The sequence below is a fragment of the Amblyomma mixtum genome, chromosome 10, assembly GCF_055824585.1.
Source record: "Amblyomma mixtum isolate Tamu chromosome 10, ASM5582458v1, whole genome shotgun sequence".
NCBI classification, from domain to species: domain Eukaryota; kingdom Metazoa; phylum Arthropoda; class Arachnida; order Ixodida; family Ixodidae; genus Amblyomma; species Amblyomma mixtum.
Genome location: NC_143021.1, coordinates 90,371,810 through 90,515,988, shown reverse-complemented (window position 1 = coordinate 90,515,988; position 144,179 = coordinate 90,371,810).

Genomic DNA, 144,179 nt, shown 5'->3' with positions numbered 1-144,179 from the left:
ACTGGATTTTACTGGATTTTACTGGAGACTGGATTTTACTGGAGACTGGAGACTGGATTTTACTGGATTTTACTGGAGACCGGAGACTGGATTTCACTGGAGACTGGATTTTACTGGAGACTGGATTTTACTGGAGACAGGATTTTACTGGAGACTGGAGACTGGATTTTACTGGAGACTGGATTTTACTGGAGACTGGAGACTGAAAACTGGATTTTACTGGAGACTGGAGACTTGAGACTGGAGACTGGATTTTACTGGAGGCTGGAGACTGGATTTTATTGGAGACTGGAGACAGGATTTTACTGGAGATTGGAGACTGGAGACTGGATTTTACTGGAGACTGGAGACTGGATTTTACTGGAGACTGGAGACTGGATTTTACTGGAGACTGGAGACTGGATTTTACTGCAGACTGGACACTGGATTTTACTGGAGACTGGAGACTGGAGACTGGATTTTACTGGAGACTAGAGACTGGATGTTACAGGAGACTAGAGACTGCATTTTACTGGAGACTGGAGACTGGATTTTACTGTAGACTGGAGACTGGATTTTACTGGAGACAGGAGACTGGATTTTACTGGAGACTGGAGACTGGATTTTACTGGAGACTGGAGACTGGATTTTACTGGATTTTGCTGGAGACTGGAGTCTGGAGACTGGATTTTACTGGATTTTACTGGAGACTGGAGACTGGATTTTACTGGATTTTACTGGATTTTACTCGATTTTACTGGATTTTACTGGATTTTACTGGAGACTGGAGACTGGATTTTACTGGAGACTGGATTTTACTGGAGACTGGAGACTGGAGACTGGATTTTACTGGAGACTGGATTTTACTGGAGACTGGAGACTTGATTTTACTGGAGACTGGATTTTACTAGAGACTGGATTTTAGTGGAGAGTGGATTTTACTGGAGACTGGATTTAACTGGAGACTGGAGACTGGAGACTGGATTTTACTGGAGACTGGAGACTGGATTTTACTGCAGACTGGAGACTGGAGACTGGATTTTACTGGAGACTGGATTTTACTGGAGACTAGAGACTGGATTTTACTGGAGACTGGAGACTGGATTTAACTGGAGACTGTATTTTACTGGAGACTGGATTTTACTGGAGACTGGAGACTGGATTTTACTGGAGACTGGATTTTACTGGAACTGGATTTTACTGGAGACTGGATTTTACTGGAGACTGGATTTTACTAGAGACTGGAGACTGGATTTTACTGGAGACTGGAGACTGAAAACTGGATTTTACTGGAGACTGGAGACTGGATTTTACTGGAGACTGGAGACTGGAGTCTTGAGACTGGAGACTGAATTTTACTGGAGGCTGGAGACTGGATTTTATTGGAGACTGGAGACTGGAATTCACTGGAGACAGGATTTGACTGGAGATTGGGGACTGGATTTTACTGGAGACTGGAGACTGGATTTTACTGGAGACTGGATTTTACTGGAGACTGGAGACTGGATTTTACTGGAGACTGAAGACTGGAGACTGGATTTTACAGGAGACTAGAGACTGGATTTTACTGGAGACTAGAGACTGGATTTTACTGGAGACTGGAGACTGGATTTTACTGGAGGCTGGAGACTGGATTCTACTGGAGACTGGATTTTACTGGAGACTGGAGACTGGATTTTACTGGAGACTGGAGACTGGAGACTGGATTTAACTGGAGAGTGGAGACTGGATTTTACTGGAGACTGGAATTTACTGGAGACTGGATTTTACTGGAGACTGGATTTTACTGGAGACTGGAGACTGGAGACTGGATTTTACTGGAGACTGGATTTTACTGGAACTGGATTTTACTGGAGACTGGATTTTACTGGAGACTGGATTTTACTAGAGACTGGAGACTGGATTTTACTGGAGACTGGATTTTACTGGAGACTGGATTTTACTGGAGACCGGATTTTACTGGAGACTGGATTTTACTGGAGACTGGATTTTACTGGAGACTGGATTTTACTGGAGACTGGATTTTACTGGAGACTGGATACTGGAGACTGGAGACTAGAGACTGGAGACTGGATTTTACTGGAGACTGGTGACTGAAAACTGGATTTTACTGGAGACTGGAGACTTGAGACTGGAGACTGGATTTTACTGGAGACTGGAGACTGGATTTTACTGGAGACTGGAGACTGAATTTTGCTGGAGACTGGATTTTACTGGAGATTGGAGACTGGAGACTGGATTTTACTGGAGACTGGAGACTGGAGACTGGATTTTACTGGAGACTGGAGACTGGATTTTACTGCAGACTGGAGACTGTAGACTGGATTTTACTGGAGACTGGATTTTACTGGAGACTAGAGACTGGATTTTACTGGAGACTGGAGACTGGAGACTGGATTTTACTGGAGACTGGAGACTGGATTTTACTGGAGACTGGATTTTACTGGAGACTGGAGACTGGATTTTACTGGAGACTGGAGACTGGATTTTACTGGAGACTGGAGACTGGATTTTACTGGAGACTGGAGACTGGATTTTACTGGAGACTTGAGGCTGGATTTTACTGGAGACTGGATTTTACTGGAGACTGGAGACTGGATTTTACTGGAGACTGGATTTTACTGGAGACTGGAGACTGAAAACTGGATTTTACTGGAGACTGGAGACTTGAGACTGGAGACTGGATTTTACTGGAGGCTGGAGACTGGATTTTATTGGAGACTGGAGACAGGATTTTACTGGAGATTGGAGACTGGAGACTGGATTTTACTGGAGACTGGAGACTGGATTTTACTGGAGACTGGAGACTGGATTTTACTGGAGACTGGAGACTGGATTTTACTGCAGACTGGACACTGGATTTTACTGGAGACTGGAGACTGGAGACTGGATTTTACTGGAGACTAGAGACTGGATGTTACAGGAGACTAGAGACTGCATTTTACTGGAGACTGGAGACTGGATTTTACTGTAGACTGGAGACTGGATTTTACTGGAGACAGGAGACTGGATTTTACTGGAGACTGGAGACTGGATTTTACTGGAGACTGGAGACTGGATTTTACTGGATTTTGCTGGAGACTGGAGTCTGGAGACTGGATTTTACTGGATTTTACTGGAGACTGGAGACTGGATTTTACTGGATTTTACTGGATTTTACTCGATTTTACTGGATTTTACTGGATTTTACTGGAGACTGGAGACTGGATTTTACTGGAGACTGGATTTTACTGGAGACTGGAGACTGGAGACTGGATTTTACTGGAGACTGGAGTTTACTGGAGACTGGAGACTTGATTTTACTGGAGACTGGATTTTACTAGAGACTGGATTTTAGTGGAGAGTGGATTTTACTGGAGACTGGATTTAACTGGAGACTGGAGACTGGAGACTGGATTTTACTGGAGACTGGAGACTGGATTTTACTGCAGACTGGAGACTGGATTTTACTGGAGACTGGATTTTACTGGAGACTAGAGACTGGATTTTACTGGAGACTGGAGACTGGATTTAACTGGAGACTGTATTTTACTGGAGACTGGATTTTACTGGAGACTGGAGACTGGATTTTACTGGAGACTGGATTTTACTGGAACTGGATTTTACTGGAGACTGGATTTTACTGGAGACTGGATTTTACTAGAGACTGGAGACTGGATTTTACTGGAGACTGGAGACTGAAAACTGGATTTTACTGGAGACTGGAGACTGGATTTTACTGGAGACTGGAGACTGGAGTCTTGAGACTGGAGACTGAATTTTACTGGAGGCTGGAGACTGGATTTTATTGGAGACTGGAGACTGGAATTCACTGGAGACAGGATTTGACTGGAGATTGGGGACTGGATTTTACTGGAGACTGGAGACTGGATTTTACTGGAGACTGGAGACTGGATTTTACTGGAGACTGGAGACTGGATTTTACTGGAGACTGAAGACTGGAGACTGGATTTTACAGGAGACTAGAGACTGGATTTTATTGGAGACTGGAGACTGGAATTCTCTGGAGACAGGATTTGACTGGAGATTGGGGACTGGATTTTACTGGAGACTGGAGACTGGATTTTACTGGAGACTGGAGACTGGATTTTACTGGAGACTGGAGACTGGATTTTACTGGAGACTGAAGACTGGAGACTGGATTTTACAGGAGACTAGAGACTGGATTTTACTGGAGACTAGAGACTGGATTTTACTGGAGACTGGAGACTGGATTTTACTGGAGGCTGGAGACTGGATTCTACTGGAGACTGGATTTTACTGGAGACTGGAGACTGGATTTTACTGGAGACTGGAGACTGGAGACTGGATTTAACTGGAGAGTGGAGACGGGATTTTACTGGAGACTGGAATTTACTGGAGACTGGATTTTACTGGAGACTGGATTTTACTGGAGACTGGAGACTGGAGACTGGATTTTACTGGAGACTGGATTTTACTGGAACTGGATTTTACTGGAGACTGGATTTTACTGGAGACTGGATTTTACTAGAGACTGGAGACTGGATTTTACTGGAGACTGGATTTTACTGGAGACTGGATTTTACTGGAGACCGGATTTTACTGGAGACTGGATTTTACTGGAGACTGGATTTTACTGGAGACTGGATTTTACTGGAGACTGGATTTTACTGGAGACTGGATACTGGAGACTGGAGACTAGAGACTGGAGACTGGATTTTACTGGAGACTGGTGACTGAAAACTGGATTTTACTGGAGACTGGAGACTTGAGACTGGAGACTGGATTTTACTGGAGACTGGAGACTGGATTTTACTGGAGACTGGAGACTGAATTTTGCTGGAGACTGGATTTTACTGGAGATTGGAGACTGGAGACTGGATTTTACTGGAGACTGGAGACTGGAGACTGGATTTTACTGGAGACTGGAGACTGGATTTTACTGCAGACTGGAGACTGTAGACTGGATTTTACTGGAGACTGGATTTTACTGGAGACTAGAGACTGGATTTTACTGGAGACTGGAGACTGGAGACTGGATTTTACTGGAGACTGGAGACTGGATTTTACTGGAGACTGGATTTTACTGGAGACTGGAGACTGGATTTTACTGGAGACTGGAGACTGGATTTTACTGGAGACTGGAGACTGGATTTTACTGGAGACTGGAGACTGGATTTTACTGGAGACTTGAGGCTGGATTTTACTGGAGACTGGATTTTACTGGAGACTGGAGACTGGATTTTACTGGAGACTGGATTTTACTGGAGACTGGATTTTACTGGAGAGTGGATTTTACTGGAGACTGGATATTACTGGAGACTGGATTTTACTGGAGACTGGATTGTACTGGAGATTGGATTTTACTGGAGACTGGATACTGGATTTTACTGGAGACTGGAGACTGGATTTTACTGGAGACTGGAGACTGGATTTTACTGGAGAGTGGATTTTACTGGAGACTGGATTTTACTCGAGACTGGATTTTACTGGAGACTGGAGACTGGATACTGGAGACTGGAGACTAGAGACTGGAGACTGGATTTTACAGGAGACTGGATTTTACTGGAGACTGGAGACTGGATTTTACTGGAGACTGGAGACTGGATTTTACTTGAGTTGGAGACTCGAGACTGGAGACTGGATTTTACTGGAGACTGGAGACTGAAAACTGGATTTTACTGGAGACTGGAGACTTGAGACTGGAGACTGGATTTTACTGGAGGCTGGAGACTGGATTTTATTGGAGACTGGAGACTGGATTTTACTGGAGACTGGAGACTGGAGACTGGATTTTACTGGAGACTGGAGACTGAATTTTACTGCAGACTGGAGACTGGAGACTGGATTTTACTGGAGACTGGAGACTGGATTTTACTGGAGACTAGTGACTGGATTTTACTGGAGACTAGAGACTGGATTTTACTGGAGACTAGAAACTGGATTTTACTGGAGACTGGAGACTGGATTTTACCGGAGTCTGGATTTTACTGGAGACTGGAGACTGGATTTTACTGGAGACTGGAGACTGGAGACTGGATTTTACTGGATTTTACTGGAGACTGGAGACTGGATTTTACTGGAGACTGGAGACTGGATTTTACTGGATTTTACTGGAGACCGGAGACTGGATTTCACTGGAGACTGGATTTTACTGGAGACTGGATTTTACTGGAGACAGGATTTTACTGGAGACTGGAGACTGGATTTTACTGGAGACTGGATTTTACTGGAGACTGGAGACTGGAGACTGGATTTTACTGGAGACTGGAGACTGGAGACTGGGTTTTACTAGAGACTGGGGACTGGAGACTGGATTTTACTGGAGACTGGAGACTGGATTTTACTGGAGACTGGAGACTGGATTTTACTGGAGACTGGATTTTACTGGAGACCATATTATACTGGAGACTGGATTTTACTGGAGACTGGAGACTTGATTTTACTGGAGACTGGATTTTACTGGAGACTGGATTTTATTGGAGACTGGATTTTACTAGAGACTGGATTTTAGTGGAGACTGGATTTTACTGGTGACTGGATTTAACTAGAGACTGAATTTTACTGGAGACTGGATTTTACTGGAGACTGGAGACTGGAGACTGGATTTTACTGGAGACTGGGTTTTACTAGAGACGGGACTGGAGACTGGATTTTACTGGAGACTGGATTTTACTGGAGACTGGAGACTGGATTTTACTGGAGACTGGAGACTGGATTTTACTGGAGACCATGTTATACTGGAGACTGGATTTTACTGGAGAGTGGATTTTACTGGAGACTGGATTTTAGTGGAGACTGGATTTTACTGGAGACTGGAGACTGGACTTTACTGGAGACTGGAGACTGGACTTTACTGGAGACTGGGGACTGGAGACTGGAGACTAGAGACTGGAGACTGGATTTTACTGGAGACTGGAGACTGGATTTTACTGGAGACTGGAGACTGGATTTTACTGGAGACTGGTGACTGAAAACTGGATTTTACTGGAGACTGGAGACTGGAGACTGGATTTTACTGGAGACCGGAGACTGGATTTTACTGGAGACTGGAGACTGAATTTTGCTGGAGACTGGATTTTACTGGAGATTGGAGACTGGAGACTGGATTTTACTGGAGACTGGAGACTGGAGACTGGATTTTACTGGAGACTGGAGACTGGATTTTACTGGAGTTGGAGACTCGAGACTGGAGACTGGATTTTACTTGAGACTGGAGACTGAAAACTGGATTTTACTGGAGACTGGAGACTTGAGACTGGAGACTGGATTTTACTGGAGGCTGGAGACTGGATTTTATTGGAGACTGGAGACAGGATTTTACTGGAGATTGGAGACTGGAGACTGGATTTTACTGGAGACTGGAGACTGGATTTTACTGGAGACTGGAGACTGGATTTTACTGGAGACTGGAGACTGGATTTTACTGCAGACTGGAGACTGGACACTGGATTTTACTGGAGACTGGAGACTGGAGACTTGATTTTACTGGAGACTAGAGACTGGATGTTACAGGAGACTAGAGACTGCATTTTACTGGAGACTGGAGACTGGATTTTACTGTAGACTGGAGACTGGATTTTACTGGAGACAGGAGACTTGATTTTACTGGAGACTGGAGACTGGATTTTACTGGAGACTGGAGACTGGATTTTACTGGATTTTGCTGGAGACTGGAGTCTGGAGACTGGATTTTACTGGATTTTACTGGAGACTGGAGACTGGATTTTACTGGATTTTACTGGATTTTACTCGATTTTACTGGATTTTACTGGATTTTACTGGAGACTGGAGACTGGAGACTTGATTTTACTGGAGACTGGATTTTACTAGAGACTGGATTTTAGTGGAGAGTGGATTTTACTGGAGACTGGATTTAACTGGAGACTGGAGACTGGATTTTACTGGAGACTGGAGACTGGATTTTACTGCAGACTGGAGACTGGAGACTGGATTTTACTGGAGATTTTACTGGAGACTGGATTTTACTGGAGACTAGAGACTGGATTTTACTGGAGACTGGAGACTGGATTTAACTGGAGACTGTATTTTACTGGAGACTGGATTTTACTGGAGACTGGAGACTGGATTTTACTGGAGACTGGATTTTACTGGAACTGGATTTTACTGGAGACTGGATTTTACTGGAGACTGGATTTTACTAGAGACTGGAGACTGGATTTTACTGGAGACTGGAGACTGAAAACTGGATTTTACTGGAGACTGGAGACTGGAGTCTTGAGACTGGAGACTGAATTTTACTGGAGGCTGGAGACTGGATTTTATTGAGACTGGAGACTGGAATTCACTGGAGACAGGATTTGACTGGAGATTGGGGACTGGATTTTACTGGAGACTGGAGACTGGATTTTACTGGAGACTGGAGACTGGATTTTACTGGAGACTGGAGACTGGATTTTACTGGAGACTGAAGACTGGAGACTGGATTTTACAGGAGACTAGAGACTGGATTTTACTGGAGACTAGAGACTGGATTTTACTGGAGACTGGAGACTGGATTTTACTGGAGGCTGGAGACTGGATTCTACTGGAGACTGGATTTTACTGGAGACTGGAGACTGGATTTTACTGGAGACTGGAGACTGGAGACTGGATTTAACTGGAGAGTGGAGACTGGATTTTACTGGAGACTGGAATTTACTGGAGACTGGATTTTACTGGAGACTGGATTTTACTGGAGACTGGAGACTGGAGACTGGATTTTACTGGAGACTGGATTTTACTGGAACTGGATTTTACTGGAGACTGGATTTTACTGGAGACTGGATTTTACTAGAGACTGGAGACTGGATTTTACTGGAGACTGGATTTTACTGGAGACTGGATTTTACTGGAGACCAGATTTTACTGGAGACTGGATTTTACTGGAGACTGGATTTTACTGGAGACTGGATTTTACTGGAGACTGGATTTTACTGGAGACTGGATACTGGAGACTGGAGACTAGAGACTGGAGACTGGATTTTACTGGAGACTGGTGACTGAAAACTGGATTTTACTGGAGACTGGAGACTTGAGACTGGAGACTGGATTTTACTGGAGACTGGAGACTGGATTTTACTGGAGACTGGAGACTGAATTTTGCTGGAGACTGGATTTTACTGGAGATTGGAGACTGGAGACTGGATTTTACTGGAGACTGGAGACTGGAGACTGGATTTTACTGGAGACTGGAGACTGGATTTTACTGCAGACTGGAGACTGTAGACTGGATTTTACTGGAGACTGGATTTTACTGGAGACTAGAGACTGGATTTTACTGGAGACTGGAGACTGGAGACTGGATTTTACTGGAGACTGGAGACTGGATTTTACTGGAGACTGGAGACTGGATTTTACTGGAGACTGGAGACTGGATTTTACTGGAGACTGGAGACTGGATTTTACTGGAGACTGGAGACTGGATTTTACTGGAGACTTGAGGCTGGATTTTACTGGAGACTGGATTTTACTGGAGACTGGAGACTGGATTTTACTGGAGACTGGATTTTACTGGAGACTGGATTTTACTGGAGAGTGGATTTTACTGGAGACTGGATGTTACTGGAGACTGGATTTTACTGGAGACTGGATTGTACTGGAGATTGGATTTTACTGGAGACTGGAGACTGGATTTTACTGGAGACTGGAGACTGGATTTTACTGGAGACTGGATTTTACTGGAGAGTGGATTTTACTGGAGACTGGATTTTACTCGAGACTGGATTTTACTGGAGACTGGAAACTGGATACTGGAGACTGGAGACTAGAGACTGGAGACTGGATTTTACTGGAGACTGGATTTTACTGGAGACTGGAGACTGGATTTTACTGGAGACTGGAGACTGGATTTTACTTGAGTTGGAGACTCGAGACTGGAGACTGGATTTTACTGGAGACTGGAGACTGAAAACTGGATTTTACTGGAGACTGGAGACTTGAGACTGGAGACTGGATTTTACTGGAGACTGGATTTTACTGGAGACTGGAGACTGGATTTTACTGGAACTGGATTTTACTGGAGACTGGATTTTACTGGAGACTGGATTTTACTAGAGACTGGAGACTGGATTTTACTGGAGACTGGAGACTGAAAACTGGATTTTACTGGAGACTGGAGACTGGATTTTACTGGAACTGGATTTTACTGGAGACTGGATTTTACTGGAGACTGGATTTTACTAGAGACTGGAGACTGGATTTTACTGGAGACTGGAGACTGAAAACTGGATTTTACTGGAGACTGGAGACTGGAGTCTTGAGACTGGAGACTGAATTTTACTGGAGGCTGGAGACTGGATTTTATTGGAGACTGGAGACTGGAATTCACTGGAGACAGGATTTGACTGGAGATTGGGGACTGGATTTTACTGGAGACTGGAGACTGGATTTTACTGGAGACTGGAGACTGGATTTTACTGGAGACTGGAGACTGGATTTTACTGGAGACTGAAGACTGGAGACTGGATTTTACAGGAGACTAGAGACTGGATTTTACTGGAGACTAGAGACTGGATTTTACTGGAGACTGGAGACTGGATTTTACTGGAGGCTGGAGACTGGATTCTACTGGAGACTGGATTTTACTGGAGACTGGAGACTGGATTTTACTGGAGACTGGAGACTGGAGACTGGATTTAACTGGAGAGTGGAGACTGGATTTTACTGGAGACTGGAATTTACTGGAGACTGGATTTTACTGGAGACTGGATTTTACTGGAGACTGGAGACTGGAGACTGGATTTTACTGGAGACTGGATTTTACTGGAACTGGATTTTACTGGAGACTGGATTTTACTGGAGACTGGATTTTACTAGAGACTGGAGACTGGATTTTACTGGAGACTGGATTTTACTGGAGACTGGATTTTACTGGAGACCAGATTTTACTGGAGACTGGATTTTACTGGAGACTGGATTTTACTGGAGACTGGATTTTACTGGAGACTTTATTTTACTGGAGACTGGATACTGGAGACTGGAGACTAGAGACTGGAGACTGGATTTTACTGGAGACTGGTGACTGAAAACTGGATTTTACTGGAGACTGGAGACTTGAGACTGGAGACTGGATTTTACTGGAGACTGGAGACTGGATTTTACTGGAGACTGGAGACTGAATTTTGCTGGAGACTGGATTTTACTGGAGATTGGAGACTGGAGACTGGATTTTACTGGAGACTGGAGACTGGAGACTGGATTTTACTGGAGACTGGAGACTGGATTTTACTGCAGACTGGAGACTGTAGACTGGATTTTACTGGAGACTGGATTTTACTGGAGACTAGAGACTGGATTTTACTGGAGACTGGAGACTGGAGACTGGATTTTACTGGAGACTGGAGACTGGATTTTACTGGAGACTGGAGACTGGATTTTACTGGAGACTGGAGACTGGATTTTACTGGAGACTGGAGACTGGATTTTACTAGAGACTGGAGACTGGATTTTACTGGAGACTTGAGGCTGGATTTTACTGGAGACTGGATTTTACTGGAGACTGGAGACTGGATTTTACTGGAGACTGGATATTACTGGAGACTGGATTTTACTGGAGAGTGGATTTTACTGGAGACTGGATGTTACTGGAGACTGGATTTTACTGGAGACTGGATTGTACTGGAGATTGGATTTTACTGGAGACTGGAGACTGGATTTTACTGGAGACTGGAGACTGGATTTTACTGGAGACTGGAGACTGGATTTTACTGGAGAGTGGATTTTACTGGAGACTGGATTTTACTCGAGACTGGATTTTACTGGAGACTGGAAACTGGATACTGGAGACTGGAGTCTAGAGACTGGAGACTGGATTTTACTGGAGACTGGATTTTACTGGAGACTGGAGACTGGATTTTACTGGAGACTGGAGACTGGATTTTACTTGAGTTGGAGACTCGAGACTGGAGACTGGATTTTACTGGAGACTGGAGACTGAAAACTGGATTTTACTGGAGACTGGAGACTTGAGACTGGAGACTGGATTTTACTGGAGGCTGGAGACTGGATTTTATTGGAGACTGGAGACAGGATTTTACTGGAGATTGGAGACTGGAGACTGGATTTTACTGGAGACTGGAGACTGGATTTTACTGGAGACTGGAGACTGGATTTTACTGCAGACTGGAGACTGGATTTTACTGCAGACTGGAGACTGGACACTGGATTTTACTTTAGACTGGAGACTGGAGACTGGATTTTACTGGAGACTAGAGACTGGATTTTACAGGAGACTAGAGACTGCATTTTACTGGAGACTGGAGACTGGATTTTACTGTAGACTGGAGACTGGATTTTACTGGAGACAGGAGACTGGATTTTACTGGAGACTGGAGACTGGATTTTACTGGAGACTGGAGACTGGATTTTACTGGATTTTGCTGGAGACTGGAGTCTGGAGACTGGATTTTACTGGATTTTACTGGAGACTGGAGACTGGATTTTACTGGATTTTACTAGATTTTACTTGATTTTACTGGATTTTACTGGAGACTGGAGACTGGATTTTACTGGAGACTGGAGACTGGATTTTACTGGAGACTGGAGACTGGAGACTTGATTTTACTGGAGACTGGATTTTACTAGAGACTGGATTTTAGTGGAGAGTGGATTTTACTGGAGACTGGATTTAACTGGAGACTGGAGACTGGATTTTACTGGAGACTGGAGACTGGATTTTACTGCAGACCGGAGACTGGAGACTGGATTTTACTGGAGACTAGAGACTGGATTTTACTGGAGACTGGAGACTGTATTTGACTGGAGACTGTATTTTACTGGAGATTAGAGACTGGAGACTGGATTTTACTGGAGACTGGATTTTACTGGAGACTGGAGACTGGATTTTACTGGAGACTGGATTTTACTGGAACTGGATTTTACTGGAGACTGGATTTTACTGGAGACTGGATTTTACTAGAGACTGGAGACTGGATTTTACTGGAGACTGGAGACAGAAAACTGGATTTTACTGGAGACTGGAGACTGGATTTTACTGAAGACTGGAGACTGGAGACTTGAGACTGGAGACTGAATTTTACTGGAGGCTGGAGACTGGATTTTATTGGAGACTGGAGACTGGAATTTACTGGAGACAGGATTTTACTGGAGATTGGAGACTGGATTTTACTGGAGACTGGAGACTGGATATTACTGGAGACTGGAGACTGGATTTTACTGGAGACTGGAGACTGGATTTTACTGGAGACTAGAGACTGGATTTTACTGGAGACTAGAGACTGGATTTTACTGGAGACTGGATTTTACTGGAGGCTGGAGACTGGATTCTACTGGAGACTGGATTTTACTGGAGACTGGAGACTGGATTTTACTGGAGACTGGAGACTGGAGACTGGATTTAACTGGAGAGTGGAGACTGGATTTTACTGGAGACTGGAGACTGGATTTTACTGGAGGCTGGAGACTGGATTCTACTGGAGACTGGATTTTACTGGAGACTGGAGACTGGATTTTACTGGAGACTGGAGACTGGAGACTGGATTTAACTGGAGAGTGGAGACTGGATTTTACTGGAGACTGGAATTTACTGGAGACTGGATTTTACTGGAGACTGGATTTTACTGGAGACTGGACACTGGAGACTGGATTTTACTGGAGACTGGATTTTACTGGAACTGGATTTTACTGGAGACTGGATTTTACTGGAGACTGGATTTTACTAGAGACTGGAGACTGGATTTTACTGGAGACTGGATTTTACTGGAGACTGGATTTTACTGGAGACCAGATTTTACTGGAGACTGGATTTTACTGGAGACTGGATTTTACTGGAGACTGGATTTTACTGGAGACTGGATTTTACTGGAGACTGGATACTGGAGACTGGAGACTAGAGACTGGAGACTGGATTTTACTGGAGACTGGTGACTGAAAACTGGATTTTACTGGAGACTGGAGACTTGAGACTGGAGACTGGATTTTACTGGAGACTGGAGACTGGATTTTACTGGAGACTGGAGACTGAATTTTGCTGGAGACTGGATTTTACTGGAGATTGGAGACTGGAGACTGGATTTTACTGGAGACTGGAGACTGGAGACTGGATTTTACTGGAGACTGGAGACTGGATTTTACTGCAGACTGGAGACTGTAGACTGGATTTTACTGGAGACTGGATTTTACTGGAGACTAGAGACTGGATTTTACTGGAGACTGGAGACTGGATTTTACTGGAGACTGGAGACTGGATTTTACTGGAGACTGGAGACTGGATTTTACTGGAGACTGGAGACTGGATTTTACTGGAGACTGGAGACTGGATTTTACTGGAGACTGGAGACTGGATTTTACTGGAGACTTGAGGCTGGATTTTACTGGAGACTGGATTTTACTGGAGACTGGAGACTGGATTTTACTGGAGACTGGATATTACTGGAGACTGGATTTTACTGGAGAGTGGATTTTACTGGAGACTGGATGTTACTGGAGACTGGATTTTACTGGAGACTGGATTGTACTGGAGATTGGATTTTACTGGAGACTGGAGACTGGATTTTACTGGAGACTGGAGACTGGATTTTACTGGAGACTGGAGACTGGATTTTACTGGAGAGTGGATTTTACTGGAGACTGGATTTTACTCGAGACTGGATTTTACTGGAGACTGGAAACTGGATACTGGAGACTGGAGACTAGAGACTGGAGACTGGATTTTACTGGAGACTGGATTTTACTGGAGACTGGAGACTGGATTTTACTGGAGACTGGAGACTGGATTTTACTTGAGTTGGAGACTCGAGACTGGAGACTGGATTTTACTGGAGACTGGAGACTGAAAACTGGATTTTACTGGAGACTGGAGACTTGAGACTGGAGACTGGATTTTACTGGAGGCTGGAGACTGGATTTTATTGGAGACTGGAGACAGGATTTTACTGGAGATTGGAGACTGGAGACTGGATTTTACTGGAGACTGGAGACTGGATTTTACTGGAGACTGGAGACTGGATTTTACTGCAGACTGGAGACTGGACACTGGATTTTACTTTAGACTGGAGACTGGAGACTGGATTTTACTGGAGACTAGAGACTGGATTTTACAGGAGACTAGAGACTGCATTTTACTGGAGACTGGAGACTGGATTTTACTGTAGACTGGAGACTGGATTTTACTGGAGACAGGAGACTGGATTTTACTGGAGACTGGAGACTGGATTTTACTGGAGACTGGAGACTGGATTTTACTGGATTTTGCTGGAGACTGGAGTCTGGAGACTGGATTTTACTGGATTTTACTGGAGACTGGAGACTGGATTTTACTGGATTTTACTAGATTTTACTTGATTTTACTGGATTTTACTGGAGACTGGAGACTGGATTTTACTGGAGACTGGAGACTGGATTTTACTGGAGACTGGAGACTGGAGACTTGATTTTACTGGAGACTGGATTTTACTAGAGACTGGATTTTAGTGGAGAGTGGATTTTACTGGAGACTGGATTTAACTGGAGACTGGAGACTGGATTTTACTGGAGACTGGAGACTGGATTTTACTGCAGACCGGAGACTGGAGACTGGATTTTACTGGAGACTAGAGACTGGATTTTACTGGAGACTGGAGACTGTATTTGACTGGAGACTGTATTTTACTGGAGATTAGAGACTGGAGACTGGATTTTACTGGAGACTGGATTTTACTGGAGACTGGAGACTGGATTTTACTGGAGACTGGATTTTACTGGAACTGGATTTTACTGGAGACTGGATTTTACTGGAGACTGGATTTTACTAGAGACTGGAGACTGGATTTTACTGGAGACTGGAGACTGAAAACTGGATTTTACTGGAGACTGGAGACTGGATTTTACTGAAGACTGGAGACTGGAGACTTGAGACTGGAGACTGAATTTTACTGGAGGCTGGAGACTGGATTTTATTGGAGACTGGAGACTGGAATTTACTGGAGACAGGATTTTACTGGAGATTGGAGACTGGATTTTACTGGAGACTGGAGACTGGATATTACTGGAGACTGGAGACTGGATTTTACTGGAGACTGGAGACTGGATTTTACTGGAGACTAGAGACTGGATTTTACTGGAGACTAGAGACTGGATTTTACTGGAGACTGGATTTTACTGGAGGCTGGAGACTGGATTCTACTGGAGACTGGATTTTACTGGAGACTGGAGACTGGATTTTACTGGAGACTGGAGACTGGAGACTGGATTTAACTGGAGAGTGGAGACTGGATTTTACTGGAGACTGGAATTTACTGGAGACTGGATTTTACTGGAGACTGGATTTTACTGGAGACTGGATTTTACTGGAGACTGGAGACTGGAGACTGGATTTTACTGGAACTGGATTTTACTGGAGACTGGATTTTACTGGGGACTGGATTTTACTAGAGACTGGAGACTGGATTTTACTGGAGACTGGATTTTACTGGAGACTGGATTTTACTGGAGACCGGATTTTACTGGAGACTGGATTTTACTGGAGACAGGATTTTACTGGAGACTGGATTTTACTGGAGACTGGATTTTACTGGAGACTGGATTTTACTGGAGACTGGATACTGGAAACTGGAGACTAGAGACTGGAGACTGGATTTTACTGGAGACTGGAGACTGGATTTTACTGGAGACTGGAGACTGGATTTTACTGGAGACTGGTGACTGAAAACTGGATTTTACTGGAGACTGGAGACTTGAGACTGGAGACTGGATTTTACTGTAGACCGGAGACTGGATTTTACTGGAGACTGGAGACTGAATTTTGCTGGAGACTGGATTTTACTGGAGATTGGAGACTGGAGACTGGATTTTACTGGAGACTGGAGACTGGAGACTGGATTTTACTGGAGACTGGAGACTGGATTTTACTGCAGACTGGAGACTGTAGACTGGATTTTACTGGAGACTGGATTTTACTGGAGACTAGAGACTGGATTTTACTGGAGACTGGAGACTGGAGACTGGATTTTACTGGAGACTGGAGACTGGATTTTACTGGAGACTGGATTTTACTGGAGACTGGAGACTGGATTTTACTGGAGACTGGAGACTGGATTTTACTGGAGACTGGAGACTGGATTTTACTGGAGACTGGATTTTACTGGAGACTGGATTTTACTGGAGACTGGAGACTGGATTTTACTGGAGACTGGATTTTACTGGAGAGTGGATTTTACTGGAGACTGGATATTACTGGAGACTGGATATTACTGGAGACTGGATTGTACTGGAGATTGGATTTTACTGGAGACTGGAGACTGGATTTTACTGGAGACTGGAGACTGGATTTTACTGGAGACTGGAGACTGGATTTTACTGGAGACTGGAGACTGGATTTTACTCGAGACTGGATTTTACTGGAGACTGGAGACTGGATACTGGAGACTGGAGACTAGAGACTGGAGACTGGATTTTACTGGAGACTGGATTTTACTGGAGACTGGAGACTGGATTTTACTTGAGTTGGAGACTCGAGACTGGAGACTGGATTTTACTGGAGACTGGAGACTGAAAACTGGATTTTACTGGAGACTGGAGACTTGAGACTGGAGACTGGATTTTACTGGAGGCTGGAGACTGGATTTTATTGGAGACTGGAGACAGGATTTTACTGGAGATTGGAGACTGGAGACTGGATTTTACTGGAGACTGGAGACTGGATTTTACTGGAGACTGGAGACTGGATTTTACTGCAGACTGGAGACTGGATTTTACTGCAGACTGGAGACTGGACACTGGATTTTACTTTAGACTGGAGACTGGAGACTGGATTTTACTGGAGACTAGAGACTGGATTTTACAGGAGACTAGAGACTGCATTTTACTGGAGACTGGAGACTGGATTTTACTGTAGACTGGAGACTGGATTTTACTGGAGACAGGAGACTGGATTTTACTGGAGACTGGAGACTGGATTTTACTGGAGACTGGAGACTGGATTTTACTGGATTTTGCTGGAGACTGGAGTCTGGAGACTGGATTTTACTGGAGACTGGAGACTGGATTTTACTGGATTTTACTGGATTTTACTCGATTTTACTGGATTTTACTGGATTTTACTGGAGACTGGAGACTGGATTTTACTGGAGACTGGAGACTGGAGACTGGATTTTACTGGAGACTGGAGACTGGAGACTTGATTTTACTGGAGACTGGATTTAACTGGAGACTGGAGACTGGATTTTACTGGAGACTGGAGACTGGATTTTACTGCAGACTGGAGACTGGAGACTGGATTTTACTGGAGACTAGAGACTGGATTTTACTGGAGACTGGAGACTGGATTTAACTGGAGACTGTATTTTACTGGAGATTAGAGACGGGAGACTGGATTTTACTGGAGACTGGATTTTACTGGAGACTGGAGACTGGATTTTACTGGAGACTGGATTTTACTGGAACTGGATTTTACTGGAGACTGGATTTTACTGGAGACTGGATTTTACTAGAGACTGGAGACTGGATTTTACTGGAGACTGGAGACTGAAAACTGGATTTTACTGGAGACTGGAGACTGGATTTTACTGGAGACTGGAGACTGGAGACTTGAGACTGGAGACTGAATTTTACTGGAGGCTGGAGACAGGATTTTATTGGAGACTGGAGACTGGAATTTACTGGAGACAGGATTTTACTGGAGATTGGAGACTGGATTTTACTGGAGACTGGAGACTGGATATTACTGGAGACTGCAGACTGGATTTTACTGGAGACTGGAGACTGGATTTTACTGGAGACTGAAGAATGGAGACTGGATTTTACTGGAGACTAGAGACTGGATTTTACTGGAGACTAGAGACTGGATTTTACTGGAGACTGGATTTTACTGGAGGCTGGAGACTGGATTCTACTGGAGACTGGATTTTACTGGAGACTGGAGACTGGATTTTACTGGAGACTGGAGACTGGATTTAACTGGAGAGTGGAGACTGGATTTTACTGGAGACTGGAATTTACTGGAGACTGGATTTTACTGGAGACTGGATTTTACTGGAGACTGGATTTTACTGGAGACTGGAGACTGGAGACTGGATTTTACTGGAGACTGGATTTTACTGGAACTGGATTTTACTGGAGACTGGATTTTACTGGAGACTGGATTTTACTAGAGACTGGAGACTGGATTTTACTGGAGACTGGATTTTACTGGAGACTGGATTTTACTGGAGACCGGATTTTACTGGAGACCGGATTTTACTGGAGACTGGATTTTACTGGAGACAGGATTTTACTGGAGACTGGATTTTACTGGAGACTGGATTTTACTGGAGACTGGATTTTACTGGAGACTGGATACTGGAGATTGGAGACTAGAGACTGGAGACTGGATTTTACTGGAGACTGGAGACTGGATTTTACTGGAGACTGGTGACTGAAAACTGGATTTTACTGGAGACTGGAGACTTGAGACTGGAGACTGGATTTTACTGGAGATTGGAGACTGGAGACTGGATTTTACAGGAGACTAGAGACTAGAGATTGGATTTTACTGGAGACTAGAGACTAGAGATTGGATTTTACTGGAGACTGGAGACTGGATTTTACTGCAGACTGGAGACTGTAGACTGGATTTTACTGGAGACTGGATTTTACTGGAGACTAGAGACTGGATTTTACTGGAGACTGGAGACTGGAGACTGGATTTACTGGAGACTGGAGACTGGATTTTACTGGAGACTGGATTTTACTGGAGACTGGAGACTGGATTTTACTAGAGACTGGAGACTGGATTTTACTGGAGACTGGAGGCTGGATTTTACTGGAGAATGGATTTTACTGGAGACTGGATTTTACTGGAGACTGGATTTTACTGGAGAGTGGATTTTACTGGAGACTGGAGACTGGATTTTACTGGAGACTGGAGACTGGATTTTACTGGAGACTGGATTTTACTGGAGACTGGAGACTGGATACTGGAGACTGGAGACTGGATTTTACTGGAGACTGGATTTTACTGGAGACTGGAGACTGGATTTTACTGGAGACTGGAGACTGGATTTTACTGGAGTTGGAGACTCGAGACTGGAGACTGGATTTTACTGGAGACTGGAGACTGAAAACTGGATTTTACTGGAGACTGGAGACTGGAGACTGGATTTTACTGGAGGCTGGAGACTGGATTTTATTGGAGACTGGAGACAGGATTTTACTGGAGATTGGAGACTGGAGACTGGATTTTACTGGAGACTGGAGACTGGATTTTACTGGAGACTGGAGACTGGATTTTACTGGAGACTGGAGACTGGATTTTACTGCAGACTGGAGACTGGACACTGGATTTTACTGGAGACTGGAGACTGGAGACTGGATTTTACTGGAGGCTAGGGACTGGATTTTACAGGAGACTAGAGACTGCATTTTACTGGAGACTGGAGACTGGATTTTACTGTAGACTGGAGACTGGATTTTACTGGAGACTGGAGACTGGATTTTACTGGAGACTGGAGACTGGATTTTACTGGAGACTGGAGACTGGATTTTACTGGATTTTGCTGGAGACTGGAGTCTGGAGACTGGATTTTACTGGATTTTACTGGAGACTGGAGACTGGATTTTACTGGATTTTACTGGATTTTACTCGATTTTACTGGATTTTACTGGATTTTACTGGAGACTGGAGACTGGATTTTACTGGAGACTGGATTTTACTGGAGACGAGACTGGAGACTGGATTTTACTGGAGACTGGATTTTACTGGAGACTGGAGACTTGATTTTACTGGGGACTGGATTTTACTAGAGACTGGATTTTAGTGGAGAGTGGATTTTACTGGAGACTGGATTTAACTGGAGACTGGATTTTACTGGAGACTGGATTTTACTGGAGACTGGAGACTGGATTTTACTGGAGACTGGAGACTGGATTTTACTGGATACTGGAGACTGGATTTTACTGCAGACTGGAGACTGGAGACTGGATTTTACAGGAGACTAGAGACTGGATTTTACTGGAGACTAGAAACTGGATTTTACTGAAGACTGGAGACTGGATTTTACCGGAGTCTGGATTTTACTGGAGACTGGAGACTGGATTTTACTGGAGACTGGATTTTACTGTATTTTACTGGAGACTGGAGACTGGATTTTACTGGAGACTGGAGACTGGATTTTACTGGATTTTACTGGATTTTACTGGAGACTGGAGACTGGATTTCACTGGAGACTGGATTTTACTGGAGACTGGATTTTACTGGAGACTGGAGACTGGATTTTACTGGAGACTGGAGACTGGAGACTGGATTTTACTGGAGACTGGAGACTGGAGACTGTATTTTACTGGAGACTGGAGACTGGAGACTGGATTTTACTGGAAACTGGAGACTGGATTTTACTGGAGACTGGAGACTGGATTTTACTGGAGACCATATTATACTGGAGACTGGATTTTACTGGAGACTGGAGACTTGATTTTACTGGAGACTGGATTTTACTGGAGACTGGATTTTACTGGAGACTGGATTTTACTGGAGACTGGATTTTACTAGAGACTGGATTTTAGTGGAGACTGGAGACTGGAGACTGGATTTTACTGGAGACTGGAGACTGGGTTTTACTAGAGACTGGGGACTGGAGACTGGATTTTACTGGAGACTGGATTTTACTGGAGACTGGAGACTGGATTTTACTGGAGACTGGATTTTACTGGAGTCTGGATTTTACTGGAGACCATGTTATACTGGAGACTGGATTTTACTGGAGACTGGATTTTACTGGACACTGGATTTTACTGGAGACTGGATTTTACTAGAGACTGGATTTTAGTGGAGACTGGATTTTACTGGAGACTGGATTTTACTGGAGACTTGATTTTACTGGAGACTAGATTTTACTGGAGACTGGAGACTGGATTTTACTGGAGACTGGAGACTGGAGACTGGATTTTACTGGAGACTGGGGACTGGAGACTGGATTTTACTGGAGACTGGAGACTGGATTTAACTGGAGACTGTATTTTCTTGGAGATTGGAGACTGGAGAATGGATTTTACTGGAGACTGGATTTTACTGGAGAATGGAGACTGGATTTTACTGGAGACTGGATTTTACTGGAACTGGATTTTACTGGAGACTGGATTTTACTGGAGACTGGATTTTACTAGAGACTGGAGACTGGATTTTACTGGAGACTGGAGACTGGAGACTGGATTTTACTGGAGAATGGAGACTGGATTTTACTGGAGACTGGAGACTGGATTTTACTGGAGACTGGAGACTGGAGACTGGGTTTTACTAGAGACAGGGGACTGGAGACTGGATTTTACTGGAGACTGGAGACTGGATTTTACTGGACACTGGAGACTGGATACTGGAGACTGCAGACTACAGACTGGATACTGGATTTTACTGGAGACTGGATTTTACTGGAGACTGGAGACTGGATTTTACTGGAGACTGGAGACTGGATTTTACTGGAGACTGGAGACTGGATTTTACTGGAGTTGGAGACTGGAGACTGGATTTTACTGGAGACTGGAGACTGAAAACTGGATATTAATGGAGACTGGAGACTGGATTTTACTGGAGACTGCAGACTTGAGACTGGAGACTGGATTTTACTAGAGGCTGGAGACTGGATTTTACTGTAGACTGGAGACTGGATTTTACTGGAGACAGGAGACTGGATTTTACTGGAGACTGGAGACTGGATTTTACTGGAGACTGGAGACTGGATTTTACTGGATTTTGCTGGAGACTGGAGTCTGGAGACTGGATTTTACTGGATTTTACTGGAGACTGGAGACTGGATTTTACTGGATTTTACTGGATTTTACTCGATTTTACTGGATTTTACTGGATTTTACTAGAGACTGGAGACTGGATTTTACTGGAGACTGGAGACTGGATTTTACTGGAGACTGGAGACTGGAGACTTGATTTTACTGGAGACTGGACTTTACTAGAGACTGGATTTTAGTGGAGAGTGGATTTTACTGGAGACTGGATTTAACTGGAGACTGGAGACTGGAGACTGGATTTTACTGGAGACTGGAGACTGGATTTCACTGCAGACTGGAGACTGGACACTGGATTTTACTGGAGACTAGAGACTGGATTTTACTGGAGACTGGAGACTGTATTTTACTGGAGATTGGAGACTGGAGACTGGATTTTACTGGAGACTGGATTTTACTGGAGACTGGAGACTGGATTTTACTGGAGACTGGATTTTACTAGAGACTGGAGACTGGATTTTACTGGAGACTGGAGACTGAAAACTGGATTTTACTGGAGACTGGAGACTGGAGACTTGAGACTGGAGACTGAATTTTACTGGAGGCTGGAGACTGGATTTTACTGGAGACTGGAGACTTGAGACTGGAGACTGAATTTTACTGGAGGCTGGAGACTGGATTTTACTGGAGACTGGAGAATGGATTTTACTGGAGACTGGAGACTGAAAACTGGATTTTACTGGAGACTGGAGACTTGAGACTGGAGACTGGATTTTACTGGAGGCTGGAGACTGGATTTTATTGGAGACTGGAGACAGGATTTTACTGGAGATTGGAGACTGGAGACTGGATTTTACTGGAGACTGGAGACTGGATTTTACTGGAGACTGGAGACTGGATTTTACTGGAGACTGGAGACTGGATTTTACTGCAGACTGGAGACTGGACACTGGATTTTACTGGAGACTGGAGACTGGATTTTACTGGAGACTAGAGACTGGATTTTACAGGAGACTAGAGACTGCATTTTACTGGAGACTGGAGACTGGATTTTACTGTAGACTGGAGACTGGATTTTACTGGAGACAGGAGACTGGATTTTACTGGAGACTGGAGACTGGATTTTACTGGAGACTGGAGACTGGATTTTACTGGATTTTGCTGGAGACTGGAGTCTGGAGACTGGATTTTACTGGATTTTACTGGAGACTGGAGACTGGATTTTACTGGATTTTACTCGATTTTACTGGATTTTACTGGATTTTACTGGAGACTGGAGCTGGATTTTACTGGAGACTGGAGACTGGAGACTGGATTTTACTGGAGACTGGATTTTACTGGAGACTGGAGACTGGAGACTTGATTTTACTGTAGACTGGATTTTACTAGAGACTGGATTTTAGTGGAGAGTGGATTTTACTGGAGACTGGATTTAACTGGAGACTGGAGACTGGAGACTGGATTTTACTGGAGACTGGAGACTGGATTTTACTGCAGACTGGAGACTGGAGACTGGATTTTACTGGAGACTGGATTTTACTGGAGACTAGAGACTGGATTTTACTGGAGACTGGAGACTGGATTTAACTGGAGACTGTATTTTACTGGAGATTGGAGACTGGAGACTGGATTTTACTGGAGACTGGATTTTACTGGAGACTGGAGACTGGATTTTACTGGAGACTGGATTTTACTGGAACTGGATTTTACTGGAGACTGGATTTTACTGGAGACTGGATTTTACTAGAGACTGGAGACTGGATTTTACTGGAGACTGGAGACTGAAAACTGGATTTTACTGGAGACTGGAGACTGGAGACTTGAGACTGGAGACTGAATTTTACTGGAGGCTGGAGACTGGATTTTATTGGAGACTGGAGACTGGAATTCACTGGAGACAGGATTTGACTGGAGATTGGAGACTGGATTTTACTGGAGACTGGAGACTGGATTTTACTGGAGACTGGAGACTGGATTTTACTGGAGACTGGAGACTGGATTTTACTGGAGACTGAAGACTGGAGACTGGATTTTACTGGAGACTAGAGACTGGATTTTACTGGAGACTAGAGACTGGATTTTACTGGAGACTGGAGACTGGATTTTACTGGAGGCTGGAGACTGGATTCTACTGGAGACTGGATTTTACTGGAGACTGGAGACTGGATTTTACTGGAGACTGGAGACTGGAGACTGGATTTAACTGGAGAGTGGAGACTGGATTTTACTGGAGACTGGAATTTACTGGAGACTGGATTTTACTGGAGACTGGATTTTACTGGAGACTGGATTTTACTGGAGACTGGAGACTGGATTTTACTGGAGACTGGATTTTACTGGAACTGGATTTTACTGGAGACTGGATTTTACTGGAGACTGGATTTTACTGGAGACTTGATTTTACTGGAGACTGGATTTTACTGGAGACTGGATTTTACTGGAGACCGGATTTTACTGGAGACTGGATTTTACTGGAGACAGGATTTTCCTGGAGACTGGATTTTACTGGAGACTGGATTTTACTGGAGACTGGATTTTACTGGAGACTGGATACTGGAGACTGGAGACTAGAGACTGGAGACTGGATTTTACTGGAGACTGGAGACTGGATTTTACTGGAGACTGGAGACTGGATTTTACTGGAGACTGGTGACTGAAAACTGGATTTTACTGGAGACTGGAGACTTGAGACTGGAGACTGGATTTTACTGGAGACCGGAGACTGGATTTTACTGGAGACTGGAGACTGAGTTTTGCTGGAGACTGGATTTTACTGGAGATTGGAGACTGGAGACTGGATTTTACTGGAGACTGGAGACTGGATTTTACTGGAGACTGGAGACTGGATTTTACTGCAGACTGGAGACTGTAGACTGGATTTTACTGGAGACTGGATTTTACTGGAGACTAGAGACTGAAAACTGGATATTAATGGAGACTGGAGACTGGATTTTACTGGAGACTGCAGACTTGAGACTGGAGACTGGATTTTACTAGAGGCTGGAGACTGGATTTTACTGTAGACTGGAGACTGGATTTTACTGGAGACAGGAGACTGGATTTTACTGGAGACTGGAGACTGGATTTTACTGGAGACTGGAGACTGGATTTTACTGGATTTTGCTGGAGACTGGAGTCTGGAGACTGGATTTTACTGGATTTTACTGGATTTTACTCGATTTTACTGGATTTTACTGGATTTTACTCGATTTTACTGGATTTTACTGGATTTTACTAGAGACTGGAGACTGGATTTTACTGGAGACTGGAGACTGGATTTTACTGGAGACTGGAGACTGGAGACTTGATTTTACTGGAGACTGGATTTTACTGGAGACTGGATTTTACTAGAGACTGGAGACTGGATTTTACTGGAGACTGGAGACTGAAAACTGGATTTTACTGGAGACTGGAGACTGGAGACTTGAGACTGGAGACTGAATTTTACTGGAGGCTGGAGACTGGATTTTACTGGAGACTGGAGAATGGATTTTACTGGAGACTGGAGACTGGATTTTACTGGAGTTGGAGACTCGAGACTGGAGACTGGATTTTACTGAAGACTGGAGACTGAAAACTGGATTTTACTGGAGACTGGAGACTTGAGACTGGAGACTGGATTTTACTGGAGGCTGGAGACTGGATTTTATTGGAGACTGGAGACAGGATTTTACTGGAGATTGGAGACTGGAGACTGGATTTTACTGGAGACTGGAGACTGGATTTTACTGGAGACTGGAGACTGGATTTTACTGGAGACTGGAGACTGGATTTTACTGCAGACTGGAGACTGGACACTGGATTTTACTGGAGACTGGAGACTGGAGACTGGATTTTACTGGAGACTAGAGACTGGATTTTACAGGAGACTAGAGACTGCATTTTACTGGAGACTGGAGACTGGATTTTACTGTAGACTGGAGACTGGATTTTACTGGAGACAGGAGACTGGATTTTACTGGAGACTGGAGACTGGATTTTACTGGAGACTGGAGACTGGATTTTACTGGATTTTGCTGGAGACTGGAGTCTGGAGACTGGATTTTACTGGAGACTGGAGACTGGATTTTACTGGATTTTACTGGATTTTACTCGATTTTACTGGATTTTACTGGATTTTACTGGAGACTGGAGCTGGATTTTACTGGAGACTGGAGACTGGAGACTGGATTTTACTGGAGACTGGATTTTACTGGAGACTGGAGACTTGATTTTACTGTAGACTGGATTTTACTAGAGACTGGATTTTAGTGGAGAGTGGATTTTACTGGAGACTGGATTTAACTGGAGACTGGAGACTGGAGACTGGATTTTACTGGAGACTGGAGACTGGATTTTACTGCAGACTGGAGACTGGAGACTGGATTTTACTGGAGACTGGATTTTACTGGAGACTAGAGACTGGATTTTACTGGAGACTGGAGACTGGATTTAACTGGAGACTGTATTTTACTGGAGATTGGAGACTGGAGACTGGATTTTACTGGAGACTGGATTTTACTGGAGACTGGAGACTGGATTTTACTGGAGACTGGATTTTACTGGAACTGGATTTTACTGGAGACTGGATTTTACTGGAGACTGGATTTTACTAGAGACTGGAGACTGGATTTTACTGGAGACTGGAGACTGAAAACTGGATTTTACTGGAGACTGGAGACTGGAGACTTGAGACTGGAGACTGAATTTTACTGGAGGCTGGAGACTGGATTTTATTGGAGACTGGAGACTGGAATTCACTGGAGACAGGATTTGACTGGAGATTGGAGACTGGATTTTACTGCAGACTGGAGACTGGATTTTACTGGAGACTGGAGACTGGATTTTACTGGAGACTGGAGACTGGATTTTACTGGAGACTGAAGACTGGAGACTGGATTTTACTGGAGACTAGAGACTGGATTTTACTGGAGACTAGAGACTGGATTTTACTGGAGACTGGAGACTGGATTTTACTGGAGGCTGGAGACTGGATTCTACTGGAGACTGGATTTTACTGGAGACTGGAGACTGGATTTTACTGGAGACTGGAGACTGGAGACTGGATTTAACTGGAGAGTGGAGACTGGATTTTACTGGAGACTGGAATTTACTGGAGACTGGATTTTACTGGAGACTGGATTTTACTGGAGACTGGATTTTACTGGAGACTGGAGACTGGATTTTACTGGAGACTGGATTTTACTGGAACTGGATTTTACTGGAGACTGGATTTTACTGGAGACTGGATTTTACTGGAGACTTGATTTTACTGGAGACTGGATTTTACTGGAGACTGGATTTTACTGGAGACCGGATTTTACTGGAGACTGGATTTTACTGGAGACAGGATTTTCCTGGAGACTGGATTTTACTGGAGACTGGATTTTACAGGAGATTGGATTTTACTGGAGACTGGATACTGGAGACTGGAGACTAGAGACTGGAGACTGGATTTTACTGGAGACTGGAGACTGGATTTTACTGGAGACTGGAGACTGAAAACTGGATTTTACTGGAGACTGGAGACTTGAGACTGGAGACTGGATTTTACTGGAGACCGGAGACTGGATTTTACTGGAGACTGGAGACTGAGTTTTGCTGGAGACTGGATTTTACTGGAGATTGGAGACTGGAGACTGGATTTTACTGGAGACTGGAGACTGGATTTTACTGGAGACTGGAGACTGGATTTTACTGCAGACTGGAGACTGTAGACTGGATTTTACTGGAGACTGGATTTTACTGGAGACTAGAGACTGGATTTTACTGGAGACTGGAGACTGGAGACTGGATTTTACTGGAGACTGGAGACTGGAGACTGGAGACTGGATTTTACTGGAGACTGGAGACTGGATTTTACTGGAGACTGGATTTTACTGGAGACTGGAGACTGGATTTTACTGGAGACTGGATTTTACTGGAGACTGGAGACTTGATTTTACTGGAGACTGGATTTTACTGGAGACTGGATTTTACTGGAGAGTGGATTTTACTGGAGACTGGATTTTAATGGAGACTGGATTTTACTGGAGACTGGATTGTACTGGAGATTGGATTTTACTGGAGACTGGAGACTGGATTTTACTGGAGACTGGAGACTGGATTTTACTGGAGACTGGAGACTGGATTTTACTGGAGAGTGGATTTTACTGGAGAGTGGATTTTACTGGAGACTGGATTTTACTGGAGACTGGAGACTGGATACTGGAGACTGGAGACTAGAGACTGGAGACTGGATTTTACTGGAGACTGGATTTTACTGGAGACTGGAGACTGGATTTTACTGGAGACTGGAGACTGGATTTTACTGGAGTTGGAGACTCGAGACTGGAGACTGGATTTTACTGGAGACTGGAGACTGAAAACTGGATTTTACTGGAGACTGGAGACTTGAGACTGGAGACTGGATTTTACTGGAGGCTGGAGACTGGATTTTATTGGAGACTGGAGACAGGATTTTACTGGAGATTGGAGACTGGAGACTGGATTTTACTGGAGACTGGAGACTGGATTTTACTGGAGACTGGAGACTGGAGACTGGATTTTACTGCAGACTGGAGACTGGATTTTACTGTAGACTGGAGACTGGACACTGGATTTTACTGGAGATTGGAGACTGGAGACTGGATTTTACTGGAGTCTAGAGACTGGATTTTACTGGAGACTGGATTTTACTGGAGACTGGAGACTGGATTTTACTGGAGACTGGAGACTGAAAACTGGATTTTAATGGAGACTGGATTTTACTGGAGACTGGAGACTGGAGACTTGATTTTACTGTAGACTGGATTTTACTAGAGACTGGATTTTAGTGGAGAGTGGATTTTACTGGAGACTGGATTTAACTGGAGACTGGAGACTGGAGACTGGATTTTACTGGAGACTGGAGACTGGATTTTACTGCAGACTGGAGACTGGAGACTGGATTTTACTGGAGACTGGATTTTACTGGAGACTAGAGACTGGATTTTACTGGAGACTGGAGACTGGAATTAACTGGAGACTGCATTTTACTGGAGATTGGAGACTGGAGACTGGATTTTACTGGAGACTGGATTTTACTGGAGACTGGAGACTGGATTTTACTGGAGACTGGATTTTACTGGAACTGGATTTTACTGGAGACTGGATTTTACTGGAGACTGGATTTTACTAGAGACTGGAGACTGGATTTTACTGGAGACTGGAGACTGAAAACTGGATTTTACTGGAGACTGGAGACTGGAGACTTGAGACTGGAGACTGAATTTTACTGGAGGCTGGAGACTGGATTTTATTGGAGACTGGAGACTGGAATTCACTGGAGACAGGATTTGACTGGAGATTGGAGACTGGATTTTACTGGAGACTGGAGACTGGATTTTACTGGAGACTGGAGACTGGATTTTACTGGAGACTGGAGACTGGATTTTACTGGAGACTGAAGACTGGAGACTGGATTTTACTGGAGACTAGAGACTGGATTTTACTGGAGACTAGAGACTGGATTTTACTGGAGACTGGAGACTGGATTTTACTGGAGGCTGGAGACTGGATTCTACTGGAGACTGGATTTTACTGGAGACTGGAGACTGGATTTTACTGGAGACTGGAGACTGGAGACTGGATTTAACTGGAGAGTGGAGACTGGATTTTACTGGAGACTGGAATTTACTGGAGACTGGATTTTACTGGAGACTGGATTTTACTGGAGACTGGATTTTACTGGAGACTGGAGACTGGATTTTACTGGAGACTGGATTTTACTGGAACTGGATTTTACTGGAGACTGGATTTTACTGGAGACTGGATTTTACTGGAGACTTGATTTTACTGGAGACTGGATTTTACTGGAGACTGGATTTTACTGGAGACCGGATTTTACTGGAGACTGGATTTTACTGGAGACAGGATTTTCCTGGAGACTGGATTTTACTGGAGACTGGATTTTACTAGAGACTGGATTTTACTGGAGACTGGATACTGGAGACTGGAGACTAGAGACTGGAGACTGGATTTTACTGGAGACTGGAGACTGGAGACTGGATTTTACTGGAGACTGGAGACTGGATTTTACTGGAGACTGGTGACTGAAAACTGGATTTTACTGGAGACTGGAGACTTGAGACTGGAGACTGGATTTTACTGGAGACCGGAGACTGGATTTTACTGGAGACTGGAGACTGAGTTTTGCTGGAGACTGGATTTTACTGGAGATTGGAGACTGGAGACTGGATTTTACTGGAGACTGGAGACTGGATTTTACTGGAGACTGGAGACTGGATTTTACTGCAGACTGGAGACTGTAGACTGGATTTTACTGGAGACTGGATTTTACTGGAGACTAGAGACTGGATTTTACTGGAGACTGGAGACTGGAGACTGGATTTTACTGGAGACTGGAGACTGGATTTTACTGGAGACTGGATTTTACTGGAGACTGGAGACTGGATTTTACTGGAGACTGGAGACTGGATTTTACTGGAGACTGGAGGCTGGATTTTACTGGAGACTGGATTTTACTGGAGACTGGAGACTGGATTTTACTGGAGACTGGATTTTACTGGAGACTGGATTTTACTGGAGAGTGGATTTTACTGGAGACTGGATTTTACTGGAGACTGGATTTTACTGGAGACTGGATTGTACTGGAGATTGGATTTTACTGGAGACTGGAGACTGGATTTTACTGGAGACTGGAGACTGGATTTTACTGGAGACTGGAGACTGGATTTTACTGGAGAGTGGATTTTACTGGAGAGTGGATTTTACTGGAGACTGGATTTTACTGGAGACTGGAGACTGGATACTGGAGACTGGAGACTAGAGACTGGAGACTGGATTTTACTGGAGACTGGATTTTACTGGAGACTGGAGACTGGATTTTACTGGAGACTGGAGACTGGATTTTACTGGAGTTGGAGACTCGAGACTGGAGACTGGATTTTACTGGAGACTGGATTTTACTGGAGACTGGAGACTGGATTTTACTGGAGACTGGAGACTGGATTTTACTGGAGTTGGAGACTCGAGACTGGAGACTGGATTTTACTGGAGACTGGAGACTGAAAACTGGATTTTACTGGAGACTGGAGACTTGAGACTGGAGACTGGATTTTACTGGAGGCTGGAGACTGGATTTTATTGGAGACTGGAGACAGGATTTTACTGGAGATTGGAGACTGGAGACTGGATTTTACTGGAGACTGGAGACTGGATTTTACTGGAGACTGGAGACTGGAGACTGGATTTTACTGCAGACTGGAGACTGGATTTTACTGCAGACTGGAGACTGGACACTGGATTTTACTGGAGATTGGAGACTGGAGACTGGATTTTACTGGAGTCTAGAGACTGGATTTTACTGGAGACTGGATTTTACTGGAGACTGGAGACTGGATTTTACTGGAGACTGGAGACTGAAAACTGGATTTTAATGGAGACTGGAGACTGGATTTTACTGGAGACTGGAGACTGAAAACTGGATTTTACTGGAGACTGGAGGCTGGATTTTACTGGAGACTGGAGACTGGAGACTTGAGACTGGAGACTGAATTTTACTGGAGGCTGGAGACTGGATTTTACTGGAGAATGGATTTTACTGGAGACGAGACTGGATTTTACTGGAGTTGGAGACTCGAGACTGGAGACTGGATTTTACTGGAGACTGGAGACTGAAAACTGGATTTTACTGGAGACTGGAGACTTGAGGCTGGAGACTGGAGTTTACTGGAGGCTGGAGACTGGATTTTATTGGAGACTGGAGACAGGATTTTACTGGAGATTGGAGACTGGAGACTGGATTTTACTGGAGACTGGAGACTGGATTTTACTGGAGACTGGAGACTGGAGACTGGATTTTACTGGAGACTGGAGACTGGATTTTACTGCAGACTGGAGACTGGACACTGGATTTTACTGGAGACTGGAGACTGGAGACTGGATTTTACTGGAGACTAGAGACTGGATTTTACTGGAGGCTAGAGACTGGATTTTACTGGAGACTGGAGACTGGATTTTACTGGAGGCTGGAGACTGAATTCTACTGGAGACTGGATTTTACTGGAGACTGGAGACTGGATTTTACTGCAGACTGGAGACTGGAGACTGGATTTAACTGGAGAGTGGAGACTGGATTTTACTGGAGACTGGAATTTACTGGAGACTGGATTTTACTGGAGACTGGAGACTGGAGACTGGATTTTACTGGACACTGGATTTTACTGGAACTGGATTTTACTGGAGACTGGATTTTACTGGAGACTGGATTTTACTGGAGACTGGATTTTACTGGAGACTGGATTTTACTGGAGACTGGATTTTACTGGAGACCGGATTTTACTGGAGACTGGATTTTACTGGAGACAGGATTTTACTGGAGACTGGATTTTACTGGAGACTGGATTTTACTGGAGACTGAATTTTACTGGAGACTGGATTTTACTGGAGACTGGATACTGGAGACTGGAGACTAGAGACTGGAGACTGGATTTTACTGGAGACTGGAGACTGGATTTTACTGGAGACTGGAGACTGGATTTTACTGGAGACTGGTGACTGAAAACTGGATTTTACTGGAGACTGGAGACTGGAGACTTGAGACTGGAGACTGGATTTTACTGGAGACCGGAGACTGGATTTTACTGGAGACTGGAGACTGAGTTTTGCTGGAGACTGGATTTTACTGGAGATTGGAGACTGGAGACTGGATTTTACTGGAGACTGGAGACTGGATTTTACTGGAGACTGGAGACTGGATTTTACTGCAGACTGGAGACTGTAGACTGGATTTTACTGGAGACTGGATTTTACTGGAGACTAGAGACTGGATTTTACTGGAGACTGGATTTTACTGGAGACTGGAGACTGGAGACTGGAGACTGGATTTTACTGGAGACTGGAGACTGGATTTTACTGGAGACTGGATTTTACTGGAGACTGGAGACTGGATTTTACTGGAGACTGGAGACTGGATTTTACTGGAGACTGGAGGCTGGATTTTACTGGAGACTGGATTTTACTGGAGACTGGAGACTGGATTTTACTGGAGACTGGATTTTACTGGAGACTGGATTTTACTGGAGAGTGGATTTTACTGGAGACTGGATTTTACTGGAGACTGGATTTTACTGGAGACTGGATTGTACTGGAGATTGGATTTTACTGGAGACTGGAGACTGGATTTTACTGGAGACTGGAGACTGGATTTTACTGGAGACTGGAGACTGGATTTTACTGGAGAGTGGATTTTACTGGAGAGTGGATTTTACTGGAGACTGGATTTTACTGGAGACTGGAGACTGGATACTGGAGACTGGAGACTAGAGACTGGAGACTGGATTTTACTGGAGACTGGATTTTACTGGAGACTGGAGACTGGATTTTACTGGAGACTGGAGACTGGATTTTACTGGAGTTGGAGACTCGAGACTGGAGACTGGATTTTACTGGAGACTGGAGACTGAAAACTGGATTTTACTGGAGACTGGAGACTTGAGACTGGAGACTGGATTTTACTGGAGGCTGGAGACTGGATTTTATTGGAGACTGGAGACAGGATTTTACTGGAGATTGGAGACTGGAGACTGGATTTTACTGGAGACTAGAGACTGGATTTTACTGGAGACTGGAGACTGGATTTTACTGGAGACTAGAGACTGGATTTTACTGGAGACTGGAGACTGGATTTTACTGGAGGCTGGAGACTGGATTCTACTGGAGACTGGATTTTACTGGAGACTGGAGACTGGATTTTACTGGAGACTGGAGACTGGATTTTACTGGAGACTGGATTTTACTGGAGACTGGAATTTACTGGAGACTGGATTTTACTGGAGACTGGATTTTACTGGAGACTGGATTTTACTGGAGACTGGAGACTGGAGACTGGATTTTACTGGAGACTGGATTTTACTGGAGACTGGATTTTACTGGAGACTGGATTTTACTGGAGACCGGATTTTACTGGAGACTGGATTTTACTGGAGACAGGATTTTACTGGAGACTGGATTTTACTGGAGACTGGATTTTACTGGAGACTGGATTTTACTGGAGACTGGATACTGGAGACTGGAGACTAGAGACTGGAGACTGGATTTTACTGGAGACTGGAGACTGGATTTTACTGGAGACTGGAGACTGGATTTTACTGGAGACTGGTGACTGAAAACTGGATTTTACTGGAGACTGGAGACTTGAGACTGGAGACTGGATTTTACTGGAGACCGGAGACTGGATTTTACTGGAGACTGGAGACTGAGTTTTGCTGGAGACTGGATTTTACTGGAGATTGGAGACTGGAGACTGGATTTTACTGGAGACTGGAGACTGGATTTTACTGGAGACTGGAGACTGGATTTTACTGCAGACTGGAGACTGTAGACTGGATTTTACTGGAGACTGGATTTTACTGGAGACTAGAGACTCGATTTTACTGGAGACTGGAGACTGGATTTTACTGGAGACTGGATTTTACTGGAGACTGGAGACTGGATTTTACTGGAGACTGGAGACTGGATTTTACTGGAGACTGGAGGCTGGATTTTACTGGAGACTGGATTTTACTGGAGACTGGATTTTACTGGAGACTGGATTTTACTGGAGACTGGATTTTACTGGAGAGTGGATTTTACTGGAGACTGGATTTTACTGGAGACTGGATTTTACTGGAGACTGGATTGTACTGGAGATTGGATTTTACTGGAGACTGGAGACTGGATTTTACTGGAGACTGGAGACTGGATTTTACTGGAGACTGGAGACTGGATTTTACTGGAGAGTGGATTTTACTGGAGAGTGGATTTTACTGGAGACTGGATTTTACTGGAGACTGGAGACTGGATACTGGAGACTGGAGACTAGAGACTGGAGACTGGATTTTACTGGAGACTGGATTTTACTGGAGACTGGAGACTGGATTTTACTGGAGACTGGAGACTGGATTTTACTGGAGTTGGAGACTCGAGACTGGAGACTGGATTTTACTGGAGACTGGAGACTGAAAACTGGATTTTACTGGAGACTGGAGACTTGAGACTGGAGACTGGATTTTACTGGAGGCTGGAGACTGGATTTTATTGGAGACTGGAGACAGGATTTTACTGGAGATTGGAGACTGGAGACTGGATTTTACTGGAGACTGGAGACTGGATTTTACTGGAGACTGGAGACTGGAGACTGGATTTTACTGCAGACTGGAGACTGGATTTTACTGCAGACTGGAGACTGGACACTGGATTTTACTGGAGATTGGAGACTGGAGACTGGATTTTACTGGAGTCTAGAGACTGGATTTTACTGGAGACTGGATTTTACTGGAGACTGGAGACTGGATTTTACTGGAGTTGGAGACTGGAGACTGGATTTTACTGGAGACTGGAGACTGAAAACTGGATTTTAATGGAGACTGGAGACTGGATTTTACTGGAGACTGCAGACTTGAGACTGGAGACTGGATTTTACTAGAGGCTGGAGACTGGATTTTATTGGAGACTGGAGACTGGATTTTACTGGAGACTGGAGACTGGAGACATGATTTTACTGGAGACTGGAGACTGGATTTTACTGCAGACTGGAGACTGGATTTTACTGGAGACTGGATTTTACTGGAGACTGGAGACTGTATTTTACTGGAGATTGGAGACTGGAGACTGGATTTTACTGGAGACTGGATTTTACTGGAGACTGGAGACTGGATTTTACTGGAGACTGGATTTTACTGGAACTGGATTTTACTGGACACTGGATTTTACTGGAGACTGGATTTTACTAGAGACTGGAGACTGGATTTTACTGGAGACTGGAGACTGAAAACTGGATTTTACTGGAGACTGGAGACTGGATTTTACTGGAGACTGGAGACTGGAGACTTGAGACTGGAGACTGAATTTTACTGGAGGCTGGAGACTGGATTTTATTGGAGACTGGAGACTGGAATTTACTGGAGACAGGATTTTACTGGAGATTGGAGACTGGATTTTACTGGAGACTGGAGACTGGATTTTACTGGAGACTGGAGACTGGATTTTACTGGAGACTGGAGACTGGATTTTACTGGAGACTGAAGACTGGAGACTGGATTTTACTGGAGACTAGAGACTGGATTTTACTGGAGACTAGAGACTGGATTTTACTGGAGACTGGAGACTGGATTTTACTGGAGGCTGGAGACTGGATTCTACTGGAGACTGGATTTTACTGGAGACTGGAGACTGGATTTTATTGGAGACTGGAGACTGGAATTTACTGGAGACAGGATTTTACTGGAGATTGGAGACTGGATTTTACTGGAGACTGGAGACTGGATTTTACTGGAGACTGGAGACTGGATTTTACTGGAGACTGGAGACTGGATTTTACTGGAGACTGAAGACTGGAGACTGGATTTTATTGGAGACTGGAGACAGGATTTTACTGGAGATTGGAGACTGGAGACTGGATTTTACTGGAGACTGGAGACTGGAGACTGGATTTTACTGCAGACTGGAGACTGGATTTTACTGCAGACTGGAGACTGGACACTGGATTTTACTGGAGATTGGAGACTGGAGACTGGATTTTACTGGAGTCTAGAGACTGGATTTTACTGGAGACTGGATTTTACTGGAGACTGGAGACTGGATTTTACTGGAGTTGGAGACTGGAGACTGGATTTTACTGGAGACTGGAGACTGAAAACTGGATTTTAATGGAGACTGGAGACTGGATTTTACTGGAGACTGCAGACTTGAGACTGGAGACTGGATTTTACTAGAGGCTGGAGACTGGATTTTATTGGAGACTGGAGACTGGATTTTACTGGAGACTGGATTTTACTGGAGACTGGAGACTGGAGACATGATTTTACTGGAGACTGGAGACTGGATTTTACTGCAGACTGGAGACTGGATTTTACTGGAGACTGGATTTTACTGGAGACTGGAGACTGTATTTTACTGGAGATTGGAGACTGGAGACTGGATTTTACTGGAGACTGGATTTTACTGGAGACTGGAGACTGGATTTTACTGGAGACTGGATTTTACTGGAACTGGATTTTACTGGAGACTGGATTTTACTGGAGACTGGATTTTACTAGAGACTGGAGACTGGATTTTACTGGAGACTGGAGACTGAAAACTGGATTTTACTGGAGACTGGAGACTGGATTTTACTGGAGACTGGAGACTGGAGACTTGAGACTGGAGACTGAATTTTACTGGAGGCTGGAGACTGGATTTTATTGGAGACTGGAGACTGGAATTTACTGGAGACAGGATTTTACTGGAGATTGGAGACTGGATTTTACTGGAGACTGGAGACTGGATTTTACTGGAGACTGGAGACTGGATTTTACTGGAGACTGGAGACTGGATTTTACTGGAGACTGAAGACTGGAGACTGGATTTTACTGGAGACTAGAGACTGGATTTTACTGGAGACTAGAGACTGGATTTTACTGGAGACTGGAGACTGGATTTTACTGGAGGCTGGAGACTGGATTCTACTGGAGACTGGATTTTACTGGAGACTGGAGACTGGATTTTACTGGAGACTGGAGACTGGAGACTGGATTTAACTGGAGAGTGGAGACTGGATTTTACTGGAGACTGGAATTTACTGGAGACTGGATTTTACTGGAGACTGGATTTTACTGGAGACTGGATTTTACTGGAGACTGGAGACTGGAGACTGGATTTTACTGGAGACTGGATTTTACTGGAACTGGATTTTACTGGAGACTGGACTTTACTGGAGACTGGATTTTACTAGAGACTGGAGACTGGATTTTACTGGAGACTGGATTTTACTGGAGACTGGATTTTACTGGAGACCGGATTTTACTGGAGACTGGATTTTACTGGAGACAGGATTTTACTGGAGACTGGATTTTACTGGAGACTGGATTTTACTGGAGACTGGATTTTACTGGAGACTGGATACTGGAGACTGGAGACTAGAGACTGGAGACTGGATTTTACTGGAGACTGGAGACTGGATTTTACTGGAGACTGGAGACTGGATTTTACTGGAGACTGGTGACTGAAAACTGGATTTTACTGGAGACTGGAGACTTGAGACTGGAGACTGGATTTTACTGGAGACTGGATTTTACTGGAGACTAGAGACTGGATTTTACTGGAGACTGGAGACTGGAGACTGGATTTTACTGGAGACTGGAGACTGGATTTTACTGGAGACTGGATTTTACTGGAGACTGGAGACTGGATTTTACTGGAGACTGGAGACTGGATTTTACTGGAGACTGGAGGCTGGATTTTACTGGAGACTGGATTTTACTGGGGACTGGAGACTGGATTTTACTGGAGACTGGATTTTACTGGAGAGTGGATTTTACTGGAGACTGGATTTTACTGGAGACTGGATTTTACTGGAGACTGGATTTTACTTGAGACTGGATTTTACTGGAGACTGGATTGTACTGGTGATTGGATTTTACTGGAGACTGGAGACTGGATTTTACTGGAGACTGGAGACTGGATTTTACTGGAGACTGGAGACTGGATTTTACTGGAGAGTGGATTTTACTGGAGACTGGATTTTACTCGAGACTGGATTTTACTGGAGACTGGAGACTGGATACTGGAGACTGGAGACTAGAGACTGGAGACTGGATTTTACTGGAGACTGGATTTTACTGGAGACTGGAGACTGGATTTTACTGGAGACTGGAGACTGGATTTTACTGGAGTTGGAGACTCGAGACTGGAGACTGGATTTTACTGGAGACTGGAGACTGAAAACTGGATTTTACTGGAGACTGGAGACTTGAGACTGGAGACTGGATTTTACTGGAGGCTGGAGACTGGAGACAGGATTTTACTGGAGATTGGAGACTGGAGACTGGATTTTACTGGAGACTGGAGACTGGATTTTACTGGAGACTGGAGACTGGAGACTGGATTTTACTGGAGACTGGAGACTGGATTTTACTGCAGACTGGAGACTGGACACTGGATTTTGCTGGAGACTGGAGACTGGAGACTGGAGTTTACTGGAGACTAGAGACTGGATTTTACAGGAGACTAGAGACTGCATTTTACTGGAGACTGGAGACTGGATTTTACTGTAGACTGGAGACTGGATTTTACTGGAGACAGGAGACTGGATTTTACTGGAGACTGGAGACTGGATTTTACTGGAGACTGGAGACTGGATTTTACTGGATTTTACTGGATTTTGCTGGAGACTGGAGTCTGGAGACTGGATTTTACTGGATTTTACTGGAGACTGGAGACTGGATTTTACTGGATTTTACTGGATTTTACTCGATTTTACTGGATTTTACTGGATTTTACTGGAGACTGGAGCTGGATTTTACTGGAGACTGGATTTTACTGGAGACTGGAGACTGGAGACTGGATTTTACTGGAGACTGGATTTTACTGGAGACTGGAGACTGGAGACTTGATTTTACTGGAGACTGGATTTTACTAGAGACTGGATTTTAGTGGAGAGTGGATTTTACTGGAGACTGGATTTAACTGGAGACTGGAGACTGGATTTTACTGCAGACTGGAGACTGGAGACTGGATTTTACTGGAGACTGGATTTTACTGGAGACTAGAGACTGGATTTTACTGGAGACTGGAGACTGGATTTAACTGGAGACTGTATTTTACTGGAGATTGGAGACTGGAGACTGGATTTTACTTTAGACTGGATTTTACTGGAGACTGGATTTTACTGGAGACTGGATTTTACTGGAACTGGATTTTACTGGAGACTGGATTTTACTGGAGACTGGATTTTACTAGAGACTGGAGACTGGATTTTACTGGAGACTGGAGACTGAAAACTGGATTTTACTGGAGACTGGAGACTGGAGACTGGAGACTGAATTTTACTGGAGGCTGGAGACTGGATTTTATTGGAGACTGGAGACTGGAATTCACTGGAGACAGGATTTGACTGGAGATTGGAGACTGGATTTTACTGGAGACTGGAGACTGGATTTTACTGGAGACTGGAGACTGGATTTTACTGGATACTGGAGACTGGATTTTACTGGAGACTGAAGACTGGAGACTGGATTTTACTGGAGACTAGAGACTGGATTTTACTGGAGACTGGAGACTGGATTTTACTGGAGGCTGGAGACTGGATTCTACTGGAGACTGGATTTTACTGGAGACTGGAGACTGGATTTTACTGGAGACTGGAGACTGGAGACTGGATTTAACTGGAGAGTGGAGACTGGATTTTACTGGAGACTGGAATTTACTGGACACTGGATTTTACTGGAGACTGGATTTTACTGGAGACTGGATTTTACTGGAGACTGGAGACTGGAGACTGGATTTTACTGGAGACTGGATTTTACTGGAACTGGATTTTACTGGAGACTGGATTTTACTGGAGACTGGATTTTACTAGAGACTGGAGACTGGATTTTACTGGAGACTGGATTTTACTGGAGACTGGATTTTACTGGAGACCGGATTTTACTGGAGACTGGATTTTACTGGAGACAGGATTTTACTGGAGACTGGATTTTACTGGAGACTGGATTTTACTGGAGACTGGATTTTACTGGAGACTGGATTTTACTGGAGACTGGATACTGGAGACTGGAGACTAGAGACTGGAGACTGGATTTTACTGGAGAGTGGAGACTGGATTTTACTGGAGACTGGAGACTGGATTTTACTGGAGACTGGTGACTGAAAACTGGATTTTACTGGAGACTGGAGACTGGAGACTTGAGACTGGAGACTGGATTTTACTGGAGACCGGAGACTGGATTTTACTGGAGACTGGAGACTGAATTTTGCTGGAGACTGGATTTTACTGGAGATTGGAGACTGGAGACTGGATTTTACTGGAGACTGGAGACTGGATTTTACTGGAGACTGGAGACTGGATTTTACTGCAGACTGGAGACTGTAGACTGGATTTTACTGGAGACTGGATTTTACTGGAGACTAGAGACTGGATTTTACTGGAGACTGGAGACTGGAGACTGGATTTTACTGGAGACTGGAGACTGGATTTTACTGGAGACTGGATTTTACTGGAGACTGGAGACTGGATTTTACTGGAGACTGGAGACTGGATTTTACTGGAGACTGGAGGCTGGATTTTACTGGAGACTGGATTTTACTGGAGACTGGAGACTGGATTTTACTGGAGACTGGATTTTACTGGAGACTGGATTTTACTGGAGAGTGGATTTTACTGGAGAGTGGATTTTACTGGAGACTGGATTTTACTGGAGACTGGATTGTACTGGAGATTGGATTTTACTGGAGACTGGAGACTGGATTTTACTGGAGACTGGAGACTGGATTTTACTGGAGACTGGAGACTGGATTTTACTGGAGAGTGGATTTTACTGGAGACTGGATTTTACTCGAGACTGGATTTTACTGGAGACTGGAGACTGGATACTGGAGACTGGAGACTAGAGACTGGAGACTGGATTTTACTGGAGACTGGATTTTACTGGAGACTGGAGACTGGATTTTACTGGAGACTGGAGACTGGATTTTACTGGAGTTGGAGACTCGAGACTGGAGACTGGATTTTACTGGAGACTGGAGACTGAAAACTGGATTTTACTGGAGACTGGAGACTTGAGACTGGAGACTGGATTTTACTGGAGGCTGGAGACTGGATTTTATTGGAGACTGGAGACAGGATTTTACTGGAGATTGGAGACTGGAGACTGGATTTTACTGGAGACTGGAGACTGGATTTTACTGGAGACTGGAGACTGGAGACTGGATTTTACTGCAGACTGGAGACTGGATTTTACTGCAGACTGGAGACTGGACACTGGATTTTACTGGAGACTGGAGACTGGAGACTGGATTTTACTGGAGTCTAGAGACTGGAGTTTACAGGAGACTAGAGACTGCATTTTACTGGAGACTCGAGACTGGATTTTACTGTAGACTGGAGACTGGATTTTACTGGAGACAGGAGACTGGATTTTACTGGAGACTGGAGACTGGATTTTACTGGAGACTGGAGACTGGATTTTACTGGATTTTGCTGGAGACTGGAGTCTGGAGACTGGATTTTACTGGATTTTACTGGAGACTGGAGACTGGATTTTACTGGATTTTACTGGATTTTACTCGATTTTACTGGATTTTACTGGATTTTACTAGAGACTGGAGACTGGATTTTACTGGAGACTGGATTTTACTGGAGACTGGAGACTGGAGACTGGATTTTACTGGAGACTGGAGACTGGAGACTTGATTTTACTGGAGACTGGATTTTACTAGAGACTGGATTTTAGTGGAGAGTGGATTTTACTGGAGACTGGATTTAACTGGAGACTGGAGACTGGAGACTGGATTTTACTGGAGACTGGAGACTGGATTTTACTGCAGACTGGAGACTGGAGACTGGATTTTACTGGAGACTAGAGACTGGATTTTACTGGAGACTAGAGACTGGATTTAACTGGAGACTGTATTTTACTGGAGATTGGAGACTGGAGACTGGATTTTACTGGAGACTGGATTTTACTGGAGACTGGAGACTGGATTTTACTGGAGACTGGATTTTACTGGAACTGGATTTTACTGGAGACTGGATTTTACTGGAGACTGGATTTTACTAGAGACTGGAGACTGGATTTTACTGGAGACTGGAGACTGAAAACTGGATTTTACTGGAGACTGGAGACTGGATTTTACTGGAGACTGGAGACTGGAGACTTGAGACTGGAGACTGAATTTTACTGGAGGCTGGAGACTGGATTTTATTGGAGACTGGAGACTGGAATTTACTGGAGACAGGATTTTACTGGAGACTGGAGACTGGATTTTACTGGAGACTGAAGACTGGAGACTGGATTTTACTGGAGACTAGAGACTGGATTTTACTGGAGACTAGAGACTGGATTTTACTGGAGACTGGAGACTGGATTTTACTGGAGGCTGGAGACTGGATTCTACTGGAGACTGGATTTTACTGGAGACTGGAGACTGGATTTTACTGGAGACTGGAGACTGGAGACTGGATTTAACTGGAGAGTGGAGACTGGATTTTACTGGAGACTGGATTTTATTGGAGACTGGATTTTACTGGAGACTGGATTTTACTGGAGACTGGAGACTGGATTTTACTGGAGACTGGATTTTACTGGAACTGGATTTTACTGGAGACTGGATTTTACTGGAGACTGGATTTTACTAGAGACTGGAGACTGGATTTTACTGGAGACTGGATTTTACTGGAGACTGGATTTTACTGGAGACCGGATTTTACTGGAGACTGGATTTTACTGGAGACAGGATTTTACTGGAGACTGGATTTTACTGGAGACTGGATTTTACTGGAGACTGGATTTTACTGGAGACTGGATACTGGAGACTGGAGACTAGAGACTGGAGACTGGATTTTACTGGAGACTGGAGACTGGATTTTACTGGAGACTGGAGACTGGATTTTACTGGAGACTGGTGACTGAAAACTGGATTTTACTGGAGACTGGAGACTGGAGACTTGAGACTGGAGACTGGATTTTACTGGAGACTGGAGACTGGATTTTACTGGAGACTGGAGACTGAATTTTGCTGGAGACTGGATTTTACTGGAGATTGGAAACTGGAGACTGGATTTTACTGGAGACTGGAGACTGGAGACTGGATTTTACTGGAGACTGGGGACTGGATTTTACTGCAGACTGGAGACTGTAGACTGGATTTTACTGGAGACTGGATTTTACTGGAGACTAGAGACTGGATTTTACTGGAGACTGGAGACTGGAGACTGGATTTTACTGGAGACTGGAGACTGGATTTTACTGGAGACTGGAGACTGGATTTTACTGGAGACTGGAGACTGGATTTTACTGGAGACTGGAGGCTGGATTTTACTGGAGACTGGATTTTACTGGAGACTGGAGACTGGATTTTACTGGAGACTGGATTTTACTGGAGACTGGATTTTACTGGAGAGTGGATTTTACTGGAGACTGGATTTTACTGGAGACTGGATTTTACTGGAGACTGGATTTTACTGGAGACTGGATTTTACTGGAGACTGGATTTTACTGGAGACTGGATTTTACTGGAGACTGGATTTTACTGGAGACAGGATTTTACTGGAGACTGGATTTTACTGGAGACTGGATTTTACTGGAGACTGGATTTTACTGGAGACTGGATTTTACTGGAGACTGGAGACTGAAAACTGGATTTTACTGGAGACTGGAGACTTGAGACTGGAGACTGGATTTTACTGGAGGCTGGAGACTGGATTTTATTGGAGACTGGAGACAGGATTTTACTGGGGATTGGAGACTGGAGACTGGATTTTACTGGAGACTGGAGACTGGAGACTGGATTTTACTGGAGACTGGAGACTGGATTTTACTGCAGACTGGAGACTGGACACTGGATTTTACTGGAGACTGGAGACTGGATTTTACTGGAGACTAGAGACTGGATTTTACAGGAGACTAGAGACTGCATTTTACTGGAGACTGGAGACTGGATTTTACTGTAGACTGGAGACTGGATTTTACTGGAGACTGGAGACTGGATTTTACTGGAGACTGGAGACTGGATTTTACTGGACACTGGAGACTGATTTTACTGGATTTTGCTGGAGACTGGAGTCTGGAGCTGGATTTTACTGGATTTTACTGGAGACTGGAGACTGGATTTTACTGGATTTTACTGGATTTTACTCGATTTTACTGGATTTTACTGGATTTTTACTGGAGACTGGATTTTACTGGAGACTGGATTTTACTGGAGACTGGAGACTGGAGACTGGATTTTACTGGAGACTGGATTTTACTGGAGACTGGAGACTGGAGACTTGATTTTACTAGAGACTGGATTTTACTAGAGACTGGATTTTAGTGGAGAGTGGATTTTACTGGAGACTGGATTTAACTGGAGACTGGATTTTACTGGAGACTGGATTTTACTGGAGACTGGAGACTGGGTTTTACTAGAGACTGGGGACTGGAGACTGGATTTTACTGGAGACTGGAGACTGGATTTTACTGGAGACTGGATTTTAATGGAGACTTGAGACTGGAGACTGGATTTTACTGGAGACTGGATTTTACTGGGGACCATATTATACTGGAGACTTGATTTTACTGGAGACTGGATTTTACTGGAGACTGGATTTTACTGGAGACTGCAGACTGGATTTTACTGGAGACTGGAGACTGGAGACTGGGTTTTACTAGAGACTGGGGACTGGAGACTGGATTTTACTGGATTTTACTGGAGACTGGAGACTGGATTTTACTGGAGACTGGAGACTGGATTTTACTGGAGACTGGAGACTGGATTTTACTGGAGACTGGAGACTTGATTTTACTGGAGACTGGATTTTACTGGAGACTGGATTTTACTGGAGACTGGATTTTACTGGAGACTGGATTTTATTGGAGACTGGATTTTACTAGAGGCTGGATTTTAGTGGAGACTGGATTTTACTGGAGACTGGATTTAACTGGAGACTGGATTTTACTGTAGACTGGATTTTACTGGAGACTGGAGACTGGAGACTGGATTTTACTAGAGACTGGGGACTGGAGGCTGGATTTTACTGGAGACTGGAGACTGGATTTTACTGGAGACCATGTTATACTGGAGACTGGATTTTACTGGAGACTGGATATTACTGGAGACTGGATTTTACTGGAGACTGGATTTTACTGGAGACTGGATTTTACTAGAGACTGGATTTTAGTGGAGACTGGATTTTACTGGAGACTGGATTTTACTGGAGACTGGATTTTACTGGAGACTAGATTTTACTGGAGACTGGAGACTGGAGACTAGATTTTACTGGAGACTGGGGACTGGAGACTGGATTTTACTGGAGACTGGAGACTGGATTTAACTGGAGACTGTATTTTACTGGAGATTGGAGACTGGAGACTGGATTTTACTGGAGACTGGATTTTACTGGAGACTGGAGACTGGATTTTACTGGAGACTGGATTTTACTGGAACTGGATTTTACTGGAGACTGGATACTGGATTTTACTGGAGTTGGAGACTGGAGACTGGATTTTACTGGAGTTGGAGACTGGAGACTGGAGACTGCATTTTACTGGAGACTGGAGACTGGGTTTTACTAGAGACAGGGGACTGGAGACTGGATTTTACTGGAGACTGGAGACTGGAGACTGGATTTTACTGGAGACTGGAGACTGGATACTGGAGACTGGAGACTAGAGACTGGATACTGGATTTTACTGGAGACTGGAGACTGGATTTTACTGGAGACTGGAGACTGGATTTTACTGGAGACTGGAGACTGGATTTTACTGGAGTTGGAGACTGGAGACTGGAGACTGGATTTTACTGGAGACTGGAGACTGAAAACTGGATTTTAATGGAGACTAGAGACTGGATTTTACTGGAGACTGCAGACTTGAGACTGGAGACTGGATTTTACTAGAGGCTGGAGACTGGATTTTATTGGAGACTGGAGACTGGATTTTACTGGAGACTGTAGACTGGAGACTGGATTTTACTGGAGACTGGAGACTGGATTTTACTGCAGACTGGAGACTGGAGACTGGATTTTACTGGAGACTGGATTTTACTGGAGACTAGAGACTGGATTTTACTGGAGACTGGAGACTGGATTTAACTGGAGACTGTATTTTACTGGAGATTGGAGACTGGAGACTGGATTTTACTGGAGACTGGATTTTACTGGAGACTGGAGACTGGATTTTACTGGAGACTGGATTTTACTGGAACTGGATTTTACTGGAGACTGGATTTTACTGGAGACTGGATTTAACTGGAGACTGTATTTTACTGGAGACTGGAGACTGAAAACTGGATTTTACTGCAGACTGGAGACTGGACTTTACTGGAGACTGGAGACTGGAGACTTGAGACTGGAGACTGAATTTTACTGGAGGCTGAAGACTGGATTTTATTGGAGACTGGAGACTGGAATTTACTGGAGACAGGATTTTACTGGAGATTGGAGACTGGATTTTACTGGAGACTGGAGACTGGATTTTACTGGAGACTGGAGACTGGATTTTACTGGAGACTGGATTTTACTGGAGACTGGATTTTACTGGAGACTGGAGACTGGATTTTACTGGAGACTGGAGACTGGATTTTACTGGAGACTGGATTTTACTGGAGACTGGATTTTACTAGAGACTGGAGACTGGATTTTACTGGAGGCTGGATTTTACTGGAGACTGGATTTTACTGGAGACCGGATTTTACTGGAGACTGGATTTTACTGGAGACAGGATTTTACTGGAGACTGGATTTTACTGGAGACTGGATTTTACTGGAGACTGGATTTTACTGGAGACTGGATACTGGAGACTGGAGACTAGAGACTGGAGACTGGATTTTACTGGAGACTGGAGACTGGATTTTACTGGAGACTGGAGACTGGATTTTACTGGAGACTGGTGACTGAAAACTGGATTTTACTGGAGACTGGAGACTTGAGACTGGAGACTGGATTTTACTGGAGACCGGAGACTGGATTTTACTGGAGACTGGAGACTGAATTTTGCTGGAGACTGTATTTTACTGGAGATTGGAGACTGGAGACTGGATTTTACTGGAGACTGAAAACTGGAGACTGGATTTTACTGGAGACTGGAGACTGGAGTTTACTGGAGACTGGGGACTGGAGACTGGATTTTACTGGAGACTGGAGACTGGATTTAACTGGAGACTGTATTTTACTGGAGATTGGAGACTGGAGACTGGATTTTACTGGAGACTGGAGACTGGATTTTACTGGAGACTGGATTTTACTGGAACTGGATTTTACTGGAGACTGGATTTTACTGGAGACTGGATTTTACTAGAGACTGGAGACTGGATTTTACTGGAGACTGGAGACTGGATTTTACTGGAGTTGGAGACTGGAGACTGGATTTTACTGGAGTTGGAGACTGGAGACTGGAGACTGGATTTTACTGGAGACTGGAGACTGGGTTTTACTAGAGACAGGGGACTGGAGACTGGATTTTACTGGAGACTGGAGACTGGATTTTACTGGAGACTGGAGACTGGATACTGGAGACTGGAGACTAGAGACTGGATACTGGATTTTACTGGAGACTGGAGACTGGATTTTACTGGAGACTGGAGACTGGAGACTGGATTTTACTGGAGACTGGAGACTGGATTTTACTGGAGTTGGAGACTGGAGACTGGATTTTACTGGAGACTGGAGGCTGAAAACTGGATTTTAATGGAGACTGGAGACTGGATTTTACTGGAGACTGCAGACTTGAGACTGGAGACTGGATTTTACTAGAGGCTGGAGACTGGATTTTATTGGAGACTGGAGACTGGATTTTACTGGAGACTGGAGACTGGATTTTACTGGAGACTGGAGACTGGATTTTACTGCAGACTGGAGACTGGATTTTACTGGAGACTGGATTTTACTGGAGACTAGAGACTGGATTTTACTGGAGACTGGAGACTGGATTTAACTGGAGACTGTATTTTACTGGAGATTGGAGACTGGAGACTGGATTTTACTGGAGACTGGATTTTACTGGAGACTGGAGACTGGATTTTACTGGAGACTGGATTTTACTGGAACTGGATTTTACTGGAGGCTGGATTTTACTGGAGACTGGATTTAACTGGAGACTGTATTTTACTGGAGACTGGAGACTGAAAACTGGATTTTACTGCAGACTGGAGACTGGATTTTACTGGAGACTGGAGACTTGAGACTGGAGACTGAATTTTACTGGAGGCTGAAGACTGGATTTTATTGGAGACTGGAGACTGGAATTTACTTTAGACAGGATTTTACTGGAGATTGGAGACTGGATTTTACTGGAGACTGGAGACTGGATTTTACTGGAGACTGGAGACTGGATTTTACTGGAGACTGGATTTTACTGGAGACTGGAGACTGGATTTTACTGGAGACTGGAGACTGGATTTAACTGGAGAGTGGAGACTGGATTTTACTGGAGACTGGATTTTACTGGAGACTGGATTTTACTAGAGACTGGAGACTGGATTTTACTGGAGGCTGGATTTTACTGGAGACTGGATTTTACTGGAGACCGGATTTTACTGGAGACTGGATTTTACTGGAGACAGGATTTTACTGGAGACTGGATTTTACTGGAGACTGGATTTTACTGGAGACTGGATTTTACTGGAGACTGGATTTTACTGGAGACTGGATACTGGAGACTGGAGACTAGAGACTGGAGACTGGATTTTACTGGAGACTGGAGACTGGATTTTACTGGAGACTGGAGACTGGATTTTACTGGAGACTGGTGACTGAAAACTGGATTTTACTGGAGACTGGAGACTTGAGACTGGAGACTGGATTTTACTGGAGACCGGAGACTGGATTTTACTGGAGACTGGAGACTGAATTTTGCTGGAGACTGGATTTTACTGGAGATTGGAGACTGGAGACTGGATTTTACTGGAGACTGGAGACTGGAGACTGGATTTTACTGGAGACTGGAGACTGGATTTTACTGCAGACTGGAGACTGTAGACTGGATTTTACTGGAGACTGGATTTTACTGGAGACTAGAGACTGGATTTTACTGGAGACTGGAGACTGGAGACTGGATTTTACTGGAGACTGGATTTTACTGGAGACTGGAGACTGGATTTTACTGGAGACTGGAGACTGGATTTTACTGCAGACTGGAGACTGGATTTTACTGGAGACTGGAGGCTGGATTTTACTGGAGACTGGATTTTACTGGAGACTGGAGACTGGATTTTACTGGAGACTGGATTTTACTGGAGACTGGATTTTACTGGAGAGTGGATTTTACTAGAGACTGGATTTTACTGGAGACTGGATTTTACTGGAGACTGGATTTTACTGGAGACTGGATTTTACTGGAGACTGGATTGTACTGGAGATTGGATTTTACTGGAGACTGGAGACTGGATTTTACTGGAGACTGGAGACTGGATTTTACTGGAGACTGGATTTTACTGGAGAGTGGATTTTACTGGAGACTGGATTTTACTCGAGACTGGATTTTACTGGAGACTGGAGACTGGATACTGGATACTGGAGACTGGAGACTAGAGACTGGAGACTGGATTTTACTGGAGACTGGATTTTACTGGAGACTGGAGACTGGATTTTACTGGAGACTGGAGACTGGATTTTACTGGAGTTGGAGACTCGAGACTGGAGACTGGATTTTACTGGAGACTGGAGACTGAAAACTGGATTTTACTGGAGACTGGAGACTTGAGACTGGAGACTGGATTTTACTGGAGGCTGGAGACTGGATTTTATTGGAGACTGGATTTTACTAGAGACTGGAGACTGGAGATTGGAGACTGGAGACTGGATTTTACTGGAGACTGGAGACTGGATTTTACTGGAGACTGGAGACTGGACACTGGATTTTACTGGAGACCGGAGACTGGAGACTGGATTTTACTGGAGACTAGAGACTGGATTTTACAGGAGACTAGAGACTGCATTTTACTGGTAACTGGAGACTGGATTTTACTGTAGACTGGAGACTGGATTTTACTGGAGACTGGAGACTGGATTTTACTGGAGACTGGAGACTGGATTTTACTGGAGACTGGAGACTGGATTTTACTGGATTTTGCTGGAGACTGGAGTCTGGAGACTGGATTTTACTGGATTTTACTGGAGACTGGAGACTGGATTTTACTGGATTTTACTGGATTTTACTCGATTTTACTGGATTTTACTGGATTTTACTGGAGACTGGAGACTGGATTTTACTGGAGACTGGATTTTACTGGAGACTGGAGACTGGAGACTGGATTTTACTGGAGACTGGATTTTACTGGAGACTGGAGACTGGAGACTTGATTTTACTGGAGACTGGATTTTACTAGAGACTGGATTTTAGTGGAGAGTGGATTTTACTGGAGACTGGATTTAACTGGAGACTGGATTTTACTGGAGACTGGATTTTACTGGAGACTGGAGACTGGAGACTGGATTTTACTGGAGACTGGAGACTGGAGACTGGGTTTTACTAGAGACTGGGGACTGGAGACTGGATTTTACTGGAGACTGGATTTTACTGGGGACCATATTATACTGGAGACTTGATTTTACTGGAGACTGGAGACTGGATTTTACTGGAGACTGGAGACTGGATTTTACTGGAGACTGGAGACTGGGTTTTACTAGAGACTGGGGACTGGAGACTGGATTTTACTGGAGACTGGAGACTGGAGACTGGATTTTACTGGAGACTGGAGACTGGATTTTACTGGAGACTGGAGACTGGATTTTACTGGAGACCATATTATACTGGAGACTGGATTTTACTGGAGACTGGAGACTTGATTTTACTGGAGACTTGATTTTACTGGAGACTGGATTTTACTGGAGACTGGATTTTATTGGAGACTGGATTTTACTAGAGGCTGGATTTTAGTGGAGACTGGATTTTACTGGAGACTGGATTTAACTGGAGACTGGATTTTACTGGAGACTGGATTTTACTGGAGACTGGAGACTGGAGACTGGATTTTACTGGAGACTGGAGACTGGGTTTTACTAGAGACTGGGGACTGGAGACTGGATTTTACTGGAGACTGGATTTTACTGGAGACTGGGGACTGGATTTTACTGGAGACTGGAGACTGGATTTTACTGGAGACCATGTTATACTGGAGACTGGATTTTACTGGAGACTGGATATTACTGGAGACTGGATTTTACTGGAGACTGGATTTTACTGGAGACTGGATTTTACTAGAGACTGGATTTTAGTGGAGACTGGATTTTACTGGAAACTGGATTTTACTGGAGACTGGATTTTACTGGAGACTGGATTTTACTGGAGACTGGATATTACTGGAGACTGGATTTTACTGGAGACTGGATTTTACTGGAGACTGGATTTTACTAGAGACTGGATTTTAGTGGAGACTGGATTTTACTGGAAACTGGATTTTACTGGAGACTGGATTTTACTGGAGACTAGATTTTATTGGAGACTGGAGACTGGATTTTACTGGAGACTGGAGACTGGAGACTGGATTTTACTGGAGACTGGGGACTGGAGACTGGATTTTACTAGAGACTGGAGACTGGATTTAACTGGAGACTGTATTTTACTGGAGATTGGAGACTGGAGACTGGATTTTACTGGAGACTGGATTTTACTGGAGACTGGAGACTGGATTTTACTGGAGACTGGACTTTACTGGAACTGGATTTTACTGGAGACTGGATTTTACTAGACACTGGAGACTGGATTTAACAGGAGACTGGAGACTGGAGACTGGATTTTACTGGAGTCTGGAGACTGGATTTTACTGGAGTTGGAGACTGGAGACTGGATTTTACTGGAGTTGGAGACTGGAGACTGGAGACTGGATTTTACTGGAGACTGGAGACTGGAGACTGGGTTTTACTAGAGACAGGGGACTGGAGACTGGATTTTACTGGAGACTGGAGACTGGAGACTGGATTTTACTGGAGACTGGAGACTGGATACTGGAGACTGGAGACTAGAGACTGGATACTGGATTTTACTGGAGACTGGATTTTACTGGAGACTGGAGACTGGATTTTACTGGAGACTGGAGACTGGATTTTACTGGAGACTGGAGACTGGATTTTACTGGAGTTGGAGACTGGAGACTGGAGACTGGATTTTACTGGAGACTGGAGACTGAAAACTGAATTTTAATGGAGACTGGAGACTGGATTTTACTGGAGACTGCAGACTTGAGACTGGAGACTGGATTTTACTGGAGACTGGAGACTGGATTTAACTGGAGACTGTATTTTACTGGAGATTGGAGACTGGAGACTGGATTTTACTGGAGACTGGAGACTGGATTTTACTGGAGACTGGATTTTACTGGAACTGGGTTTTACTGGAGACTGGATTTTACTGGAGACTGGATTTTACTAGAGACTGGAGACTGGATTTTACTGGAGACTGGAGACTGAAAACTGGATTTTACTGCAGACTGGAGACTGGATTTTACTGGAGACTGGAGACTTGAGACTGGAGACTGAATTTTACTGGAGGCTGGAGACTGGATTTTATTGGAGACTGGAGACTGGAATTTACTGGAGACAGGATTTTACTGGAGATTGGAGACAGGATTTTACTGGAGACTGGAGACTGGATTTTACTGGAGACTGGAGACTGGATTTTACTGGAGACTGGATTTTACTGGAGACTGAAGACTGGAGACTGGATTTTACTGGAGACTAGAGAGTGGATTTTACTGGAGTCTAGAGACTGGATTTTACTGGAGACTGGAGACTGGATTTTACTGGAGGCTGGAGACTGGATTTTACTGGAGACTGGAGACTGGATTTTACTGGAGACTGGAGACTGGAGACTGGATTTAACTGGAGAGTGGAGACTGGATTTTACTGGAGACTGGAATTTACTGGAGACTGGATTTTACTGGAGACTGGATTTTACTGGAGACTGGATTTTACTGGAGACTGGAGACTGGAGACTGGATTTTACTGGAGACTGGATTTTACTGGAACTGGATTTTACTGGAGACTGGATTTTACTGGAGGCTGGATTTTACTAGAGACTGGAGACTGGATTTTACTGGAGACTGGATTTTACTGGAGATTGGATTTTACTGGAGACCAGATTTTACTGGAGACTGGATTTTACTGGAGACAGGATTTTACTGGAGACTGGATTTTACTGGAGACTGGATTTTACTGGAGACTGGATTTTACTGGAGACTGGATACTGGAGACTGGAGACTAGAGAGTGGAGACTGGATTTTACTGGAGACTGGAGAATGGATTTTACTGGAGACTGGAGACTGGATTTTACTGGAGACTGGTGACTGAAAACTGGATTTTACTGGAGACTGGAGACTGGAGACTGGATTTTACTGGGGACTGGATTTTACTGGAGACTAGAGACTGGATTTTACTGGAGACTGGAGACTGGATTTAACTGGAGACTGTATTTTACTGGAGATTGGAGACTGGAGACTGGATTTTATTGGAGACTGGATTTTACTGGAGACTGGAGACTGGATTTTACTGGAGACTGGATTTTACTGGAACTGGATTTTACTGGAGACTGGATTTTACTGGAGACTGGATTTTACTAGAGACTGGAGACTGGATTTTACTGGAGACTGGAGACTGAAAACTGGATTTTACTGCAGACTGAAGACTGGATTTTACTGCAGACTGGAGACTGGAGACTTGAGACTGGAGACTGAATTTTACTGGAGGCTGAAGACTGGATTTTATTGGAGACTGGAGACTGGAATTTACTGGAGACAGGATTTTACTGGAGATTGGAGACTGGATTTTACTGGAGACTGGAGACTGGATTTTACTGGAGACTGGAGACTGGATTTTACTGGAGACTGGATTTTACTGGAGACTGGAGACTGGATTTTACTGGAGACTGGAGACTGGATTTAACTGGAGAGTGGAGACTGGATTTTACTGGAGACTGGATTTTACTGGAGACTGGATTTTACTGGAGACTGGAGACTGGAGACTGGATTTTACTGGAGACTGGATTTTACTGGAACTGGATTTTACTGGAGACTGGATTTTACTGGAGACTGGATTTTACTAGAGACTGGAGACTGGATTTTACTGGAGGCTGGATTTTACTGGAGACTGGATTTTACTGGAGACCGGATTTTACTGGAGACTGGAGACTGGATTTTACTGGAGACTGGAGACTGGATTTTACTGGAGACTGGAGACTGGATTTTACTGGAGTTGGAGACTGGAGACTGGAGACTGGATTTTACTGGAGACTGGAGACTGAAAACTGAATTTTAATGGAGACTGGAGACTGGATTTTACTGGAGACTGCAGACTTGAGACTGGAGACTGGATTTTACTGGAGACTAGAGACTGGATTTTACTGGAGACTGGAGACTGGATTTAACTGGAGACTGTATTTTACTGGAGATTGGAGACTGGAGACTGGATTTTACTGGAGACTGGAGACTGGATTTTACTGGAGACTGGATTTTACTGGAACTGGGTTTTACTGGAGACTGGATTTTACTGGAGACTGGATTTTACTAGAGACTGGAGACTGGATTTTACTGGAGACTGGAGACTGAAAACTGGATTTTACTGCAGACTGGAGACTGGATTTTACTGGAGACTGGAGACTTGAGACTGGAGACTGAATTTTACTGGAGGCTGGAGACTGGATTTTATTGGAGACTGGAGACTGGAATTTACTGGAGACAGGATTTTACTGGAGATTGGAGACAGGATTTTACTGGAGACTGGAGACTGGATTTTACTGGAGACTGGAGACTGGATTTTACTGGAGACTGGATTTTACTGGAGACTGAAGACTGGAGACTGGATTTTACTGGAGACTAGAGACTGGATTTTACTGGAGTCTAGAGACTGGATTTTACTGGAGACTGGAGACTGGATTTTACTGGAGGCTGGAGACTGGATTTTACTGGAGACTGGAGACTGGATTTTACTGGAGACTGGAGACTGGAGACTGGATTTAACTGGAGAGTGGAGACTGGATTTTACTGGAGACTGGAATTTACTGGAGACTGGATTTTACTGGAGACTGGATTTTACTGGAGACTGGATTTTACTGGAGACTGGAGACTGGAGACTGGATTTTACTGGAGACTGGATTTTACTGGAACTGGATTTTACTGGAGACTGGATTTTACTGGAGGCTGGATTTTACTAGAGACTGGAGACTGGATTTTACTGGAGACTGGATTTTACTGGAGATTGGATTTTACTGGAGACCAGATTTTACTGGAGACTGGATTTTACTGGAGACAGGATTTTACTGGAGACTGGATTTTACTGGAGACTGGATTTTACTGGAGACTGGATTTTACTGGAGACTGGATACTGGAGACTGGAGACTAGAGAGTGGAGACTGGATTTTACTGGAGACTGGAGAATGGATTTTACTGGAGACTGGAGACTGGATTTTACTGGAGACTGGTGACTGAAAACTGGATTTTACTGGAGACTGGAGACTGGAGACTGGATTTTACTGGGGACTGGATTTTACTGGAGACTAGAGACTGGATTTTACTGGAGACTGGAGACTGGATTTAACTGGAGACTGTATTTTACTGGAGATTGGAGACTGGAGACTGGATTTTACTGGAGACTGGATTTTACTGGAGACTGGAGACTGGATTTTACTGGAGACTGGATTTTACTGGAACTGGATTTTACTGGAGACTGGATTTTACTGGAGACTGGATTTTACTAGAGACTGGAGACTGGATTTTACTGGAGACTGGAGACTGAAAACTGGATTTTACTGCAGACTGAAGACTGGATTTTACTGCAGACTGGAGACTGGAGACTTGAGACTGGAGACTGAATTTTACTGGAGGCTGAAGACTGGATTTTATTGGAGACTGGAGACTGGAATTTACTGGAGACAGGATTTTACTGGAGATTGGAGACTGGATTTTACTGGAGACTGGAGACTGGATTTTACTGGAGACTGGAGACTGGATTTTACTGGAGACTGGATTTTACTGGAGACTGGAGACTGGATTTTACTGGAGACTGGAGACTGGATTTAACTGGAGAGTGGAGACTGGATTTTACTGGAGACTGGATTTTACTGGAGACTGGATTTTACTGGAGACTGGAGACTGGAGACTGGATTTTACTGGAGACTGGATTTTACTGGAACTGGATTTTACTGGAGACTGGATTTTACTGGAGACTGGATTTTACTAGAGACTGGAGACTGGATTTTACTGGAGGCTGGATTTTACTGGAGACTGGATTTTACTGGAGACCGGATTTTACTGGAGACTGGATTTTACTGGAGACAGGATTTTACTGGAGACTGGATTTTACTGGAGACTGGATTTTACTGGAGACTGGATTTTACTGGAGACTGGATTTTACTGGAGACTGGATACTGGAGACTAGAGACTGGAGACTGGATTTTACTGGAGACTGGAGACTGGATTTTACTGGAGACTGGAGACTGGATTTTACTGGAGACTGGTGACTGAAAACTGGATTTTACTGGAGACTGGAGACTTGAGACTGGAGACTGGATTTTACTGGAGACCGGAGACTGGATTTTACTGGAGACTGGAGACTGAATTTTGCTGGAGACTGGATTTTACTGGAGATTGGAGACTGGAGACTGGATTTTACTGGAGACTGGAGACTGGAGACTGGATTTTACTGGAGACTGGAGACTGGATTTTACTGCAGACTGGAGACTGTAGACTGGATTTTACTGGAGACTGGATTTTACTGGAGACGGGATTTTACTGGAGACTGGATTTTACTGGAGACTGGATTTTACTGGAGACTGGATTTTACTGGAGACTGGAGGCTGGATTTTACTGGAGACTGGATTTTACTGGAGACTGGAGGCTGGATTTTACTGGAGACTGGATTTTACTGGAGACTGGAGACTGGATTTTACTGGAGACTGGATTTTACTGGAGACTGGATTTTACTGGAGACTGGAGACTGGAGACTGGATTTTACTGGAGACTGGATTTTACTGGAGACTGGATTTTACTGGAGACTGGATTGTACTGGAGATTGGATTTTACTGGAGACTGGAGACTGGATTTTACTGGAGACTGGAGACTGGATTTTACTGGAGACTGGAGACTGGATTTTACTGGAGAGTGGATTTTACTGGAGACTGGATTTTACTCGAGACTGGATTTTACTGGAGACTGGAGACTGGATACTGGATACTGGAGACTGGAGACTAGAGACTGGAGACTGGATTTTACTGGAGACTGGATTTTACTGGAGACTGGAGACTGGATTTTACTGGAGACTGGAGACTGGATTTTACTGGAGTTGGAGACTCGAGACTGGAGACTGGATTTTACTGGAGACTGGAGACTGGATTTTACTGGAGACTGGAGACTGGATTTTACTGGAGTTGGAGACTGGAGACTGGAGACTGGATTTTACTGGAGACTGGAGACTGAAAACTGAATTTTAATGGAGACTGGAGACTGGATTTTACTGGAGACTGCAGACTTGAGACTGGAGACTGGATTTTACTGGAGACTAGAGACTGGATTTTACTGGAGACTGGAGACTAATTTAACTGGAGACTGTATTTTACTGGAGATTGGAGACTGGAGACTGGATTTTACTGGAGACTGGAGACTGGATTTTACTGGAGACTGGATTTTACTGGAACTGGGTTTTACTGGAGACTGGATTTTACTGGAGACTGGATTTTACTAGAGACTGGAGACTGGATTTTACTGGAGACTGGAGACTGAAAACTGGATTTTACTGCAGACTGGAGACTGGATTTTACTGGAGACTGGAGACTTGAGACTGGAGACTGAATTTTACTGGAGGCTGGAGACTGGATTTTATTGGAGACTGGAGACTGGAATTTACTGGAGACAGGATTTTACTGGAGATTGGAGACAGGATTTTACTGGAGACTGGAGACTGGATTTTACTGGAGACTGGAGACTGGATTTTACTGGAGACTGGATTTTACTGGAGACTGAAGACTGGAGACTGGATTTTACTGGAGACTAGAGACTGGATTTTACTGGAGTCTAGAGACTGGATTTTACTGGAGACTGGAGACTGGATTTTACTGGAGGCTGGAGACTGGATTTTACTGGAGACTGGAGACTGGATTTTACTGGAGACTGGAGACTGGAGACTGGATTTAACTGGAGAGTGGAGACTGGATTTTACTGGAGACTGGAATTTACTGGAGACTGGATTTTACTGGAGACTGGATTTTACTGGAGACTGGATTTTACTGGAGACTGGAGACTGGAGACTGGATTTTACTGGAGACTGGATTTTACTGGAACTGGATTTTACTGGAGACTGGATTTTACTGGAGGCTGGATTTTACTAGAGACTGGAGACTGGATTTTACTGGAGACTGGATTTTACTGGAGATTGGATTTTACTGGAGACCAGATTTTACTGGAGACTGGATTTTACTGGAGACAGGATTTTACTGGAGACTGGATTTTACTGGAGACTGGATTTTACTGGAGACTGGATTTTACTGGAGACTGGATACTGGAGACTGGAGACTAGAGAGTGGAGACTGGATTTTACTGGAGACTGGAGAATGGATTTTACTGGAGACTGGAGACTGGATTTTACTGGAGACTGGTGACTGAAAACTGGATTTTACTGGAGACTGGAGACTGGAGACTGGATTTTACTGGGGACTGGATTTTACTGTAGACTAGAGACTGGATTTTACTGGAGACTGGAGACTGGATTTAACTGGAGACTGTATTTTACTGGAGATTGGAGACTGGAGACTGGATTTTACTGGAGACTGGATTTTACTGGAGACTGGAGACTGGATTTTACTGGAGACTGGATTTTACTGGAACTGGATTTTACTGGAGACTGGATTTTACTGGAGACTGGATTTTACTAGAGACTGGAGACTGGATTTTACTGGAGACTGGAGACTGAAAACTGGATTTTACTGCAGACTGAAGACTGGATTTTACTGCAGACTGGAGACTGGAGACTTGAGACTGGAGACTGAATTTTACTGGAGGCTGAAGACTGGATTTTATTGGAGACTGGAGACTGGAATTTACTGGAGACAGGATTTTACTGGAGATTGGAGACTGGATTTTACTGGAGACTGGAGACTGGATTTTACTGGAGACTGGAGACTGGATTTTACTGGAGACTGGATTTTACTGGAGACTGGAGACTGGATTTTACTGGAGACTGGAGACTGGATTTAACTGGAGAGTGGAGACTGGATTTTACTGGAGACTGGATTTTACTGGAGACTGGATTTTACTGGAGACTGGAGACTGGAGACTGGATTTTACTGGAGACTGGATTTTACTGGAACTGGATTTTACTGGAGACTGGATTTTACTGGAGACTGGATTTTACTAGAGACTGGAGACTGGATTTTACTGGAGGCTGGATTTTACTGGAGACTGGATTTTACTGGAGACCGGATTTTACTGGAGACTGGATTTTACTGGAGACAGGATTTTACTGGAGACTGGATTTTACTGGAGACTGGATTTTACTGGAGACTGGATTTTACTGGAGACTGGATTTTACTGGAGACTGGATACTGGAGACTAGAGACTGGAGACTGGATTTTACTGGAGACTGGAGACTGGATTTTACTGGAGACTGGAGACTGGATTTTACTGGAGACTGGTGACTGAAAACTGGATTTTACTGGAGACTGGAGACTTGAGACTGGAGACTGGATTTTACTGGAGACCGGAGACTGGATTTTACTGGAGACTGGAGACTGAATTTTGCTGGAGACTGGATTTTACTGGAGATTGGAGACTGGAGACTGGATTTTACTGGAGACTGGAGACTGGAGACTGGATTTTACTGGAGACTGGAGACTGGATTTTACTGCAGACTGGAGACTGTAGACTGGATTTTACTGGAGACTGGATTTTACTGGAGACGGGATTTTACTGGAGACTGGATTTTACTGGAGACTGGATTTTACTGGAGACTGGATTTTACTGGAGACTGGAGGCTGGATTTTACTGGAGACTGGATTTTACTGGAGACTGGAGGCTGGATTTTACTGGAGACTGGATTTTACTGGAGACTGGAGACTGGATTTTACTGGAGACTGGATTTTACTGGAGACTGGATTTTACTGGAGACTGGAGACTGGAGACTGGATTTTACTGGAGACTGGATTTTACTGGAGACTGGATTGTACTGGAGATTGGATTTTACTGGAGACTGGAGACTGGATTTTACTGGAGACTGGAGACTGGATTTTACTGGAGACTGGAGACTGGATTTTACTGGAGAGTGGATTTTACTGGAGACTGGATTTTACTCGAGACTGGATTTTACTGGAGACTGGAGACTGGATACTGGATACTGGAGACTGGAGACTAGAGACTGGAGACTGGATTTTACTGGAGACTGGATTTTACTGGAGACTGGAGACTGGATTTTACTGGAGACTGGAGACTGGATTTTACTGGAGTTGGAGACTCGAGACTGGAGACTGGATTTTACTGGAGACTGGAGACTGAAAACTGGATTTTACTGGAGACTGGAGACTTGAGACTGGAGACTGGATTTTACTGGAGGCTGGAGACTGGATTTTATTGGAGACTGGAGACAGGATTTTACTGGAGATTGGAGACTGGAGACTGGATTTTACTGGAGACTGGAGACTGGATTTTACTGGAGACTGGAGACTGGAGACTGGACACTGGATTTTACTGGAGACTGGAGACTGGAGACTGGATTTTACTGGAGACTAGAGACTGGATTTTACAGGAGACTAGAGACTGGAGACTGGACGATGGATTTTACTGGAGACTGGAGACTGGAGACTGGATTTTACTGGAGACTAGAGACTGGATTTTACAGGAGACTAGAGACTGCATTTTACTGGAGACTGGAGACTGGATTTTACTGTAGACTGGAGACTGGATTTTACTGGAGACTGGAGACTGGATTTTACTGGAGACTGGAGACTGGATTTTACTGGAGACTGGAGACTGGATTTTACTGGATTTTGCTGGAGACTGGAGTCTGGAGACTGGATTTTACTGGAGACTGGACACTGGATTTTACTGGAGACTGGAGACTGGAGACTGGATTTTACTGGAGACTAGAGACTGGATTTTACAGGAGACTAGAGACTGCATTTTACTGGAGACTGGAGACTGGATTTTACTGTAGACTGGAGACTGGATTTTACTGGAGACTGGAGACTGGATTTTACTGGAGACTGGAGACTGGATTTTACTGGAGACTGGAGACTGGATTTTACTGGATTTTGCTGGAGACTGGAGTCTGGAGACTGGATTTTACTGGAGACTGGAGACTGGATTTTACTGGATTTTACTGGATTTTACTCGATTTTACTGGATTTTACTGGATTTTACTGGAGACTGGAGACTGGATATTACTGGAGACTGGATTTTACTGGAGACTGGAGACTTGATTTTACTGGAGACTTGATTTTACTGGAGACTGGATTTTACTGGAGACTGGATTTTATTGGAGACTGGATTTTACTAGAGGCTGGATTTTAGTGGAGACTGGATTTTACTGGAGACTGGATTTAACTGGAGACTGGATTTTACTGGAGACTGGATTTTACTGGAGACTGGAGACTGGAGACTGGATTTTACTGGAGACTGGAGACTGGGTTTTACTAGAGACTGGGGACTGGAGACTGGATTTTACTGGAGACTGGGGACTGGATTTTACTGGAGACTGGAGACTGGATTTTACTGGAGACCATGTTATACTGGAGACTGGATTTTACTGGAGACTGGATATTACTGGAGACTGGATTTTACTGGAGACTGGATTTTACTGGAGACTGGATTTTACTAGAGACTGGATTTTAGTGGAGACTGGATTTTACTGGAAACTGGATTTTACTGGAGACTGGATATTACTGGAGACTAGATTTTACTGGAGACTGGAGACTGGATTTTACTGGAGACTGGAGACTGGAGACTGGATTTTACTGGAGACTGGGGACTGGAGACTGGATTTTACTAGAGACTGGAGACTGGATTTAACTGGAGACTGTATTTTACTGGAGATTGGAGACTGGAGACTGGATTTTACTGGAGACTGGATTTTACTGGAGACTGGAGACTGGATTTTACTGGAGACTGGATTTTACTGGAACTGGATTTTACTGGAGACTGGATTTTACTAGACACTGGAGACTGGATTTTACAGGAGACTGGAGACTGGAGACTGGATTTTACTGGAGACTGGAGACTGGATTTTACTGGAGTTGGAGACTGGAGACTGGAGACTGGATTTTACTGGAGACTGGAGACTGGAGACTGGGTTTTACTAGAGACAGGGGACTGGAGACTGGATTTTACTGGAGACTGGAGACTGGAGACTGGATTTTACTGGAGACTGGAGACTGGATACTGGAGACTGGAGACTAGAGACTGGATACTGGATTTTACTGGAGACTGGATTTTACTGGAGACTGGAGACTGGATTTTACTGGAGACTGGAGACTGGATTTTACTGGAGACTGGAGACTGGATTTTACTGGAGTTGGAGACTGGAGACTGGAGACTGGATTTTACTGGAGACTGGAGACTGAAAACTGGATTTTAATGGAGACTGGAGACCGGATTTTACTGGAGACTGCAGACTTGAGACTGGAGACTGGATTTTACTAGAGGCTGGAGACTGGATTTTATTGAAGACTGGAGACTGGATTTTACTGGAGACTGGATTTTACTGGAGACTGGAGACTTGAGACTGGATTTTACTGGAGACTGGAGACTGGATTTTACTGGAGACTGGATTTTACTGGAGACTAGAGACTGGATTTTACTGGAGACTGGAGACTGGATTTAACTGGAGACTGTATTTTACTGGAGATTGGAGACTGGAGACTGGATTTTACTGGAGACTGGATTTTACTGGAGACTGGAGACTGGATTTTACTGGAGACTGGATTTTACTGGAACTGGATTTTACTGGAGACTGGATTTTACTGGAGACTGGATTTTACTAGAGACTGGAGACTGGATTTTACTGGAGACTGGAGACTGAAAACTGGATTTTACTGCAGACTGGAGACTGGATTTTACTGGAGACTGGAGACTGGAGACTTGAGACTGGAGACTGAATTTTACTGGAGGCTGGAGACTGGATTTTATTGGAGACTGGAGACTGGAATTTACTAGAGGCTGGAGACTGGATTTTATTGAAGACTGGAGACTGGATTTTACTGGAGACTGAATTTTACTGGAGACTGGAGACTGGATTTTACTGGAGACTGGAGACTGGATTTTACTGCAGACTGGAGACTGGAGACTGGATTTTACTGGAGACTAGAGACTGGATTTTACTGGAGACTGGAGACTGGATTTAACTGGAGACTGTATTTTACTGGAGATTGGAGACTGGAGACTGGATTTTACTGGAGACTGGATTTTACTGGAGACTGGAGACTGGATTTTACTGGAGACTGGATTTTACTGGAACTGGATTTTACTGGAGACTGGATTTTACTGGAGACTGGATTTTACTAGAGACTGGAGACTGGATTTTACTGGAGACTGGAGACTGAAAACTGGATTTTACTGCAGACTGGAGACTGGATTTTATTGGAGACTGGAGACTGGAGACTTGAGACTGGAGACTGAATTTTACTGGAGGCTGGAGACTGGATTTTATTGGAGACTGGAGACTGGATTTTACTGGAGTTGGAGACTGGAGACTGGAGACTGGATTTTACTGGAGACTGGAGACTGAAAACTGGATTTTAATGGAGACTGGAGACTGGATTTTACTGGAGACTGCAGACTTGAGACTGGAGACTGGATTTTACTAGAGGCTGGAGACTGGATTTTATTGAAGACTGGAGACTGGATTTTACTGGAGACTGGAGACTGGATTTTACTGGAGACTGGAGACTGGATTTTACTGGAGACTGGAGACTGGATTTTACTGGAGTTGGAGACTGGAGACTGGACACTGGATTTTACTGGAGACTGGAGACTGAAAACTGGATTTTAATGGAGACTGGAGACTGGATTTTACTGGAGACTGCAGACTTGAGACTGGAGACTGGATTTTATTGAAGACTGGAGACTGGATTTTACTGGAGACTGGATTTTACTGGAGACTGGAGACTGGATTTTACTGGAGACTGGAGACTGGATTTTACTGCAGACTGGAGACTGGAGACTGGATTTTACTGGAGACTGGATTTTACTGGAGACTAGAGACTGGATTTTACTGGAGACTGGAGACTGGATTTTACTGGAGACTGGAGACTGGATTTTACTGGAGACTGGAGACTGGATTTTACTGGAGAGTGGATTTTACTGGAGACTGGATTTTACTCGAGACTGGATTTTACTGGAGACTGGAGACTGGATACTGGATACTGGAGACTGGAGACTAGAGACTGGAGACTGGATTTTACTGGAGACTGGATTTTACTGGAGACTGGAGACTGGATTTTACTGGAGACTGGAGACTGGATTTTACTGGAGTTGGAGACTCGAGACTGGAGACTGGATTTTACTGGAGACTGGAGACTGAAAACTGGATTTTACTGGAGACTGGAGACTTGAGACTGGAGACTGGATTTTACTGGAGGCTGGAGACTGGATTTTATTGGAGACTGGAGACAGGATTTTACTGGAGATTGGAGACTGGAGACTGGATTTTACTGGAGACTGGAGACTGGATTTTACTGGAGACTGGAGACTGGACACTGGATTTTACTGGAGACTGGATTTAACTGGAGACTGGATTTTACTGGAGACTGGATTTTACTGGAGACTGGAGACTGGAGACTGGATTTTACTGGAGACTGGAGACTGGGTTTTACTAGAGACTGGGGACTGGAGACTGGATTTTACTGGAGACTGGATTTTACTGGAGACTGGGGACTGGATTTTACTGGAGACTGGAGACTGGATTTTACTGGAGACCATGTTATACTGGAGACTGGATTTTACTGGAGACTGGATATTACTGGAGACTGGATTTTACTGGAGACTGGATTTTACTGGAGACTGGATTTTACTAGAGACTGGATTTTAGTGGAGACTGGATTTTACTGGAAACTGGATTTTACTGGAGACTGGAGACTGGATTTTACTGGAGACTGGAGACTGGAGACTGGATTTTACTGGAGACTGGAGACTGGAGACTTGAGACTGGAGACTGAATTTTACTGGAGGCTGGAGACTGGATTTTATTGGAGACTGGAGACTGGAATTTACTAGAGGCTGGAGACTGGATTTTATTGAAGACTGGAGACTGGATTTTACTGGAGACTGGATTTTATTGGAGACTGGAGACTGGATTTTACTGGAGACTGGAGACTGGATTTTACTGCAGACTGGAGACTGGAGACTGGATTTTACTGGAGACTAGAGACTGGATTTTACTGGAGACTGGAGACTGGATTTAACTGGAGACTGTATTTTACTGGAGATTGGAGACTGGAGACTGGATTTTACTGGAGACTGGATTTTACTGGAGACTGGAGACTGGATTTTACTGGAGACTGGATTTTACTGGAACTGGATTTTACTGGAGACTGGATTTTACTGGAGACTGGATTTTACTAGAGACTGGAGACTGGATTTTACTGGAGACTGGAGACTGAAAACTGGATTTTACTGCAGACTGGAGACTGGATTTTACTGGAGACTGGAGACTGGAGACTTGAGACTGGAGACTGAATTTTACTGGAGGCTGGAGACTGGATTTTATTGGAGACTGGAGACTGGAATTTACTAGAGGCTGGAGACTGGATTTTATTGAAGACTGGAGACTGGATTTTACTGGAGACTGAATTTTACTGGAGACTGGAGACTGGATTTTACTGGAGACTGGAGACTGGATTTTACTGCAGACTGGAGACTGGAGACTGGATTTTACTGGAGACTAGAGACTGGATTTTACTGGAGACTGGAGACTGGATTTAACTGGAGACTGTATTTTACTGGAGATTGGAGACTGGAGACTGGATTTTACTGGAGACTGGATTTTACTGGAGACTGGAGACTGGATTTTACTGGAGACTGGATTTTACTGGAACTGGATTTTACTGGAGACTGGATTTTACTGGAGACTGGATTTTACTAGAGACTGGAGACTGGATTTTACTGGAGACTGGAGACTGAAAACTGGATTTTACTGCAGACTGGAGACTGGATTTTACTGGAGACTGGAGACTGGAGACTTGAGACTGGAGACTGAATTTTACTGGAGGCTGGAGACTGGATTTTATTGGAGACTGGAGACTGGATTTTACTGGAGTTGGAGACTGGAGACTGGAGACTGGATTTTACTGGAGACTGGAGACTGAAAACTGGATTTTAATGGAGACTGGAGACTGGATTTTACTGGAGACTGCAGACTTGAGACTGGAGACTGGATTTTACTAGAGGCTGGAGACTGGATTTTATTGAAGACTGGAGACTGGATTTTACTGGAGACTGGAGACTGGATTTTACTGGAGACTGGAGACTGGATTTTACTGGAGACTGGAGACTGGATTTTACTGGAGTTGGAGACTGGAGACTGGACACTGGATTTTACTGGAGACTGGAGACTGAAAACTGGATTTTAATGGAGACTGGAGACTGGATTTTACTGGAGACTGCAGACTTGAGACTGGAGACTGGATTTTATTGAAGACTGGAGACTGGATTTTACTGGAGACTGGATTTTACTGGAGACTAAAGACTGGATTTTACTGGAGACTGGAGACTGGATTTTACTGCAGACTGGAGACTGGAGACTGGATTTTACTGGAGACTGGATTTTACTGGAGACTAGAGACTGGATTTTACTGGAGACTGGAGACTGGATTTTACTGGAGACTGGAGACTGGATTTTACTGGAGACTGGAGACTGGATTTTACTGGAGAGTGGATTTTACTGGAAACTGGATTTTACTCGAGACTGGATTTTACTGGAGACTGGAGACTGGATACTGGATACTGGAGACTGGAGACTAGAGACTGGAGACTGGATTTTACTGGAGACTGGATTTTACTGGAGACTGGAGACTGGATTTTACTGGAGACTGGAGACTGGATTTTACTGGAGTTGGAGACTCGAGACTGGAGACTGGATTTTACTGGAGACTGGAGACTGAAAACTGGATTTTACTGGAGACTGGAGACTTGAGACTGGAGACTGGATTTTACTGGAGGCTGGAGACTGGATTTTATTGGAGACTGGAGACAGGATTTTACTGGAGATTGGAGACTGGAGACTGGATTTTACTGGAGACTGGAGACTGGATTTTACTGGAGACTGGAGACTGGACACTGGATTTTACTGGAGACTGGATTTAACTGGAGACTGGATTTTACTGGAGACTGGATTTTACTGGAGACTGGAGACTGGAGACTGGATTTTACTGGAGACTGGAGACTGGGTTTTACTAGAGACTGGGGACTGGAGACTGGATTTTACTGGAGACTGGATTTTACTGGAGACTGGGGACTGGATTTTACTGGAGACTGGAGACTGGATTTTACTGGAGACCATGTTATACTGGAGACTGGATTTTACTGGAGACTGGATATTACTGGAGACTGGATTTTACTGGAGACTGGATTTTACTGGAGACTGGATTTTACTAGAGACTGGATTTTAGTGGAGACTGGATTTTACTGGAAACTGGATTTTACTGGAGACTGGATTTTACTGGAGACTAGATTTTACTGGAGACTGGAGACTGGATTTTACTGGAGACTGGAGACTGGAGACTGGATTTTACTGGAGACTGGGGACTGGAGACTGGATTTTACTAGAGACTGGAGACTGGATTTAACTGGAGGCTGTATTTTACTGGAGATTGGAGACTGGAGACCGGATTTTACTGGAGACTGGATTTTACTGGAGACTGGAGACTGGATTTTACTGGAGACTGGATTTTACTGGAACTGGATTTTACTGGAGACTGGATTTTACTAGACACTGGAGACTGGATTTTACAGGAGACTGGAGACTGGAGACTGGATTTTACTGGAGACTGGAGACTGGATTTTACTGGAGTTGGAGACTGGAGACTGGAGACTGGATTTTACTGGAGACTGGAGACTGGAGACTGGGTTTTACTAGAGACAGGGGACTGGAGACTGGATTTTACTGGAGACTGGAGACTGGAGACTGGATTTTACTGGAGACTGGAGACTGGATACTGGAGACTGGAGACTAGAGACTGGATACTGGATTTTACTGGAGACTGGATTTTACTGGAGACTGGTGACTGGATTTTACTGGAGACTGGAGACTGGATTTTACTGGAGACTGGAGACTGGATTTTACTGGAGTTGGAGACTGGAGACTGGAGACTGGATTTTACTGGAGACTGGAGACTGAAAACTGGATTTTAATGGAGACTGGAGACTGGATTTTACTGGAGACTGCAGACTTGAGACTGGAGACTGGATTTTACTAGAGGCTGGAGACTGGATTTTATTGAAGACTGGAGACTGGATTTTACTGGAGACTGGATTTTACTGGAGACTGGAGACTTGAGACTGGATTTTACTGGAGACTGGAGACTGGATTTTACTGGAGACTGGATTTTACTGGAGACTAGAGACTGGATTTTACTGGAGACTGGAGACTGGATTTAACTGGAGACTGTATTTTACTGGAGATTGGAGACTGGAGACTGGATTTTACTGGAGACTGGATTTTACTGGAGACTGGAGACTGGATTTTACTGGAGACTGGATTTTACTGGAACTGGATTTTACTGGAGACTGGATTTTACTGGAGACTGGATTTTACTAGAGACTGGAGACTGGATTTTACTGGAGACTGGAGACTGAAAACTGGATTTTACTGCAGACTGGAGACTGGATTTTACTGGAGACTGGAGACTGGAGACTTGAGACTGGAGACTGAATTTTACTGGAGGCTGGAGACTGGATTTTATTGGAGACTGGAGACTGGAATTTACTAGAGGCTGGAGACTGGATTTTATTGAAGACTGGAGACTGGATTTTACTGGAGACTGGATTTTATTGGAGACTGGAGACTGGATTTTACTGGAGACTGGAGACTGGATTTTACTGCAGACTGGAGAATGGAGACTGGATTTTACTGGAGACTAGAGACTGGATTTTACTGGAGACTGGAGACTGGATTTAACTGGAGACTGTATTTTACTGGAGATTGGAGACTGGAGACTGGATTTTACTGGAGACTGGATTTTACTGGAGACTGGAGACTGGATTTTACTGGAGACTGGATTTTACTGGAACTGGATTTTACTGGAGACTGGATTTTACTGGAGACTGGATTTTACTAGAGACTGGAGACTGGATTTTACTGGAGACTGGAGACTGAAAACTGGATTTTACTGCAGACTGGAGACTGGATTTTACTGGAGACTGGAGACTGGAGACTTGAGACTGGAGACTGAATTTTACTGGAGGCTGGAGACTGGATTTTATTGGAGACTGGAGACTGGATTTTACTGCAGTTGGAGACTGGAGACTGGAGACTGGATTTTACTGGAGACTGGAGACTGAAAACTGGATTTTAATGGAGACTGGAGACTGGATTTTACTGGAGACTGCAGACTTGAGACTGGAGACTGGATTTTACTAGAGGCTGGAGACTGGATTTTATTGAAGACTGGAGACTGGATTTTACTGGAGACTGGAGACTGGATTTTACTGGACTTGGAGACTGGAGACTGGACACTGGATTTTACTGGAGACTGGAGACTGAAAACTGGATTTTAATGGAGACTGGAGACTGGATTTTACTGGAGACTGCAGACTTGAGACTGGAGACTGGATTTTACTAGAGGCTGGAGACTGGATTTTATTGAAGACTGGAGACTGGATTTTACTGGAGACTGGATTTTACTGGAGACTGGAGACTGGATTTTACTGGAGACTGGAGACTGGATTTTACTGCAGACTGGAGACTGGAGACTGGATTTTACTGGAGACTGGATTTTACTGGAGACTAGAGACTGGATTTTACTGGAGACTGGAGACTGGATTTTACTGGAGACTGGAGACTGGATTTTACTGGAGACTGGAGACTGGATTTTACTGGAGAGTGGATTTTACTGGAGACTGGATTTTACTCGAGACTGGATTTTACTGGAGACTGGAGACTGGATACTGGATACTGGAGACTGGAGACTAGAGACTGGAGACTGGATTTTACTGGAGACTGGATTTTACTGGAGACTGGAGACTGGATTTTACTGGAGACTGGAGACTGGATTTTACTGGAGTTGGAGACTCGAGACTGGAGACTGGATTTTACTGGAGACTGGAGACTGAAAACTGGATTTTACTGGAGACTGGAGACTTGAGACTGGAGACTGGATTTTACTGGAGGCTGGAGACTGGATTTTATTGGAGACTGGAGACAGGATTTTACTGGAGATTGGAGACTGGAGACTGGATTTTACTGGAGACTGGAGACTGGATTTTACTGGAGACTGGAGACTGGAGACTGGACACTGGATTTTACTGGAGACTGGATTTAACTGGAGACTGGATTTTACTGGAGACTGGATTTTACTGGAGACTGGAGACTGGATTTTACTGGAGACTGGAGACTGGGTTTTACTAGAGACTGGGGACTGGAGACTGGATTTTACTGGAGACTGGATTTTACTGGAGACTGGGGACTGGATTTTACTGGAGACTGGAGACTGGATTTTACTGGAGACCATGTTATACTGGAGACTGGATTTTACTGGAGACTGGATATTACTGGAGACTGGATTTTACTGGAGACTGGATTTTACTGGAGACTGGATTTTACTAGAGACTGGATTTTAGTGGAGACTGGATTTTACTGGAAACTGGATTTTACTGGAGACTGGATTTTACTGGAGACTAGATTTTACTGGAGACTGGAGACTGGATTTTACTGGAGACTGGAGACTGGAGACTGGATTTTACTGGAGACTGGGGACTGGAGACTGGATTTTACTAGAGACTGGAGACTGGATTTAACTGGAGACTGTATTTTACTGGAGATTGGAGACTGGAGACTGGATTTTACTGGAGACTGGATTTTACTGGAGACTGGAGACTGGATTTTACTGGAGACTGGATTTTACTGGAACTGGATTTTACTGGAGACTGGATTTTACTAGACACTGGAGACTGGATTTTACAGGAGACTGGAGACTGGAGACTGGATTTTACTGGAGACTGGAGACTGGATTTTACTGGAGTTGGAGACTGGAGACTGGAGACTGGATTTTACTGGAGACTGGAGACTGGAGACTGGGTTTTACTAGAGACAGGGGACTGGAGACTGGATTTTACTGGAGACTGGAGACTGGATTTTACTGGAGACTGGAGACTGGATACTGGAGACTGGAGACTAGAGACTGGATACTGGATTTTACTGGAGACTGGATTTTACTGGAGACTGGAGACTGGATTTTACTGGAGACTGGAGACTGGATTTTACTGGAGACTGGAGACTGGATTTTACTGGAGTTGGAGACTGGAGACTGGAGACTGGATTTTACTGGAGACTGGAGACTGAAAACTGGATTTTAATGGAGACTGGAGACTGGATTTTACTGGAGACTGCAGACTTGAGACTGGAGACTGGATTTTACTAGAGGCTGGAGACTGGATTTTATTGAAGACTGGAGACTGGATTTTACTGGAGACTGGATTTTACTGGAGACTGGAGACTTGAGACTGGATTTTACTGGAGACTGGAGACTGGATTTTACTGCAGACTGGAGACTGGATTTTACTGGAGACTGGATTTTACTGGAGACTAGAGACTGGATTTTACTGGAGACTGGAGACTGGATTTAACTGGAGACTGTATTTTACTGGAGATTGGAGACTGGAGACTGGATTTTACTGGAGACTGGATTTTACTGGAGACTGGAGACTGGATTTTACTGGAGACTGGATTTTACTGGAACTGGATTTTACTGGAGACTGGATTTTACTGGAGACTGGATTTTACTAGAGACTGGAGACTGGATTTTACTGGAGACTGGAGACTGAAAACTGGATTTTACTGCAGACTGGAGACTGGATTTTACTGGAGACTGGAGACTGGAGACTGAATTTTACTGGAGGCTGGAGACTGGATTTTATTGGAGACTGGAGACTGGAATTTACTAGAGGCTGGAGACTGGATTTTATTGAAGACTGGAGACTGGATTTTACTGGAGACTGGATTTTACTGGAGACTGGAGACTGTATTTTACTGGAGACTGGAGACTGGATTTTACTGCAGACTGGAGACTGGAGACTGGATTTTACTGGAGACTAGAGACTGGATTTTACTGGAGACTGGAGACTGGATTTAACTGGAGACTGTATTTTACTGGAGATTGGAGACTGGAGACTGGATTTTACTGGAGACTGGATTTTACTGGAGACTGGAGACTGGATTTTACTGGAGACTGGATTTTACTGGAACTGGATTTTACTGGAGACTGGATTTTACTGGAGACTGGATTTTACTAGAGACTGGAGACTGGATTTTACTGGAGACTGGAGACTGAAAACTGGATTTTACTGCAGACTGGAGACTTGAGACTGGAGACTGGATTTTACTAGAGGCTGGAGACTGGATTTTATTGAAGACTGGAGACTGGATTTTACTGGAGACTGGATTTTACTGGAGACTGGAGACTGGATTTTACTGGAGACTGGAGACTGGATTTTACTGCAGACTGGAGACTGGAGACTGGATTTTACTGGAGACTGGATTTTACTGGAGACTAGAGACTGGATTTTACTGGAGACTGGAGACTGGATTTTACTGGAGACTGGAGACTGGATTTTACTGGAGACTGGAGACTGGATTTTACTGGAGAGTGGATTTTACTGGAGACTGGATTTTACTCGAGACTGGATTTTACTGGAGACTGGAGACTGGATACTGGATACTGGAGACTGGAGACTAGAGACTGGAGACTGGATTTTACTGGAGACTGGATTTTACTGGAGACTGGAGACTGGATTTTACTGGAGACTGGAGACTGGATTTTACTGGAGTTGGAGACTCGAGACTGGAGACTGGATTTTACTGGAGACTGGAGACTGAAAACTGGATTTTACTGGAGACTGGAGACTTGAGACTGGAGACTGGATTTTACTGGAGGCTGGAGACTGGATTTTATTGGAGACTGGAGACAGGATTTTACTGGAGATTGGAGACTGGAGACTGGATTTTACTGGAGACTGGAGACTGGATTTTACTGGAGACTGGAGACTGGAGACTGGACACTGGATTTTACTGGAGACTGGATTTAACTGGAGACTGGATTTTACTGGAGACTGGATTTTACTGGAGACTGGAGACTGGATTTTACTGGAGACTGGAGACTGGGTTTTACTAGAGACTGGGGACTGGAGACTGGATTTTACTGGAGACTGGATTTTACTGGAGACTGGGGACTGGATTTTACTGGAGACTGGAGACTGGATTTTACTGGAGACCATGTTATACTGGAGACTGGATTTTACTGGAGACTGGATATTACTGGAGACTGGATTTTACTGGAGACTGGATTTTACTGGAGACTGGATTTTACTAGAGACTGGATTTTAGTGGAGACTGGATTTTACTGGAAACTGGATTTTACTGGAGACTGGATTTTACTGGAGACTAGATTTTACTGGAGACTGGAGACTGGATTTTACTGGAGACTGGAGACTGGAGACTGGATTTTACTGGAGACTGGGGACTGGAGACTGGATTTTACTAGAGACTGGAGACTGGATTTAACTGGAGACTGTATTTTACTGGAGATTGGAGACTGGAGACTGGATTTTACTGGAGACTGGATTTTACTGGAGACTGGAGACTGGATTTTACTGGAGACTGGATTTTACTGGAACTGGATTTTACTGGAGACTGGATTTTACTAGACACTGGAGACTGGATTTTACAGGAGACTGGAGACTGGAGACTGGATTTTACTGGAGACTGGAGACTGGATTTTACTGGAGTTGGAGACTGGAGACTGGAGACTGGATTTTACTGGAGACTGGAGACTGGAGACTGGGTTTTACTAGAGACAGGGGACTGGAGACTGGATTTTACTGGAGACTGGAGACTGGATTTTACTGGAGACTGGAGACTGGATACTGGAGACTGGAGACTAGAGACTGGATACTGGATTTTACTGGAGACTGGATTTTACTGGAGACTGGAGACTGGATTTTACTGGAGACTGGAGACTGGATTTTACTGGAGACTGGAGACTGGATTTTACTGGAGTTGGAGACTGGAGACTGGAGACTGGATTTTACTGGAGACTGGAGACTGAAAACTGGATTTTAATGGAGACTGGAGACTGGATTTTACTGGAGACTGCAGACTTGAGACTGGAGACTGGATTTTACTAGAGGCTGGAGACTGGATTTTATTGAAGACTGGAGACTGGATTTTACTGGAGACTGGATTTTACTGGAGACTGGAGACTTGAGACTGGATTTTACTGGAGACTGGAGACTGGATTTTACTGCAGACTGGAGACTGGATTTTACTGGAGACTGGATTTTACTGGAGACTAGAGACTGGATTTTACTGGAGACTGGAGACTGGATTTAACTGGAGACTGTATTTTACTGGAGATTGGAGACTGGAGACTGGATTTTACTGGAGACTGGATTTTACTGGAGACTGGAGACTGGATTTTACTGGAGACTGGATTTTACTGGAACTGGATTTTACTGGAGACTGGATTTTACTGGAGACTGGATTTTACTAGAGACTGGAGACTGGATTTTACTGGAGACTGGAGACTGAAAACTGGATTTTACTGCAGACTGGAGACTGGATTTTACTGGAGACTGGAGACTGGAGACTGAATTTTACTGGAGGCTGGAGACTGGATTTTATTGGAGACTGGAGACTGGAATTTACTAGAGGCTGGAGACTGGATTTTATTGAAGACTGGAGACTGGATTTTACTGGAGACTGGATTTTACTGGAGACTGGAGACTGTATTTTACTGGAGACTGGAGACTGGATTTTACTGCAGACTGGAGACTGGAGACTGGATTTTACTGGAGACTAGAGACTGGATTTTACTGGAGACTGGAGACTGGATTTAACTGGAGACTGTATTTTACTGGAGATTGGAGACTGGAGACTGGATTTTACTGGAGACTGGATTTTACTGGAGACTGGAGACTGGATTTTACTGGAGACTGGATTTTACTGGAACTGGATTTTACTGGAGACTGGATTTTACTGGAGACTGGATTTTACTAGAGACTGGAGACTGGATTTTACTGGAGACTGGAGACTGAAAACTGGATTTTACTGCAGACTGGAGACTGGATTTTACTGGAGACTGGAGACTGGAGACTTGAGACTGGAGACTGAATTTTACTGGAGGCTGGAGACTGGATTTTATTGGAGACTGGAGACTGGATTTTACTGGAGTTGGAGACTGGAGACTGGAGACTGGATTTTACTGGAGACTGGAGACTGAAAACTGGATTTTAATGGAGACTGGAGACTGGATTTTACTGGAGACTGCAGACTTGAGACTGGAGACTGGATTTTACTAGAGGCTGGAGACTGGATTTTATTGAAGACTGGAGACTGGATTTTACTGGAGACTGGAGACTGGATTTTACTGGAGACTGGAGACTGGATTTTACTGGAGACTGGAGACTGGATTTTACTGGAGTTGGAGACTGGAGACTGGACACTGGATTTTACTGGAGACTGGAGACTGAAAACTGGATTTTAATGGAGACTGGAGACTGGATTTTACTGGAGACTGCAGACTTGAGACTGGAGACTGGATTTTACTAGAGGCTGGAGACTGGATTTTATTGAAGACTGGAGACTGGATTTTACTGGAGACTGGATTTTACTGGAGACTGGAGACTGGAGACTGGATTTTACTGGAGACTGGAGACTGGATTTTACTGCAGACTGGAGACTGGAGACTGGATTTTACTGGAGACTGGATTTTACTGGAGACTAGAGACTGGATTTTACTGGAGACTGGAGACTGGATTTTACTGGAGACTGGAGACTGGATTTTACTGGAGACTGGAGACTGGATTTTACTGGAGAGTGGATTTTACTGGAGACTGGATTTTACTCGAGACTGGATTTTACTGGAGACTGGAGACTGGATACTGGATACTGGAGACTGGAGACTAGAGACTGGAGACTGGATTTTACTGGAGACTGGATTTTACTGGAGACTGGAGACTGGATTTTACTGGAGTTGGAGACTCGAGACTGGAGACTGGATTTTACTGGAGACTGGAGACTGAAAACTGGATTTTACTGGAGACTGGAGACTTGAGACTGGAGACTGGATTTTACTGGAGGCTGGAGACTGGATTTTATTGGAGACTGGAGACAGGATTTTACTGGAGATTGGAGACTGGAGACTGGATTTTACTGGAGACTGGAGACTGGAGACTGGACACTGGATTTTACTGGAGACTGGAGACTGGAGACTGGATTTTACTGGAGACTAGAGACTGGATTTTACAGGAGACTAGAGACTGCATTTTACTGGAGACTGGAGACTGGATTTTACTGTAGACTGGAGACTGGATTTTACTGGAGAGTGGAGACTGGATTTTACTGGAGACTGGAGACTGGATTTTACTGGAGACTGGAGACTGGATTTTACTGGATTTTGCTGGAGACTGGAGTCTGGAGACTGGATTTTACTGGAGACTGGAGACTGGATTTTACTGGATTTTACTGGATTTTACTCGATTTTACTGGATTTTACTGGATTTTACTGGAGACTGGAGACTGGATATTACTGGAGACTGGATTTTACTGGAGACTGGAGACTTGATTTTACTGGAGACTTGATTTTACTGGAGACTGGATTTTACTGGAGACTGGATTTTATTGGAGACTGGATTTTACTAGAGGCTGGTTTTTAGTGGAGACTGGATTTTACTGGAGACTGGATTTAACTGGAGACTGGATTTTACTGGAGACTGGATTTTACTGGAGACTGGAGACTGGAGACTGGAGACTGGATTTTACTGGAGACTGGAGAATGGGTTTTACTAGAGACTGGGGACTGGAGACTGGATTTTACTGGAGACTGGATTTTACTGGAGACTGGGGACTGGATTTTACTGGAGACTGGAGACTGGATTTTACTGGAGACCATGTTATACTGGAGACTGGATTTTACTGGAGACTGGATATTACTGGAGACTGGATTTTACTGGAGACTGGATTTTACTGGAGACTGGATTTTACTAGAGACTGGATTTTAGTGGAGACTGGATTTTACTGGAAACTGGATTTTACTGGAGACTGGATTTTACTGGAGACTAGATTTTACTGGAGACTGGAGACTGGATTTTACTGGAGACTGGAGACTGGAGACTGGATTTTACTGGAGACTGGGGACTGGAGACTGGATTTTACTAGAGACTGGAGACTGGATTTAACTGGAGACTGTATTTTACTGGAGATTGGAGACTGGAGACCGGATTTTACTGGAGACTGGATTTTACTGGAGACTGGAGACTGGATTTTACTGGAGACTGGATTTTACTGGAACTGGATTTTACTGGAGACTGGATTTTACTAGACACTGGAGACTGGATTTTACAGGAGACTGGAGACTGGAGACTGGATTTTACTGGAGACTGGAGACTGGATTTTACTGGAGTTGGAGACTGGAGACTAGAGACTGGATTTTACTGGAGACTGGAGACTGGAGACTGGGTTTTACTAGAGACAGGGGACTGGAGACTGGATTTTACTGGAGACTGGAGACTGGAGACTGGATTTTACTGGAGACTGGAGACTGGATACTGGAGACTGGAGACTAGAGACTGGATACTGGATTTTACTGGAGACTGGATTTTACTGGAGACTGGAGACTGGATTTTACTGGAGACTGGAGACTGGATTTTACTGGAGACTGGAGACTGGATTTTACTGGAGTTGGAGACTGGAGACTGGAGACTGGATTTTACTGGAGACTGGAGACTGAAAACTGGATTTTAATGGAGACTGGAGACTGGATTTTACTGGAGACTGCAGACTTGAGACTGGAGACTGGATTTTACTAGAGGCTGGAGACTGGATTTTATTGAAGACTGGAGACTGGATTTTACTGGAGACTGGATTTTACTGGAGACTGGAGACTTGAGACTGGATTTTACTGGAGACTGGAGACTGGATTTTACTGCAGACTGGAGACTGGAGACTGGATTTTACTGGAGACTGGATTTTACTGGAGACTAGAGACTGGATTTTACTGGAGACTGGAGACTGGATTTAACTGGAGACTGTATTTTACTGGAGATTGGAGACTGGAGACTGGATTTTACTGGAGACTGGATTTTACTGGAGACTGGAGACTGGATTTTACTGGAGACTGGATTTTACTGGAACTGGATTTTACTGGAGACTGGATTTTACTGGAGACTGGATTTTACTAGAGACTGGAGACTGGATTTTACTGGAGACTGGAGACTGAAAACTGGATTTTACTGCAGACTGGAGACTGGATTTTACTGGAGACTGGAGACTGGAGACTTGAGACTGGAGACTGAATTTTACTGGAGGCTGGAGACTGGATTTTATTGGAGACTGGAGACTGGAATTTACTAGAGGCTGGAGACTGGATTTTATTGAAGACTGGAGACTGGATTTTACTGGAGACTGGATTTTACTGGAGACTGGAGACTGGATTTTACTGGAGACTGGAGACTGGATTTTACTGCAGACTGGAGACTGGAGACTGGATTTTACTGGAGACTAGAGACTGGATTTTACTGGAGACTGGAGACTGGATTTAACTGGAGACTGTATTTTACTGGAGATTGGAGACTGGAGACTGGATTTTACTGGAGACTGGATTTTACTGGAGACTGGAGACTGGATTTTACTGGAGACTGGATTTTACTGGAACTGGATTTTACTGGAGACTGGATTTTACTGGAGACTGGATTTTACTAGAGACTGGAGACTGGATTTTACTGGAGACTGGAGACTGAAAACTGGATTTTACTGCAGACTGGAGACTGGATTTTACTGGAGACTGGAGACTGGAGACTTGAGACTGGAGACTGAATTTTACTGGAGGCTGGAGACTGGATTTTATTGGAGACTGGAGACTGGATTTTACTGGAGTTGGAGACTGGAGACTGGAGACTGGATTTTACTGGAGACTGGAGACTGAAAACTGGATTTTAATGGAGACTGGAGACTGGATTTTACTGGAGACTGCAGACTTGAGACTGGAGACTGGATTTTACTAGAGGCTGGAGACTGGATTTTATTGAAGACTGGAGACTGGATTTTACTGGAGACTGGAGACTGGATTTTACTGGAGACTGGAGACTGGATTTTACTGGAGACTGGAGACTGGATTTTACTGGAGTTGGAGACTGGAGACTGGACACTGGATTTTACTGGAGACTGGAGACTGAAAACTGGATTTTAATGGAGACTGGAGACTGGATTTTACTGGAGACTGCAGACTTGAGACTGGAGACTGGATTTTACTAGAGGCTGGAGACTGGATTTTATTGAAGACTGGAGACTGGATTTTACTGGAGACTGGATTTTACTGGAGACTGGAGACTGGAGACTGGATTTTACTGGAGACTGGAGACTGGATTTTACTGCAGACTGGAGACTGGAGACTGGATTTTACTGGAGACTGGATTTTACTGGAGACTAGAGACTGGATTTTACTGGAGACTGGAGACTGGATTTAACTGGAGACTGTATTTTACTGGAGATTGGAGACTGGAGACTGGATTTTACTGGAGACTGGATTTTACTGGAGACTGGAGACTGGATTTTACTGGAGACTGGATTTTACTGGAACTGGATTTTACTGGAGACTGGATTTTACTGGAGACTGGATTTTACTAGAGACTGGAGACTGGATTTTACTGGAGACTGGAGACTGAAAACTGGATTTTACTGCAGACTGGAGACTGGATTTTACTGGAGACTGGAGACTGGAGACTTGAGACTGGAGACTGAATTTTACTGGAGGCTGGAGACTGGATTTTATTGGAGACTGGAGACTGGAATTTACTGGAGACTGGAGACTGGATTTTACTGGAGACTGGATTTTACTGGAGACTGAAGACTGGAGACTGGATTTTACTGGAGACTAGAGACTGGATTTTACTGGAGTCTAGAGAGTGGATTTTACTGGAGACTGGAGACTGGATTTTACTGGAGGCTGGAGACTGGATTTTACTGGAGACTGGAGACTGGATTTTACTGGAGACTGGAGACTGGAGACTGGATTTAACTGGAGAGTGGAGACTGGATTTTACTGGAGACTGGAATTTACTAGAGACTGGATTTTACTGGAGACTGGATTTTACTGGAGACTGGATTTTACTGGAGACTGGAGACTGGAGACTGGATTTTACTGGAGACTGGATTTTACTGGAACTGGATTTTACTGGAGACTGGATTTTACTGGAGGCTGGATTTTACTAGAGACTGGAGACTGGATTTTACTGGAGACTGGATTTTACTGGAGATTGGATTTTACTGGAGACCAGATTTTACTGGAGACTGGATTTTACTGGAGACAGGATTTTACTGGAGACTGGATTTTACTGGAGACTGGATTTTACTGGAGACTGGAGAATGGATGTTACTGGAGACTGGAGACTGGATTTTACTGGAGACTGGTGACTGAAAACTGGATTTTACTGGAGACTGGAGACTGGATTTTACTGGAGACTGGATTTTACTGGAGACTAGAGACTGGATTTTACTGGAGACTGGAGACTGGATTTAACTGGAGACTGTATTTTACTGGAGATTGGAGACTGGAGACTGGATTTTACTGGAGACTGGATTTTACTGGAGACTGGAGACTGGATTTTACTGGAGACTGGATTTTACTGGAACTGGATTTTACTGGAGACTGGATTTTACTGGAGACTGGATTTTACTAGAGACTGGAGACTGGATTTTACTGGAGACTGGAGACTGAAAACTGGATTTTACTGCAGACTGGAGACTGGATTTTACTGGAGACTGGAGACTGGAGACTTGAGACTGGAGACTGAATTTTACTGGAGGCTGAAGACTGGATTTTATTGGAGACTGGAGACTGGAATTTACTGGAGACAGGATTTTACTGGAGATTGGAGACTGGATTTTACTGGACACTGGAGACTGGATTTTACTGGAGACTGGAGACTGGATTTTACTGGAGACTGGATTTTACTGGAGACTGGAGACTGGATTTTACTGGAGACTGGAGACTGGATTTAACTGGAGAGTGGAGACTGGATTTTACTGGAGACTGGATTTTACTGGAGACTGGATTTTACTGGAGACTGGAGACTGGATTTTACTGGAGACTGGATTTTACTGGAACTGGATTTTACTGGAGACTGGATTTTACTGGAGACTGGATTTTACTAGAGACTGGAGACTGGATTTTACTGGAGGCTGGATTTTACTGGAGACTGGATTTTACTGGAGACCGGATTTTACTGGAGACTGGATTTTACTGGAGACAGGATTTTACTGGAGACTGGATTTTACTGGAGACTGGATTTTACTGGAGACTGGATTTTACTGGAGACTGGATACTGGAGACTGGAGACTAGAGACTGGAGACTGGATTTTACTGGAGACTGGAGACTGGATTTTACTGGAGACTGGAGACTGGATTTTACTGGAGACTGGTGACTGAAAACTGGATTTTACTGGAGACTGGAGACTTGAGACTGGAGACTGGATTTTACTGGAGACCGGAGACTGGATTTTACTGGAGACTGGAGACTGAATTTTGCTGGAGACTGGATTTTACTGGAGATTGGAGACTGGAGACTGGATTTTACTGGAGACTGGAGACTGGAGACTGGATTTTACTGGAGACTGGAGACTGGATTTTACTGCAGACTGGAGACTGTAGACTGGATTTTACTGGAGACTGGATTTTACTGGAGACTAGAGACTGGATTTTACTGGAGACTGGATTTTACTGGAGACTAGAGACTGAAAACTGGATTTTAATGGAGACTGGAGACTGGATTTTACTGGAGACTGCAGACTTGAGACTGGAGACTGGATTTTACTAGAGGCTGGAGACTGGATTTTATTGAAGACTGGAGACTGGATTTTACTGGAGACTGGATTTTACTGGAGACTGGAGACTTGAGACTGGATTTTACTGGAGACTAGAGACTGGATTTTACTGCAGACTGGAGACTGGAGACTGGATTTTACTGGAGACTAGAGACTGGATTTTACTGGAGACTGGAGACTGGATTTAACTGGAGACTGTATTTTACTGGAGATTGGAGACTGGAGACTGGATTTTACTGGAGACTGGATTTTACTGGAGACTGGAGACTGGATTTTACTGGAGACTGGATTTTACTGGAACTGGATTTTACTGGAGACTGGATTTTACTGGAGACTGGATTTTACTAGAGACTGGAGACTGGATTTTACTGGAGACTGGAGACTGAAAACTGGATTTTACTGCAGACTGGAGACTGGATTTTACTGGAGACTGGAGACTGGAGACTTGAGACTGGAGACTGAATTTTACTGGAGGCTGGAGACTGGATTTTATTGGAGACTGGAGACTGGAATTTACTAGAGGCTGGAGACTGGATTTTATTGAAGACTGGAGACTGGATTTTACTGGAGACTGGATTTTACTGGAGACTGGAGACTGGATTTTACTGGAGACTGGAGACTGGATTTTACTGCAGACTGGAGACTGGAGACTGGATTTTACTGGAGACTAGAGACTGGATTTTACTGGAGACTGGATTTAACTGGAGACTGTATTTTACTGGAGATTGGAGACTGGAGACTGGATTTTACTGGAGACTGGATTTTACTGGAGACTGGAGACTGGATTTTACTGGAGACTGGATTTTACTGGAACTGGATTTTACTGGAGACTGGATTTTACTGGAGACTGGATTTTACTAGAGACTGGAGACTGGATTTTACTGGAGACTGGAGACTGAAAACTGGATTTTACTGCAGACTGGAGACTGGATTTTACTGGAGACTGGAGACTGGAGACTTGAGACTGGAGACTGAATTTTACTGGAGGCTGGAGACTGGATTTTACTGGAGACTGGAGACTGGATTTTACTGGAGTTGGAGACTGGAGACTGGACACTGGATTTTACTGGAGACTGGAGACTGAAAACTGGATTTTAATGGAGACTGGAGACTGGATTTTACTGGAGACTGCAGACTTGAGACTGGAGACTGGATTTTACTAGAGGCTGGAGACTGGATTTTATTGAAGACTGGAGACTGGATTTTACTGGAGACAGGATTTTACTGGAGACTGGAGACTGGAGACTGGATTTTACTGGAGACTGGAGACTGGATTTTACTGCAGACTGGAGACTGGAGACTGGATTTTACTGGAGACTAGAGACTGGATTTTACTGGAGACTGGAGACTGGATTTAACTGGAGACTGTATTTTACTGGAGATTGGAGACTGGAGACTGGATTTTACTGGAGACTGGATTTTACTGGAGACTGGAGACTGGATTTTACTGGAGACTGGATTTTACTGGAACTGGATTTTACTGGAGACTGGATTTTACTGGAGACTGGATTTTACTAGAGACTGGAGACTGGATTTTACTGGAGACTGGAGACTGAAAACTGGATTTTACTGCAGACTGGAGACTGGATTTTACTGGAGACTGGAGACTGGAGACTTGAGACTGGAGACTGAATTTTACTGGAGGCTGGAGACTGGATTTTATTGGAGACTGGAGACTGGAATTTACTGGAGACTGGAGACTGGATTTTACTGGAGACTGGATTTTACTGGAGACTGAAGACTGGAGACTGGATTTTACTGGAGACTAGAGACTGGATTTTACTGGAGTCTAGAGAGTGGATTTTACTGGAGACTGGAGACTGGATTTTACTGGAGGCTGGAGACTGGATTTTACTGGAGACTGGAGACTGGATTTTACTGGAGACTGGAGACTGGAGACTGGATTTAACTGGAGAGTGGAGACTGGATTTTACTGGAGACTGGAATTTACTAGAGACTGGATTTTACTGGAGACTGGATTTTACTGGAGACTGGATTTTACTGGAGACTGGAGACTGGAGACTGGATTTTACTGGAGACTGGATTTTACTGGAACTGGATTTTACTGGAGACTGGATTTTACTGGAGGCTGGATTTTACTAGAGACTGGAGACTGGATTTTACTGGAGACTGGATTTTACTGGAGATTGGATTTTACTGGAGACCAGATTTTACTGGAGACTGGATTTTACTGGAGACAGGATTTTACTGGAGACTGGATTTTACTGGAGACTGGATTTTACTGGAGACTGGATTTTACTGGAGACTGGATACTGGAGACTGGAGACTAGAGAGTGGAGACTGGATTTTACTGGAGACTGGAGAATGGATTTTACTGGAGACTGGAGACTGGATTTTACTGGAGACTGGTGACTGAAAACTGGATTTTACTGGAGACTGGAGACTGGATTTTACTGGAGACTGGATTTTACTGGAGACTGGATTTTACTGGAGACTAGAGACTGGATTTTACTGGAGACTGGAGACTGGATTTAACTGGAGACTGTATTTTACTGGAGATTGGAGACTGGAGACTGGATTTTACTGGAGACTGGATTTTACTGGAGACTGGAGACTGGATTTTACTGCAGACTGGAGACTGGATTTTACTGGAGACTGGAGACTGGAGACTTGAGACTGGAGACTGAATTTTACTGGAGGCTGAAGACTGGATTTTATTGGAGACTGGAGACTGGAATTTACTGGAGACAGGATTTTACTGGAGATTGGAGACTGGATTTTACTGGACACTGGAGACTGGATTTTACTGGAGACTGGAGACTGGATTTTACTGGAGACTGGATTTTACTGGAGACTGGAGACTGGATTTTACTGGAGACTGGAGACTGGATTTAACTGGAGAGTGGAGGCTGGATTTTACTGGAGACTGGATTTTACTGGAGACTGGATTTTACTGGAGACTGGAGACTGGAGACTGGATTTTACTGGAGACTGGATTTTACTGGAACTGGATTTTACTGGAGACTGGATTTTGCTGGAGACTGGATTTTACTAGAGACTGGAGACTGGATTTTACTGGAGGCTGGATTTTACTGGAGACTGGATTTTACTGGAGACCGGATTTTACTGGAGACTGGATTTTACTGGAGACAGGATTTTACTGGAGACTAGATTTTACTGGAGACTGGATTTTACTGGAGACTGGATTTTACTGGAGACTGGATTTTACTGGAGACTGGAGACTGGATTTTACTGGAGACTGGAGACTGGATTTTACTGGAGACTGGTGAATGAAAACTGGATTTTACTGGAGACTGGAGACTTGAGACTGGAGACTGGATTTTACTGGAGACCGGAGACTGGATTTTACTGGAGACTGGAGACTGAATTTTGCTGGAGACTGGATTTTACTGGAGATTGGAGACTGGAGACTGGATTTTACTGGAGACTGGAGACTGGAGACTGGATTTTACTGGAGACTGGAGACTGGATTTTACTGCAGACTGGAGACTGTAGACTGGATTTTACTGGAGACTGGATTTTACTGGAGACTAGAGACTGGATTTTACTGGAGACTGGATTTTACTGGAGACTGGATTTTACTGGAGACTGGAGACTGGATTTTACTGGAGACTGGAGACTGGATTTTACTGGAGACTGGAGGCTGGATTTTACTGGAGACTGGATTTTACTGGAGACTGGAGACTGGATTTTACTGGAGACTGGATTTTACTGGAGACTGGATTTTACTGGAGAGTGGATTTTACTGGAGACTGGATTTTACTGGAGACTGGATTTTACTGGAGACTGGATTTTACTGGAGACTGGATTTTACTGGAGACTGGATTGTACTGGAGATTGGATTTTACTGGAGACTGGAGACTGGATTTTACTGGAGACTGGAGACTGGATTTTACTGGAGACTGGAGACTGGATTTTACTGGAGAGTGGATTTTACTGGAGACTGGATTTTACTCGAGACTGGATTTTACTGGAGACTGGAGACTGGATACTGGATACTGGAGACTGGAGACTAGAGACTGGAGACTGGATTTTACTGGAGACTGGATTTTACTGGAGACTGGAGACTGGATTTTACTGGAGACTGGAGACTGGATTTTACTGGAGTTGGAGACTCGAGACTGGAGACTGGATTTTACTGGAGACTGGAGACTGAAAACTGGATTTTACTGGAGACTGGAGACTTGAGACTGGAGACTGGATTTTACTGGAGGCTGGAGACTGGATTTTATTTTAGACTGGAGACAGGATTTTACTGGAGATTGGAGACTGGAGACTGGATTTTACTGGAGACTGGAGACTGGAGACTGGACACTGGATTTTACTGGAGACTGGAGACTGGAGACTGGATTTTACTGGAGACTAGAGACTGGATTTTACAGGAGACTAGAGACTGCATTTTACTGGAGACTGGAGACTGGATTTTACTGTAGACTGGAGACTGGATTTTACTGGAGACTGGAGACTGGATTTTACTGGAGACTGGAGACTGGATTTTACTGGAGACTGGAGACTGGATTTTACTGGATTTTGCTGGAGACTGGAGTCTGGAGACTGGATTTTACTGGATTTTACTGGAGACTGGAGACTGGATTTTACTGGATTTTACTCGATTTTACTGGATTTTACTGGATTTTACTGGACACTGGAGACTGGATTTTACTGGAGACTGGAGACTGGAGACTGGAGACTGGATTTTACTGGAGACTGGATTTTACTGGAGACTGGAGACTGGAGACTTGATTTTACTGGAGACTGGATTTTACTAGAGACTGGATTTAACTGGAGACTGGATTTTACTGGAGACTGGATTTTACTGGAGACTGGAGACTGGAGACTGGATTTTACTGGAGACTGGAGACTGGAGACTGGGTTTTACTAGAGACTGGGGACTGGAGACTGGATTTTACTGGAGACTGGATTTTACTGGGGACCATATTATACTGGAGACTTGATTTTACTGGAGACTGGAGACTGGATTTTACTGGAGACTGGAGACTGGAGACTGGATTTTACTGGAGACTGGAGACTGGGTTTTACTAGAGACTTGGGACTGGAGACTGGATTTTACTGGAGACTGGAGACTGGAGACTGGATTTTACTGGAGACTGGAGACTGGATTTTACTGGAGACTGGAGACTGGATTTTACTGGAGACCATATTATACTGGAGACTGGATTTTACTGGAGACTGGAGACTTGATTTTACTGGAGACTTGATTTTACTGGAGACTGGATTTTACTGGAGACTGGATTTTATTGGAGACTGGATTTTACTAGAGGCTGGATTTTAGTGGAGACTGGATTTTACTGGAGACTGGATTTAACTGGAGACTGGATTTTACTGGAGACTGGATTTTACTGGAGACTGGAGACTGGAGACTGGATTTTACTGGAGACTGTATTTTACTGGAGATTGGAGACTGGAGACTGGATTTTACTGGAGACTGGATTTTACTGGAGACTGGAGACTGGATTTTACTGGAGACTGGATTTTACTGGAACTGGATTTTACTGGAGACTGGATTTTACTGGAGACTGGATTTTACTAGAGACTGGAGACTGGATTTTACTGGAGACTGGAGACTGAAAACTGGATTTTACTGCAGACTGGAGACTGGATTTTACTGGAGACTGGAGACTGGAGACTTGAGACTGGAGACTGAATTTTACTGGAGGCTGAAGACTGGATTTTATTGGAGACTGGAGACTGGAATTTACTGGAGACAGGATTTTACTGGAGATTGGAGACTGGATTTTACTGGACACTGGAGACTGGATTTTACTGGAGACTGGAGACTGGATTTTACTGGAGACTGGATTTTACTGGAGACTGGAGACTGGATTTTACTGGAGACTGGAGACTGGATTTAACTGGAGAGTGGAGACTGGATTTTACTGGAGACTGGATTTTACTGGAGACTGGATTTTACTGGAGACTGGAGACTGGATTTTACTGGAGACTGGATTTTACTGGAACTGGATTTTACTGGAGACTGGATTTTACTGGAGACTGGATTTTACTAGAGACTGGAGACTGGATTTTACTGGAGGCTGGATTTTACTGGAGACTGGATTTTACTGGAGACCGGATTTTACTGGAGACTGGATTTTACTGGAGACAGGATTTTACTGGAGACTGGATTTTACTGGAGACTGGATTTTACTGGAGACTGGATTTTACTGGAGACTGGATACTGGAGACTGGAGACTAGAGACTGGAGACTGGATTTTACTGGAGACTGGAGACTGGATTTTACTGGAGACTGGAGACTGGATTTTACTGGAGACTGGTGACTGAAAACTGGATTTTACTGGAGACTGGAGACTTGAGACTGGAGACTGGATTTTACTGGAGACCGGAGACTGGATTTTACTGGAGACTGGAGACTGAATTTTGCTGGAGACTGGATTTTACTGGAGATTGGAGACTGGAGACTGGATTTTACTGGAGACTGGAGACTGGATTTTACTGGAGACTGGAGACTGGATTTTACTGCAGACTGGAGACTGTAGACTGGATTTTACTGGAGACTGGATTTTACTGGAGACTAGAGACTGGATTTTACTGGAGACTGGATTTTACTGGAGACTAGAGACTGAAAACTGGATTTTAATGGAGACTGGAGACTGGATTTTACTGGAGACTGCAGACTTGAGACTGGAGACTGGATTTTACTAGAGGCTGGAGACTGGATTTTATTGAAGACTGGAGACTGGATTTTACTGGAGACTGGATTTTACTGGAGACTGGAGACTTGAGACTGGATTTTACTGGAGACTAGAGACTGGATTTTACTGCAGACTGGAGACTGGAGACTGGATTTTACTGGAGACTAGAGACTGGATTTTACTGGAGACTGGAGACTGGATTTAACTGGAGACTGTATTTTACTGGAGATTGGAGACTGGAGACTGGATTTTACTGGAGACTGGATTTTACTGGAGACTGGAGACTGGATTTTACTGGAGACTGGATTTTACTGGAACTGGATTTTACTGGAGACTGGATTTTACTGGAGACTGGATTTTACTAGAGACTGGAGACTGGATTTTACTGGAGACTGGAGACTGAAAACTGGATTTTACTGCAGACTGGAGACTGGATTTTACTGGAGACTGGAGACTGGAGACTTGAGACTGGAGACTGAATTTTACTGGAGGCTGGAGACTGGATTTTATTGGAGACTGGAGACTGGAATTTACTAGAGGCTGGAGACTGGATTTTATTGAAGACTGGAGACTGGATTTTACTGGAGACTGGATTTTACTGGAGACTGGAGACTGGATTTTACTGGAGACTGGAGACTGGATTTTACTGCAGACTGGAGACTGGAGACTGGATTTTACTGGAGACTGGATTTTACTGGAGACTAGAGACTGGATTTTACTGGAGACTGGATTTAACTGGAGACTGTATTTTACTGGAGATTGGAGACTGGAGACTGGATTTTACTGGAGACTGGATTTTACTGGAGACTGGAGACTGGATTTTACTGGAGACTGGATTTTACTGGAACTGGATTTTACTGGAGACTGGATTTTACTGGAGACTGGATTTTACTAGAGACTGGAGACTGGATTTTACTGGAGACTGGAGACTGAAAACTGGATTTTACTGCAGACTGGAGACTGGATTTTACTGGAGACTGGAGACTGGAGACTTGAGACTGGAGACTGAATTTTACTGGAGGCTGGAGACTGGATTTTACTGGAGACTGGAGACTGGATTTTACTGGAGTTGGAGACTGGAGACTGGACACTGGATTTTACTGGAGACTGGAGACTGAAAACTGGATTTTAATGGAGACTGGAGACTGGATTTTACTGGAGACTGCAGACTTGAGACTGGAGACTGGATTTTACTAGAGGCTGGAGACTGGATTTTATTGAAGACTGGAGACTGGATTTTACTGGAGACAGGATTTTACTGGAGACTGGAGACTGGAGACTGGATTTTACTGGAGACTGGAGACTGGATTTTACTGCAGACTGGAGACTGGAGACTGGATTTTACTGGAGACTAGAGACTGGATTTTACTGGAGACTGGAGACTGGATTTAACTGGAGACTGTATTTTACTGGAGATTGGAGACTGGAGACTGGATTTTACTGGAGACTGGATTTTACTGGAGACTGGAGACTGGATTTTACTGAAGACTGGATTTTACTGGAACTGGATTTTACTGGAGACTGGATTTTACTGGAGACTGGATTTTACTAGAGACTGGAGACTGGATTTTACTGGAGACTGGAGACTGAAAACTGGATTTTACTGCAGACTGGAGACTGGATTTTACTGGAGACTGGAGACTGGAGACTTGAGACTGGAGACTGAATTTTACTGGAGGCTGGAGACTGGATTTTATTGGAGACTGGAGACTGGAATTTACTGGAGACTGGAGACTTGATTTTACTGGAGACTGGATTTTACTGGAGACTGAAGACTGGAGACTGGATTTTACTGGAGACTAGAGACTGGATTTTACTGGAGTCTAGAGAGTGGATTTTACTGGAGACTGGAGACTGGATTTTACTGGAGGCTGGAGACTGGATTTTACTGGAGACTGGAGACTGGATTTTACTGGAGACTGGAGACTGGAGACTGGATTTAACTGGAGAGTGGAGACTGGATTTTACTGGAGACTGGAATTTACTAGAGACTGGATTTTACTGGAGACTGGATTTTACTGGAGACTGGATTTTACTGGAGACTGGAGACTGGAGACTGGATTTTACTGGAGACTGGATTTTACTGGAACTGGATTTTACTGGAGACTGGATTTTACTGGAGGCTGGATTTTACTAGAGACTGGAGACTGGATTTTACTGGAGACTGGATTTTACTGGAGATTGGATTTTACTGGAGACCAGATTTTACTGGAGACTGGATTTTACTGGAGACAGGATTTTACTGGAGACTGGATTTTACTGGAGACTGGATTTTACTGGAGACTGGATTTTACTGGAGACTGGATACTGGAGACTGGAGACTAGAGAGTGGAGACTGGATTTTACTGGAGACTGGAGAATGGATTTTACTGGAGACTGGAGACTGGATTTTACTGGAGACTGGTGACTGAAAACTGGATTTTACTGGAGACTGGAGACTGGATTTTACTGGAGACTGGATTTTACTGGAGACTGGATTTTACTGGAGACTAGAGACTGGATTTTACTGGAGACTGGAGACTGGATTTAACTGGAGACTGTATTTTACTGGAGATTGGAGACTGGAGACTGGATTTTACTGGAGACTGGATTTTACTGGAGACTGGAGACTGGATTTTACTGCAGACTGGAGACTGGATTTTACTGGAGACTGGAGACTGGAGACTTGAGACTGGAGACTGAATTTTACTGGAGGCTGAAGACTGGATTTTATTGGAGACTGGAGACTGGAATTTACTGGAGACAGGATTTTACTGGAGATTGGAGACTGGATTTTACTGGACACTGGAGACTGGATTTTACTGGAGACTGGAGACTGGATTTTACTGGAGACTGGATTTTACTGGAGACTGGAGACTGGATTTTACTGGAGACTGGAGACTGGATTTAACTGGAGAGTGGAGGCTGGATTTTACTGGAGACTGGATTTTACTGGAGACTGGATTTTACTGGAGACTGGAGACTGGAGACTGGATTTTACTGGAGACTGGATTTTACTGGAACTGGATTTTACTGGAGACTGGATTTTGCTGGAGACTGGATTTTACTAGAGACTGGAGACTGGATTTTACTGGAGGCTGGATTTTACTGGAGACTGGATTTTACTGGAGACCGGATTTTACTGGAGACTGGATTTTACTGGAGACAGGATTTTACTGGAGACTAGATTTTACTGGAGACTGGATTTTACTGGAGACTGGATTTTACTGGAGACTGGATTTTACTGGAGACTGGAGACTGGATTTTACTGGAGACTGGAGACTGGATTTTACTGGAGACTGGTGAATGAAAACTGGATTTTACTGGAGACTGGAGACTTGAGACTGGAGACTGGATTTTACTGGAGACCGGAGACTGGATTTTACTGGAGACTGGAGACTGAATTTTGCTGGAGACTGGATTTTACTGGAGATTGGAGACTGGAGACTGGATTTTACTGGAGACTGGAGACTGGAGACTGGATTTTACTGGAGACTGGAGACTGGATTTTACTGCAGACTGGAGACTGTAGACTGGATTTTACTGGAGACTGGATTTTACTGGAGACTAGAGACTGGATTTTACTGGAGACTGGATTTTACTGGAGACTGGAGACTGGATTTTACTGGAGACTGGAGACTGGATTTTACTGGAGACTGGAGGCTGGATTTTACTGGAGACTGGATTTTACTGGAGACTGGAGACTGGATTTTACTGGAGACTGGATTTTACTGGAGACTGGATTTTACTGGAGAGTGGATTTTACTGGAGACTGGATTTTACTGGAGACTGGATTTTACTGGAGACTGGATTTTACTGGAGACTGGATTTTACTGGAGACTGGATTGTACTGGAGATTGGATTTTACTGGAGACTGGAGACTGGATTTTACTGGAGACTGGAGACTGGATTTTACTGGAGACTGGAGACTGGATTTTACTGGAGAGTGGATTTTACTGGAGACTGGATTTTACTCGAGACTGGATTTTACTGGAGACTGGAGACTGGATACTGGATACTGGAGACTGGAGACTAGAGACTGGAGACTGGATTTTACTGGAGACTGGATTTTACTGGAGACTGGAGACTGGATTTTACTGGAGACTGGAGACTGGATTTTACTGGAGTTGGAGACTCGAGACTGGAGACTGGATTTTACTGGAGACTGGAGACTGAAAACTGGATTTTACTGGAGACTGGAGACTTGAGACTGGAGACTGGATTTTACTGGAGGCTGGAGACTGGATTTTATTTTAGACTGGAGACAGGATTTTACTGGAGATTGGAGACTGGAGACTGGATTTTACTGGAGACTGGAGACTGGAGACTGGACACTGGATTTTACTGGAGACTGGAGACTGGAGACTGGATTTTACTGGAGACTAGAGACTGGATTTTACAGGAGACTAGAGACTGCATTTTACTGGAGACTGGAGACTGGATTTTACTGTAGACTGGAGACTGGATTTTACTGGAGACTGGAGACTGGATTTTACTGGAGACTGGAGACTGGATTTTACTGGAGACTGGAGACTGGATTTTACTGGATTTTGCTGGAGACTGGAGTCTGGAGACTGGATTTTACTGGATTTTACTGGAGACTGGAGACTGGATTTTACTGGATTTTACTCGATTTTACTGGATTTTACTGGATTTTACTGGACACTGGAGACTGGATTTTACTGGAGACTGGAGACTGGAGACTGGAGACTGGATTTTACTGGAGACTGGATTTTACTGGAGACTGGAGACTGGAGACTTGATTTTACTGGAGACTGGATTTTACTAGAGACTGGATTTAACTGGAGACTGGATTTTACTGGAGACTGGATTTTACTGGAGACTGGAGACTGGAGACTGGATTTTACTGGAGACTGGAGACTGGAGACTGGGTTTTACTAGAGACTGGGGACTGGAGACTGGATTTTACTGGAGACTGGATTTTACTGGGGACCATATTATACTGGAGACTTGATTTTACTGGAGACTGGAGACTGGATTTTACTGGAGACTGGAGACTGGAGACTGGATTTTACTGGAGACTGGAGACTGGGTTTTACTAGAGACTTGGGACTGGAGACTGGATTTTACTGGAGACTGGAGACTGGAGACTGGATTTTACTGGAGACTGGAGACTGGATTTTACTGGAGACTGGAGACTGGATTTTACTGGAGACCATATTATACTGGAGACTGGATTTTACTGGAGACTGGAGACTTGATTTTACTGGAGACTTGATTTTACTGGAGACTGGATTTTACTGGAGACTGGATTTTATTGGAGACTGGATTTTACTAGAGGCTGGATTTTAGTGGAGACTGGATTTTACTGGAGACTGGATTTAACTGGAGACTGGATTTTACTGGAGACTGGATTTTACTGGAGACTGGAGACTGGAGACTGGATTTTACTGGAGACTGGAGACTGGGTTTTACTAGACACTGGAGACTGGAGACTGGATTTTACTGGAGACTGGGGACTGGATTTTACTGGAGACTGGAGAATGGATTTTACTGGAGACCATGTTATACTGGAGACTGGATTTTACTGGAGACTGGATATTATTGGAGACTGGATTTTACTGGAGACTGGATTTTACTGGAGACTGGATTTTACTGGAACTGGATTTTACTGGAGACTGGATTTTACTGGAGGCTGGATTTTACTAGAGACTGGAGACTGGATTTTACTGGAGACTGGATTTTACTGGAGTTTGGATTTTACTGGAGACCAGATTTTACTGGAGACTGGATTTTACTGGAGACAGGATTTTACTGGAGACTGGATTTTACTGGAGACTGGATTTTACTGGAGACTGGATTTTACTGGAGACTGGATACTGGAGACTGGAGACTAGAGAGTGGAGACTGGATTTTACTGGAGACTGGAGAATGGATTTTACTGGAGACTGGAGACTGGATTTTACTGGAGACTGGTGACTGAAAACTGGATTTTACTGGAGACTGGAGACTGGATTTTACTGGAGACTGGATTTTACTGGAGACTGGATTTTACTGGAGACTAGAGACTGGATTTTACTGGAGACTGGAGACTGGATTTAACTGGAGACTGTATTTTACTGGAGATTGGAGACTGGAGACTGGATTTTACTGGAGACTGGATTTTACTGGAGACTGGAGACTGGATTTTACTGCAGACTGGAGACTGGATTTTACTGGAGACTGGAGACTGGAGACTTGAGACTGGAGACTGAATTTTACTGGAGGCTGAAGACTGGATTTTATTGGAGACTGGAGACTGGAATTTACTGGAGACAGGATTTTACTGGAGATTGGAGACTGGATTTTACTGGACACTGGAGACTGGATTTTACTGGAGACTGGAGACTGGATTTTACTGGAGACTGGAGACTGGATTTAACTGGAGAGTGGAGACTGGATTTTACTGGAGACTGGATTTTACTGGAGACTGGATTTTACTGGAGACTGGAGACTGGAGACTGGATTTTACTGGAGACTGGATTTTACTGGAACTGGATTTTACTGGAGACTGGATTTTACTGGAGACTGGATTTTACTAGAGACTGGATTTTACTGGAGGCTGGATTTTACTGGAGACTGGATTTTACTGGAGACCGGATTTTACTGGAGACTGGATTTTACTGGAGACAGGATTTTACTGGAGACTGGATTTTACTGGAGACTGGATTTTACTGGAGACTGGATTTTACTGGAGACTGGATTTTACTGGAGACTGGATACTGGAGACTGGAGACTAGAGACTGGAGACTGGATTTTACTGGAGACTGGAGACTGGATTTTACTGGAGACTGGAGACTGGATTTTACTGGAGACTGGTGACTGAAAACTGGATTTTACTGGAGACTGGAGACTTGAGACTGGAGACTGGATTTTACTGGAGACTGGAGACTGGATTTTACTGGAGACTGGAGACTGGATTTTACTGCAGACTGGAGACTGTAGACTGGATTTTACTGGAGACTGGATTTTACTGGAGACTAGAGACTGGATTTTACTGGAGACTGGATTTTACTGGAGACTGGATTTTACTGGAGACTGGAGACTGGATTTTACTGGAGACTGGAGACTGGATTTTACTGGAGACTGGAGGCTGGATTTTACTGGAGACTGGATTTTACTGGAGACTGGAGACTGGATTTTACTGGAGACTGGATTTTACTGGAGACTGGATTTTACTGGAGAGTGGATTTTACTGGAGACTGGATTTTACTGGAGACTGGATTTTACTGGAGACTGGATTTTACTGGAGACTGGATTTTACTGGAGACTGGATTGTACTGGAGATTGGATTTTACTGGAGACTGGAGACTGGATTTTACTGGAGACTGGAGACTGGATTTTACTGGAGACTGGAGACTGGATTTTACTGGAGAGTGGATTTTACTGGAGACTGGATTTTACTCGAGACTGGATTTTACTGGAGACTGGAGACTGGATACTGGATACTGGAGACTGGAGACTAGAGACTGGAGACTGGATTTTACTGGAGACTGGATTTTACTGGAGACTGGAGACTGGATTTTACTGGAGACTGGAGACTGGATTTTACTGGAGTTGGAGACTCGAGACTGGAGACTGGATTTTACTGGAGACTGGAGACTGAAAACTGGATTTTACTGGAGACTGGAGACTTGAGACTGGAGACTGGATTTTACTGGAGGCTGGAGACTGGATTTTATTTTAGACTGGAGACAGGATTTTACTGGAGATTGGAGACTGGAGACTGGATTTTACTGGAGACTGGAGACTGGAGACTGGACACTGGATTTTACTGGAGACTGGAGACTGGAGACTGGATTTTACTGGAGACTAGAGACTGGATTTTACAGGAGACTAGAGACTGCATTTTACTGGAGACTGGAGACTGGATTTTACTGTAGACTGGAGACTGGATTTTACTGGAGACTGGAGACTGGATTTTACTGGAGACTGGAGACTGGATTTTACTGGAGACTGGAGACTGGATTTTACTGGATTTTGCTGGAGACTGGAGTCTGGAGACTGGATTTTACTGGATTTTACTGGAGACTGGAGACTGGATTTTACTGGATTTTACTCGATTTTACTGGATTTTACTGGATTTTACTGGAGACTGGAGACTGGATTTTACTGGAGACTGGAGACTGGAGACTGGAGACTGGATTTTACTGGAGACTGGATTTTACTGGAGACTGGAGACTGGAGACTTGATTTTACTGGAGACTGGATTTTACTAGAGACTGGATTTAACTGGAGACTGGATTTTACTGGAGACTGGATTTTACTGGAGACTGGAGACTGGAGACTGGATTTTACTGGAGACTGGAGACTGGGTTTTACTAGAGACTGGGGACTGGAGACTGGATTTTACTGGAGACTGGATTTTACTGGGGACTGGATTTTACTGGAGACTGGAGACTGGAGACTGGATTTTACTGGAGACTGGATTTTACTGGAACTGGATTTTACTGGAGACTGGATTTTACTGGAGACTGGATTTTACTAGAGACTGGAGACTGGATTTTACTGGAGGCTGGATTTTACTGGAGACTGGATTTTACTGGAGACCGGATTTTACTGGAGACTGGATTTTACTGGAGACAGGATTTTACTGGAGACTAGATTTTACTGGAGACTGGATTTTACTGGAGACTGGATTTTACTGGAGACTGGATACTGGAGACTGGAGACTAGAGACTGGAGACTGGATTTTACTGGAGACTGGAGACTGGATTTTACTGGAGACTGGATTTTACTGGAGACTGGAGACTGAAAACTGGATTTTACTGCAGACTGGAGACTGGATTTTACTGGAGACTGGAGACTGGAGACTTGAGACTGGAGACTGAATTTTACTGGAGGCTGGAGACTGGATTTTATTGGAGACTGGAGACTGGAATTTACTGGAGACTGGAGACTGGATTTTACTGGAGACTGGATTTTACTGGAGACTGAAGACTGGAGACTGGATTTTACTGGAGACTAGAGACTGGATTTTACTGGAGTCTAGAGAGTGGATTTTACTGGAGACTGGAGACTGGATTTTACTGGAGGCTGGAGACTGGATTTTACTGGAGACTGGAGACTGGATTTTACTGGAGACTGGAGACTGGAGACTGGATTTAACTGGAGAGTGGAGACTGGATTTTACTGGAGACTGGAATTTACTAGAGACTGGATTTTACTGGAGACTGGATTTTACTGGAGACTGGATTTTACTGGAGACTGGAGACTGGAGACTGGATTTTACTGGAGACTGGATTTTACTGGAACTGGATTTTACTGGAGACTGGATTTTACTGGAGGCTGGATTTTACTAGAGACTGGAGACTGGATTTTACTGGAGACTGGATTTTACTGGAGATTGGATTTTACTGGAGACCAGATTTTACTGGAGACTGGATTTTACTGGAGACAGGATTTTACTGGAGACTGGATTTTACTGGAGACTGGATTTTACTGGAGACTGGATTTTACTGGAGACTGGATACTGGAGACTGGAGACTAGAGAGTGGAGACTGGATTTTACTGGAGACTGGAGAATGGATTTTACTGGAGACTGGAGACTGGATTTTACTGGAGACTGGATTTTACTGGAGACTGGATTTTACTGGAGACTAGAGACTGGATTTTACTGGAGACTGGAGACTGGATTTAACTGGAGACTGTATTTTACTGGAGATTGGAGACTGGAGACTGGATTTTACTGGAGACTGGATTTTACTGGAGACTGGAGACTGGATTTTACTGCAGACTGGAGACTGGATTTTACTGGAGACTGGAGACTGGAGACTTGAGACTGGAGACTGAATTTTACTGGAGGCTGAAGACTGGATTTTATTGGAGACTGGAGACTGGAATTTACTGGAGACAGGATTTTACTGGAGATTGGAGACTGGATTTTACTGGACACTGGAGACTGGATTTTACTGGAGACTGGAGACTGGATTTTACTGGAGACTGGATTTTACTGGAGACTGGAGACTGGATTTTACTGGAGACTGGAGACTGGATTTAACTGGAGAGTGGAGGCTGGATTTTACTGGAGACTGGATTTTACTGGAGACTGGATTTTACTGGAGACTGGAGACTGGAGACTGGATTTTACTGGAGACTGGATTTTACTGGAACTGGATTTTACTGGAGACTGGATTTTGCTGGAGACTGGATTTTACTAGAGACTGGAGACTGGATTTTACTGGAGGCTGGATTTTACTGGAGACTGGATTTTACTGGAGACCGGATTTTACTGGAGACTGGATTTTACTGGAGACAGGATTTTACTGGAGACTAGATTTTACTGGAGACTGGATTTTACTGGAGACTGGATTTTACTGGAGACTGGATTTTACTGGAGACTGGATACTGGAGACTGGAGACTAGAGACTCGAGACTGGATTTTACTGGAGACTGGAGACTGGATTTTACTGGAGACTGGAGACTGGATTTTACTGGAGACTGGTGAATGAAAACTGGATTTTACTGGAGACTGGAGACTTGAGACTGGAGACTGGATTTTACTGGAGACCGGAGACTGGATTTTACTGGAGACTGGAGACTGAATTTTGCTGGAGACTGGATTTTACTGGAGATTGGAGACTGGAGACTGGATTTTACTGGAGACTGGAGACTGGATTTTACTGCAGACTGGAGACTGTAGACTGGATTTTACTGGAGACTGGATTTTACTGGAGACTAGAGACTGGATTTTACTGGAGACTGGATTTTACTGGAGACTGGATTTTACTGGAGACTGGAGACTGGATTTTACTGGAGACTGGAGACTGGATTTTACTGGAGACTGGAGGCTGGATTTTACTGGAGACTGGATTTTACTGGAGACTGGAGACTGGATTTTACTGGAGACTGGATTTTACTGGAGACTGGATTTTACTGGAGAGTGGATTTTACTGGAGACTGGATTTTACTGGAGACTGGATTTTACTGGAGACTGGATTTTACTGGAGACTGGATTTTACTGGAGACTGGATTGTACTGGAGATTGGATTTTACTGGAGACTGGAGACTGGATTTTACTGGAGACTGGAGACTGGATTTTACTGGAGACTGGAGACTGGATTTTACTGGAGAGTGGATTTTACTGGAGACTGGATTTTACTCGAGACTGGATTTTACTGGAGACTGGAGACTGGATACTGGATACTGGAGACTGGAGACTAGAGACTGGAGACTGGATTTTACTGGAGACTGGATTTTACTGGAGACTGGAGACTGGATTTTACTGGAGACTGGAGACTGGATTTTACTGGAGTTGGAGACTCGAGACTGGAGACTGGATTTTACTGGAGACTGGAGACTGAAAACTGGATTTTACTGGAGACTGGAGACTTGAGACTGGAGACTGGATTTTACTGGAGGCTGGAGACTGGATTTTATTTTAGACTGGAGACAGGATTTTACTGGAGATTGGAGACTGGAGACTGGATTTTACTGGAGACTGGAGACTGGAGACTGGACACTGGATTTTACTGGAGACTGGAGACTGGAGACTGGATTTTACTGGAGACTAGAGACTGGATTTTACAGGAGACTAGAGACTGCATTTTACTGGAGACTGGAGACTGGATTTTACTGTAGACTGGATATTATTGGAGACTGGATTTTACTGGAGACTGGATTTTACTGGAGACTGGATTTTACTGGAACTGGATTTTACTGGAGACTGGATTTTACTGGAGGCTGGATTTTACTAGAGACTGGAGACTGGATTTTACTGGAGACTGGATTTTACTGGAGATTGGATTTTACTGGAGACCAGATTTTACTGGAGACTGGATTTTACTGGAGACAGGATTTTACTGGAGACTGGATTTTACTGGAGACTGGATTTTACTGGAGACTGGATACTGGAGACTGGAGACTAGAGAGTGGAGACTGGATTTTACTGGAGACTGGAGAATGGATTTTACTGGAGACTGGAGACTGGATTTTACTGGAGACTGGTGACTGAAAACTGGATTTTACTGGAGACTGGAGACTGGATTTTACTGGAGACTGGATTTTACTGGAGACTGGATTTTACTGGAGACTAGAGACTGGATTTTACTGGAGACTGGAGACTGGATTTAACTGGAGACTGTATTTTACTGGAGATTGGAGACTGGAGACTGGATTTTACTGGAGACTGGATTTTACTGGAGACTGGAGACTGGATTTTACTGCAGACTGGAGACTGGATTTTACTGGAGACTGGAGACTGGAGACTTGAGACTGGAGACTGAATTTTACTGGAGGCTGAAGACTGGATTTTATTGGAGACTGGAGACTGGAATTTACTGGAGACAGGATTTTACTGGAGATTGGAGACTGGATTTTACTGGACACTGGAGACTGGATTTTACTGGAGACTGGAGACTGGATTTTACTGGAGACTGGAGACTGGATTTAACTGGAGAGTGGAGACTGGATTTTACTGGAGACTGGATTTTACTGGAGACTGGATTTTACTGGAGACTGGAGACTGGAGACTGGATTTTACTGGAGACTGGATTTTACTGGAACTGGATTTTACTGGAGACTGGATTTTACTGGAGACTGGATTTTACTAGAGACTGGATTTTACTGGAGGCTGGATTTTACTGGAGACTGGATTTTACTGGAGACCGGATTTTACTGGAGACTGGATTTTACTGGAGACAGGATTTTACTGGAGACTGGATTTTACTGGAGACTGGATTTTACTGGAGACTGGATTTTACTGGAGACTGGATACTGGAGACTGGAGACTAGAGACTGGAGACTGGATTTTACTGGAGACTGGAGACTGGATTTTACTGGAGACTGGAGACTGGATTTTACTGGAGACTGGTGACTGAAAACTGGATTTTACTGGAGACTGGAGACTTGAGACTGGAGACTGGATTTTACTGGAGACTGGAGACTGGAGACTGGATTTTACTGGAGACTGGAGACTGGATTTTACTGCAGACTGGAGACTGTAGACTGGATTTTACTGGAGACTGGATTTTACTGGAGACTAGAGACTGGATTTTACTGGAGACTGGATTTTACTGGAGACTGGAGACTGGATTTTACTGGAGACTGGAGACTGGATTTTACTGGAGACTGGAGGCTGGATTTTACTGGAGACTGGATTTTACTGGAGACTGGAGACTGGATTTTACTGGAGACTGGATTTTACTGGAGACTGGATTTTACTGGAGAGTGGATTTTACTGGAGACTGGATTTTACTGGAGACTGGATTTTACTGGAGACTGGATTTTACTGGAGACTGGATTTTACTGGAGACTGGATTGTACTGGAGATTGGATTTTACTGGAGACTGGAGACTGGATTTTACTGGAGACTGGAGACTGGATTTTACTGGAGACTGGAGACTGGATTTTACTGGAGAGTGGATTTTACTGGAGACTGGATTTTACTCGAGACTGGATTTTACTGGAGACTGGAGACTGGATACTGGATACTGGAGACTGGAGACTAGAGACTGGAGACTGGATTTTACTGGAGACTGGATTTTACTGGAGACTGGAGACTGGATTTTACTGGAGACTGGAGACTGGATTTTACTGGAGTTGGAGACTCGAGACTGGAGACTGGATTTTACTGGAGACTGGAGACTGAAAACTGGATTTTACTGGAGACTGGAGACTTGAGACTGGAGACTGGATTTTACTGGAGGCTGGAGACTGGATTTTATTTTAGACTGGAGACAGGATTTTACTGGAGATTGGAGACTGGAGACTGGATTTTACTGGAGACTGGAGACTGGAGACTGGACACTGGATTTTACTGGAGACTGGAGACTGGAGACTGGATTTTACTGGAGACTAGAGACTGGATTTTACAGGAGACTAGAGACTGCATTTTACTGGAGACTGGAGACTGGATTTTACTGTAGACTGGAGACTGGATTTTACTGGAGACTGGAGACTGGATTTTACTGGAGACTGGAGACTGGATTTTACTGGAGACTGGAGACTGGATTTTACTGGATTTTGCTGGAGACTGGAGTCTGGAGACTGGATTTTACTGGATTTTACTGGAGACTGGAGACTGGATTTTACTGGATTTTACTCGATTTTACTGGATTTTACTGGATTTTACTGGAGACTGGAGACTGGATTTTACTGGAGACTGGAGACTGGAGACTGGAGACTGGATTTTACTGGAGACTGGATTTTACTGGAGACTGGAGACTGGAGACTTGATTTTACTGGAGACTGGATTTTACTAGAGACTGGATTTAACTGGAGACTGGATTTTACTGGAGACTGGATTTTACTGGAGACTGGAGACTGGAGACTGGATTTTACTGGAGACTGGAGACTGGAGACTGGGTTTTACTAGAGACTGGGGACTGGAGACTGGATTTTACTGGAGACTGGATTTTACTGGGGACTGGATTTTACTGGAGACTGGAGACTGGAGACTGGATTTTACTGGAGACTGGATTTTACTGGAACTGGATTTTACTGGAGACTGGATTTTACTGGAGACTGGATTTTACTAGAGACTGGAGACTGGATTTTACTGGAGGCTGGATTTTACTGGAGACTGGATTTTACTGGAGACCGGATTTTACTGGAGACTGGATTTTACTGGAGGCAGGATTTTACTGGAGACTAGATTTTACTGGAGACTGGATTTTACTGGAGACTGGATTTTACTGGAGACTGGATACTGGAGACTGGAGACTAGAGACTGGAGACTGGATTTTACTGGAGACTGGAGACTGGATTTTACTGGAGACTGGATTTTACTGGAGACTGGAGACTGAAAACTGGATTTTACTGCAGACTGGAGACTGGATTTTACTGGAGACTGGAGACTGGAGACTTGAGACTGGAGACTGAATTTTACTGGAGGCTGGAGACTGGATTTTATTGGAGACTGGAGACTGGAATTTACTGGAGACTGGAGACTGGATTTTACTGGAGACTGGATTTTACTGGAGACTGAAGACTGGAGACTGGATTTTACTGGAGACTAGAGACTGGATTTTACTGGAGTCTAGAGAGTGGATTTTACTGGAGACTGGAGACTGGATTTTACTGGAGGCTGGAGACTGGATTTTACTGGAGACTGGAGACTGGATTTTACTGGAGACTGGAGACTGGAGACTGGATTCAACTGGAGAGTGGAGACTGGATTTTACTGGAGACTGGAATTTACTAGAGACTGGATTTTACTGGAGACTGGATTTTACTGGAGACTGGATTTTACTGGAGACTGGAGACTGGAGACTGGATTTTACTGGAGACTGGATTTTACTGGAACTGGATTTTACTGGAGACTGGATTTTACTGGAGGCTGGATTTTACTAGAGACTGGAGACTGGATTTTACTGGAGACTGGATTTTACTGGAGATTGGATTTTACTGGAGACCAGATTTTACTGGAGACTGGATTTTACTGGAGACAGGATTTTACTGGAGACTGGATTTTACTGGAGACTGGATTTTACTGGAGACTGGATTTTACTGGAGACTGGATACTGGAGACTGGAGACTAGAGAGTGGAGACTGGATTTTACTGGAGACTGGAGAATGGATTTTACTGGAGACTGGAGACTGGATTTTACTGGAGACTGGTGACTGAAAACTGGATTTTACTGGAGACTGGAGACTGGATTTTACTGGAGACTGGATTTTACTGGAGACTGGATTTTACTGGAGACTAGAGACTGGATTTTACTGGAGACTGGAGACTGGATTTAACTGGAGACTGTATTTTACTGGAGATTGGAGACTGGAGACTGGATTTTACTGGAGACTGGATTTTACTGGAGACTGGAGACTGGATTTTACTGCAGACTGGAGACTGGATTTTACTGGAGACTGGAGACTGGAGACTTGAGACTGGAGACTGAATTTTACTGGAGGCTGAAGACTGGATTTTATTGGAGATTGGAGACTGGAATTTACTGGAGACAGGATTTTACTGGAGATTGGAGACTGGATTTTACTGGACACTGGAGACTGGATTTTACTGGAGACTGGAGACTGGATTTTACTGGAGACTGGAGACTGGATTTAACTGGAGAGTGGAGACTGGATTTTACTGGAGACTGGATTTTACTGGAGACTGGATTTTACTGGAGACTGGAGACTGGAGACTGGATTTTACTGGAGACTGGATTTTACTGGAACTGGATTTTACTGGAGACTGGATTTTACTGGAGACTGGATTTTACTAGAGACTGGATTTTACTGGAGGCTGGATTTTACTGGAGACTGGATTTTACTGGAGACCGGATTTTACTGGAGACTGGATTTTACTGGAGACAGGATTTTACTGGAGACTGGATTTTACTGGAGACTGGATTTTACTGGAGACTGGATTTTACTGGAGACTGGATTTTACTGGAGACTGGATACTGGAGACTGGAGACTAGAGACTGGAGACTGGATTTTACTGGAGACTGGAGACTGGATTTTACTGGAGACTGGAGACTGGATTTTACTGGAGACTGGTGACTGAAAACTGGATTTTACTGGAGACTGGAGACTTGAGACTGGAGACTGGATTTTACTGGAGACCGGAGACTGGATTTTACTGGAGACTGGAGACTGAATTTTGCTGGAGACTGGATTTTACTGGAGATTGGAGACTGGAGACTGGATTTTACTGGAGACTGGAGACTGGAGACTGGATTTTACTGGAGACTGGAGACTGGATTTTACTGCAGACTGGAGACTGTAGACTGGATTTTACTGGAGACTGGATTTTACTGGAGACTAGAGACTGGATTTTACTGGAGACTGGATTTTACTGGAGACTGGATTTTACTGGAGACTGGAGACTGGATTTTACTGGAGACTGGAGACTGGATTTTACTGGAGACTGGAGGCTGGATTTTACTGGAGACTGGATTTTACTGGAGACTGGAGACTGGATTTTACTGGAGACTGGATTTTACTGGAGACTGGATTTTACTGGAGAGTGGATTTTACTGGAGACTGGATTTTACTGGAGACTGGATTTTACTGGAGACTGGATTTTACTGGAGACTGGATTTTACTGGAGACTGGATTGTACTGGAGATTGGATTTTACTGGAGACTGGAGACTGGATTTTACTGGAGACTGGAGACTGGATTTTACTGGAGACTGGAGACTGGATTTTACTGGAGAGTGGATTTTACTGGAGACTGGATTTTACTCGAGACTGGATTTTACTGGAGACTGGAGACTGGATACTGGAGACTGGAGACTAGAGACTGGAGACTGGATTTTACTGGAGACTGGATTTTACTGGAGACTGGAGACTGGATTTTACTGGAGACTGGAGACTGGATTTTACTGGAGTTGGAGACTCGAGACTGGAGACTGGATTTTACTGGAGACTGGAGACTGAAAACTGGATTTTAGTGGAGACTGGAGACTTGAGACTGGAGACTGGATTTTACTGCAGGCTGGAGACTGGATTTTATTTTAGACTGGAGACAGGATTTTACTGGAGATTGGAGACTGGAGACTGGATTTTACTGGAGACTGGAGACTGGAGACTGGACACTGGATTTTACTGGAGACTGGAGACTGGAGACTGGATTTTACTGGAGACTAGAGACTGGATTTTACAGGAGACTAGAGACTGCATTTTACTGGAGACTGGAGACTGGATTTTACTGTAGACTGGAGACTGGATTTTACTGGAGACTGGAGACTGGATTTTACTGGAGACTGGAGACTGGATTTTACTGGAGACTGGAGACTGGATTTTACTGGATTTTGCTGGAGACTGGAGTCTGGAGACTGGATTTTACTGGATTTTACTGGAGACTGGAGACTGGATTTTACTGGATTTTACTCGATTTTACTGGATTTTACTGGATTTTACTGGAGACTGGAGACTGGATTTTACTGGAGACTGGAGACTGGAGACTGGAGACTGGATTTTACTGGAGACTGGATTTTACTGGAGACTGGAGACTGGAGACTTGATTTTACTGGAGACTGGATTTTACTAGAGACTGGATTTAACTGGAGACTGGATTTTACTGGAGACTGGATTTTACTGGAGACTGGAGACTGGAGACTGGATTTTACTGGAGACTGGAGACTGGAGACTGGGTTTTACTAGAGACTGGGGACTGGAGACTGGATTTTACTGGAGACTGGATTTTACTGGGGACTGGATTTTACTGGAGACTGGAGACTGGAGACTGGATTTTACTGGAGACTGGATTTTACTGGAACTGGATTTTACTGGAGACTGGATTTTACTGGAGACTGGATTTTACTAGAGACTGGAGACTGGATTTTACTGGAGGCTGGATTTTACTGGAGACTGGATTTTACTGGAGACCGGATTTTACTGGAGACTGGATTTTACTGGAGACAGGATTTTACTGGAGACTAGATTTTACTGGAGACTGGATTTTACTGGAGACTGGATTTTACTGGAGACTGGATACTGGAGACTGGAGACTAGAGACTGGAGACTGGATTTTACTGGAGACTGGAGACTGGATTTTACTGGAGACTGGATTTTACTGGAGACTGGTGACTGAAAACTGGATTTTACTGGAGACTGGAGACTTGAGACTGGAGACTGGATTTTACTGGAGACCGGAGACTGGATTTTACTGGAGACTGGAGACTGAATTTTGCTGGAGACTGGATTTTACTGGAGATTGGAGACTGGAGACTGGATTTTACTGGAGACTGGAGACTGGAGACTGGATTTTACTGGAGACTGGAGACTGGATTTTACTGCAGACTGGAGACTGTAGACTGGATTTTACTGGAGACTGGATTTTACTGGAGACTAGAGACTGGATTTTACTGGAGACTGGATTTTACTGGAGACTGGATTTTACTGGAGACTGGAGACTGGATTTTACTGGAGACTGGAGACTGGATTTTACTGGAGACTGGAGGCTGGATTTTACTGGAGACTGGATTTTACTGGAGACTGGAGACTGGATTTTACTGGAGACTGGATTTTACTGGAGACTGGATTTTACTGGAGAGTGGATTTTACTGGAGACTGGATTTTACTGGAGACTGGATTTTACTGGAGACTGGATTTTACTGGAGACTGGATTTTACTGGAGACTGGATTGTACTGGAGATTGGATTTTACTGGAGACTGGAGACTGGATTTTACTGGAGACTGGAGACTGGATTTTACTGGAGACTGGAGACTGGATTTTACTGGAGAGTGGATTTTACTGGAGACTGGATTTTACTCGAGACTGGATTTTACTGGAGACTGGAGACTGGATACTGGATACTGGAGACTGGAGACTAGAGACTGGAGACTGGATTTTACTGGAGACTGGATTTTACTGGAGACTGGAGACTGGATTTTACTGGAGTTGGAGACCCGAGACTGGAGACTGGATTTTACTGGAGACTGGAGACTGAAAACTGGATTTTACTGGAGACTGGAGACTTGAGACTGGAGACTGGATTTTACTGGAGGCTGGAGACTGGATTTTATTTTAGACTGGAGACAGGATTTTACTGGAGATTGGAGACTGGAGACTGGATTTTACTGGAGACTGGAGACTGGAGACTGGACACTGGATTTTACTGGAGACTGGAGACTGGATTTTACTGGAGACTAGAGACTGGATTTTACAGGAGACTAGAGACTGCATTTTACTGGAGACTGGAGACTGGATTTTACTGTAGACTGGAGACTGGATTTTACTGGAGACTGGAGACTGGATTTTACTGGAGACTGGAGACTGGATTTTACTGGAGACTGGAGACTGGATTTTACTGGATTTTGCTGGAGACTGGAGTCTGGAGACTGGATTTTACTGGATTTTACTGGAGACTGGAGACTGGATTTTACTGGATTTTACTCGATTTTACTGGATTTTACTGGATTTTACTGGAGACTGGAGACTGGATTTTACTGGAGACTGGAGACTGGAGACTGGAGACTGGATTTTACTGGAGACTGGATTTTACTGGAGACTGGAGACTGGAGACTTGATTTTACTGGAGACTGGATTTTACTAGCGACTGGATTTAACTGGAGACTGGATTTTACTGGAGACTGGATTTTACTGGAGACTGGAGACTGGAGACTGGATTTTACTGGAGACTGGAGACTGGAGACTGGGTTTTACTAGAGACTGGGGACTGGAGACTGGATTTTACTGGAGACTGGATTTTACTGGGGACCATATTATACTGGAGACTTGATTTTACTGGAGACTGGAGACTGGATTTTACTGGAGACTGGAGACTGGAGACTGGATTTTACTGGAGACTGGAGACTGGGTTTTACTAGAGACTTGGGACTGGAGACTGGATTTTACTGGAGATTGGAGACTGGAGACTGGATTTTACTGGAGACTGGAGACTGGATTTTACTGGAGACTGGAGACTGGATTTTACTGGAGACCATATTATACTGGAGACTGGATTTTACTGGAGACTGGAGACTTGATTTTACTGGAGACTTGATTTTACTGGAGACTGGATTTTACTGGAGACTGGATTTTATTGGAGACTGGATTTTACTAGAGGCTGGATTTTAGTGGAGACTGGATTTTACTGGAGACTGGATTTAACTGGAGACTGGATTTTACTGGAGACTGGATTTTACTGGAGACTGGAGACTGGAGACTGGATTTTACTGGAGACTGGAGACTGGGTTTTACTAGAGACTGGGGACTGGAGACTGGATTTTACTGGAGACTGGGGACTGGATTTTACTGGAGACTGGAGACTGGATTTTACTGGAGACCATGTTATACTGGAGACTGGATTTTACTGGAGACTGGATATTATTGGAGACTGGATTTTACTGGAGACTGGATTTTACTGGAGACTGGATTTTACCGGAGACTGGAGACTGGATTTTACTGGAGACTGGATTTTACTGGAACTGGATTTTACTGGAGACTGGATTTTACTAGACACTGGAGACTGGATTTTACAGGAGACTGGAGACTGGAGACTGGATTTTACTGGAGACTGGAGACTGGATTTTACTGGAGTTGGAGACTGGAGACTGGATTTTACTGGAGTTGGAGACTGGAGACTGGAGACTGGATTTTACTGGAGACTGGAGACTGGAGACTGGGTTTTACTAGAGACAGGGGACTGGAGACTGGATTTTACTGGAGACTGGAGACTGGAGACTGGATTTTACTGGAGACTGGAGACTGGATACTGGATTTTACTGGAGACTGGAGACTGGATTTTACTGGAGACTGGAGACTGGATTTTACTGGAGACTGGATTTTACTGGAGTTGGAGACTGGAGACTGGATTTTACTGGAGACTGGAGACTGAAAACTGGATTTTAATGGAGACTGGAGACTGGATTTTACTGGAGACTGCAGACTTGAGACTGGAGACTGGATTTTACTAGAGGCTGGAGACTGGATTTTATTGAAGACTGGAGACTGGATTTTACTGGAGACTGGATTTTACTGGAGACTGGAGACTGGAGACTGGATTTTACTGGAGACTGGATTTTACTGCAGACTGGAGACTGGAGACTGGATTTTACTGGAGACTGGATTTTACTGGAGACTAGAGACTGGATTTTACTGGAGACTGGAGACTGGATTTAACTGGAGACTGTATTTTACTGGAGATTGGAGACTGGAGACTGGATTTTACTGGAACTGGATTTTACTGGAGACTGGATTTTACTGGAGACTGGATTTTACTAGAGACTGGAGACTGGATTTTACTGGAGACTGGAGACTGAAAACTGGATTTTACTGCAGACTGGAGACTGGATTTTACTGGAGACTGGAGACTTGAGACTGGAGACTGAATTTTACTGGAGGCTGGAGACTGGATTTTATTGGAGACTGGAGACTGGAATTTACTGGAGACAGGATTTTACTGGAGATTGGAGACAGGATTTTACTGGAGACTGGAGACTGGATTTTACTGGAGACTGGAGACTGGATTTTACTGGAGACTGGATTTTACTGGAGACTGAAGACTGGAGACTGGATTTTACTGGAGACTAGAGACTGGATTTTACTGGAGACTAGAGACTGGATTTTACTGGAGACTGGAGACTGGATTTTACTGGAGGCTGGAGACTGGATTTTACTGGAGACTGGAGACTGGATTTTACTGGAGACTGGAGACTGGAGACTGGATTTAACTGGAGAGTGGAGACTGGATTTTACTGGAGACTGGAATTTACTGGAGACTGGATTTTACTGGAGACTGGATTTTACTGGAGACTGGAGACTGGAGACTGGATTTTACTGGAGACTGGATTTTACTGGAACTGGATTTTACTGGAGACTGGATTTTACTGGAGGCTGGATTTTACTAGAGACTGGAGACTGGATTTTACTGGAGACTGGATTTTACTGGAGATTGGATTTTACTGGAGACCAGATTTTACTGGAGACTGGATTTTACTGGAGACAGGATTTTACTGGAGACTGGATTTTACTGGAGACTGGATTTTACTGGAGACTGGATTTTACTGGAGACTGGATACTGGAGACTGGAGACTAGAGAGTGGAGACTGGATTTTACTGGAGACTGGAGAATGGATTTTACTGGAGACTGGAGACTGGATTTTACTGGAGACTGGTGACTGAAAACTGGATTTTACTGGAGACTGGAGACTGGAGACTTGAGACTGGAGACTGGATTTTACTGGAGACCGGAGACTGGATTTTACTGGAGACTGGATTTTACTGGAGACTGGAGACTGGATTTTACTGGAGACTGGATTTTACTGGAGACTGGAGACTGGAGACTTGATTTTACTGGAGACTGGATTTTACTAGAGACTGGATTTTAGTGGAGAGTGGATTTTACTGGAGACTGGATTTAACTGGAGACTGGATTTTACTGGAGACTGGATTTTACTGGAGACTGGAGACTGGAGACTGGATTTTACTGGAGACTGGAGACTGGGTTTTACTAGAGACTGGGGACTGGAGACTGGATTTTACTGGAGACTGGATTTTACTGGGGACCATATTATACTGGAGACTTGATTTTACTGGAGACTGGATTTTACTGGAGACTGGATTTTACTGGAGACTGGAGACTGGAGACTGGATTTTACTGGAGACTGGAGACTGGAGACTGGGTTTTACTAGAGACTGGGGACTGGAGACTGGATTTTACTGGAGACTGGAGACTGGATTTTACTGGAGACTGGAGACTGGATTTTACTGGAGACTGGAGACTGGATTTTACTGGAGACCATATTATACTGGAGACTGGATTTTACTGGAGACTGGAGACTTGATTTTACTGGAGACTTGATTTTACTGGAGACGGGATTTTACTGGAGACTGGATTTTACTGGAGACTGGATTTTATTGGAGACTGGATTTTACTACAGGCTGGATTTTAGTGGAGACTGGATTTTACTGGAGACTGGATTTAACTGGAGACTGGATTTTACTGGAGACTGGATTTTACTGGAGACTGGATTTTACTGGAGACTGGATTTTACTGGAGACTGGAGACTGGGTTTTACTAGAGACTGGGGACTGGAGACTGGATTTTACTGGAGACTGGATTTTACTGGAGACTGGAGACTGGATTTTACTGGAGACTGGATTTTACTGGAGACTGGAGACTGGATTTTACTGGAGACCATGTTATACTGGAGACTGGATTTTACTGGAGACTGGATATTACTGGAGACTGGATTTTACTGGAGACTGGATTTTACTGGAGACTGGATTTTACTAGAGACTGGATTTTACTGGAGACTAGATTTTACTGGAGACTGGAGACTGGATTTTACTGGAGACTGGAGACTGGAGACTGGATTTTACTGGAGACTGGGGACTGGAGACTGGATTTTACTAGAGACTGGAGACTGGATTTAACTGGAGACTGTATTTTACTGGAGATTGGAGACTGGAGACTGGATTTTACTGGAGACTGGATTTTACTGGAGACTGGAGACTGGATTTTACTGGAGACCATGTTATACTGGAGACTGGATTTTACTGGAGACTGGATATTACTGGAGACTGGATTTTACTGGAGACTGGATTTTACTGGAGACTGGATTTTACTAGAGACTGGATTTTAGTGGAGACTGGATTTTACTGGAAACTGGATTTTACTGGAGACTGGATTTTACTGGAGACTAGATTTTACTGGAGACTGGAGACTGGATTTTACTGGAGACTGGAGACTGGAGACTGGATTTTACTGGAGACTGGGGACTGGAGACTGGATTTTACTAGAGACTGGAGACTGGATTTAACTGGAGACTGTATTTTACTGGAGATTGGAGACTGGAGACTGGATTTTACTGGAGACTGGAGACTGGATTTTACTGGAGACTGGATTTTACTGGAACTGGATTTTACTGGAGACTGGATATTACTGGAGACTGGATTTTACTAGACACTGGAGACTGGATTTTACAGGAGACTGGAGACTGGAGACTGGATTTTACTGGAGACTGGAGACTGGATTTTACTGGAGTTGGAGACTGGAGACTGGATTTTACTGGAGTTGGAGACTGAAGACTGGAGACTGGATTTTACTGGAGACTGGAGACTGGAGACTGGGTTTTACTAGAGACAGGGGACTGGAGACTGGATTTTACTGGAGACTGGAGACTGGAGACTGGATTTTACTGGAGACTGGAGACTGGATACTGGAGACTGGAGACTAGAGACTGGATACTGGATTTTACTTGAGACTGGATTTTACTGGAGACTGGAGACTGGATTTTACTGGAGACTGGAGACTGGATTTTACTGGAGACTGGAGACTGGATTTTACTGGAGACTGGAGACTGGATTTTACTGGAGTTGGAGACTGGAGACTGGAGACTGGATTTTACTGGAGACTGGAGACTGAAAACTGGATTTTAATGGAGACTGGAGACTGGATTTTACTGGAGACTGCAGACTTGAGACTGGAGACTGGATTTTACTAGAGGCTGGAGACTGGATTTTATTGAAGACTGGAGACTGGATTTTACTGGAGACTGGATTTTACTGGAGACTGGAGACTGGAGACTGGATTTTACTGGAGACTGGAGACTGGATTTTACTGCAGACTGGAGACTGGAGCTGGATTTTACTGGAGACTGGATTTTACTGGAGACTAGAGACTGGATTTTACTGGAGACTGGAGACTGGATTTAACTGGAGACTGTATTTTACTGGAGATTGGAGACTGGAGACTGGATTTTACTGGAGACTGGAGACTGGATTTTACTGGAGACTGGATTTTACTGGAACTGGATTTTACTGGAGACTGGATTTTACTAGAGACTGGAGACTGGATTTTACTGGAGACTGGAGACTGAAAACTGGATTTTACTGCAGACTGGAGACTGGATTTTACTGGAGACTGGAGACTGGAGACTTGAGACTGGAGACTGAATTTTACTGGAGGCTGGAGACTGGATTTTATTGGAGACTGGAGACTGGAATTTACTGGAGACAGGATTTTACTGGAGATTGGAGACTGGATTTTACTGGAGACTGGAGACTGGATTTTACTGGAGTTGGAGACTGGAGACTGGATTTTACTGGAGTTGGAGACTGGAGACTGGAGACTGGATTTTACTGGAGACTGGAGACTGGATTTTACTGGAGACTGGAGACTGGATTTTACTGGAGACTGGATTTTACTGGAGTTGGAGACTGGAGACTGGATTTTACTGGAGACTGGAGACTGAAAACTGGATTTTAATGGAGACTGGAGACTGGATTTTACTGGAGACTGCAGACTTGAGACTGGAGACTGGATTTTACTAGAGGCTGGAGACTGGATTTTATTGAAGACTGGAGACTGGATTTTACTGGAGACTGGATTTTACTGGAGACTGGAGACTGGAGACTGGATTTTACTGGAGACTGGAGACAGGATTTTACTGCAGACTGGAGACTGGAGACTGGATTTTACTGGAGACTGGATTTTACTGGAGACTAGAGACTGGATTTTACTGGAGACTGGAGACTGGATTTAACTGGAGACTGTATTTTACTGGTGATTGGAGACTGGAGACTGGATTTTACTGGAACTGGATTTTACTGGAGACTGGATTTTACTGGAGACTGGATTTTACTAGAGACTGGAGACTGGATTTTACTGGAGACTGGAGACTGAAAACTGGATTTTACTGCAGACTGGAGACTGGATTTTACTGGAGACTGGAGACTTGAGACTGGAGACTGAATTTTACTGGAGGCTGGAGACTGGATTTTATTGGAGACTGGAGACTGGAATTTACTGGAGACAGGATTTTACTGGAGATTGGAGACAGGATTTTACTGGAGACTGGAGACTGGATTTTACTGGAGACTGGAGACTGGATTTTACTGGAGACTGGATTTTACTGGAGACTGAAGACTGGAGACTGGATTTTACTGGAGACTAGAGACTGGATTTTACTGGAGACTAGAGACTGGATTTTACTGGAGACTGGAGACTGGATTTTACTGGAGGCTGGAGACTGGATTTTACTGGAGACTGGAGACTGGATTTTACTGGAGACTGGAGACTGGAGACTGGATTTAACTGGAGAGTGGAGACTGGATTTTACTGGAGACTGGAATTTACTGGAGACTGGATTTTACTGGAGACTGGATTTTACTGGAGACTGGAGACTGGAGACTGGATTTTACTGGAGACTGGATTTTACTGGAACTGGATTTTACTGGAGTCTGGATTTTACTGGAGGCTGGATTTTACTGGAGACTGGAGACTGGATTTTACTGGAGACTGGATTTTACTGGAGATTGGATTTTACTGGAGACCAGATTTTACTGGAGACTGGATTTTACTGGAGACAGGATTTTACTGGAGACTGGATTTTACTGGAGACTGGATTTTACTGGAGACTGGATTTTACTGGAGACTGGATACTGGAGACTGGAGACTAGAGAGTGGAGACTGGATTTTACTGGAGACTGGAGAATGGATTTTACTGGAGACTGGAGACTGGATTTTACTGGAGACTGGTGACTGAAAACTGGATTTTACTGGAGACTGGAGACTGGAGACTTGAGACTGGAGACTGGATTTTACTGGAGACCGGAGACTGGATTTTACTGGAGACTGGATTTTACTGGAGACTGGAGACTGGAGACTGGATTTTACTGGAGACTGGATTTTACTGGAGACTGGAGACTGGAGACTTGATTTTACTGGAGACTGGATTTTACTAGAGACTGGATTTTAGTGGAGAGTGGATTTTACTGGAGACTGGATTTAACTGGAGACTGGATTTTACTGGAGACTGGATTTTACTGGAGACTGGAGACTGGAGACTGGATTTTACTGGAGACTGGAGACTGGGTTTTACTAGAGACTGGGGACTGGAGACTGGATTTTACTGGAGACTGGATTTTACTGGGGACCATATTATAGAGTGGGCACAGCGGACCGCACATAGGCATGTTGCCTTACGCTTCGTTGTTCTGCTTTGCACAGGTTTTTCTGCTCGGTCCGTCCAAACCGCTTCTTCATCAGGATACCGCTACAGTCGACTCGTGCCTTCAAGAATATTTGACAACAGATGCGGGAGATTTCATTTCCTGGCGGAATGATTACCTTCTTCAAGCACCGCCCCCGTTCCATGTGACCTGCCCGGACCTTCGTTTAAAAGACCGACAGCCAGGCTTTAACTTCAGTGGGCACAGCGGACCGCACATAGGCATGTTGCCTTACGCTTCGTTGTTCTGCTTTGCACAGGTTTTTCTGCTCGGTCCGTCCAAACCGCTTCTTCATTAGGATACCGCTACAGTCGACTCGTGCCTTCAAGAATATTTGACAACAGATGCGGGAGATTTCATTTCCTGGCGGAATGATTACCTTCTTCAAGCACCGCCCCCGTTCCATGTGACCTGCCCGGACCTTCGTTTAAAAGACCGACAGCCAGGCTTCAACTTCAGTGGGCACAGCGGACCGCACATAGGCATGTTGCCTTACGCTTCGTTGTTCTGCTTTGCACAGGTTGGTTGTTATTCTACTACAATTAGAAGTGATTGCCGCGGTCTTTTGGTCCTGCCGTGCCCACAACGCTGTATTATCATTGCCCAAGACGTGTTTTGTGTTTGCGCGCTGCTTTTATGTGGTGACATTGAATGTAACCCTGGGCCTGATAATTCAAATGAGGACAGTACAGAACTATTAAAGCAGTTGCTTACAGCTCATTCCAAGTTAACAGCAGAGATTGTAGCCCTCAGAACACAACAAGGAGATTTGGAAAAAACAATATCTGACTTAAACTCTCGCTTTGCGGATTTTGAAAAACAAACAGAACGTATTGATAATATGGAACGCACAATTCACGCCTTGCAGTCGAAACTGGTCTATATGGAAGATTACAGTAGACGTTCCAATTTAGTCGTTTTTGGTGTAAGCGAGGAACCAGATGAGACAGAATCTGATCTAAAACAGAAGGTTCTGACTGAAATTTTCTCGGAAACACTTGATGTCCATTGTACTTCTGTCGGTAGAATTCATCGTTTAGGAAAGAACACTGTCAACAGGCCTGTGATCATATTTTTTCAGGATTACAATGAAAAGCAAAAAGTCCTTAAAAACGCTCACAAGCTCAAAGGAAAAAAAGTATCTATTCAGAATGACTACTCAAAGGAAACCCTCAGGAAACGAAAACTATTATGGGATAGTACTAAAACTGAGAGAGACAAGAAAATGAAGGTGACCTTAATCAATGATAAGTTGCTCGTTGCTGGTCAGATGTTTTCGTGGGATGATACCACTAGCACAAGGGTGAAACTGCCATCGCGGAACACACGAAAAAGTGAATGACGTAGTGCGCGGATCAAGAAGGAATTAAGACTTATAAACATTAATGCGCGGAGTATAATCAACAAAACCGAACAGCTTGAGGCACTTCTTCTTGGGTACAATCCACATATCGTCATCATTACGGAGACATGGCTTCGCGATGAAATAGATAACAAAGACGTTTTCCCTCCAACTTATCAAATCTATCGGCGTGACAGATTATCAAGAGGTGGTGGAGTGGCGGTTTTGGTTAAAAACAATATTCATGCGACTTTAACTCGGCAAATTGATGACCATGAAAGCATTTCCCTAAAGCTATCTTTTAGGGGCCGTTCCATTTTACTATTTGCTGTTTACCGAGCTCCAGACTCCCCTCCTCAGTTTCTACGCGATTTGTCGGAACACATGTCATCATTCAAACATAAAAACGTAGTTCTTGTCGGTGATTTTAACTTACCTAACACTAATTGGGAGTTGGCCTCATCTAATTCACGACATTGCGCAAATGCTGAACACTTATTTGATATTATGCTGTGTCACAATTTGAAACAGGTAGTCGGACAACCTACACGTATTCATGGCTCATCTGCTTCCATTCTTGACTTGATTTTTGTGAACCGCTCTTTTGAAATGTTTTCTGTTTCGATCCATCAAGGACTATCTGATCATGAGTTGGTGTATTTCACTTGCGATTTCGTCGCTGATAAATGTGCCGTACCGTCCAAAACCGTACTTGTAAAAGATTTCTCGCGTGCCAGGGATGAGAGTGTATTAGATTGTTTAGATCTGTGTCTCAGCACCTTTGTCGGAACTGACACATATGATCTCTGGACCAAGTTTAAAGACATATGCACATATTGTATCAACCAATTTATTCCATCAAGAGTTAAAAAAAGTGGCAAATCTAATCCCTGGATTACGCGAGAAGTCTTGCATCTCAAAAGGAAACTTAAACGCTTAAAAAGAGCCCGTGTCCCTCACAACATCATTCAAATGAAGCAGGCTTCTTTGACCAAAGCTGTTGCGGCTGCTAAGCGACATTACTTTCAAAACATTTTGCCGAATTTCATTCGTAACGCTCCTCAGAAATTTTGGAATTTTTTAAGCAAAGAAAAAAAATCCCTGCCTGCGATGATGCATGAGGGCACGTTGCTCACCAACAAAAAAGATATTGCTGACAAGTTCAATTCATATTTTCACAGTGTGTTTTCCCAACCTGCAAATATTTTCACAACTCGTGATTCTTGTTCCCAGCCTGTGCACGATCTCGTATCTCAACCTGGTATTTTTGCAATGCTTTTGAATCTTAAAACAAAAGCAACTCCTGGGCCTGACGAAATACCTAATTCATTTTTACATCGTTATGCTGAGATGGTTTCGCACTTTCTTGCTATCATCTTTCGTGCTTCTCTTTTGTCTTCAAGTCTACCAGCCGATTGGAGGGTGGCCCGTGTCGTTCCCATAAACAAAACAGGTGATGCCTCATTGTTTAATAATTACCGCCCCATATCGTTGACCTCTTCATGCTGCAAACTTCTTGAACATATCGTAGCCAATTACATTAAAACATTTCTCGATGACAACAACAAATTATCGGCTTTCCAGCATGGTTTTCGCAAAGGCTTTTCTACGGTCACCCAACTTACATCCGTAATTCACAATTTCGCTCAAGTTCTGGACAATTCCGGCCAAATAGATGTCATATTTCTAGATTTTAAGAAAGCTTTTGATTTAGTTCCGCACAATAAACTTATCCATAAACTTGAAACTGTAGGTCTTCCTTCTTTTATTGTTAATTGGGTTGCGGCTTATTTATCTAACCGATTTCAATATGTTAATGTCGATGGTCATTGTTCTAACAAACTTCCAGTCACTTCTGGTGTCCCGCAGGGCAGTGTCCTTGGGCCATTACTGTTTCTTATCTATATTAATGACATTACAGACATCATCTCTCATCCTGTTCAAATTAGGTTGTTTGCCGACGATTGTGTTTTGTTTAATGAAGTTAAAGTTCCAGGCGACCAGATTTTACTTAATCATAACCTACAGAATGTTAGTGAATGGTGCGTTAAATGGGGGATGGAACTAAACGCTGACAAGACAGTATTTATGCGGATCACTAATAAAAGAAACAGTCATTCCTTTTCATATAATCTTCCCACTCGGCACCTTTCAGAAGTCAAACAGTACAAGTACCTAGGTGTAACACTAACGAATAATCTTAGTTGGAATAAACATATTGAAACCGTATGCTCTTCTTCGTTTCGCAATCTCTGTTTTCTTAGGCACAAGTTAAAACAAGCTCCCCCTAACGTTAAGCAATTGGCATATTACACCATGATTAGGCCAAAACTTGAGTATGCATGCACTGTTTGGGATCCTCACACAAAGACTAACATTAATGCCCTTGAAAGAATTCAGCGCAAAGCAGTTCGGTTTATATTTTCTAAATATCGCACCACTGACTCACCATCTGCTCTGTTGCTTCAACATAATATTCAGTCCCTTGAAACTCGGCGTAGAATACTAAGGTTAAGATTTCTCTTTCTATTGAAAACTAACAAACTGTCAATGGCCCCCGATTTGTATCTCCAACCGATAACATCCAGGTCATCCAGAAACAGGCACACTGAATCGTTAAAACCTTACTTTGCCAGAACTAACATATTCAAATTCTCTTTTTTTCCCCGCACCATTAACGAGTGGAATCAGTTGCCACCATCATCAACAGTTGACACTGATGCCATTGAACAGGCCGTTCATTGATTTTTTTTTTACTTGCCTTGTACTTTTTGTTTTGTGCTTTTTTTGTATTGTGTTTATTGTGCCCCTCCTGCAAGGGCCCTTCACTGGGCCTGCAGTATGTCCTAAATAAATAAATAAATAAATAAAATACTGGAGACTTGATTTTACTGGAGACTGGATTTTACTGGAGACTGGATTTTACTGGAGACTGGAGACTGGATTTTACTGAAGACTGGAGACTGGAGACTGGAGACTGGGTTTTACTAGAGACTGGGGACTGGAGACTGGATTTTACTGGAGACTGGAGACTGGAGACTGGATTTTACTGGAGACTGGAGACTGGATTTTACTGGAGACTGGAGACTGGATTTTACTGGAGACCATATTATACTGGAGACTGGATTTTACTGGAGACTGGAGACTTGATTTTACTGGAGACTTGATTTTACTGGAGACTGGATTTTACTGGAGACTGGATTTTACTGGAGACTGGATTTTATTGGAGACTGGATTTTACTACAGGCTGGATTTTAGTGGAGACTGGATTTTACTGGAGACTGGATTTAACTGGAGACTGGATTTTACTGGAGACTGGATTTTACTGGAGACTGGATTTTACTGGAGACTGGATTTTACTGGAGACTGGAGACTGGGTTTTACTAGAGACTGGGGACTGGAGACTGGATTTTACTGGAGACTGGATTTTACTGGAGACTGGAGACTGGATTTTACTGGAGACTGGATTTTACTGGAGACTGGAGACTGGATTTTACTGGAGACCATGTTATACTGGAGACTGGATTTTACTGGAGACTGGATATTACTGGAGACTGGATTTTACTGGAGACTGGATTTTACTGGAGACTGGATTTTACTAGAGACTGGATTTTAGTGGAGACTGGATTTTACTGGAAACTGGATTTTACTGGAGACTGGATTTTACTGGAGACTAGATTTTACTGGAGACTGGAGACTGGATTTTACTGGAGACTGGAGACTGGAGACTGGATTTTACTGGAGACTGGGGACTGGAGACTGGATTTTACTAGAGACTGGAGACTGGATTTAACTGGAGACTGTATTTTACTGGGGATTGGAGACTGGAGACTGGATTTTACTGGAGACTGGAGACTGGATTTTACTGGAGACTGGATTTTACTGGAACTGGATTTTACTGGAGACTGGATATTACTGGAGACTGGATTTTACTAGACACTGGAGACTGGATTTTACAGGAGACTGGAGACTGGATTTTACTGGAGACTGGAGACTGGATTTTACTGGAGTTGGAGACTGGAGACTGGATTTTACTGGAGTTGGAGACTGGAGACTGGAGACTGGATTTTACTGGAGACTGGAGACTGGAGACTGGGTTTTACTAGAGACAGGGGACTGGAGACTGGATTTTACTGGAGACTGGAGACTGGAGACTGGATTTTACTGGAGACTGGAGACTGGATACTGGAGACTGGAGACTAGAGACTGGATACTGGATTTTACTGGAGACTGGATTTTACTGGAGACTGGAGACTGGATTTTACTGGAGACTGGAGACTGGATTTTACTGGAGACTGGAGACTGGATTTTACTGGAGACTGGAGACTGGATTTTACTGGAGTTGGAGACTGGAGACTGGAGACTGGATTTTACTGGAGACTGGAGACTGAAAACTGGATTTTAATGGAGACTGGAGACTGGATTTTACTGGAGACTGCAGACTTGAGACTGGAGACTGGATTTTACTAGAGGCTGGAGACTGGATTTTATTGAAGACTGGAGACTGGATTTTACTGGAGACTGGATTTTACTGGAGACTGGAGACTGGAGACTGGATTTTACTGGAGACTGGAGACTGGATTTTACTGCAGACTGGAGACTGGAGCTGGATTTTACTGGAGACTGGATTTTACTGGAGACTAGAGACTGGATTTTACTGGAGACTGGAGACTGGATTTAACTGGAGACTGTATTTTACTGGAGATTGGAGACTGGAGACTGGATTTTACTGGAGACTGGAGACTGGATTTTACTGGAGACTGGATTTTACTGGAACTGGATTTTACTGGAGACTGGATTTTACTGGAGACTGGATTTTACTAGAGACTGGAGACTGGATTTTACTGGAGACTGGAGACTGAAAACTGGATTTTACTGCAGACTGGAGACTGGATTTTACTGGAGACTGGAGACTGGAGACTTGAGACTGGAGACTGAATTTTACTGGAGGCTGGAGACTGGATTTTATTGGAGACTGGAGACTGGAATTTACTGGAGACAGGATTTTACTGGAGATTGGAGACTGGATTTTACTGGAGACTGGAGACTGGATTTTACTGGAGTTGGAGACTGGAGACTGGATTTTACTGGAGTTGGAGACTGGAGACTGGAGACTGGATTTTACTGGAGACTGGAGACTGGAGACTGGGTTTTACTAGAGACAGGGGACTGGAGACTGGATTTTACTGGAGACTGGAGACTGGAGACTGGATTTTACTGGAGACTGGAGACTGGATACTGGAGACTGGAGACTAGAGACTGGATACTGGATTTTACTGGAGACTGGATTTTACTGGAGACTGGAGACTGGATTTTACTGGAGACTGGAGACTGGATTTTACTGGAGACTGGAGACTGGATTTTACTGGAGTTGGAGACTGGAGACTGGAGACTGGATTTTACTGGAGACTGGAGACTGAAAACTGGATTTTAATGGAGACTGGAGACTGGATTTTACTGGAGACTGCAGACTTGAGACTGGAGACTGGATTTTACTAGAGGCTGGAGACTGGATTTTATTGAAGACTGGAGACTGGATTTTACTGGAGACTGGATTTTACTGGAGACTGGAGACTGGATTTTACTGGAGACTGGAGACTGGATTTTACTGCAGACTGGAGACTGGAGCTGGATTTTACTGGAGACTGGATTTTACTGGAGACTAGAGACTGGATTTTACTGGAGACTGGAGACTGGATTTAACTGGAGACTGTATTTTACTGGAGATTGGAGACTGGAGACTGGATTTTACTGGAGACTGGAGACTGGATTTTACTGGAGACTGGATTTTACTGGAACTGGATTTTACTGGAGACTGGATTTTACTGGAGACTGGATTTTACTAGAGACTGGAGACTGGATTTTACTGGAGACTGGAGACTGAAAACTGGATTTTACTGCAGACTGGAGACTGGATTTTACTGGAGACTGGAGACTGGAGACTTGAGACTGGAGACTGAATTTTACTGGAGGCTGGAGACTGGATTTTATTGGAGACTGGAGACTGGAATTTACTGGAGACAGGATTTTACTGGAGATTGGAGACTGGATTTTACTGGAGACTGGAGACTGGATTTTACTGGAGACTGGAGACTGGATTTTACTGGAGACTGGATTTTACTGGAGACTGAAGACTGGAGACTGGATTTTACTGGAGACTAGAGACTGGATTTTACTGGAGACTAGAGACTGGATTTTACTGGAGACTGGAGACTGGATTTTACTGGAGGCTGGAGACTGGATTTTACTGGAGACTGGAGACTGGATTTTACTGGAGACTGCAGACTGGAGACTGGATTTAACTGGAGAGTGGAGACTGGATTTTACTGGAGACTGGAATTTACTGGAGACTGGATTTTACTGCAGACTGGATTTTACTGGAGACTGGATTTTACTGGAGACTGGAGACTGGATTTTACTGGAGACTGGATTTTACTGGAACTGGATTTTACTGGAGACTGGATTTTACTGGAGGCTGGATTTTACTAGAGACTGGAGACTGGATTTTACTGGAGACTGGATTTTACTGGAGATTGGATTTTACTGGAGACCAGATTTTACTGGAGACTGGATTTTACTGGAGACAGGATTTTACTGGAGACTGGATTTTACTGGAGACTGGATTTTACTGGAGACTGGATTTTACTGGAGACTGGATTTTACTGGAGACTGGATACTGGAGACTGGAGACTAGAGACTGGAGACTGGATTTTACTGGAGACTGGAGACTGGATTTTACTGGAGACTGGTGACTGAAAACTGGATTTTACTGGAGACTGGAGACTGGAGACTTGAGACTGGAGACTGGATTTTACTGGAGACCGGAGACTGGATTTTACTGGAGACTGGAGACTGAATTTTGCTGGAGACTGGATTTTACTGGAGATTGGAGACTGGAGACTGGATTTTACTGGAGACTGGAGACTGGAGACTGGATTTTACTGGAGACTGGAGACTGGATTTTACTGCAGACTGGAGACTGTAGACTGGATTTTACTGGAGACTGGATTTTACTGGAGACTAGAGACTGGATTTTACTGGAGACTGGAGACTGGAGACTGGATTTTACTGGAGACTGGATTTTACTGGAGACTGGATTTTACTGGAGACTGGATTTTACTGGAGACTGGATTTTACTGGAGACTGGATTTTACTGGAGACTGGATTTTACTGGAGACTTGATTTTTCTGGAGACTGGATTTTACTCGAGACTGGATTTATTGGAGACTGGAGACTGGATACTGGAGACTGGAGACTAGAGACTGGAGACTGGATTTTACTGGAGACTGGATACTGGAGACTGGAGACTAGAGACTGGAGACTGGATTTTACTGGAGACTGGATTTTACTGGAGACTGGAGACTGGATTTTACTGGAGACTGGAGACTGGATTTTACTGGAGTTGGAGACTCGAGACTGGAGACTGGATTTTACTGGAGACTGGAGACTGAAAACTGGATTTTACTGGAGACTGGAGACTTGAGACTGGAGACTGGATTTTACTGGAGGCTGGAGACTGGATTTTATTGGAGACTGGAGACAGGATTTTACTGGAGATTGGAGACTGGAGACTGGATTTTACTGGAGACTGGAGACTGGATTTTACTGGAGACTGGAGACTGGAGACTGGATTTTACTGGAGACTGGAGACTGAATTTTACTGCAGACTGGAGACTGGACACTGGATTTTACTGGAGACTGGAGACTGGAGACTGGATTTTACTGGAGACTAGAGACTGGATTTTACTGTAGACTGGAGACTGGATTTTACTGGAGACTGGATTTTACTAGAGACTGGAGACTGGATTTTACTGGATTTTGCTGGAGACTGGAGTCTGTAGACTGGATTTTACTGGATTTTACTCGATTTTACTCGATTTTACTCGATTTTACAGGATTTTACTGGATTTTACTGGAGACTGGAGACTGGATTTTACTGGAGACTGGATTTTACTGGAGACTGGAGACTGGATTTTACTGGAGACTGGATTTTACTGGAGACTGGATTTTACTGGAGAGTGGATTTTACTGGAGACTGGATTTTACTGGAGACTGGATTTTACTGGAGACTGGATTTTACTGGAGACTGGATTTTACTCGAGACTGCATTTATTGGAGACTGGAGACTGGATACTGGAGACTGGAGACTAGAGACTGGAGACTGGATTTTACTGGAGACTGGATTTTACTGGAGACTGGAGACTGGATTTTACTGGAGACTGGAGACTGGATTTTACTGGAGTTGGAGACTCGAGACTGGAGACTGAATTTTACTGGAGACTGGAGACTGAAAACTGGATTTTACTGGAGACTGGAGACTTGAGACTGGAGACTGGATTTTACTGGAGGCTGGAGACTGGATTTTACTGGAGACTGGAGACTGGATTTTACTGGAGACTGGAGACTGGAGACTGGATTTTACTGGAGACTGGAGACTGAATTTTACTGCAGACTGGAGACTGGACACTGGATTTTACTGGAGACTGGATTTTACTGGAGACTAGAGACCGGATTTTACAGGAGACTAGAGACTGCATTTTACTGGAGACTGGAGACTGGATTTTACTGTAGACTGGAGACTGGATTTTACTGGAGACTGGATTTTACTGGAGACTGGAGACTGGATTTTACTGGATTTTGCTGGAGACTGGAGTCTGTAGACTGGATTTTACTGGATTTTACTCGATTTTACTCGATTTTACAGGATTTTACTGGATTTTACTGGAGACTGGAGACTGGATTTTACTGGAGACTGGATTTTACTGGAGACTGGAGACTGGATTTTACTGGAGACTGGAGACTTGATTTTACTGGAGACTGGATTTTACTAGAGACTGGATTTTAGTGGAGAGTGGATTTTACTGGAGACTGGATTTAACTGGAGACTGGATTTTACTGGAGACTGGATTTTACTGGAGACTGGAGACTGGAGACTGGATTTTACTGGAGACTGGAGACTGGGTTTTACTAGAGACTGGGGACTGGAGACTGGATTTTACTGGAGACTGGAGACTGGATTTTACTGGAGACTGGATTTTAATGGAGACTTGAGACTGGAGACTGGATTTTACTGGAGACTGGATTTTACTGCGGACCATATTATACTGGAGACTTGATTTTACTGGAGACTGGATTTTACTGGAGACTGGATTTTACTGGAGACTGGATTTTACTAGAGACTGGATTTTAGTGGAGACTGGATTTTACAGGAGACTGGATTTAACTGGAGACTGGATTTTACTGGAGACTGGATTTTACTGGAGACTGGAGACTGGAGACTGGATTTTACTGGAGACTGGAGACTGGATACTGGGTTTAACTAGAGACTGGGGACTGGAGACTGGATTTTACTGGAGACTGGAGACTGGATTTTACTGGAGACTGGAGACTGGAGACTGGATTTTACTGGAGACTGGAGAATGGATTTTACTGGAGACCATATTATACTGGAGACTGGATTTTACTGGAGACTGGATTTTACTGGAGACCATATTATACTGGAGACTTGATTTTACTAGAGACTGGATTTTACTGGAGACTAGATTTTACTGGAGACTGGATTTTACTGCAGACTGGATTTTACTGGAGAGTGGATTTTACTGGAGACTGGAGACTGGATTTTACTGGAGACTGGAGACTGGATTTTACTGGAGACTGGAGACTGGATTTTACTGGAGACTGGAGACTAGAGACTGGATTTTACTGGAGACTGGATTATACTGGAGACTGGAGACTGGAGGCTGGATTTTACTGGAGACTGGAAACTAGAGACTGGAGACTGGATTTTACTAGAGACTGGAGACTGGAGACTGGATTTTAATTGAGACTGGATTTTACTGGAGACTGGATTTTACTAGAGACTGGATTTTACTGGAGACTGGATTTTACTAGAGACTGGATTTTAGTGGAGACTGAATTTTACTGGAGGCTGGATTTTACTGGAGACTGGATTTTACTGGAGACTAGATTTTACTGGAGACTGGAGACTGGATTTTACTGGAGACAGGAGACTGGATTTTACTGGAGACTGGATTTTACTGGAGACTGGATTTAACTGGAGACTGTATTTTACTGGAGATTGGAGACCGGAGACTGGATTTTACTGGAGACTGGATTTTACTGGAGACTGGATTTTACTGGAGACTGGATTTTACTGGAGACTGGAGACTGGATTTTACTGGAGACTGGATTTTACTGGAACTGGATTTTACTGGAGTCTGGATTTTACTCGAGAATGGATTTTACTAGAGACTGGAGACTGGATTTTACTGGAGACTGGATTTTACTGGAGACGGGAGACTGTATTTTACTGGAGACTGGAGACTGGATTTTACTGGAGACTGGAGACTGCAGACTTGAGACTGGACACTGAATTTTACTGGAGGCTGGAGACTGGATTTTATTGGAGACTGGAGACTGGAATTTACTGGAGACAGGATTTTACTGGAGATTGGAGACTGGAGACTGGATTTTACTGGAGACTGGAGACGGGATTTTACTGGAGACTGGAGACTGGATTTTACTGGAGACTGGAGACTGGATTTTACTGGAGACTGGATTTTACTGGAGACTGGATTTTAGTGGAGACTGGATTTTACTGGAGACTGGATTTAACTGGAGACTGGATTTTACTGGAGACTGGAGACTGGAGACTGGATTTTACTGGAGACTGGAGACTGGGTTTTACTAGAGACAGGGGACTGGAGACTGGATTTTACTGGAGACTGGAGACTGGAGACTGGATTTTACTGGAGACTGGATACTGGAGACTGGAGACTAGAGACTGGATACTGGATTTTACTGGAGACTGGATTTTACTGGAGACTGGAGACTGGATTTTACTGGAGTTGGAGACTGGAGACTGGATTTTACTGGAGACTGGAGACTGAAAACTGGATTTTAATGGAGACTGGAGACTGGATTTTACTAGAGGCTGGAGACTGGATTTTATTGGAGACTGGAGACTGGATTTTACTGGAGACTGGATTTTACTGGAGACTGGATTTTACTGGAGACTGGAGACTGGAGACTGGATTTTACTGGAGACTGGAGACTGGGTTTTACTAGAGACTGGGGACTGGAGAATGGATTTTACTGGAGACTGGATTTTACTGGAGACTGGAGACTGGATTTTACTGGAGACCGGATTTTACTGGAGACTGGAGACTGGATTTTACTGGAGACCATGTTATACTGGAGACTGGATTTTACTGGAGACTGGATTTTACTGGAGACTGGATTTTACTGGAGACTGGATTTTACTGGAGACTAGATTTTACTGGAGACTGGAGACTGGAGACTGGATTTTACTGGAGACTGGAGACTGGATTTTACTGGAGACTGGAGACTGGATTTTACTGGAGACTGGAGACTGGATTTTACTGGAGAGTGGATTTTACTGGAGACTGGATTTTACTGGAGACTGGATTTTACTGGAGACTGGATTTTACTGGAGACTGGATTTTACTGGAGACTGGATTTTACTCGAGACTGGATTTTACTGGAGACTGGAGACTGGATACTGGAGACTGGAGACTAGAGACTGGAGACTGGATTTTACTGGAGACTGGATTTTACTGGAGACTGGAGACTGGATTTTACTGGAGTTGGAGACTCGAGACTGGAGACTGGATTTTACTGGAGACTGGAGACTGAAAACTGGATTTTACTGGAGACTGGAGACTTGAGACTGGAGACTGGATTTTACTGGAGGCTGGAGACTGGATTTTATTGGAGACTGGAGACAGGATTTTACTGGAGATTGGAGACTGGAGACTGGATTTTACTGGAGACTGGAGACTGGATTTTACTGGAGACAGGAGACTGGAGACTGGATTTTACTGGAGACTGGAGACTGGATTTTACTGCAGACTGGAGACTGGACACTGGATTTTACTGGAGACTGGAGACTGGAGACTGGATTTTACTGGAGACTAGAGACTGGATTTTACAGGAGACTAGAGACTGCATTTTACTGGAGACTGGAGACTGGATTTTACTGTAGACTGGAGACTGGATTTTACTGGAGACTGGAGACTGGATTTTACTGGAGACTGGAGACTGCATTTTACTGGATTTTGCTGGAGACTGGAGTCTGGAGACTGGATTTTACTGGATTTTACTGGAGACTGGAGACTGGATTTTACTGGATGTTACTGGATTTTACTCGATTTTACTGGATTTTACTGGATTTTACTGGAGACTGGAGACTGGATTTTACTGGAGACTGCATTTTACTGGAGACTGGAGACTGGATTTTACTGGAGACTGGAGACTGGAGACTTGATTTTACTGGAGACTGGATTTTACTAGAGACTGGATTTTAGTGGAGAGTGGATTTTACTGGAGACTGGATTTTACTGGAGACTGGATTTTACTGGAGACTGGAGACTGGAGACTGGATTTTACTGGAGACTGGAGACTGGGTTTTACTAGAGACTGGGGACTGGAGACTGGATTTTACTGGAGACTGGAGACTGGATTTTACTGGAGACTGGATTTTAATGGAGACTTGAGACTGGAGACTGGATTTTACTGGAGACTGGATTTTACTGGGGACCATATTATACTGGAGACTTGATTTTACTGGAGACTGGATTTTACTGGAGACTGGATTTTACTGGAGACTGGATTCTAATGGAGACTTGAGACTGGAGACTGGATTTTACTGGAGACTGGATTTTACTGGGGACCATATTATACTGGAGACTTGATTTTACTGGAGACTGGATTTTACTGGAGACTGGATTTTACTGGAGACTGGATTTTACTGGAGACTGGATTTTAGTAGAGACTGGATTTTACTGGAGACTGGATTTAACTGGAGACTGGATTTTACTGGAGACTGGATTTTACTGGAGACTGGAGACTGGATACTGGGTTTAACTAGAGACTGGGGACTGGAGACTGGATTTTACTGGAGACTGGAGACTGGATTTTACTGGAGACTGGAGACTGGAGACTGGATTTTACTGGAGACTGGAGACTGGATTTTACTGGAGACCATATTATACTGGAGACTGGATTTTACTGGAGACTGGATTTTACTGGAGACCATATTATACTGGAGACTTGATTTTACTGGAGACTGGATTTTACTGGAGACTGGATTTTCCTGGAGACTAGATTTTACTGGAGACTGGATTTTACTGGAGACTGGATTTTACTGGAGAGTGGATTTTACTGGAGACTGGAGACTGGATTTTACTGGAGACTGGAGACTGGATTTTACTGGAGACTGGAGACTGGATTTTACTGGAGACTGGATTATACTGGAGACTGGAGACTGGAGGCTGGATTTTACTGGAGACTGGAAACTAGAGACTGGAGACTGGATTTTACTAGAGACTGGAGACTGGAGACTGGATTTTACTTGAGACTGGATTTTACTGGAGACTGGATTTTACTAGAGACTGGATTTTACTGGAGACTGCATTTTACTAGACTGGATTTTAGTGGAGACTGGATTTTACTGGAGGCTGGATTTTACTGGAGACTGGATTTTACTGGAGACTAGATTTTACTGGAGACTGGAGACTGGATTTTACTGGAGACTTGAGACTGGATTTTACTGGAGACTGGGGACTGGAGACTGGATTTTACTGGAGACTGGAGACTGGATTTAACTGGAGACTGTATTTTACTGGAGATTGGAGACTGGAGACTGGATTTTACTGGAGACTGGATTTCACTGGAACTGGATTTTACTGGAGACTGGATTTTACTGGAACTGGTTTTACTGGAGACTGGAGACTGGATTTTACTGGAGACTGGATTTTACTGGAACTGGATTTTACTGGAGACTGGATTTTACTCGAGAATGGATTTTACTAGAGACTGGAGACTGGATTTTACTGGAGACGGGAGACTGTATTTTACTGTAGACTGGAGACTGCAGACTTGAGACTGGACACTGAATTTTACTGGAGGCTGGAGACTGGATTTTATTGGAGACTGGAGACTGGAATTTACTGGAGACAGGATTTTACTGGAGATTGGAGCCTGGAGGCTGGATTTTACTGGAGACTGGAGACGGGATTTTACTGGAGACTGGATTTTACTGGAGACTGGAGACTGGATTTTACTGGAGACTGGATTTTACTGGAGACTGGATTTTAGTGGAGACTGGATTTTACTGGAGACTGGATTTAACTGGAGACTGGATTTTCCTGGAGACTGGAGACTGGAGACTGGATTTTACTGGAGACTGGAGACTGGGTTTTACTAGAGACAGGGGACTGGAGACTGGATTTTACTGGAGACTGGAGACTGGAGACTGGATTTTACTGGAGACTGGATACTGGAGACTGGAGACTAGAGACTGGATACTGGATTTTACTGGAGACTGGATTTTACTGGAGACTGGAGACTGGATTTTACTGGAGACTGGAGACTGGATTTTACTGGAGACTGGAGACTGGATTTTACTGGAGTTGGAGACTGGAGACTGGAGACTGGATTTTACTGGAGACTGGAGACTGAAAACTGGATTTTAATGGAGACTGGAGACTGGATTTTACTGGAGACTGCAGACTTGAGACTGGAGACTGGATTTTACTAGAGGCTGGAGACTGGATTTTATTGGAGACTGGAGACTGGATTTTACTGGAGACTGGATTTTACTGGAGACTGGAGACTGGAGACTGGATTTTACTGGAGACTGGAGACTGGATTTTACTGCAGACTGGAGACTGGATTTTACTGGAGACTGGAGACTGGATTTTACTGGAGACTAGAGACTGGATTTTACTGGAGACTAGAGACTGGATTTTACTGGAGACTAGAAACTGGATTTTACTGGAGACTGGAGACTGGATTTTACCGGAGTCTGGATTTTACTGGAGACTGGAGACTGGATTTTACTGGAGACTGGAGACTGGAGACTGGATTTTACTGGATTTTACTGGAGACTGGAGACTGGATTTTACTGGAGACTGGACACTTGATTTTACTGGATTTTACTGGAGACTGGAGACTGGATTTCACTGGAGACTGGATTTTACTGGAGACTGGAGACTGGAGACTGGGTTTTACTAGAGACTGGGGACTGGAGACTGGATTTTACTGGAGACTGGAGACTGGAGACTGGATTTTTCTGGAGACTGGAGACTGGATTTTACTGGAGACCATATTATACTGGAGACTGGATTTTACTGGAGACTGGATTTTACTGGAGACTGGATTTTACTGGAGACTGGATTTTATTGGAGACTGGATTTTACTAGAGACTGGATTTTAGTGGAGACTGGATTTTACTGGAGACTGGTTTTAACTGGAGACTGGATTTTACTGGAGACTGGATTTTACTGGAGACTGGAGACTGGAGACTGGATTTTACTGGAGACTGGAGACTGGGTTTTACTAGAGACTGGGGACTGGAGACTGGATTTTACTGGAGACTGGATTTTACTGGAGACTGGAGACTGGATTTTACTGGAGACTGGATTTTACTGGAGACTGGAGACTGGATTTTACTGGAGACCATGTTATACTGGAGACTGGATTTTACTGGAGACTGGATTTTACTGGAGACTGGAGACTAGATTTTACTGGAGACTGGATTTTACTGGAGACTGGATTTTACTGGAGAGTGGATTTTACTGGACACTGGAGACTGGATTTTACTGGAGGCTGGAGACTGGAGACTGGATTTTACTGGAGACTGGATTTTACTGGAGACTGGAGACTGGATTTTACTGGAGACTGGAGACTAGAGACTGGATTTTACTGGAGACTGGATTATACTGGAGACTGGAGACTGGAGGCTGGATTTTACTGGAGACTGGAAACTAGAGACTGGAGACTGGATTTTACTAGAGACTGGAGACTGGAGACTGGATTTTACTGGAGACTGGATTTTACTGGAGACTGGATTTTACTAGAGACTGGATTTTAGTGGAGACTGGATTTTAGTGGAGACTGGATTTTACTGGAGACTGGATTTTACTGGAGACTAGATTTTACTGGAGACTAGATTTTACTGGAGACTGGAGACTGGAGACTAGATTTTACTGGAGACTGGGGACTGGAGACTGGATTTTACTGGATACTGGAGACTGTATTTTACTGGAGATTGGAGACTGGAGACTGGATTTTACTGGAGACTGGATTTTACGGGAACTGGATTTTACTGGAGACTGGATTTTACTGAAGACTGGAGACTGGATTTTACTGGAGACCATATTATACTGGAGACTGGATTTTACTGGAGACTGGAGACTTGATTTTACTGGAGACTGGATTTTACTGGAGACTGGATTTTACTGGAGACTGGATTTTATTGGAGACTGGATTTTACTAGAGACTGGATTTTAGTGGAGACTGGATTTTACTGGAGACTGGATTTAACTGGAGACTGGATTTTACTGGAGACTGGATTTTACTGGAGACTGGAGACTGGAGACTGGATTTTACTGGAGACTGGAGACTGGGTTTTACTAGAGACTGGGGACTGGAGACTGGATTTTACTGGAGACTGGATTTTACTGGAGACTGGAGACTGGATTTTACTGGAGACTGGATTTTACTGGAGACTGGAGACTGGATTTTACTGGAGACCATGTTATACTGGAGACTGGATTTTACTGGAGACTGGATTTTACTGGAGACTGGAGACTAGATTTTACTGGAGACTGGATTTTACTGGAGACTGGATTTTACTGGAGAGTGGATTTTACTGGACACTGGAGACTGGATTTTACTGGAGGCTGGAGACTGGAGACTGGATTTTACTGGAGACTGGATTTTACTGGAGACTGGATTTTACTGGAGACTGGAGACTGGAGACTGGATTTAACTGGAGACTGTATTTTACTGGAGATTGGAGACTGGAGACTGGATTTTACTGGAGACTGGATTTCACTGGAACTGGATTTTACTGGAGACTGGATTTTACTGGAACTGGTTTTACTGGAGACTGGAGACTGGATTTTACTGGAGACTGGATTTTACTGGAACTGGATTTTACTGGAGACTGGATTTTACTCGAGAATGGATTTTACTAGAGACTGGAGACTGGATTTTACTGGAGACGGGAGACTGTATTTTACTGTAGACTGGAGACTGCAGACTTGAGACTGGACACTGAATTTTACTGGAGGCTGGAGACTGGATTTTATTGGAGACTGGAGACTGGAATTTACTGGAGACAGGATTTTACTGGAGATTGGAGCCTGGAGGCTGGATTTTACTGGAGACTGGAGACGGGATTTTACTGGAGACTGGATTTTACTGGAGACTGGAGACTGGATTTTACTGGAGACTGGATTTTACTGGAGACTGGATTTTAGTGGAGACTGGATTTTACTGGAGACTGGATTTAACTGGAGACTGGATTTTCCTGGAGACTGGAGACTGGAGACTGGATTTTACTGGAGACTGGAGACTGGGTTTTACTAGAGACAGGGGACTGGAGACTGGATTTTACTGGAGACTGGAGACTGGAGACTGGATTTTACTGGAGACTGGATACTGGAGACTGGAGACTAGAGACTGGATACTGGATTTTACTGGAGACTGGATTTTACTGGAGACTGGAGACTGGATTTTACTGGAGACTGGAGACTGGATTTTACTGGAGACTGGAGACTGGATTTTACTGGAGTTGGAGACTGGAGACTGGAGACTGGATTTTACTGGAGACTGGAGACTGAAAACTGGATTTTAATGGAGACTGGAGACTGGATTTTACTGGAGACTGCAGACTTGAGACTGGAGACTGGATTTTACTAGAGGCTGGAGACTGGATTTTATTGGAGACTGGAGACTGGATTTTACTGGAGACTGGATTTTACTGGAGACTGGAGACTGGAGACTGGATTTTACTGGAGACTGGAGACTGGATTTTACTGCAGACTGGAGACTGGATTTTACTGGAGACTGGAGACTGGATTTTACTGGAGACTAGAGACTGGATTTTACTGGAGACTAGAGACTGGATTTTACTGGAGACTAGAAACTGGATTTTACTGGAGACTGGAGACTGGATTTTACCGGAGTCTGGATTTTACTGGAGACTGGAGACTGGATTTTACTGGAGACTGGAGACTGGAGACTGGATTTTACTGGATTTTACTGGAGACTGGAGACTGGATTTTACTGGAGACTGGACACTTGATTTTACTGGATTTTACTGGAGACTGGAGACTGGATTTCACTGGAGACTGGATTTTACTGGAGACTGGAGACTGGAGACTGGGTTTTACTAGAGACTGGGGACTGGAGACTGGATTTTACTGGAGACTGGAGACTGGAGACTGGATTTTTCTGGAGACTGGAGACTGGATTTTACTGGAGACCATATTATACTGGAGACTGGATTTTACTGGAGACTGGATTTTACTGGAGACTGGATTTTACTGGAGACTGGATTTTATTGGAGACTGGATTTTACTAGAGACTGGATTTTAGTGGAGACTGGATTTTACTGGAGACTGGTTTTAACTGGAGACTGGATTTTACTGGAGACTGGATTTTACTGGAGACTGGAGACTGGAGACTGGATTTTACTGGAGACTGGAGACTGGGTTTTACTAGAGACTGGGGACTGGAGACTGGATTTTACTGGAGACTGGATTTTACTGGAGACTGGAGACTGGATTTTACTGGAGACTGGATTTTACTGGAGACTGGAGACTGGATTTTACTGGAGACCATGTTATACTGGAGACTGGATTTTACTGGAGACTGGATTTTACTGGAGACTGGAGACTAGATTTTACTGGAGACTGGATTTTACTGGAGACTGGATTTTACTGGAGAGTGGATTTTACTGGACACTGGAGACTGGATTTTACTGGAGGCTGGAGACTGGAGACTGGATTTTACTGGAGACTGGATTTTACTGGAGACTGGAGACTGGATTTTACTGGAGACTGGAGACTAGAGACTGGATTTTACTGGAGACTGGATTATACTGGAGACTGGAGACTGGAGGCTGGATTTTACTGGAGACTGGAAACTAGAGACTGGAGACTGGATTTTACTAGAGACTGGAGACTGGAGACTGGATTTTACTGGAGACTGGATTTTACTGGAGACTGGATTTTACTAGAGACTGGATTTTAGTGGAGACTGGATTTTAGTGGAGACTGGATTTTACTGGAGACTGGATTTTACTGGAGACTAGATTTTACTGGAGACTAGATTTTACTGGAGACTGGAGACTGGAGACTAGATTTTACTGGAGACTGGGGACTGGAGACTGGATTTTACTGGATACTGGAGACTGTATTTTACTGGAGATTGGAGACTGGAGACTGGATTTTACTGGAGACTGGATTTTACGGGAACTGGATTTTACTGGAGACTGGATTTTACTGAAGACTGGAGACTGGATTTTACTGGAGACCATATTATACTGGAGACTGGATTTTACTGGAGACTGGAGACTTGATTTTACTGGAGACTGGATTTTACTGGAGACTGGATTTTACTGGAGACTGGATTTTATTGGAGACTGGATTTTACTAGAGACTGGATTTTAGTGGAGACTGGATTTTACTGGAGACTGGATTTAACTGGAGACTGGATTTTACTGGAGACTGGATTTTACTGGAGACTGGAGACTGGAGACTGGATTTTACTGGAGACTGGAGACTGGGTTTTACTAGAGACTGGGGACTGGAGACTGGATTTTACTGGAGACTGGATTTTACTGGAGACTGGAGACTGGATTTTACTGGAGACTGGATTTTACTGGAGACTGGAGACTGGATTTTACTGGAGACCATGTTATACTGGAGACTGGATTTTACTGGAGACTGGATTTTACTGGAGACTGGAGACTAGATTTTACTGGAGACTGGATTTTACTGGAGACTGGATTTTACTGGAGAGTGGATTTTACTGGACACTGGAGACTGGATTTTACTGGAGGCTGGAGACTGGAGACTGGATTTTACTGGAGACTGGATTTTACTGGAGACTGGATTTTACTGGAGACTGGAGACTAGAGACTGGATTTTACTGGAGACTGGATTATACTGGAGACTGGAGACTGGAGGCTGGATTTTACTGGAGACTGGAAACTAGAGACTGGAGACTGGATTTTACTAGAGACTGGAGACTGGATTTTACTGGAGACTGGATTTTACTGGAGACTGGATTTTACTAGAGACTGGATTTTAGTGGAGACTGGATTTTAGTGGAGACTGGATTTTACTGGAGACTGGATTTTACTGGAGACTAGATTTTACTGGAGACTAGATTTTACTGGAGACTGGAGACTGGAGACTGGATTTTACTGGAGACTGGGGACTGGAGACTGGATTTTACTGGAGACTGGAGACTGTATTTTACTGGAGATTGGAGACTGGAGACTGGATTTTACTGGAGACTGGATTTTACTGGAGACTAGAGACTGGATTTTACTGGAGACTGGATTTTACTGGAACTGTATTTTACAGGAGACTGGATTTTACTGGAGACTGGAGACTGGATTTTACTGGAGACCATATTATACTGGAGACTGGATTTTACTGGAGACTGGAGACTTGATTTTACTGGAGACTGGATTTTACTGGAGACTGGATTTTACTGGAGACTGGATTTTATTGGAGACTGGATTTTACTAGAGACTGGATTTTAGTGGAGACTGGATTTTACTGGAGACTGGATTTAACTGGAGACTGGATTTTACTGGAGACTGGATTTTACTGGAGACTGGAGACTGGTGACTGGATTTTACTGGAGACTGGAGACTGGGTTTTACTAGAGACTGGGGACTGGAGACTGGATTTTACTGGAGACTGGATTTTACTGGAGACTGGAGACTGGATTTTACTGGAGACTGGATTTTACTGGAGACTGGAGACTGGATTTTACTGGAGACCATGTTATACTGGAGACTGGATTTTACTGGAGACTGGATTTTACTGGAGACTGGAGACTAGATTTTACTGGAGACTGGATTTTACTGGAGACTGGATTTTACTGGAGAGTGGATTTTACTGGACACTGGAGACTGGATTTTACTGGAGGCTGGAGACTGGAGACTGGATTTTACTGGAGACTGGATTTTACTGGAGACTGGAGACTGGATTTTACTGGAGACTGGAGACTAGAGACTGGATTTTACTGGAGACTGGATTATACCGGAGACTGGAGACTGGAGGCTGGATTTTACTGGAGACTGGAAACTAGAGACTGGAGACTGGATTTTACTAGAGACTGGAGACTGGATTTTACTGGAGACTGGATTTTACTGGAGACTGGATTTTACTAGAGACTGGATTTTAGTGGAGACTGGATTTTAGTGGAGACTGGATTTTACTGGAGACTGGATTTTACTGGAGACTAGATTTTACTGGAGACTAGATTTTACTGGAGACTGGAGACTGGAGACTGGATTTTACTGGAGACTGGGGACTGGAGACTGGATTTTACTGGAGACTGGAGACTGTATTTTACTGGAGATTGGAGACTCAGCAAAGCGGAAAGTTGGGCAAGTTGGATAACGTTCATGATGTAAAAAAAAAAAAGTTATGGAGACTGCAGACTGGATTTTACTGGAGACTGGATTTTACTGGAGACTGGATTTTACTGGAGACTGGAGACTGGAGACTGGATTTTACTGGAGACTGGAGACTGGATTTTACTGGAGACCATATTATACTGGAGACTGGATTTTACTGGAGACTGGAGACTTGATTTTACTGGAGACTGGAATTTACTGGAGACTGGATTTTATTGGAGACTGGATTTTACTAGAGACTGGATTTTAGTGGAGACTGGATTTTACTGGAGACTGGATTTAACTGGAGACTGGATTTTACTGGAGACTGGAGACTGGAGACTGGATTTTACTGGAGACTGGAGACTGGGTTTTACTAGAGACTGGGGACTGGAGACTGGATTTTACTGGAGACTGGATTTTACTGGAGACTGGAGACTGGATTTTACTGGAGACTGGATTTTACTGGAGACTGGAGACTGGATTTTACTGGAGACCATGTTATACTGGAGACTGGATTTTACTGGAGACTGGATTTTACTGGAGACTGGATTTTACTGGAGACTGGAGACTAGATTTTACTGGAGACTGGATTTTACTGGAGACTGGATTTTACTGGAGAGTGGATTTTACTGGACACTGGAGACTGGATTTTACTGGAGGCTGGAGACTGGAGACTGGATTTTACTGGAGACTGGATTTTACTGGAGACTGGAGACTGGATTTTACTGGAGACTGGAGACTAGAGACTGGATTTTACTGGAGACTGGATTATACTGGAGACTGGAGACTGGAGGCTGGATTTTACTGGAGACTGGAAACTAGAGACTGGAGACTGGATTTTACTGGAGACTGGAGACTGGATTTTACTGGAGACTGGTGACTGAAAACTGGATTTTACTGGAGACTGGAGACTTGAGACTGGAGACTGGATTTTACTGGAGACCGGAGACTGGATTTTACTGGAGACTGGATTTTACTGGAGACTAGAGACTGGATTTTACTGGAGACTGGATTTTACTGGAGACTGGAGACTGGATTTTACTGGAGACTGGAGACTGGATTTTACTGGAGACTGGAGACTGGATTTTACTGGAGACTGGAGGCTGGATTTTACTGGAGACTGGATTTTACTGGGGACTGGAGACTGGATTTTACTGGAGACTGGATTTTACTGGAGAGTGGATTTTACTGGAGACTGGATTTTACTGGAGACTGGATTTTACTGGAGACTGGATTTTACTGGAGACTGGATTTTACTGGAGATTGGATTGTACTGGAGATTGGATTTTACTGGAGACTGGAGACTGGATTTTACTGGAGACTGGAGACTGGATTTTACTGGAGACTGGAGACTGGATTTTACTGGAGAGTGGATTTTACTGGAGACTGGATTTTACTCGAGACTGGATTTTACTGGAGACTGGAGACTGGATACTGGAGACTGGAGACTAGAGACTGGAGACTGGATTTTACTGGAGACTGGATTTTACTGGAGACTGGAGACTGGAGACTGGATTTTACTGGAGACTGGGGACTGGAGACTGGATTTTACTGGAGACTGGAGACTGTATTTTACTGGAGATTGGAGACTCAGCAAAGCGGAAAGTTGGGCAAGTTGGATAACGTTCATGATGTAAAAAAAAAAAAAAGTTATGGAGACTGGAGACTGGATTTTACTGGAGACTGGATTTTACTGGAGACTGGATTTTACTGGAGACTGGAGACTGGAGACTGGATTTTACTGGAGACTGGAGACTGGATTTTACTGGAGACCATATTATACTGGAGACTGGATTTTACTGGAGACTGGAGACTTGATTTTACTGGAGACTGGAATTTACTGGAGACTGGATTTTATTGGAGACTGGATTTTACTAGAGACTGGATTTTAGTGGAGACTGGATTTTACTGGAGACTGGATTTAACTGGAGACTGGATTTTACTGGAGACTGGATTTTACTGGAGACTGGAGACTGGAGACTGGATTTTACTGGAGACTGGAGACTGGGTTTTACTAGAGACTGGGGACTGGAGACTGGATTTTACTGGAGACTGGATTTTACTGGAGACTGGATTTTACTGGAGACTGGAGACTGGATTTTACTGGAGACCATGTTATACTGGAGACTGGATTTTACTGGAGACTGGATTTTACTGGAGACTGGATTTTACTGGAGACTGGAGACTAGATTTTACTGGAGACTGGATTTTACTGGAGACTGGATTTTACTGGAGAGTGGATTTTACTGGACACTGGAGACTGGATTTTACTGGAGGCTGGAGACTGGAGACTGGATTTTACTGGAGACTGGATTTTACTGGAGACTGGAGACTGGATTTTACTGGAGACTGGAGACTAGAGACTGGATTTTACTGGAGACTGGATTATACTGGAGACTGGAGACTGGAGGCTGGATTTTACTGGAGACTGGAAACTAGAGACTGGAGACTGGATTTTACTGGAGACTGGAGACTGGATTTTACTGGAGACTGGTGACTGAAAACTGGATTTTACTGGAGACTGGAGACTGGAGACTTGAGACTGGAGACTGGATTTTACTGGAGACCGGAGACTGGATTTTACTGGAGACTGGATTTTACTGGAGACTAGAGACTGGATTTTACTGGAGACTGGAGACTGGATTTTACTGGAGACTGGATTTTACTGGAGACTGGAGACTGGATTTTACTGGAGACTGGAGACTGGATTTTACTGGGGACTGGAGACTGGATTTTACTGGAGACTGGATTTAACTGGAGACTGGATTTTACTGGAGACTGGATTTTACTGGAGACTGGAGACTGGAGACTGGATTTTACTGGAGACTGGAGACTGGATACTGGGTTTAACTAGAGACTGGGGACTGGAGACTGGATTTTACTGGAGACTGGAGACTGGATTTTACTGGAGACTGGAGACTGGATTTTACTGGAGACTGGAGAATGGATTTTACTGGAGACCATATTATACTGGAGACTGGATTTTACTGGAGACTGGATTTTACTGGAGACCATATTATACTGGAGACTTGATTTTACTAGAGACTGGATTTTACTGGAGACTAGATTTTACTGGAGACTGGATTTTACTGGAGACTGGATTTTACTGGAGAGTGGATTTTACTGGAGACTGGAGACTGGATTTTACTGGAGACTGGAGACTGGATTTTACTGGAGACTGGAGACTGGATTTTACTGGAGACTGGAGACTAGAGACTGGATTTTACTGGAGACTGGATTATACTGGAGACTGGAGACTGGAGGCTGGATTTTACTGGAGACTGGAAACTAGAGACTGGAGACTGGATTTTACTAGAGACTGGAGACTGGAGACTGGATTTTACTTGAGACTGGATTTTACTGGAGACTGGATTTTACTAGAGACTGGATTTTACTGGAGACTGGATTTTACTAGAGACTGGATTTTAGTGGAGACTGGATTTTACTGGAGGCTGGATTTTACTGGAGACTGGATTTTACTGGAGACTAGATTTTACTGGAGACTGGAGACTGGATTTTACTGGAGACTGGAGACTGGATTTTACTGGAGACTGGATTTTACTGGAGACTGGATTTAACTGGAGACTGTATTTTACTGGAGATTGGAGACCGGAGACTGGATTTTACTGGAGACTGGATTTTACTGGAGACTGGATTTTACTGGAACTGGATTTTACTGGAGACTGGAGACTGGATTTTACTGGAGACTGGATTTTACTGGAACTGGATTTTACTGGAGACTGGATTTTACTCGAGAATGGATTTTACTAGAGACTGGAGACTGGATTTTACTGGAGACTGGATTTTACTGGAGACGGGAGACTGTATTTTACTGGAGACTGGATTTTACTGGAGACTGGAGACTGCAGACTTGAGACTGGACACTGAATTTTACTGGAGGCTGGAGACTGGATTTTATTGGAGACTGGAGACTGGAATTTACTGGAGACAGGATTTTACTGGAGATTGGAGACTGGAGACTGGATTTTACTGGAGACTGGAGACGGGATTTTACTGGAGACTGGAGACTGGATTTTACTGGAGACTGGAGACTGGATTTTACTGGAGACTGGATTTTACTGGAGACTGGATTTTAGTGGAGACTGGATTTTACTGGAGACTGGATTTAACTGGAGACTGGATTTTACTGGAGACTGGAGACTGGAGACTGGATTTTACTGGAGACTGGAGACTGGGTTTTACTAGAGACAGGGGACTGGAGACTGGATTTTACTGGAGACTGGAGACTGGAGACTGGATTTTACTGGAGACTGGATACTGGAGACTGGAGACTAGAGACTGGATACTGGATTTTACTGGAGACTGGATTTTACTGGAGACTGGAGACTGGATTTTACTG